The sequence below is a fragment of the Pagrus pagrus genome (assembly GCF_965226575.1).
Source record: "Pagrus pagrus genome assembly, chromosome: 16".
Classification (NCBI taxonomy): domain Eukaryota; kingdom Metazoa; phylum Chordata; class Actinopteri; order Spariformes; family Sparidae; genus Pagrus; species Pagrus pagrus.
Genome location: NC_140200.1, coordinates 22145992 through 22269868, shown reverse-complemented (window position 1 = coordinate 22269868; position 123877 = coordinate 22145992). Strand labels below are relative to the sequence as shown.

Sequence of the window (123877 nt, the reverse complement as noted above, 5' to 3'; positions counted from 1 at the left end):
ACTCCGGTAGCAATTAAAAGATTCAGTTACACATGTGGGGGGGTCACCGCTGCCAAAACAAGCGTCCGTCCTCCAGAGGAGCGGCGCAGCGAGGCGATCGTGTTCAGGATTGGTAATTAAATGATCGTTTCCAAACATCCTGCTGCCGATCGTTATCAGCTCTCCCTCTGATTCAGGAAGGTCTGTGTCTCTGTGTTTTTAACAGGTTTAATGAGTCCGACTCGAACATTTGGAACAACTTTGAGGATTCTATTGAACTCCTCCAAAAGATGGTTAGAAGGTTTCTCACCTTGAAGCTGCCACCAGATAGAGTGAAACCTTTTTTTTGAGTATATATATAACAATATAATATATATATGGTAATGGACCACACTGCACACACTTTATAGATATATAATAATATATATATAATATATATTAGTGAGTATATATAATATAATATAATATGTGTGTGTATATATAATATAATATAATATGTGTGTGTATATATATATATATATATATATATATATATATAAATACACAGTACAGACCAAAAGTTTGGACACACCTTCTCATTCAAAGAGTTTTCTTTATTTTCATGACTATGAAAATTGTAGATTCACACTGAAGGCATCAAAACTATGAATTAACACATGTGGAATTATATACTTAACAAAAAAGTGTGAAACAACTGAAAATATGTCTTATATTCTAGGTTCTTCAAAGTAGCCACCTTTTGCTTTGATTACTGCTTTGCACACTCTTGGCATTCTCTTGATGAGCTTCAAGAGGTAGTCACCTGAAATGGTCTTCCAACAGTCTTGAAGGAGTTCCCAGAGATGCTTAGCACTTGTTGGCCCTTTTGCCTTCACTCTGCGGTCCAGCTCACCCCAAACCATCTCGATTGGGTTCAGGTCCGGTGACTGTGGAGGCCAGGTCATCTGGCGCAGCACCCCATCACTCTCCTTCTTGGTCAAATAGCCCTTACACAGCCTGGAGGTGTGTTTGGGGTCATTGTCCTGTTGAAAAATAAATGATGGTCCAACTAAACGCAAACCGGATGGAATAGCATGCCGCTGCAAGATGCTGTGGTAGCCATGCTGGTTCAGTATGCCTTCAATTTTGAATAAATCCCCAACAGTGTCACCAGCAAAGCACCCCCACACCATCACACCTCCTCCTCCATGCTTCACGGTGGGAACCAGGCATGTAGAGTCCATCCGTTCACCTTTTCTGCGTCGCACAAAGACACGGTGGTTGGAACCAAAGATCTCAAATTTGGACTCATCAGACCAAAGCACAGATTTCCACTGGTCTAATGTCCATTCCTTGTGTTCTTCAGCCCAAACAAGTCTCTTCTGCTTGTTGCCTGTCCTTAGCAGTGGTTTCCTAGCAGCTATTCTACCACGAAGGCCTGATTCACACAGTCTCCTCCTAACAGTTGTTCTAGAGATGTGTCTGCTGCTAGAACTCTGTGTGGCATTGACCTGGTCTCTAATCTGAGCTGCTGTTAACCTGCGATTTCTGAGGCTGGTGACTCGGATGAACTTATCCTCCGCAGCAGAGGTGACTCTTGGTCTTCCTTTCCTGGGGCGGTCCTCATGTGAGCCAGTTTCTTTGTAGCGCTTGATGGTTTTTGCGACTGCACTTGGGGACACTTTCAAAGTTTTCCCAATTTTTCAGACTGACTGACCTTCATTTCTTAAAGTAATGATGGCCACTCGTTTTTCTTTAGTTAGCTGCTTTTTTCTTGCCATAATACAAATTCTAACAGTCTATTCAGTAGGACTATCAGCTGTGTATCCACCTGACTTCTGCACAACACAACTGATGGTCCCAACCCCATTTATAAGACAAGAAATCCCACTTATTAAACCTGACAGGGCACACCTGTGAAGTGAAAACCATTTCAGGTGACTACCTCTTGAAGCTCATCAAGAGAATGCAGAGTGTGTGCAAAGCAGTAATCAGAGCAAAAGGTGGCTACTTTGAAGAAACTAGAATATAAGGCGTATTTTCAGTTGTTTTACACTTTTTTGTTAAGTACATATTTCCACGTGTTAATTCATAGTTTTGATGCCTTCAGTGTGAATCTACAATGTCAATAGTCATGAAAAGAAAGGAAACTCATTGAATGAGAAGGTGTGTCCAAACTTTTGGTCTGTACTGTATATATGTAGTATATTATATACTTGCTTTCCTTTCCACAAACAAAAATAAATAAATGAACAACAAATACAAAAGCCATCATAATCCCCTAGTGAATTTTAAAGCCCTTCTGCATCCCTGTTCCTTTTGAAAATCATGTTTTCGTACATTTCTTTTCTTTTTAAAACTGGTTTGTGTTTGGCCATCGCTTCAACTCCAGATTCAATCTGTTCCATAGTTTTACACCAGGAATTGATACAGAAAAACTTTTGAGTGTTGTGCGTACAGCCAGATAGATCAGATTGTGCTTTTAAACCTGACTTTAGTGTGGGGTTGGACACAATTTCAGCAAAATGTATCAGTTTCTCACTCGGTATTTTAAAAAAGTAGAAAATTCCAAACTAGTGCCAAGCTCTGTGGTCTGGTGGTACATCAGCAGATACTTCTGTATCTGTTGCCTGACAGCAGCTGGGTGGATGTTGTCCTTAGTATCCTTAGACTGAAAAGTTAGTCCCGGTTAAGTCAGATACTTCACCTTACCTTCTTTGTTTTCCTCCGCCCACACTTCTCTTAGCCTGAATGATTAGTGGGGAATAAGTAAACACAAATGATGCTGCTGCTGGTTGAAATGTCAATGACAGAAATCTGAGTTTCTTTCTACTGCTGCATCTGTAAGTTGCTCTGAATAAGACAGCCAGAATATAAAATTAGATTTGCCCAAAGTAAACCATTCGGCTTTAATATTTTTCCATCAAAGTCACTAACATGACACGACATTTCTTGCAAAAATATAAAACGTGTGAGATAAATTCTCAGGATCAGCGACACTCCACAGTTCAGTCTTTTTCTCAGGCAGTTTCCACAGAAAGACAAAGAGACAATAGCAGCTCGACTCTCAGCTCATCTTCATCCAAAGTTTTAGAAGAAATCACTCAGAAATCAGAAATAACAGAATAATTTGTTTGTCTGCAAAAATATGACATGCAGCAGCCTGATGTCTGCTTTTTAAAAAGAGTTGTATGAGTCCTGAGTCTTAAGACATCATTTTAAACAGTTTTTCTGGCTTTTTAGATGATAATATGAGAAAGATTAACAGATAAGTTGTTTTAAACATTCTTGGTCTGAATGTGATGGTGATTTTCTGACTTTTCCTTCTAAAAATTACAAAATTTAAAATACCTCTGAAGTCTGAACAATGTACAGAAGATGAACCCACAGCTCTGTTCTTCAACTCAAATCTCATAAAACAATTTAGAAGTTTACTTTTGCAGATGAACAAAGTTATTATCAGTGAAATTCTCCTTAAGAGTTTCCCAATAGTGCAAAAACATCCAAACAATTAACACTGAAAAAATTAACATTATAATCAAACGCAATCAAGACATGTTTGTTTCTTCTGAGTTCCAGTTGGCGTCACACAGGACGACTTTAACAAAAACCACATCTCGACAGCTTTATAAGATCTAAAACGGAACGACGACTTCATAAAAATATTCTGTTTGAGTGAAAAAGTTTATAAAGTTTTTTTTATTTAGCCCTTCTGCAACTTGACTGGCAGTGCAGACATTTATCTCATGTTGAATCCTGGGAAAAAGTCTCTACAGATTTTGGCTCACAGGTTGTTTTAAAAAATGTTAAAAATGTAAAATTCTCTGGACCTGAATTATCATCACAGTGTCCTCACAGCTGTCTGAACGCCACGTCCTGACAGTCCACGAACATGTTATCCCATGCCATTTTGGGAAAGCTCCCAGTCTCCATGGACTGGAACTTCTCAGATCTGCCGCCTCCTCGTAGGAGGTATTTATCCTCCCCAGCCTCTAGGGGTCCTCCTCCATGTCGTCCAGGTTGGGAGACATGATGAAGTGTTTGGGGTAGTGCAGGCCTCTCTCGTCGGCGTACTCCTCCCAGCGGGCGTCGTCGCTCTCGTGGGTGATGTAGCGCTCTCCTCGCCGTGTCTCAAACTCCCTGAGGTCCAGCCAGGTCTGGTAGTCCTGAAAGATGAAGAGAACAACAAGAGTAAACAAGAAGGTGGTTTTAAAACCCAAACCTAAGAGCTCTGAAAACACATGGTCTTAATCAGCTTCTTCCTGTGATTTTTTTGGTTATTTCCCAACAGATTATAACTTGGTTTAAAAAAAAAAAAACAATCTTCATTTGAATGATACAAAATTGATTCTCGTGATCAAACTTTTGCCTTTCCACATGGATGCAGGTCCAAAATTAACATGCCACGCACCAGTTGCGGGTAGAATTTCAGCGACACTGTTGGGTAAATGTTTGTACGAAAACAGTCACGTGATTAAAAACTGTGCTGAGAGTCTCTACCATTTTTTGCTGTTATTTACAGACATGCTTCGGTCTTCTCTGCTGTCAAGTTCAGCTCAAGTGCCCTGAATGCACCTTGTAAACTCAGAAATGTACAGTATGCTCGGATACTGTGAAGTGCTGTGAAGTTTGTTTAAAACGGGGAAGTTTCTTTCTTTCTAATTTTCTGTTGCTAAAATACATACGCCTTACAGCTGTCATTACTTTCTTCTTCACTGCACTATTTGTTGTAACAATTTGATGCTAAAACACTGAAACTGAAACAAAAAAGACATTCCCACTGTAAAGCAAAGCATCAGCTGGTCCCTTTACTCCTAAACGTTTTCCAGCAGCACCGGCCTAAGTTCCTTTGTGATTTGTGATATTAAGCTATATTAGAAAAAAAAGCTGACTTGATTGGAGGATTGTAGGAATGCCCTCAATTTCCACATTTCCTCTCCTGTTGCAGTGTCTCTGAAGGTCTGTCCGAGTAAAAATCAGTTAGTTTACCTGCAGCCAGGGGTGACTCAGTGATTTGTCCACGCTGTAGCGCTTCCTCATCTTCACCTGCAGCAGGTTATTAATGAGGTCTGTGGCTAAGAGGAACAACAAACACTCAGTGTTAAAACACACACAGGAAACCGGCTCTGAATCATTCAGCCATCACACTCGTCTCTCATTTAGGTCTCATGAACCTTAAAGTCTTGAAAGAAATGTAAAAGTAATATTGAACTGAAGCATCTTCAGTTCTTTGCTGTAGAATTACAATAATATGAACCCACAGAAATGTTTCAGTTCCATTATCAAAGGAGTGTACAGCTGCAATAATTACATAGAAAATTAGTAGCCGATTTTTTGGATAATCAATTATTACTTTCCAATAATTCTAGTAAAAAAAAGTCAAACATTTGCTGCTTTTCTTTGTCATTTCTGGCAGTAAATTAAGTGTTTTGGGGTTTTGGACTGCTGGGTTGACGTCACTTTGGGCCTTTGGGAAATTGTATTGAGTATTTTTCAAATCTTTTTGTCGTTTTATAGACAAAACAATAAATTAATCAGGAAATTGATGGGCAGATGAATCAATGATGAAAAACAAGTGATAGGTGCAGCCATAGTGAAAGAGAAATGTACAGTGCCTATAAAAAGTATTCACCCTTTTGTTTTCCTGTTTCATTGCTTTTATAAATGGAATCATGGTCAATATACCAAAAAATATAAAACAAAAAAAACTCTTTAATGTCAAAGTGAAAACTGATTTCTGCAAAGTAATGTCAATTAATTAAAAATATGTAATGTAAAATAGGTGTTGAGAGCCTGAACCCTCCCTTACCCTCCTCTGAGATCTCCTTCCAGGGGGTGGGTGGGTACATGAAGGCGGCGTTCTGGATCTGGTCGTTGATGTCCTCGTCTTCGTTGAAGGGAAACGTCCCGCTCAGACTGACATAGATGATGACGCCGACCGACCACATGTCCAGAGATCGGTTGTAGCCTTTGCTGCGAAGCACCTCTGGAGCCAGATACGCTGGCGTGCCGACGACTGAGCGACGGAACGACTTCTCCCCGATGATACGAGCGAAGCCAAAGTCGCAGAGTTTCACCTGGAGGACGAGAGAGGTGAATGTTAAAGTCCCATCAAACATTTAAAGCTACAAAAAGAAAAGAGACAGTGATTCAAGAATTATTCTCACCTGAGGGAAGGGTTCTGCTGAGGCCAGGAGGACGTTCTCAGGCTTCAGATCACAGTGGACAATGTTCTTGAAGTGAAGATGTCTGAGGGCCACCAGGATCTACAGACACGACATGTACACGCTGAATTAAAGCAACATTATGAAACGTAACCTCAAACCTTGACAGCTCACTGGCCATGAGTCGAGCTCCTTCAGGTTACAGATACTACTGATCATATCTGTTCCTGCTGTCACTGACCTGTGTGACCAGGAACTTGGTGAGGCGTTCGGGCAGTTTGCTCTTCTCGCTCGATAAAATCATCTCCAACATGTCACCGTGAAGCTTCTCCATGACGACGAACACCTGCTCAGGTGTCTCGAACATGCACTCCAGGTTTACAATGCCTGGGTGATGGAGGTTCTGTCAGACACAAGATGAGCAACGACAACAGGTTAGACATTTAAACAGTTTTAGTACATTTTTTTCTGTCAATATTTTGTTTAATTAAATCGAGAAGACAAAAAGATAAAAAAATAAAAAAATAAATTGCACTACAACATGTAAAATAAGAAGTAAAAGATGAACATGAGTTAGATTAGATCATATTTTATAATATCACTTTATTCAATGTTGTGTGACGCTGCTAACAGTCGATGTATTGTACCTGGAGAATGGCGACCTCGTTCCTCAGCTGGCTCTCCTGTTTGGTGGGAAACCTCATTTTGTCGATGATTTTGATCGCCACATCTCTGCCCGTCTTTCTGTGTTTACCTGCAGACGACGAGTGGAAGGGAGAACATTTAAACCCTCTGCTGACAGAGAGTGATGTGGAATCAGCAAGAAAAAGCTGAAACATGATGATTCACAATAAATGTAGTACTCTATATTTTCCTGCATCTTCAGACAGACATGTGATTGTGTCTCAAATAAAACCCTTTGAGGCCATTTCTGGCAGATTAAGGAGGGTGACATGATCGGACATCAGCAAGCCCATTTTCATTGGTTTTTGAACTGTAAGTGCTATGAGTGCAGTTTAGTTGAATTTTTCTGCCGTGTGACTCGCCTCCGTAGACGATCCCAAACTGTCCAGAGCCGAGGACCTCGTCAGCAAAGATCTGATACACTGAACTGATATCCTGAACAACAAAGAGACCAACAAAGAGAACTGTGAGCACAGTAACATGATTAACCATTATTATCAGTTATACATGTTTATACAGAGACATTTGTCATGACCTCAGAGAATAACTAAGACATAAAGATGATATGAGTGAAGACTTACCACATTCTCTTGTATCTGGGAGTTGGACACTGATATGCTGATCGATAATTCCTCTGAGGAGACACAAGACAACAAACACATTATATAAATGTTCAAGCCACACATACTGTAACACATAAACCACACACACACGTAAACCCCCGAACTTATAGCAGAGACGTGTGAGGTTATATTTTTCTAACCTTCAAATCATTAAAATCTCATTTCCTCTGTTTCCTTGTTTGTTAAAGAATGAGGTGACAGAGGAGATTTCCAGCTGAGATCAAACCAACACGTTTGTTTGTTCAACACATGATGAAAGAACTCGGAGGATGTTTCCGTCTCCGAATCATTTTCCAGATTTCACTAAATTAAAACCTCTGTTTCCCATTTCCTCTCACAAACTGCTGCTAATGTTAATCCAGCCTGACATTAAAAAGCCGAGGGCACATTCTGTGTGCGAGTGAATTTCCACTGATGAGCTGATATTGATTTCAGATCGCAGGTCAGGGTTTGATCGGGTCACCCCCTTAGCGATCGACAACAGCAGTCTGCTGCTGAGGAAGGCGGCCTGTTGATATCCAGGTCATCGGTTAGGTCATCATTCAGAGAATTTATGTAACTTTATCGACAGAACTGTGGGAAGTCCTGATCTGTAGTTAAAACCCTTAAATAGCAGCGCCCTTATTGATCTAAATGGAAAAGGCTTTATTTTGAAACAAGATATTACTTCCCATTTGATATATATGATGATATTTTGGTAAAAATCTACCAAACCATAAATCTACTCTGCTATTAATGAAAATGCAACACTTCCTCCAACTATTTTCACGTTAAAAGGCTTTTACATGCAGAAAATGTTGACTTTCTTTTACAGGAGCCACGGGAACTTATTGTTTTTCTTTCTGAGAGTTAGATGAGAAGACTTAAGCCCCATTCACACTTCCTTTTCAAGGCGGGAATCATGCCGCCTCACCGTCTGTGTGAAAGTTACAGAGGTGGAGAGGGGGGACAGTTTTGTTCCCCTCTGTGTGTGAGAAATGTCCCACACTTCAACCCACAAAGGAACATTACAAGACCAAACAAAAGTAATGTGGTAGCAGGTCGTGTCTTCAGCATCTTTTATGAGGGAAAAAAATACTGCATTTATTTGTGGAAAAGTCACTTCGCGGTTGGTGTAAAGCTTAAAAATGTATCCACCATTTTACAGACACCTCTTACACAGTGTAAGCTGTTCCAGCTGACCAATAAGGGGTTTGCAGTGTTTACACGCCACCTTTTAGTATCAGATCAGTGTGCTTGGTACCTCAACAGAAAAGTTACGAAAAACGAAAAACAGGATGTCACGGGATGCTTCTTTCAGTACTATCCACAACTTTTGACAATGGAAACGTAAAAATAACCGTTCCAAAGTGTAACGAGCTGACCTGAACTGAACCTGGCTGCTCAGTGCAAACAAGGCTTATGTTAAACTAGCTTGGTCAGGTTGTGGTTAGCTTAGATAACATAAAGACGGAAACAGAGGGAAACAGTGAGCCTAGTTTTACCCAGACTACAAAAATCCACTTACCAGCACCTCAACACTCATAAATTGACATGTTGTATTTTGTTTGTTTAATCAGTGCGAGTATTTCTGTTTTTGTGTGGTGTATCCAATGTGTCTTCAGCTAGAGCGCAGGTTGCCAGATAAGGTTCGATAACACAGTTTGTAGTTTTGGTAAAATTAAAATGTGTTTGGCTGGCACGAGTGCTTGTTGCCAAAGTTAAATTACATATTAATGAATAATTACATTTTTACACAATTAAATAAATGATCACAAGATAAATTTAAACATACACACTGGCGCTTGTTTCTCTTTATGTTAGTGACAATAGTCAACATATTTCTCCCCACATATGTAGGGCACTTTCTTATTGGGGAGAAGGATAAACCCATGATATATTATTTAATTTGAAAAGAAAATTTCTCTTAACTCTTTGTGTTTTGGGAATTTTTGTAATTTGTTAGTAATTAAATTCTCACTTTTAACAATTTTTAACAACATTATCTTAGAAGACGAGACAAGTGCTAGTGTTCATCATAAGTTAAGTCATTATGAAGGTTTTAGTATAAACACAGACAAAACACATAATATATTGTTGGCTTTGTGAAATAAAAACATACTTTTGAAAAACTACTCAAATAAAATACAAATCAGCTGCAATACAATATGTTTTTATGATCAGAAGCAGGATGGAGTGACATTTCATTTTAAACACTATTGGTTACTTTTTTTGCCAACAGTCAAATTACATTATTTTAATTTTAATATTGAACAACAGACTTAAAAAAGATTGCCGGATGAATAAATCAGAACATGCTGACTGTGAACGCAGCATTGCGTGCCTGCTGATCACTGTTCGTGGAGTTTATATAACTTTATTGACACAACTGTATCTGTATCAGAGCTTCAGTGTGTTTGATAATGTAGTTTAATGTTTTCCTGTTTTGTTTAAAGTGCATGTTTTTTCACTTCCTGCCATACTCTTGATTTTATGTTACTCTGTTATGAATTTTTACAGTGTCATAGGTCCACTGTGAGCCTTGTTACATCACCTCTCCATTAACTTATTGATGTGTGTCGCTATAATTTCATTGCAAAACAAAACGTCTATTTTTGGAAAGAAACTGAAGCTCGTCGTTAATTACTCAACAGGTGGAAAACACGGCTGGCTGCGTCCTCACAACTGTTTTATAATAATGAAGATATTCCATAAAAGTTAATGGTGATTTTCTTTTTTAATTCCATGAGCTCCATTTAGGCATTTAGTGGTGGAGATCTCATTTGGGGATTAAACTTAAAACTCTTATTTTCAGACAAAAAGACACTTTAACCTGAGATGAATCAGAGCGGAAAATCCTCTGAAATCCCTTCAATCATGTTGAAATGTCAGCAGGCGGTCAGGCTGTGTGTGTGAGTGTGTGTGTGTGTGTGTGTGTGTGTGTGTGTGTGTGTGTGTGTGTGTGTAGGTGGAGGTAGTGGGCTTGTATAACAGTTGTCTCCTGAAACAATATTTGGAACCTCTTCACAGTTAAATCCAAACATCCATTAAAACATAAAAACACATCAGAGTCTAATCTGATTAGAGCAATGAATCCATTACTGTGTCAGAGGGTAAAGGCATTCAGTTAAATTGCCAGGGTTGTGGGTTCAGTTCCTTGTGGAAGTTAATGGGTAGGGCTTTCTAATAAGCATTTTCCTGAATTCACCAAGGACACAGCATTGGTAAGCATACCATTTACTTGTTTAAGTCTAATATTTTATATTTCACTCTTTCTTCAAATTGATCCTATTTAAAGAACAAAACCAACAGCTACCATTCAGTAAATACGCACTGATGCAAAATGCATTATTTCCTCCTGTTTAAGTAATGCTTGCTAGAAATTACAGTGACCAGCTGATTTAGGAAAATACTGAACCTTTGAACGAATTAAACTATATATTTGTGAGTGTTTTTTGGCAGTACGCAGGTGTCCGCACAGAGACTATGTGTACACCCTCTGATGACGAAATTGACGTCACACAGACCCTCGCACACTGAAAATGTAGTTCCAGCTTAGCGCAAGGTTAGTTTTAGTGACATTTAAAAATGAAAAAAATGTGCAGAAGCCGAGGCTGTGGTAAACAAACTGTTTTTAGTTTCCATGCTAGTGTTTCCCACACATAGCCACACAGGTATATTGACGGCCACCAAAGTATCTCTGGCGACCCATTTTATAATTTTATCCGACACCATCTATGATCAATTCACTAGTGGACAAACCTTCTGTCTATCGACATTTACACAAAAAAAAACAGAAAGAGAGAGAGAGATGTTCTCTGGTATAACATCCCTCGTGAACGCACTGATTGTTTGTAGTGTACACTATGTTTTAAACGTTTTTGGCCATTTACACTGTTGTTAAAAAGGTGGCTTAAATACGTCTTGCTGCTGGAATGGTTTCAGCCCTGCTTCCTGACGGTCATCTACTGCAGGTATAGTAATATACTGACTAGGGATAACTACCTCATACAACCCCACATCAAAAGACCCGAACTATCCCTATGTAAGTGCACTTGGTTGTTGCGATGTCTTTCGGTACTGTGTTGGTTTGTCTAGTTTCAAAAGGCTACATAATTAACAACAAACTTCCTCCACATTCTGTAGTTACTGTATGTCTTTTTAAAAATCGTACTATTTTTGGTAAAGATCGGTAAAAATGCCCTTTGAGTCTTTACTATGTGATCATTTTTTGATATTTTTAGAACATGAAGTTGGGCTAAAATGGTAGCTTCTGATGGATACTCACTGTGATCCTTCGCCTGGCCCGGCCCGGTGCCGACGCTGGCTTTGGGCGTGACGGGCATCATCGCCTGTCGGATGGCCTTCTCCCAACTCTGGCCCACGTCCCGCCCCACACCGGACGCCGCCATGACGGGGTTGTGGTACAGGCCGTTGTTATCCTCCCCAACGTAGTACACCATGTTGCCTGTGATCACCTCGAAGCAGTGAGGGTTGCTGCCCTGGGGGAGGCTGCTGAAGTCCTGCGCTGGCTCCACCTGGAGGATCTCGGACAGGGGGATCTCCTGGAGTGTGTTCGAATAAAAAAAAAAGTCAAAGCCTCATTAAAGACCAATTTAATTAAAGACTGTTCCTCTTATTGGACGTACCACCATTTTCAGCTCAGAAACCCAGACCTCTCTCTTCAAATTCTGGTAAATTCTAGTTCTTAAAACCATTTTTAAATAATTTCAGTCAACAAAAAGCATCTAAACGGTTTTGAAATGTTCCTCAGCTGGTTTTTACTCCTAGCTCACTCCATCCTAACACCTCTCCTCTCTCTGCTAAACTGTGAGACGCTCTTTGGGTCTCAGTGTTTGAAACGTCCCTTCCTTCCTTCTCTGGCACAGTTCAACCCCCTCCTCCCCTAAAAACCACCCCACCCCTCCTAACAACCTAAACCCTGCCAGATCAAACACATAAAGGGAGAACGATCGGCCCAGTGGTGTCTTCATGCCCCTCAGTGTCAGCTGAACGTTTTGTGTTTTGCCAAGTCCTCCCCTCCCCTCCTCACCACTAACCACAGACTGCGTTCAGTGTCCATTCATCCTGCCGCTCTGATTAAAAGGCAGGACGTGCCTCGGCCGCTCTGGGCACGAGGCAGCGTGGCGATGAGCCAGAGAGACGGCAGGGAACCAACCCGAGGTTCCCAAAAACCACCACAAATCTCTCCCTCTGCCTCGCCGTCCTCCCTCATCCCGCTCTTGCCTACTCTTCAAAGGAAGGTCTCTGCAGCTCTTTGTGGTAAAGGGCAACAGGTCGCTGGCAGACACGAGATGAAAGGAGGTCGAGCAGAAGAGAGGGAGATGATACAGAATGAAAGAGCTGTGGCTGCACTGACTTGGATTCATGTCTCATCATTTGATATATCAAGGAAACAAATTTCTCCTTAGTGTATATTCAAATTGGGACAAAAAAAGCTGGAAAAGTCAGAGGAGAGGCCTTTTAAGTTCAAACTTTAACCTTCTGCTTCACAAAATTTAGGTTTCTGAACGGTTGGCAGGTAACCACTAAAACTGTAAAGCTCAAACATTATTTTCTTTCCCATCTGTATTCTGTGAAGATCCCGTAAGCTGATTTTAACATCATTTTATCATAACAAGGCGCCTCATCGGGCATTGTGTTGTATGTAAAATGACAAGGACAAACCATGAATGAAAAAATGAGAAGAGTGTCTGATACAACAAAATGCATGTCACTGTCAATGAATTTCATTTTGTGCCTCAAAGTTTATTCTTGACTCTGAAAACAGTAACTGACAAAACAATCTCACTACAAAACCCATTTAGTGTCTTAAAATGCTCATATTCTAACATCTACAAGCAGGAAGATTGTGCAATACAATAAAAAAAATCTCCAGAACAGCTACTAAATGGATCTTGCTGTGGAATTGTTTTGTCAAGTCAATGGTAAAGAAATCTTTTTTTTTTTTCTTATTTCAATGTCACAGACCAAATATTTCTCTTGTGTTAGCGTCACTGTGCCATGCTCAGTCTGAAGAAAAATGTTTTTTTTGTCACCACATTTATTATATTTTTCTTTTCCAAATATTCTTTTTGGAAGGTTGCAACTTACTGCAAACACTCAGACCTGATAAGAATAATCACACTGAATATGCCGGATATAATTATACCTCAATGTGTGTTACTGTCTCATGAATGTTACTGTATGAACCCGACTCCCTACAGTCGTCTCTTCGTGTTGCTGCTTTGTTTGGCCGAGCAGCTGAAACCAGATCTGAGCTCAGCGGCTCTCCTACCTTGTAAAACTTGGCTCCGCTTTCATTTTGAAACAGAGTCAGACTCTTGCTGTCCAGCCTCCAGTAATGTCTCTTCCTCTGCAAACACAGAAGAAGTTCATCAGGATAAAAACTTCCTAGATTCAAAAGCATTTTATTTTTACATATACATAGCCACAGGGTTAGACGGAGCTCTTCTTTCACAATTTGATATTTGTACTTTATTTTATACTTCTTCACTACATTTCAGATACAAATATTTCCAATATGTGACAGATATAGTGACAAGTTAAGATTTTACATCGAAACATACAGTATTATCTGATCAGTTTATAAAATATGATGCATTGTTTTGGAATAAAATATGTTGACGTATTCGGGCTATTGTAGATTTGAATAATAAAACAAATAAAAAATCAAGAATTTCCAAAATGATTAAACAAACTATGGAATGTATGAATTTTTGGTATAAATTAAAAGTTTTTATTGTTTTTTTAAAACAGCAAACAGTATATAGTAGTAGTATATAGTAAAGTAGCTCTACCTCATTCAGCCTCAACATTAAATTATCAATGGATTAATAATAGAAGCCATTCTGCAAAGTGAGAACTTTGAAAACTTTGAAGTTAAATGAAACCAAACTCCATTTTTGATACTATTCATGATCTTCATCAATGTATTTACATTAATTGAATAGCTTTCTATAGTTGTTTTAAACGTAAGTGGCGGAGTCTGCCATTCTCGCCCCAGATTCGAAGTGCCTACACAAGAACAAGGGACTCACCAGGTTGTCCCGGCTCGTGTAGTGGACCATCCAGCCCTCTTTAACCACTGTGGAGCTTTTCCTCTTGGTGTGTTTGATGGACTGAACCACACGCATCAGAGGAATGTTACTGCTGGTGCACGGGCTGCATGTCAACAAATAAACACAGACACAGACGATTAGGAAATTCAACAATGTGCATTCAATATTTACTTTAATAAGCTAACATTAGCCACCATAAGCTACTGGTCATAACAGAGCAAGTAAATCTGTAGTAGTAAAATGTGTTTGTATTGAACTGAGCAAGGTTGGGTTTTATTGTACTAAACTTTTCATCTGTAATAGGACAATTTCTTCTGTCAAATGTTACACAATGTCAATTTAAATTTAAAGCTTGATTAAAAGCTATACAGCCAATTAAAAGACTTCAAATTAAAATCGCTTTTACATGTTTTGGTGAAGAAAATGTAATATTTAGCTATTCTATCGTATATAAGTTATGAAAGTTTATAAAAAAAGCCTAGTGTGAGATTTAAGGGTTGAAATTGGCATTGGTTTCCACTAAAAGTTTACACCATAATAAAATAAACTAACAGGCACATAATGTGCACTACTCAGTCAAGGCGGCCTGAGGATCATGGGAAATCCAGAGGTTCAGTTCACCTGATGGCTCTGATCGTCTCGTCGTCCTTCTCGCTGTCCGTGCAGGGACCCTCGATGAAGAAGAGCTTGTCATCAGGCGTGGACAGCTCGTCCTGCTCGTCCATGCTGTGACCACCGTCACTGTTGACGTCACAGTTGTCCACCTCCATCGTCGCCTCGGAGTCTGGACTGGGACTGACCGGTTCTGCAGAGACACAATGTAAGAATGAGAACAACACTTAGAACTAACCTTTCAGTGTGTTGTTTTTATTTTAAATGATGTGAAATGTCTTCGAGTAACATAAAAAAGGCTGTATAAATAAAATGTATCATTATTATGGAACACACTTTCAGAGATTTTTCTCAACATTCTCATCAAGCTAATGTTCCTCTAATGGCCACTAGGTGTCAGCTACATAATACAAAATATAGACAGCATTGAAGTGAACAGGAAAACCCCCAAATTCTTGCTAAAGAAAATATATGAAGTCATAAGGCAACACACATTTTTTTTTCGCAAGTTTGGTTTTAAGGAGCTAATTCCACTGTAAAATATTAAAACTTTAATAAAAATTATACATATATAGAATCAAAAAGACCGGTGTGGAGTATGATATTAAACTTTTGTTTTTCACAAATATATGTTACAATGAGAATACCATGGGAACAGGTGTGTTGTGTGTGCAAAGTAATTGTTAAACCAAGTTGAACAAACTCACCTCCATTAAAGTCGACCTCCCCGAGGCAGTCTCGAGGTACTTTGGCTGCACATCTTTTATGGCAGTTAAATTTACAATCTGCAGTAGAAGAGAAACACAGAGTTAAAAGACAATATAATCAAACATTAATTTATTTGCAGAAAAATTACCCTGATGACTTATTTTGTCAATCTTCCTCATCTGGTGACCACAGTGTCAAGCTAATAGGGTTTGGCAGTTGGACAAAATATATCAGCCAGAGTCCATCGCCAGTTAATTCTTTAGACATTTGTGTTGTTTTTTATTTTGCTAGTTTTAATGTTCTACCTCCAGAATGAGCAAGAGCTGCTGCTAAGTGACACCTGCGTGAATTTACAGGAACGTTTTGACACACTGCCCACTCCCCCTCCAAGCTAATGAATTCATAAAAAATGTAATAAATTTGTTTAAATGAAATAATTTTGCTGATCAGCTGACATGTGTTTGTTGTCACCTTTGCACTGCATCCCCTGGCGGAAGAGGCCTTTCAGCAGTCGTTTGCAGTACTGGCAGATGGTGGGACGGGTGTAGGTATGGACAGAGAAGGTGTGAGGGACTTTGACCCGACCCAGGACCATTTTCTCCATCCAGATGGGACGACCGCTCAGCAGAGAGTTACGCTTTCCAGCACCCAGGAGGGGACGCTGCTTCGACCAGGAGGGAGAGTAAGGAAGAATGAGTTTGTTTGTTTGATTTGTGTTCAGAAGTTAAGATGGCAAACAAACTCTCCAAAGATTACAGTACAGCTGTTGTTAATTTCTGAATTACATTTTAAGACTTTTTAATTAAATTCAGGTTTTTAAAGACAATACATTTTTTTTCTCCCCCTTTCCTCTAAAGTGACTGAAGGGAAACAAAGTGAACAATCAGGGTTCAGGTGGTTCAGCTGAGACATCAGATCTGCAGAGCTGTTCCCTCGTCGTGAAAGCAGAACACCGATGAAATCTTTTCTATCCACTAGAACAATGGCTGTCCTTGTACAACATGCTGCTAACAAGACCGCCGGCCTGGCAAGAGCAGGAAGCATGTGACACAATGGGCCTGAATTAGTACAGAACAGTTTGATAATCCTCCTTCTCACATCATCAGTCTGATTGATCATGTTTGGATAAACCGCGTGACGTCGAATCAAAGTCCAGATGATCGATGAAGAGATTCTGACGAGACAGATGTGATAATATGTTTGTGTTATAGCTCATAATCATGAATCAACTAAACCCGGGGAAGCCTACCAGAGTGCACGTGTTGTTTTTGTTTACATACATGAAATGTAACATTAGTTCCTCTGAAGATGTTTAATTAGATTTTTTTTTAAACCATTTTTTCGTGTAAAACAAGCTGAATGCTTTTTTGAACCAAAGTTTTGTTGTTTGCACATTTCTAAATCTGTAAAAAAAAAAGAAAAAAAAAAAGAAAAATATATTGAACACAAAACTAAGAGGGTTAAACATGAGAAGACATTTTATGCCATCTGGGCAATGTAATCTGTGTTTTCTTTAGAGCCTGATCGATATACATGTATCGGTTGGCCGATTATAATATCTTGCTTCTGTTAAATATCTTTGTCACAATTGTTTGACAATGCAAAAAAAATTGTACATCCAACTATACTGATATTAGAATTGTTTACTTAATATCGCTATCAGCCCTAAAACGAGTATCAGTTGGGCTCTTGTTTTTGTCCTTTAGTTGAAAATAGTTTGAGATTTCCTAATGCAAGTTTTGAGTGGTAGAACATTTTGTGAAAAAGACTATAAACATGAACATGTCAAACCTAAACTATCACTGTGTTAAAATGCACAGTAACCAGATTACAGTCCATATTTTTACGTTACCTGATTTCCTAAATGTCACGTACACCAGAAACCTGGTTCCACAGATTTCTTGGCCGGTTATGGGACAAAAAAAGCCATTATTGGAGATAAGGCTATTATAAAGATACTTCTGCATGATTGCCATTTTTCCACTAGCACTTTAGTCTGCTGATTTGTTTTTTCAATCACCAGTTTTACTGCACTGAGTGGAGCCCAGCCGTGGCAGTGATGGACCTGCTCCGGAGTAGGACCAAGCCGTGACATCTCTCGACTGCAGCCCTAACCCTTAACAAGCACCCGTCTCCCCCTAAAATTGATACTGAACTCATGTCTGTGCATGAAACCTGAGAGAAAGACATTTTTAAAAGTCTGTGTGTTCTGCTCTTAGTACTTTTGGAGCCTCTAATAGAATCTCTTTAGTTTCTTTCAGGTGTTTCAGGAGTCATGTTTACTGTTTAGTTACTGCTAGTGAAAACACAACGTTTCCTGTAATGCTGCGTCATAATAAAAGCTTTTAAATGACTAAATAATGAGGGGCTTTTATTGTGAAGAAGTTATAGTAAATTAAATGTGTTTGAAACTGAATTAGTGGTGCCACTTTGTTAGCGGTGACTCTTCGATTGTATTGCAGGGATCTGAACAAGTGCTGCCGTGCCGAGTCAAACCGATTAGAGCCAGGCCGGCAGACGCAATGGAAAAACGGCACGTTACTTCAGTGAGAGGCTAGGATCCCAGCGTTACATACATCTTTACTTATACGTTTTCAAGACAGAATATTGTTTTGATGTAATGAGTACTTACGACAGTGGTGTTGCACTCAGAAACTGTGGGGGGCACAGTATTAAAGTAACACTACATAATTTTACTTAAATATCGGATGAAGCATTCAATGACAGCTCCCTATACTTAACAGTTCTCCAGAAAATGATTGTAAGGACACATGTGGGAACAAATATCCTGTTACAATAAGAAGACGTGTGTGTGTGACTCATCTGCATGTGTTGTCTTTTGTCTGGGTTTCCTCTCAGTGCTCTGGTTTCCTCTCACAGTCCAAACATGTGCAAGTCGGCTGAACTGGAAACTCTAAATTGCCTGTAGGTGTTTATATGTGTGTCAGATTGTACACTGTCCCTAACCCTGTGCATGCTGGGGTTTGGCTGGATGGGCAACCCTAAACTGGTTCACCAGAATATTTTACTGCGTGTGTGTGTGTGTGTGTGTATGTGTATGTGTATATGTATATGTATGTATATATGTATATATATATATGCAAACACACACACACACATATACACATATATATATTATATATTTCTATATTCTATACTTGTTGTTGTTGCTTTGGCCATGTAAGCATCTGTTTTCGATGGCAATAAAGGCTTGTTGAATTTAATTAATTATAACAACTCTTTTTGAGGTTTCAGGGGAAACATTTTCATCAAATCCATGAGATTAACTGATCCCAAATTCACACCACACACACATCTGTTCACTTCCAACTGACTCCGATGCCCTTTAACGTGTAAAAATCCTTCAAATTAAGTATTAGTAAGTTCCTACTGGCTGAGGTTTTTGTAGAAAACCAGGCACATGATGATGAGCTGTAAGTGAAGTAAGTTTAAAGGTTTGATTTTTTTCTGACAGATTGTGAACAATGACGTGATGAAAAAACACTTTCCACGCTTGCAGATGTACGTTGTGCAACCAGCGAGCCATTTCCAGTAGTTTCTCTCTCTCTTTCTGTCACACACACACACACACACACACACACACACACACACACACACACACACACACACACACACACACACACACACACACACACACACAGACACTCTTGCAATCTCTCTCTCGCTCTCTCCGATGCCTGGAGGCAAACCACTGGATTTTCCATCCCGTTCAAACCAGCGAACAAAATGAGTCACAGTCAGAGCTTCACACTAACTGGAACAAAGTTTTTTCAGCTCCATCATCACACTAGCCCCTTTTAGTTAGAAAATGCACCACATTTGCAGCCAGGTAAAGGCTGCAATTTGCCGTCTTGTCTATGTGAAACGGAGGTGTAATATTCCTCCTTTTCAAAAAAGCCGCCACTGGGGTAGGCGTAAACATGTGACTTGACGTGAAGCACGAAGTTGGGCGTGAACAGTGACGTACAACAGTCCCCGTGATCTGGTCATTGACGATTCTCTCGGCTGTGATGGTTAGCATCTCCCGGATCTCAGCGGCTTTCCAGTTGCTCATCTTGACGTCCACGGATGAAGTGATGAACTGACTGCTGTGATCAGCTGTTTCCTGCTTTTTACAACTCCCGGCTGTGGGTCACACAACAGTGCACGTCATCGACACCTCCACCCATGTCACGCAACTGCCGGCACATCGACGCCTTGGATTTACATAGCAATGGAGGTGGCAAAAAGTGTACCCTCCAAGGAGTCATACTGGCGGATCAAAACAGACCCCCAATTTACCGCGGTCTGTCTAAATTCACGGACCTAGCCAAATTGGCGGGTTGCTGTCCAGTATAAAAACGGCTACTGCTATACACACACACACACACACACACACACACACACACACACACACACACACACACACACACACACACACACACACACACACACACACACACACACACTCTCTGAACCATCGGAAACTGAGTGCAACTCTCATTCATTCTTTTAAACGTAAGTCAAATCAGCTGCTGTTAAAATATTCCAGTAACAACACAGTAACTTCATGGTCATTTCATCATCTTTTTAAAGGGTCAGTTCACCCACATCACAAAAATACACCCACTCCATGATCCATGAGTTTATCAGAGTGTTTCATTATCAAACCCATTCCACTTGCTTGTTGATTAAATGTCCAAATCAACCATGTTTTCACTGCTACCTTGCACACAGGCAGACTGACATATAGCATGCACACATACAAATGAGAGCACCACTAACGTTGACGAGTCAATGATGTCTGAATGCCAGACAAGGTGGGGTCACTCACAGTCACCACAATAAGCCTTGATTAAAGAGAGTAAACTAGGTAAGAAGAAGGGAAACATGACAGGAAAGAGGAAACAAAGATAACAAATCACTCTAAAAGAGAGGAAGAGAAAAAAAAATTCTCTCTAGCACAAGAAGTTGGTTAACTGATGTGAAAGACTTTAGGTGAAGGTGGTGAACGTACCTCCTCCTGCGGCGTTGGGGTGAACTCAGTTGAAGGTGGACGAGCTACAGACATGACGGAGCCCGGCAGAGAGACGTTGGACAGCCGTCTCTTCCTGACCCCACTGCAGTTGTTGGGAATCTTGAACGCACACCGTTTGTGATAGTTCAGTCCACATCCTGTAAAGAGGAAAATTATTTTAACCATCATGTCATTTCATTTGACTCTCCAGCTGTTAGGCTTTTGGTTTGTGGTGTTGTCTCCTGATATGATCAACCAGTCCTTCTGTCTCAGCAGTGGCTCCGTCAAGCTCAAGCTGTGCAGCCAAACTTTGTTTAAACTCACAAAACTATAGTTTCAAATCTTTTAGGCTAAAGTAGGCAATACTAACATGCTGATGTTTAGCAGGTTTAACGTTTACCATGTTCACCATCTTAGTTTAGCCTGTTAGCTTGCTAACATACTGCAGCCTGCATTAATGCACAGAGCTCTTTGCAACCACAGATACCACAGCAAGTAACACTTCTATTTACCATCAGACAAAAGACAGATTAATGAAGCTAGTCTTATCATCACATCTAGAGCAGTGAACGTTTATGAAACTGGTTAGCAAAACCTGCTATCATAAAAGGTCCAGTGTCTAGGATTTAGTAGCATGTAGCAGTGAAGTTGCACATTGCAATCGACTGAACACCCCTCATCTCACGGTAAAAATGTCAAAAACACAAAAGGCCCTGTCTGGAGCCAGTGTTTGGTTCGTCTGTTCTGGGCTACTGTAGAAACATGGCAGACTCCCTGAAAATGTGCACGCTCTTTGGGGCTCACAACAAGAAGAAATTCTCAACCCACAAAGTCAAGCTTTTTTGGCTTCATGCGCCACTGAACAGCTAGGAATGAACGGGGCTCCAACTCCAACACTGTCTGTGTAATAATTGTTAGATCTATCGGACCTGCACCTTGTGCAGATATAAGAAGCTCATTCAAAGGTAATGGAAACATAACAATTCTTATTTTCAGGTGATTATACACCAATGAAAAAATTATTTTCCATTTCTGACGATAGATGCCCCTAAATCTTACACACTGGACCTTTAATCTTGTCATATTGCTAACCGTTTCCTCTATTTTGACCTTTAACCAGCTGCTTTGTAGCCAGGAAAAAGGGCAGCAGCGGTGTTGCGTCAGACAGCTGCTGATTAAAAAAACAGGACATTGATCGACATTGAAACTTCTTACTTTTACATTTTACTTTATGTATGGATTTAACAAATCTGACACAACTTGCTAATTAAGATAATCAACTCCAAGTTCTAGTTACACACCAACATGAGCGTGAGAGGACAGCGTTGTTCTCATCCGAGTCTTGGCAAGAAAGCAAGTAAGTGCTTTTCCTTAACCATTCTTTTAAGATTTGTAACTTAACCTGTTGACTTTTCCTCAAGAAATTAGGATATGAGTTTTCCATGCAATGTTGTAACGTCACCTAGCTCCCACTGTTGACCGGAGGCAGGTGTAAAAGGTCATGTGCTTTCTGGGAGGAAATAACACTTGATATTTCACCTAGATACCCAGGTCATCCAGCTGAATCTTCCAGTATCAAACATTTTCCTAAGGTGATATTTATCAAAAAACTAAATAACCCTATAAAGGGATGTGCGTGTTCAAGATGTGAAAATGAAATTGTTTATTCATGCAGCAGACTCCTCATAGAAAGGATGAGGACCCAGATCTGAGCCAAGGACCTGAACCACTGTCATGATAACTAAAATGTCTTTGTAGACATTTTTTAGAATGCAGGTACGTGACTGTTAAAGAGTTCAGGATGTGGCTTCAGGTTAGAGAGTTTGTTTACCAAAAAATTAAAACCGATTTACACGAGTGACAAAAGTCCTTTTCTTCCATCAAGGTTTTCTCGTCCTTCGCTTCAACAGTCAGAGTGAGTGGGCAGATTCTTCTGTCAAAGCCTTTTAATCGTTTCAACCTCTAAACAAGTTATATAAGAAGAAGCCGTATTTCTGAGCTGACAGCAGCATCAAGCGTCTCTTTTCTCTGTTGGCATCACTACAGTTAAGATTCTCTGATGCTCTGAGGTTTTCAACACTGAGATCAGGACATGAAAGACGTGAAAAATAGAGGCAGGAAGTCACAGAGTCAATGAAGACATCCTGCTGTACAGTCGCTGCAGCTTCCAGGTTTAAAAACCAGTGTGAAAATCTGTGTGTGTGTGTGTGTGTGTGTGTGTATGTGTGTTGTACGTGCGCCTGGACCTTGATGACTAGGTCAGTTGGGACATGGCGCAAAACAAAGTCGATGCTGGACCCTGAGGAGTCACTTCACACAGCCTTGGAGAGAATAAAACCAGATTAAATCTAATAAAACAATCGTGACATCAGACTGGATTTGTCCACAAAGCTGAACTTTTGATTTCTCAGCAGGACGGAGGTCAGAAGAGACGAGTTTTATGTTTATCGATCAATTTTCAGTTCTTCATCACTGTGTAAACAGTCGCTCTGACGTGTTGCTTCCTATTCGTCTCTGTTATACTCGTTAAAGTTTGTCTGACATCATCACAAACACACTGGCACACATCACTTCCTCTCATAAATTTAATTGACAGGATGCTGGTCTGAATTGTTTTAAATGACCAGATATCCTGACAATCTGATCAGCCTCACACCTGTATGCATGTTTCTGTATTTCTGTAGTTGCTACAGGGCTTTCAGGTGACCTCATTTTGACCCTTTGAGTGTTTATGCAGTAAGTTTTAAATGTCTACGTCACAAACAAAACACATGATCGAATGAGGGATGGAGGGAGGTCGTCACAGGTTGGCCATGGTTGCGCGACATCACCACAGCTCGCTCAGAAGCGGGGCAGGTAAAGAGGGTTCATCTCTGCCGTAGACAAATGCAATGAGAACACAAATCAGCTCAGCCCAGTCTGACTTGGTGCGACCAAAAGTACCAGTGGAAAAGCCCCACAGCTGGTCAACAATATTCTTGTTCAAGCTGTTAACACTAAATTTATAACTGAAATAAATGTATAAATAAGACAGAATCTCAGGAAGAGCATCATGCAACTGAGTGTGATTTGTACTGACTGTGTTAAGATTAGTAGATGCTGTTAAATCAACAGTTGTAGAAAAGAGGAACAGAGGGTTCTTTACAGCTTTACTCCCGACTGGTGGAATTTAAACCTTTTTTGTTCAGCATGAAGCTGCAAGCAGAATAAAACCCACAGTGGAAGAAATGATGTTCGTCAACGACCACCTGATTTGTAGCTGGATACTATACTAGATCTGTACACTGAAATACTTCAATCGCAGTCTGGATGCATCTCAAATCAACTCTGCATCTGTGATTTGAACACAGATGATTTAACACTTCAGTTTAATGCGCTTCAGGCTGAATCAAGTCATTTCATTCAGGAATAAATGTGACTGCAGGTGTAAACCACAGACTCATCATAACATGACCCAGGGGGAGTTAAATTTCCCCTGGCCTCTTGTTGGAATCTTGTTTCCACATTCTTACCTTCGCATTTGAGGCCCTGTCTGACGAGCCCCCACAGCATCTCCCCACAGTCATCGCAGAATGCCGGCGCCTTGTAGGAGTGGACGTACAGCGTGTGAGGTCGGATCTGGAAGTCCTCGGCTTTGGCGAGAGCTGAAATGAACAGACACAGAGGAGTAGAAAAACAAGAGATGACATGGGACCTTTCCAATGCTGCTACGACAGCCTTGTCCTTTGTGATAATAAACGAAGACTCATTGGGTTTTGGACTCTTGGTTGGACAAAAGAAACTATTTGATTTGATTTGATGTGTTAATTTTATGTTATTTTGGGAAATAATCAGCAGATTGCTCGATAATGAAAATAATCTCTAGCTGCAGCCCTTGCTTAAGCTTGTTTTCTCTTTGAGTCTGTTCTCCATCAGGCGTGAGTTATATGTTCTATTACCAGAGGCAGACATACTAACAGAGAAATAAACTCTAGAAGCTCTGCAGGGTTTTGCATCAGCAGCAGCAGGAGCAGGAGGAGGAGGAAGTGGTCGTGGGTTTGAGCCCGATGCGGTTCAGGGCTGCGACTTTGTTTTCTTCCTCCCGTGTAATTTAAACCTACCGCTGCTCAGCGCCTCGGTGTTCAGCTGTGAAGGTGTCAGCTTTAGTTTTTACAACCCAACCTGTTGACACGACGCAGGAAATGACAATCCTATACACAATATTATGGTTAGAGCGTACAGGGTGACCCGGGGCGATGCCGCAGCGAAGGAAGCGAAATCAAGGCGACCTCAGCGCTCTCGCTCAGAGGTGGATTAACAGAAGGAAGGGAAGCTGAGGCAAAACAAACAATAAAAATAAATAAATATATAAACTGCTTTAAGTTGTTTCTGCCTGGCGACTTAGGAGAGTGTACTGTCAATGTGCACAATAAATAACTGTATGACTAATAATGAATTTGTGTTGTAAATCATTTTGTCTTATTTTAAACATTTGACTTCAACTGAATGAAGATTAAGTATTTATCAGTTTATTTTTGTATTTTGCTTCCCAAGTTTTGAATTGATACCCATGATATTTGGTTCAGATAGTAGTGTCATCAGATCAAACTTTTAATCTGTCCGGTACTTAAAGCTGCAAAAAGAAACTTTCAGTTTTTGTTGATTCTGGCGGCCCCTGTAGACAAAAGCAGTATGAACACCGCCACCTCCTGTCGTAAATACCTTGATCTGGTTAGCGCGTGCATTGATTTTGAACAGTGTGAAAAGTACTTAAATCCAAAAGCCATACTTAAAATATTACTTTGGTAAAACTAAACTTCACCCATATGAATAGAACTTGAGTAAACATCTCAAAGTATCTAGAGTTAGCTTCTTACCAGAGAGCACCACCTCAACCAGGTCACCTTCATGGATCTCGTCCGCTGAGGTCAGACGCTGCAGGATGTTGTCAGAGTTCAGGTCGTGGCGGAAGAGCAGGATCTTGTCGTACATCCCGAAAAATCCACATTCAGGGAACTGAGGAAGAGAAGGAGGAGGAGGAGAGTGAGGAGTGAGGTTACTGCTGCCAGTACTTCTAATGTTATTACTTGAGCACAAACTTTGCAGCGACCTGGAAATTGGGTGACTACGCTTCATGAACACATAGAAAAAGGTAAGTTCACAAATCTGCCAAATGTGAATGTTTGTTCCATTGTTTTTTGTTTAATCCACCAAATTAAATACCTGACAGACAAAGTACTTCATCATATAATTTCATCATCAAAAATATTTTAAAAACTTTCCTTAAAACATTCCTGATCATTGATTTGCTGTGCTGCCCACAAAGTCTTAATATGCCTTTAGATATTAAAATTGAGACATACCGTGTTATAAATGGTTTGAAATAAACCCAGTGGTGATGTCCACCGTGCATCTCAGTGCCTATTACATTGTACTGTTTTGGCCAAATCAAGGCTGTATATTTTATATGAAATAGATTTCAAAGTTAAATAAACTAGACAAATAAAGTCAATTCTATTTATGCAGCCCAAAATTCACAGATCATAAATTTGCACTCAAAAGGCATATAACCCCCCACTATCAAACACAAATAATCAATTTACTTGATTTCTGATCCTTGGGTAAAAACAAAATCAAAGAAAATCAAACATAAAAAGAAGCCAAAAACAAGAAAACATGCATGTTTTTATCGTAATCCATGGCTCATAAGCAAGGAACTGCTCCAACCTGCTGACCTTTGACCCCTCTAATGTTTTGTCCTGATAACCAGTATGAGCAGAGTTTCCAACATGATCTCAATCTTTGGTGTCTGTGTAGCTTGTTCCCTAAGTTAACCATTACCTAACCTTTTCATAAGAGGAACACATGATGTGTGATGAAACACATTCAGAGAAAAACCACACTGGGAAACTTCCAGCAGACAAACTCCAGCTAAAATCAGATTTTCTAGTTAAAAAGCCAGCTTCCAAAACATTTCCCAGCAGCCAGATCCTCTTTATAAAGAACCTTAAAAACTGTGAGGGTTCAAGTCTGGGTCACTGCCCTCATCAGATGTCCTGTCTTGTTCTGTTTAAACTTGCCTAAATACCAAAGTGAGAGTCAAATGTTTCAGTCTGAATGTGTGTAGTCTTTTTGCGTCTCTGTGTTTATTTTGCATCTCTTTCTAGTTGTTTTTGGCAATTCTTTCTAGTCAATTTGCGTCATCTAGTCATTTTGAGTCTCTTTGTGTTCATTTTGAGTCTCTTCCTTTCCATTTTTGCTTCTCTTTCCAGTTGTTTTGGGGTCTTTGTGAGTAATTTTGCATTCCTTTCTAGTCTTTTTGCATCTATGTCTCTTCCTCGTGTTTTTTTGGCGTTTCTTTCTAGTAGTTTTTGGTGTCTCTTTCTACTCGTTTTTGGTGTCTCTCTAGTCCTGTTTGGAGTCTCTTTCTCTTCTTTTTTGGCATTTCTTTCGAGTTGTTTTGCATTTCTTTCTACTCATTTTGCATTTCTTTCTAGTCATTTATCGTTTTTTCTAGTAATTTCGCATCTCTCTCTAGTCATTTTTTGTGTCTCTAGGTGTATGTAGCTCTATGTAGTTGTTTAAACATATTATGGCATTGTGAACAGTGTACTTTGTTATTAAAGTGTGTGTACTGGATTCAGGCTTGAGCAAACTCTGCAGCCTGCAGACAGGCAGGTGAAGCAGCTTCCTGCCCTGAGCTGCTCTCTGTGTTAGCAGGATGTTAGCAGGATGTTAGCAGTGTGCAGGTAGCATGCAGCCTGGATCCTGCAGCACACACTGACAGCCGGAAGCCAGGTGACAAGGCAGAAGCTGCACGGATCACATTTAATACACCACACACACACACACACACATACGCACACACAAAACATCCATCATGAATTATGGCTGAGGTCCTGTCACTGACACCCAGCAGTCATTATCCACGTGGCTACACACCACTGCTCCAACAAATAGACAATAACAGAAGGAAACACAGGGATCAGTCTGATCTTTAAGTAAAGAGAGAAAAGTCATAGTGTTGGTTTTATAATGGAAGAGTTCTCTCAGCATTCGAGGACAAGCTCAGTTCTGTTGAACAGTCACAACATCCTTGTGAAACTGAAGCACATGAATGTATCATAAAAGCACAGACACATGAAGGGCCCCCAGCCCCCCACGTAAGAGCAGGGCACCCAGACTGAAAAAAAACAACAACTAACGACGTGGCTGTCTCTTCGTAGTTGTTTTGCACCTTTTTTGTAATCATTTTGCATCTCTTTGTGGCTGTTTTATGTCTGTGATCGTTTTCCATCGCTCTCTAGTATTTTTGTGTCTTCTTGTGGTTGTTCTAAGTCTTTCTGTGGTCATTAGTCATCATCTCTTAGGAGTCATTTTACATTTCTTCCTAGTAGTTTTGTATTTATTTGTGCTCTTTCTACTAGTTTTGTGTATCTGTAGCTGTTTTGTGTCTGTGGTAGTTTTGCACCTCTTTCTACTAGTTGTGTGTTTCTTTATGGTTGTTCTGTGGCTATTTGTGGTGTTTTTGCTTTGCATTCTAGTCATTTTGCATCGCTTTCTAGTCAACTTTTGGAGGTTGTTTTGTGTTTCTTTGGGGTCATTTTGAATCAATTTTTAGTCGCTTTGGTCATTCTCTATCTCTTTCTAGTTGCTTGGCGTCACTTTTTGCATCTCTTTGTGTGTCTCTTTCTAGCAATTTTGCAGCTGTAGTCATTTTAAGTCAACTTTGAGCAACTCTTTATGCTTGTTTTGTGTTCTTTGTGACTATTTTGCTTCTCTTTGTTGTCAATTTATTTCTCTAGTTATTTTGCCTCTAGCAAAACTAGCAAACCATTTACATCTTATCATCATCCTTAATTGATAGATTTGAACGAAGCCGTTTCTGGAAAACCATCAGCAATCAACCTTTGTTATCTAATTAAATTCTATTTGCTAAATAAGAAATACAGAACATGCACCAGGACAAACAGCTCTGTGTCTGCCTGCCCTCTCATTCTCCAGCAGCTATGAAACCATGACAAAGCAGGAAGCTGAAAAAAAGGCCCTTCATGAGGACTGGGTGAGGTCTGAACCAGAAGTGAAAACACTTCTGTTCAGCTGCCATGACGACGCATTTGGACTCCGGCCAATCACGTTAGAGGCAGTCGTCAGCTGCCGCATTCTCTGAGGTGAGCAGAGAAACACACTAACAGTTCTGTTAATGGACAAGAGTGTGTGTTTAATACACACTGATCCCCTCTTTATGGTTAATCCTCCATCAACCAGGCTTAACCTCCACACACGCGCACACACACACACACAATCCCTTTCACATTCTCTAACTCAACTGCCTCACCGAACTGAAGCCATATTTCTGACGCCTCCAGAGTCTAGTTCTGGTCCTCAGGGTCGCAGAGGCCAAAACCTCCAGGCCCTGTCGTGACCTTTGACCCTGATGCAGGAGCTGGAGCAGGGGGCTGAGAGATGTCTCTGTCTCTAACTTCAGTTGTTTTTACTGAGCCAAAAGCATATCCATCACCTCTTAGCCTCCCTGATAATGGCATGAGTTCTACACAGATTAAGTGTTCATGGAGCCCTTTAATCCCGATTCTCAAAGGCAACATCCAGTGCACAAACACATACACAAAACACACAACTGTTTCATGAAGTTAATGTCATGATTTAGTCTTCTTAATGCGCAACATTTTTTAAATTATTTTCAAATTTTACACTAAATCTTGAATGTGACGTAATGTAAAGGACGGACATGCGTGTGTTCCAACAGCTGCTAAATGTTTGCAGGTAAGATGCACTTTAGACACAGAAGCAAAGGGCTGATGCAGTGATGCTGTGACAAACTGACATTTAATGCTGAATTTATGAGAAGGCACCAATGATTTAGAATTTGCCAAAGACAGTTTTTCCAAAAGTTTATGAAGTTTTTCCTAATATAACAACTCTCAAAATTGAGCTATTTTGCCAAGGGAGTCTGGGGACTTTCTTCACTGGTGTCAAAGAAGTAGCCTATATACTGTATATGTGGCGCAGACCAAGTCTGAATGTGTCCTGAATGTGTCTTGGGGGCATTCACACCTGTACACCTGTCCACTTGTGATCCTAACACCAGGTCTGAACAGCCTCTCTGTGACGTACAAACAGCAGCTTATCATTTCATTTTTCCCCAAACATCTGACAGCAGTTTATAACTTGAACCAGCAGCGATGAGAAGAGCACAAACAGATTAAAACAGCCCTTCCCTTCCGCTGCAGAAAGCTAAGAGCCTTTCAGCTCCAATAAAACTCTTCAACTCTTTCGACATACATGTGCAATAAGCCTGCAGGGACGACGCTAAAAGGGACTGATGGGAAATATGAAGGTAAACAGCAGCGCGCCTGTTTTCCCTGCATCCGCTCGCTCTGTCACCTCGCTCAGGAAACAACAGGAAGCAGTGCTGAGTGGGTCAAGGTTGTCAGTGTGTGAGTGCGTGGGAGTTTCATTCATCCACTTGTTAAAAGGCTCAAATCACTGCTGAATGTTATGAATGTAAAAACATACACACCTGGATCTCAGTGTGTGAGGGTTTGGTAATTAGCAGTAAACACAAAGAGCAGCTGACGCTGAAAAGAGTGTCATTAATTGTGTCGGTATTTGATCATAAATCAAAGTACTGGACAAACGATCATTCCATGCAAACTCAGCCAGTTCATATCATGAATTTTGTTGAAAAATGTACTTAAAAACTAACTGATTAATTGAAAAATTGATTAATCAACTAATCGTTGCAGCTCTAGTGTCCTGATCTATCTCCAGAGAGAGAAGACAAGAGTTTATCGGCTCAGTGTTACAGCATCTCTATAAGGAAAATACACACTGAACACACACGGTACTTTATGTTCCACATCTGTCACTATTACCACAATAACATACAGTACTTCCTCCTCACATACCTCAGCATGTGCTTATGTGCATGCGTGCGTGCGCATGCGTATATATGTTAAAGTGACCTCAGTGTTTCCTCTGGATTCATTCAGCTGCAACTCGAGCACACAGAAAAAATCTCAGAAGACACTCAGAAACTGTTCAGATTTAATGTTACTTCAGGGATGCTATGATCACCTTTTTCAGTATGCAGTATTGATCCGCATCAGGACCAAACTGCAAATCATTTCTATTGATCAATAAATTGTTAGTGACGTTGAAAACACAGTATAACTCGAGCTCATTTACAGCAATCCTATCCACGGATTAATGTGGTTTTAATGTGGCTTATTTCTCTGTCCTCCTCTGTTCGCCTTTTCTTTCCTTCAGGTGCTGCTCATCAGGCAATTAGCCCTGCCCCATATTTAAGGGAAGGTGGAGGAGAAGGAGCTATCTTCTTCTTCCACAAACCAAGCGGTCCCGACAGGATAGAGGTCTGGTAGTCCTGGTTTTGTGGCTTTGTTAGTTAGTTTAGTTTATGTAGTCTTCTCTTAATTTAGGAAAAGTAGTTCTGGATCCTACAGCCCACTGCATGGCTAGCCAAGACTTCCTCAATCTTTCTGTTCATTTTGGCCTCCAGACTCCCATAATTTTGGTATTATTTGTAAATAAACATTGATTTTCTTTTGCAAACTTGTTCTCAGTTATGGTGTCCTTTTTAATATGTTGTGGCTCACAAGGTGGAGCTAACTGTTTGTTTTGTTGTGGACGTTAACGCCTTGACATTGTGGTGAGTTCACTGCTAAACAGAGTGTCGTGTGTCGTTACTGAGTTCATGCATGTTACAACAGAACGCTCCTAAAGTCGCAGATACATAAAACGTCTCAGTTTCTCCAGTACACACTTTCTACAACTACTGTAAATGTAGTTACAAGAATATCTGAGTCAGAAACCGAGTCTGCCGAGCACCAAAGGAGGACATACTTTCAGTTTGGCGAGTAAATTTCATAAGACTCTCCGTCACACTGACAGTTTGTACTGAAAGTCATTTAATAAAAAACTCTTCTGAGCATCTCTACAGTGTTGTGGTGTTGTTTATCTACGTAGATTTATGTCTGCTTTTCTCCTGTGCTGTCTGTCTGTGCTAGAGTTTGTCACTCAGATGGACTTCATGATGTATTCAGGTGCACATCTTAATCTCTGAAATCGACATCATTTCTTACAGGGAATGATATATGCATCAACCAAGGACAATATTAAATCTGGATACAGCGGTGGAGCCCCGTTCATTCCTATGAATGCTGCTCAATGGCATTTTGAAGCTAAAAAAGCTTGACTCCCCAGGTTTGGGGGTTGTGACTGTCTTCAAAACCTGGCGCTCTTCCTGGGGGCTTGCCGTGGACAGGGACTTCATGGTGCGTTCAAGTGCAAATGTATGATATTTCCCCCAATTGTGTGTCTAGTCTGTCCATCAAAATAAAAACAATGCATCAAGTCCTAAAATCCGAGAAATCAAGAAACAAGACATAAATGTTTTTGAAGAAAATCTATGTACTTTTATCTCACAAGCAAACCTGTTGAGACAAACATCCTGCAGAATAAATGACAGATTTGTATTGTATTTCTAGAGAGATGTTTTTCATCGTTCAAGTTTTCATGTGGTAGAGGAACTGCAGCTTGGGGCTCGTTATGATGTGCATTTTCTCACCCAAACTGTTAACCTGGACAGGTTAGAGGAACGACAGCAGGTCACTTAACAGACACTGTAACAGGATTTTAAAACAAGATTTAGTTTCAGACAGAAGCTGTGAGTGACGCTCAGGATGGAGTTCAAAAAGTTAAGCCGGGATTGTAAAAAGTTAAAAGAGCTGAAGTAAGTGTCAGACAGACACAATTAATGGCTGTCAATTCAACATGTTAGATAAAAGAAAATTAAACCTCCTCATTCAACGACTAATCACATCTAAAACCCACATTAAAGGAGACAAATCCACCTGCCTGTACTTTTGTATCATCATTGTCATTAATATAATCCAGTTTCATTCATCCTCAATGTGGTTTTATCAACATCTTCTTTTTATCACTTGATCTCTGATGATAACTTGTTGCTGCCAGGAAAATGATTCAACCAAGTTTCATCTTATCTGACCTTTTTAAAAAGACATCATTTTTACAAACAGAGAGAAAACTGGAATGTGGGAGTAAGACAGAAACTGGAATCTGATCATCTGATAAATCATCTGATTCATTCATTTCTCAACCTCTTTAAAGGATGTTTTGATCATTTATTGACCAGAGCTGGGATTTGCGAGACTCTCAGATGTAAATGTCTGTCTTAATAACCTAAAACCTGCAAAACTGACATTCCCATCAGTCTGAGCTCTACATTTTTAGTGCTGGTTAGCAAATGTAAGCATGCTAACACATGAAAATATGATAGGGATCATAGTAAACATTAAACCTGTTAGCAAAGTCATTATGAGCATGTTAGCACAACGATGTGAACATTTACTTCAAGGCACCACACGTGAAGCTGCAATGATTGATGTAATGCTGCTATGTAGGGATGCAACTAATGATTTTTACATTATTTATTATAATTATTCAATTATTGTATTTGTCTTCAATTTGTTTCTTTGTCCAACCAACAGTCCAAATCCCAAAGACTCTTCATTTACTGTCATAAATAACAGCAGCATAAATAAAGTAGCAAATCCCCACATTTAAGAAGAGAGAATGACAGAAATATGCACCGGATGAGCTGTACGGAGCCATTTTATGTTTTTTTGTAGTTTCCTACATTTTAAAACAAGTCCTCAGCATGGGAGGGATAGTTACAGATAATGACTGAATTTTCATTTTTGGGTGAACCTATCCTTTAAAAATACAACACAACAGGTGTTTGCTTTTGGCCTCAGTTTTAGGCCTCGCATGGAGAAAACATTTGGGCACCCCTGTCTTAGAGGTTTTAAAGATACTGATCCAGGTAGTGAAGTGAACTGAGCAGAACGAAGAGAACAGTGGAAGAGAAAAGATGGAGAAAGATAGAAACTTATTCACGGTGTGTCCTTGTAACTCAAGCAGGATGTCAGCTACAAGATGAAGGCTGCTTTCAGCTGAAAACTCAAATCTATAAATGATTCAGCCTGAAAAATGTGAATGTAACTTTATCCTCTCTATACATTTATTTACAAGGGTTCATCTCTGCCAGTGACCAACTGAATAAACTCATGATTTTTACTTTGTTTCTTTTTGGTAAAATCACAATTTCAAAGAGTAATAATGAGGGAATTTAAGTGTACATTAACATATTCTGGAGTTGCTGGTTTTACTTCTGTAGGTGGGTCGAGCGTCTATATAACAACACTGAAATCTCTCTCTCTCTCTGTCAATATCATTCATGTCTCTACCTGAACCACCGCCTGGCCTTGGTAACCGTGGAAACCAGCTGAGCAGAGAACTCATCGCCGCTGACAACGGACAGAGAAGCTGTTTTATGGTTTAAATGATGGTTCAGAGACCATTTTAAGCACTTTTATTTATTTACAGTCTTTTATATCCCATCTCTGTATTTTTTTCATCTTTGTGTTACAGTTTTTGTTCTACTGAAGTCTTTCTTTAACTTTTTTACATTGTAACGATTAAATGTACATATTTTTTTATCATATCATTTAAACTAAATTTAAAAAAAAATCTGAAATTATCATTGAGATTAAAAAATCTCTTTTTGTTTTCCCATGCAGAAAATAGTTGTAAATGTCATCAGAGTTTGTTTTATTAGCAGGTCACCTCCCCAACATCAGCAAGAACTTTTACCTGTAATAACACAGTTATAGCTTTCCAAAAAAAAGAAGAGACTCCGGGTTCATCATTTCCAGACGAGACACTTGCCTGCGCTTCTTCACTAATTCCCAAACTTCAAAATTAACCAAGATGGCATTTTTTCTTTAATTACATGGACTTACAGGAGTAATGATACATGAAAGCCCAGTTCAGTTTCTCTTTCTGGGAGACAAATTAAGTGAGCTTGAATAAAAACTATATCCCTCAACATTAGTACTCTACAACATGTGTTGCTGTAATTTCAAAAGGAGTACTAGAGGAAAACTTTTTTTACGTTGTTTACTAATGTTGGACTTATTGAGAAACACAAGAAGATTAATTTCTTTCTTTTCTTTTATGTAATCTGCCTGCTGGAGATGCCTTACTTGCCATCAGCAAAGCTAAAATCAGCAACAAAAAGTGATGTCATAAAGCAGGTCGTTCACAAAATCGCAAATTACTCACAAAAATCCCTATAATAAAATGTATCATATTGTGCAGGGCAGGGTTTGGGTATAACCAATTACTTAAATTCCCCTTAAATCAAGCAGTGCCGACTTTCAGGACCTGAGAGAGGATCTGGGCTAGAGAGAAGACAGAGAGCGAGACTATGCCAACACTTGCTGCAATATCTTTAATGCAGAAGACAAAACTCATCAGCAACACGTCTAACCAGGTCAAACACAAAATGTATCTAAAAGCTTAAGATTTAACGTGTTTGAAAGCCTGAAAGCCAGCGCGCCTGCAGCAGCTGCAGCTAACATTAGCACACCTGCAGTCAAATGTGATGAGCTTGATCCCTCCATGGAAGACAAAACTTCATGTGAGGCAGTGCAAACTTCACCGACATCCTCAGTTAATTCATTACAAGGTACAAAGTGATTTATTCGTCATTACATAACACAAAACGAAATGAAAGTTTATAAACTCCTTCATGCTACACAAGTTACAGAACATAAAAACAGTGATTAATATACAAATATACATACACATGACTATGGACATGGCTGTTTTATTTTTTTGTTTGTTTTGTTGTGATCTTGAATGTCATCTTCTGTGAAGAAGACTGCAGTTACAAAAGAGAAACTAGATGGCAGGTTATTATGTTTAAGTTTCCAGTTGACTGAAGATATAAGTTATTGTTACATTATGTTGTTAATAAATGTTTTAAATTTGACAATGTAGTGTGGTACGTCATTGCGAACAAAGGTTAGATATTATATTGCATAAAAGTCCAGTCTAAAAATGGTATAGCAACCTGTGCTTTAAAAAAAATAAATGTAAAAATCGAGAATCAAATCGAACCGTGACCTTAGAATCGAAGATTTTATCGAATCGAGGATTTGGAGAATCGTGACACCCCTAGCTGCAGAGTTCGTGAGAACTCTCTGTAGGTTCATCAGTTCCACTTTCATATAAGATTCTGAGTCAATGCTGATAGAAAAGGTTGAGTAAAAACTTTCATTACACAATTCAGGATGGGACTGTGTGTTTGTACGATGGGGGTGGTCAATGTGGTGACCTACAAGGGAGGGGAACTTCCCTACTTCCTTACCACCGCCCCGACCCCACTAAACACACACACACACCCACACACACACACACACACACACACAAACACACAAACACACACACAGCAGTAGCGAGGTGACGTTAACAGCAGTAAATCAGCCCTGAAGCTTCCATCCACCCACAGTAATAGCTCCGTGATGTGGACACAAAAGCAGGAACAAGAAAATTCCAGTGATGATGTCATTTTGTAGTTCCACCATGTCGTCCTTCTAAAGGTTCCTGCTGCAAGTTTTAAAACTAGCAAGAAGCTGCGATATTCAAATGTTCTGTCTAACAACACTTCTTCTTTTTTTAACTTATTTTGTAATTTTTTGTTCATTTTTCTTTACTTATTTTTGTTTTTGTTTTCATTTTGGATGTTTTCTCTTTTCTTTTATTCTTTTTCTTTATTCCCTCTGTACAAAGCAACAATAGTGGCAAGTAACTAAGTACATCTACTCAAGTACTGTATTCATGTACAACTTTCAGGCACTTGAGCTTCACTTGCATTTTTCTATTTTCTTTTACTTTAAACTTCTATTCCTCTACATTTCAGAGTGAAATATTGAGCAGCTTTAGTTAGTAGTTACTTGCAGGATAGAAAGACTTGTTAGTTGCTGATGAGTTCTAAGTGCTATATCAAAACGTCTTCAAGAAACTGAAACAAGCATAAACAATATAGCACTTAGCTTTACCATGACCTGGATGACTGAGAACCTTCGTCAAATTACTGATGAGTTGTCACATGGTATTATTTAAATAACTGTTAAAAGGCACAAATTCATACATTTGTATTTGTATGTTTTCTGGTAGAAAAGTACAAATGGACTTATTAGACCAGGAATTGGTACAGAACGGTAGCTAATGCACAAGCACAAGCATGGGTGGCAAAGTGGACAAGAAGTATAATCACGCGTATTACATCGCCTTGCACAATCAAGAAACCCAGGAATGTGAGAGGGCTGTCAAAATGACCAAAATCACGCAGAATAAGTCACAAAAAAAAAAAGTGAAGTTAGTCATGTCTCTGTGTTGTTCTCCAATCAAAAGAGATAACCTGGTTATGTTAATTTTTCAGGAATATATTTAGGCTTCTGAGGGTGGGATGGATGGACAAAAAAAGACTGTGATGACGACACCTTGAGCTTGAAGAAACTGAATATACTGGTCAGTTTTATCAATAATGAGAGTCACATTTAGTTGCAGCCATGACTGAGATGAACCTTCACAGATAACATGGTGCAACAGCATTATTACAATCATGACCAGCTACCGCACCTGCAACTTGGAATATAAAGGAAAACCACACAATTCTGAGGTCAGTTAACTTTGTCCTCACAAAGTTCAGCTTTCGGTAAATAATTTCACTTCTTCTGAAGCACCTCTTCATGTGAATTTCTAAAAATAATAATGAAAATGATTTATGGTTTTGTGAGACATGTTTGTAACCACTGACATCACCCTGCCAGGTTTATCAATCAGAGACATTCATCTGAGAAACAGTGAGCAGCAGTGAGAAACAAACGGACCACCCTGCTGCTCCTCCAACACAACACAAAGCTGTGAAACAGGAAGTGAAGAGCGCTGACAAAGCAACACCAACCAGGAAGTGACATTCCCTGTGAACAGACCTTTCCTCAGCTGGTGACAGGAGAAAACAAGTGAAAGTATCTGACAACAAATCTGTCACGCAATTTGGTTCAAAGCCAAGTATCTCAACAAACACTCCCAACAATCTATCAATCAACTCATCAATCAATCAATCAATTACTGTAAGGTTGTAAAGGTAAGAAGAGTGGGAGTTATTGGAAGAAGTTGAGATGATAGTATCATCTAGGGATGCGACTTTAGAGTTTTCCCACAGTTCGGTATGCATCACAGTTTTTGGGCCACGGTAACGGTACGGTTTCGATATCTTAATATAAAACTACTCACACTAGCAAGGGCAATATTGCATGTGAAGATAATTAAAAGCAGATATAGTCAAACCACAAACCTTATTATAAAAATGTAACACTTATCTTAATTGCCTTCCATAAAAAACATATGCAGTATCTAATCAAGTTAAACAGCAAACATTATTGTAGTATTGTATTGTACTGTATTGTATTGTATTGGTTTGCCTTTGTGTATTGGACCTAATAGGGCGTATTGAACGGTTTGATAAAATATTGAATATTGTTGCATCCCTAGTATCATCTGGGTTTTCTCTCTCTGTCATCATGCCCTGCAAAACAGGTGAAGTCATTTGGTTTCCTGCAAAGTGTGTGTGTGTGTGTGTGTGTGTGTGTGTGTGTGTGTGTGTGTGTGTGTGTGTGTGTGTGTGCGTGCGTGCGTGCGTGCGTGCGTGCGTGTGGAGGGCTGGGAAATGCATGTGGCGCAGTAGAGACAGGTGGTGCAAGCGGTAAAACCAGTAGATGGTGAGAGATAAAGTGGAGCTGAGAACAGATGCCTGAACTACATGAGAAGTCTGAGAATCAGCAGGTTACAACAAAACTCTGCGTCTGATTGTGAAGACGGGTTAATGTGAACAAAAATAACAACAAAATAATGGAAGCACATTGTGTTTCTTAAGTAATCATCAGAGATCAGAGGCCAAAATAATAGGATAAATAATATAATCAAATAAGTAATTTTTACCTTCTGGTCCACGATGGAGCAGACGAGCTCCCTGACAGCAGACAGTGAGTGGTCCCCGGGGTCGAGGGTGACCGTCTCCCTGGTGAGTCCAATCTGAAGCAGGAAGGAGACTCCATGGATGGAGCCTCGTGAGTTTGTGCGGCTGGGGGCTGTTTGGCTGCCATTGGACAGCCGGCTGCAGAGCGTGGCAGGCGGGCTGGGGGACGGCGATGGCGTGGGCGGGGCTGCATGATGAGGAAGGGCGGAGAAAGACCGCGGGGAGGCCGGCGGCGGCGGGCTGTTGTCGGCGGACATCGTCTGCTATCTGTGACGTCGTCCGGGCGGGAGAAACAACATCCAAAAGAATATGTCTGACTGCTCAGGTTTGTTCGTCAGCCGAGTGTTTTCTGTCCCGATTCACATTTCTCACCACTTAAATCCTGCGAGAAAGGTTTCCTCTCACTCCTGAGCATTTCCGAGGTAGAGACAAACCAAGAAAATATATGAAGTTACAGCTCAGGATCCTCCAAAGTTCAACTTTAAAGAGTTTTATCACACGGTTCAATCCTCAGGCCTCCTGCTGGGTGATGCTGTTGATCGCGTTGTGAGCAGAAAAACAATCTGCAGGTCTGTGGTTTCTGTTAACTGTTTTCACCACAGGCATCTGTTGAGAATCAAAGACAGCATGATAAACAAGTATTCCAAGAAGTTTCTCTCTCCTTTTCTATATATTATAACTTTAATAGAAATTTTCAACAGTAACTTTCCAAAGTTTTGCCACTAGGGGTCTCTCAATCAAAACAAATCAAAAGACATTAAGTAGTAGATGTAAATCTATCTACGTGACTCAAGCAAAAATGTTCACAGACGAAGTAATGTTTTAAAGTTTTATTCATGCTACGTTCAGTCGCATCTGCTGACTTCCTTCCTCACTGTCTCCTGGAAGTTATAGCAACAGGCGACCAAATAAAACGCACCGCACCTTGAGTAAAATGACAGATTGCTAAGAGTTTGAACATTGTTGAAAGATTTGGGATAATATAAGTGAACAACTCAACAAAATATAACAAAGGTCTAGTTGTTTTAGGACATTTTGAAGCAGAAATGTTACGTATTATATCTTTAACAGATAATTTTTCAAAATGTTACTACTGTCACGACATTTCCCTTTAACATATTGTATATTAGTTTGGTATCCTTGTTATAACTTTAAGTCATATGAAGATCAGAATACTATCACGTACAACTTCACCGACACAAAAGGTCATCGGTGAAATAAAAGGGAAAGCCATGAATAGGGATATAGCAACATATCAGCTGAACATCAGTACTGGCAGCTTTTCTCCTTGTTGACTGCTATTGGCCTGTTGGCGAACAAAATTACATTCAATGGCAGTGGTTGATCTTTTTTGCTGGTACATTCATGAGCTACTGGCTGGTGGCATCCCTGCCATCAGTTTGTAAGGCTAAAAGTACAGAAAATGTCTAGAAAAAATTTAAACATAAAAAAAACCCAAAAACGTTATATTTCCAAATTTGCCAAATTGTTAGCGAGAAAACTACAAAAACAAAACAACACTATTTATAAAATCCGGGACCTGACAACTACAGTCAACTATATACTCATATATATATACACACAACCACGATTAGGGGAGGAACAAAATATAATACAATTTTAAAATCCTCTCAACCTGCCTACTGTAAGAGATTGATGGTCAATATAACAGAGGAAGAATTGAATACAGCGATTTCTAGGCTAAAAACTAACAAGTCACCAGGACCAGATGGATTTTGTTCCGTATGGTAAAAAACCTTCATGTCCACATTAAAACTAAGCCAAAAGAAGGTAACGTCCCTCCAACGTGAGGAGGCCACTATATGAGTTATACCCAAAGAGGGAAAAGATAAATTAGACTGCAGTTCATTTAGACCAATTTATAAAAACTCCCAGTTTTTGCACATCATGCACATCCAGAATAATGCAAGATGGAAGGACATTGAAAAGACCTTAATTAAGGATTCCCAGTTTAAGCAGTTTTAGGCAATAAGGAGTTGGGTCAAAAATTAAATACACTGAAAAATACATGGTTAAAGTTTCAACTCAAAATCTGGAATACAATCAAGACAGAATATAAATTACTGTATAAATCATTGATGACTAAATTAAGTGCACCTGACCCTGACTTTAAACCCAATCAACTAGAGCTCAGATTCAAAACACTGATAGATGACAAACAAGAGGCAAATAAGGGACTTTCAAACTCTAAGAGAAGATTTTTCTATAGTACAACAAGGTTTTTATAGCTATTTACAACTACATAAATATTTTGATAAATGAAAAATAATAATACTAAAAAAATATCCAATAGATTTGGAAGATCCAGTGTTGAAAGAAATTCTAAGGGCATATTCATGTGAATCTAACAAAGGTACTATTTTCAGAATGTATAAAGGTTTCCTGACAAAAAAAATGTGCTCCACAGACTCCGTCAAAAACAAATGGGAAAAAGAGAGAGACTTTGAGATAACAAAAGAGGGAAAGCTACTAGCACAGCTACTGTGAACTACAATTAACACGTACTAACTCACACATATAGAGGGAGTTTGCATGGAAATGTTTAATGAAGTGTTTTATTACGCCAAAGCTAAAAATTCAATACACAGGTGAACACCCTAAATGCTGGAGAGACTGTGGGGGTCGGGATGCAAACCATTGGCATATATTTTGAGAATGCCCTGGGTTGAAACACGTCTGGTCAAAGGCACATAAAACAATGGAAGTAATATTCCACATGAAGATACCTAACCACCTCAAAACATTTATTCTAGGTAAAGCTGACTTTTTGATAGGAAACATCAATGATAACCACAAAAGAATGGGCAGACACAATTAATGGCATATATTCAATTGAATAAAAATCACATTTTCACTCAATTGAAAGTGGATAAATTCACTAAGATGTGGTCAAAATGGGTCTCCTTCATTTCGCATATATTTTTTCTTATTTAAAGGGAAAAACAGACATAAAAAAAACAAAAAGAGGAGTACTGAGGCAATGATGGCTATTTAACAATATCCATTGTATTAAGAGGGTCCTATTATTACTTTCTGTAATCAGCAAAAAACTGGCAATGTCATGAGTGTATGCAATACTCTGATGTTAAAATTACTAAATTACTTTAAAAAAGATTTCTTTGTTGAGACTAAATAACAACAAAAACAAAATAAAGAACAAAATAAATCATTTGTATCAGCTATTAGCCAAATTGTTATTCTTAACATCACTTTTGGTCTCGGCCCAAAATTTCACAATCAGTGCATCCCTAGTCATGAAGAGTAGAAGTTCTTGCCTGTGCCTTGTTTTCTTTGTCTTCCTGGCCCACTAGCTAGGTACTACTTTATATTTTCATATTTCTTTACCTAATTCTTTTCATACCGTGAGTCTGAGGGAATGAGATTTTGCTCCTTTGTGTGTCCGGCACATACGGCAGAATCTACAACAAAGCTGACTTTGACTTTAAGATTATTATCAAAATACTCCAAAACCCTGTTTCTGTCAAAAAACATGATGTTGAATGGTGATGAAACCTGGAGTTTACAGACTACACACTTTCTTGGCCTTTTCCTTTGGATCATTTAAACTCAAACGTAACTAACATGGTTGCACGACTGCAAAGGTTCACAGACACTGACCGCAGGGATCAATAATGGCATCGGTCAAAAAACTACCATGAGTTGTGCGCTATTGATCTTTCTGGATAATTCAACATTAGTTATCACGTCTATATCACTGCAGGGACTATAGCACACCACAGCATGCTATCATTTCACCAAATATCACACAGTGTGCAGAGAGCATTAATGCTGTAAACTATTCTGATTTGTGAAACATCTACTGAATGCACATCAAAAGCTCAGGTCAACCAAACTACCAGAAAATAGAGGGGGGAAAACAGATTTACAGATATTGTCAGGCTAATTTGGGTGAATGGATCCTTTAAATAGATAAGAAGAAGAGAAAACGCCATGTTATATTATATATTAAACATACTGCAGCATGTCTGAGCTTACCTGGACCTACCTAGATTATCTAAGGGGATTCATTTTGTATTATAACAAGTTATCATCTAATGATCATGGTAAACTGAGAATTTAAGTTCGATAACACACAAAAAAAACCCATATGACTCATTATGAAGAACATGAATATAACCTTTACCCTGCTTCCTTAAAAACTACTGTAAACTTTATACTTTCTAGTATTGTTAAAGTCATGTTCCAGCATGTTAATGACCTGTGATTGGTGGGGGGACGAATGGGACAATACAATGGATTAATAAAAGTAATCGATCAGTTGATTTTCACACATGTACCTTATCTCATTCTGATCACATCTGGATTGTTGCTCATTATAGGCTGTAGATAATACAATATGTTTGTATAAATGACTGTTTAAAGTTTTCCTTGAAGCAACAGGCAGGTTGTTCATCCACACACACACAGAAAGTGAAGTTAAAGTCTTCATTACCTCGGTTTTCCTCTTCCATCGGTGTAGAAACCGAGCGACAGGAGAAAAGTGTCCGTTAAACTCATCCAGCAGCAGCTCGGACCGTTACACTGCTGACTTTAACGACCACAGTCCCGGTTGGTCCGCTACCCTCAGTCCTCCAGGTCCCGGGGACAGAAGTAAAGCAGCTAAATTAAACCGTGCGACTTTTTCTTGTCTCGTTTCTCTTCAAACTTCTCTGACGGGCGGCGGGTCGACCGAGCAGCTCGAGCTTCATGCGGATCTGATTATCGCCGCGACGATCTCACAAACTACAGCAGCGGGGAGGAGGAGGAGCGACGGGAGGAGGTCTCACTCTGACGAAATTTAAAGCGACTGGACAACCACATAGCTAGAACTAGACAGCCCCAGTGAAAAACGGGAACCTCTGTGAAATTACAAAATGTATAAAATAATTGACTCAAGAATCATAAAAAGATTTAATATTATGAAAATAATCTTAGCTCGTGGTCAAAAGTCAAGTAACACTAGCAAATGTTAGTTTTAGCTAGCGTTAGCAGCCAGCAGGTTGTGCTAAAGCAGCAGCTAATGCTAACACTCAGCTCATACTAGCCCCAATGAACAGAGCTAGCTGTTTTTACTTAAAGATCATTATCTCGCACAAAACCCCAAAGTTTCTACCAACACGTATACTCACACTTCCTCACTGTTGGGGTTAAGGTATTTCCTGAATCCTCAAACTTAATGTTAGCTAAATGCTTAGCTAACGCTCAGCTAACACTAGCCCCAACTCAGAGTTATCTTTTAAAGATAGTTATCTCACTAAAACCCCAAAAGGTTTCTACCAACACTTATACTTTTTTGCTGTTTTAAAGGTATTCCCTGAATCATTGAACTTTTATAACAATTTCTTTTGGGGGGGGGGCGGCTGACTACACTCAGTCAATAATGCACAATAATATTTTTTTTCTTAATCTCCCTTAATTATGTTTTATTTCAAATATAAACTCTTGTTACACAATAACATGCTTTTTGGCTACATTCCAGCCTATTATAGGCCTACAAAACAATTCACATTTCTGGCCACCATTTTAGTAAATAATCACACTTTACAAACAACCAAAATATCTTTAACCTTAATCTCTACAGTGCAGTGGATGACAATATTTATTTGTAAACACTGTTAAGTGTTGTTGAACATTCCTGTTTGTTCACAGGTCTTCAAAAATTGTTTGTGTGAATGTAATTAGTTAGTTTCCACTTGCTAAGTGTTAGCTGATCATAAGTAAACTCACATTGAGGCTAGGCTAACAAATGCTTATCTCTGTAACTGTAATAAATGAACATGAAGCACTAGCTGGGGCTGGTTAGCTACCTCTGGAAGGAATATAAAACGAAAATACCTATACTAGTGAGGGCATTCACAGGATATTTCTACTTAGTGAGTACAAAAACAAGGAAACTTTTCAAATTAATTATTCCCTCAAATGTACCTCAGAGTGACTGCTCGCTTCAGCTCTAGACAATCTTTATCTGGTCCTGTCCATTGGAATTTAATCATCAGGTAAATCTGTGGCGCCATCTATTGATGGATACACTACATTACACAAAGTGTCATACAGGTGACCTGAACTCTTAACGTTTAAAAAAAAAAAGGACAAGAAAAGAAAAGACAGCAACCTGGTTAAATGTACCCATTTAATGGAGAGTGCTATTTTGTTACTGTAAACAAAACAAAACCAAAATATTTTACCTTAATTAATGTTTAATTAATAAGGAAAACATGGACAACCGTTCCAGTCAAGGTCTACAGAGTTATATTTTGCTAAGAGCGGGGTCCTTTCTGGCTCTCCAGCTCCCTCACACTTCAATAGCTACACCAGAGTCACTGTGTATAATAATATATATTGTTCAGTCTGAGGCACCTTCATCTGCATCTATTGTCCAGAGCGGTGCTGCAGCCAGCTCAGGGTAAACACTGAGGTTCTGTTACCAGGGTTCAACCCTCCTCTCACAGGAATCCTGACGTCCGACCTCTCACATACATGCAGGAGCGCAACGAAAAAAGAAGATCAAAGGTCACATGAGGGACCCTTGTTTTGCCCCTTTAAAATCAAGAGCATGAATTACAATACTTTTTTTTATCTTTTCTCATGGAGGCTGGGAAAAAAAAATTCTATTCTATTTTTATGTATTGTTTGGTGCTTGCTTTGCCTGGTTATCATTGTGAAAACACTCATTCAGTATGTCCATAGTTAATCAGATATAATCCTAGATTGATTAACATAATTTCCTGCCAAATTTGAGAGCAATTTCCTTTGATTTTGTAGTTTTAAAGTCCCTGCGTCCATGACGTTTTCACTAAATATTTAGAAAGAAAGCAGCCCTACATTTATTCATTTATTTGTTTATTTATCCATCTTTGGGCCTGCTTTTGCTGATTTGTGTCAAAGGAGGGCGACGTTTCTCTAAAATTGGCTGTAGTGGATTCATGTAGACTGAAAGCAACAGGTTTAGGATTCCTTCATATCAGGAAATCATTAAAGCGGTTTAAAACAAAAGTCATTCTGGACTGTGACTGCAAGCATTCAGTAATGATGACGTTGGAAGTATTTGTAGGTTAATAAAAACCCAAGTTTGTATGTTGTAGCCAACAAGAAAGAGCTGGGAATAACAACTTTACGGTTTTTCCAGACTTTCCTCGTATTGAGTGGAAAGATATTAAGAAAGCTAACAGAACAAACATACTAATAAATGTTTATATTGTTATTGTTCATGAATGTGACTGTAACATATAGTTGATTACATTAACAATACTGCAATTTTCCCTAAAAGTGAAGACATAAAACTTTTTTTTCAACATCATGTACAAGAAAACTTCCTCTACTTTATCATTCATACACATCGCTTATCTCCATCTGCTTAGGTTAAATAAAGATTTATTAGAACCTCCACCACACTGAGCAGCTTTATAAACTGAATCCAGCAGAAAGCTTTTTTTTTAATGCTGCATTCAGGTGCTGTCAGACATTTTGGATCCTTACATTTGCTGCTTTTAAAACTCAAATGTGAACACGGGGATGTGTCACACCATTGATTATTTTTTGTTTTTATTTCCTGAGTTAAAGGTTTGGGGGCTTTTCTAGGCGTTTTTCCTCCACATAACACAAAATTCCTTGAAATGACAAAAAATTATTGATAAAAATGAAGGTGGTGAAAATGCAAGTGAAATGAAACAGAGTCAATTCATTGAAATAATGAATCAAGTCTATCAATTTACAGTTGATCACTCTACTTTACTCATATCAATTTTATCAATTTCATTAATAATTTGTCAGTATTCCATTTTTATCAATTATATTTTTCTTATTCTCACCATTGAGGCCAATTTCCCCAAATGATAAATGGCATTTGTGTGTCGTGAATAATGAATGATGAATGTAAGATTGGGGAAAATGATAAAAACATGACAATGTTTTCATCATGTCAGTGCTTTAAGTTAATCAAATCACTTGATGATTTATCAATCCATTTGACGTTTAATGTCCATTGTATCCCTTTATTTCATCCTTAAACCAACCTATGGCTCTGATCCTCTACAAGGTGTCACAGGACACATGACAAGACTTTTTTTCAGATTTTCCTCTCATCTTTGCATTTTGTCTTTTGTGAAATTTATGATAATTTTAATCGTTTGTTGTATTTTCGAAGTCCACAAGCCAAAACATCTGTGAACCACAGATCTATGGCAGAATATATCAAAAGATGTCAATGAAAGATTTGTGGTTTTCACAGAGAGCCAATGTGTAATTAAAAGCCTATGGAAGTACCATTTATTTCTCAATGTTACTTCAGTGTTTGGTGGTTAAAGTCAGGTTGAATGATTTTATAATTTTGACCTCATAATATTTCCTCTAAATCCACCTTTAGGACGACCATAACAGTTTTATTGTTTGTTTATTGTCTCTTTGGTCCAACAGAAGTACAGGGAATATTGCAATCTGTGCGTCCTTGCGTTTAAAACTCCATGTTGATGTTCATTGTGTCAGTCAGCTCAGTTCAGTGTCCTGATGTGCTCTTCCCATGGGAAACATCTGCAGACCCTAAAAAAGCTTCACAAGCCAACACCCAGCACACATAACAGAGCTGCTGGGGAACTCAGAGAGAAGGTCTGATTAGAGGCTGGAGGAAGATTTTTAATGTGATAATCTCTCATTTAAAGACTTTGTTTCATACAGAGGCTGAGAGGATGTAAACGCTTGACATGCTTCAGTTTTTATACATCTTCGCATGCGCTTTGAGTGCAACATGCAGATGACCAAACCGAATCAAGGCAGATGTGAGTTCAACTGATGATTAATGGCAGTCATAACATCTTAAGTAAGAGTAGATAATTAGCTTGATGCTAGTCTGGTCTGTTATGCAAAAGTCAAATTTTCGACCATGCTGCTTTTGGGTTGCAAATGCACACAGTTCAAACTTTAACGAAAGCTTGCTATTGTGAAGTTTAAAGTCTGTTTTCTCTGATTAAGATCATTTTCAGGTTAATAAAAAAAAACAAAAAACGTTATTTCAACATGATTAAAAGATATAGGAAAGTCAACGAGGGTTGATCAATTATTAAAGCGCTAACATTAAGAAATAATGTACATGAGAGTAATTTACAAAATAAGTTAACGTCACGTGATTAAGCAACAAAATGTACAGTCCAAATCGTTTTAAAACCTTATGAAGCGCCAATTTTCCGTCGTTCCCACATCACATAAAGGCAGCATCAACAGGGGGCTTGGGATTGGAGGAGAATCGATAGAGGGGCGTGGTAGACGCCTTTGTAATCTCACACGCGCTGCTCCGCTCGTGTGCTTTGACTGTAAACTTTGTACACGAGCCCTCTCAGTCAGTGAGCGGCGGACAGTCTGTGTGTCAGCTCTGTAACGGAACTACCCCGTGCTTCAACAGGAGGTTATCATGTCTCATTAACGGTTTAATTCGGCTGTTTGGAGACACGAGAGATACATTTTTATAAACCTTTGGAGAAATGGAGGCTGTGAGCAAGTGGAGCCCGCAACAAGTGGTGGACTGGATGAGAGGTAAGGCTGCCGGAGGTGTCACTGCTGGGGAAGCTAACGGTCCTGTGGTTGGTGTTTACTTTAGCTTTTGTATTTTACTATTTGGTTTAGCGTAATTAAGGGAAGTCTGAAGATTTAAAATAGTTTATCAGCTGCTAATTCCCATCCAACATAATCTAACAAGTAACATAAAATAGGGCTGGGCAACATCGTTATTGTGATACGAGGCTGCTTATGGTATTAGATTTGAGATATTTTGGATACGCCAGATCACGATCTGGCATATTGTCTTTACTCCATTACAGTAAAGAGATGTAATTTTCTTAAGTTACCAGACTGTTCTGCTTGTTCTAATACTTAGCTTTCCCAATTTAGTCATTATATCCACATTACTGATGATTATTTATCAAAAAATTGTGAAAATACTTCATGAAAGTACCAATATTCTGGTCAAAAATATTGTAATAATGCAGTAATGACGAGATACAGTCCTGTGTTTGGTGTTTTGGGTGAGCTGTTAGCTTTTTTGGATATTTTGGATATGCCATATCGTAATCTGGCCTAAGTGTTTGTTTTTAAAGGTGGAATTACAGTACATTTAATGTAAATTTCTTAATTTACCAGACTTTTCTACTTGTTCTAACACTTAGCTTTTCCCACTTAGTCCACTTATATCCTCATTACCGATGATTATGTAGCAAAACGTGCTAACATTCTGTGAAAGTACCAATAATCATCCAAAAGTTGTGTCGCAATATCGATATTGAGGTATTTGATCAAAAATATTGGTCTATAACAGTATCCTATGACGATATACAGTCCTGTGTTTGGTGTTTTTGGGGAGCTGTTTTTGTTTTGTTTTTTTTCTTTTGGCATTAGTCTGAAGTTGTTCATCAGCTGCTAAATCCCGTCATTGAGCTGCATAATCCAACAAATCATAGATAATATGAAATAGGGCTGGGCAACATGGTTATCATGATATGAGACTATTGTGTTTGAGATTTTGGATATGTTGGATGCACGCCATATTTTGATCCTGCAAGTGTAAATTTTGTCTCGCTTGCTTAAAGGAAATCTAAAAAAAATCTAAAAATTGGCAGGATTCTACTTTAGATCAAGCACAAACCAGAAAATAAGATTACAAATCATCAGTTGCAAACCATATTTTGGTATTTTTTACCATATGTAATGATGGTCCATGTTTATTAGGGCTTGTGGTTTGTGTGTGTGTGTGTGTGTGTGTTAGTAGATTATTCCCTTGTTTACCTTTTTTACTGACAGTCATATTTCTGCTGTCAGTGCAGCCGCACAGATAATGACAAAAAAACCTTGTCGAGTAGCAGATGGATGGGGTGTACACACACACATTCATTACAGCATGTCATTAAGCAATAAACAGGCCTGACCAGTTAACAGTTCAGCCATAAAGTCACACTCAAGCCCATAATTCTGGTTTGATAAAGAGCTGTTTTTAATTAGCAGGAGGTTTGGACAGGCAGCTGTGGGAGGAGGTTAATTTCTTCTGCATTTTTTTGTACTTCCAGAACTTAAATCTTTTGCACTTTCTTCTCCACCGATTATCTTTGTCTCGATTATTTTTCTCAACAACAGTTTGTATATATTCGCAGTCCTGAGTCTTGCAGTTTACCTTTTGAACTACAGATTACGGCCACCTGCTGTTATGGTTACTCCCATGCAGGTGCAGAAAGTACAAGCTAGTTGGCTGTTTTTGCGGTGCGTTCATGTGCAGCATTGGCAGAGACACAGGCGACGTGAGGCGTCTGGGATTGAAGTCTCTAATTCATTGTGGAGCTCTGACAGTCGGCGATCGTCTCCCCTTTTTGTACAAGTTGAATTTACTGTTGAAAGTGAGCGTCCATTCAACCCAGTTTGTCCTCCGACAGCACACACACACACAAACACACAAACACACAAACACACATCCCATTATACGAGTCATTTAGCAGCAGAGACAATACAGAGCTGAGTGTTGCTGGTGGTCAATAAAGACCCATTCAATCAGAGCTCTTGACAAAGGTCGGCCTCCTGCTGTGTGGAGGGTCAGGAGGTCACTGTGACTCTTTACTGCGCCAGCCATTTAACCACATCTGACCATCAGACTTTTGTTCTGCATGAAAAGAAGGAGGAACACATGGGGGTCAGTCACATGACCTGGTTGTCTCAATTAGGCGCGTTCTCTCCCAGTGTTTCCTGTCACTATAGCAGGACGATGTGCATTTTATTGAGTCACAATACACTAATGACTTCATATGATCAGTAAAGTGATGAGCAGAGTTTCAGGTTTCATTTTGAATTTCAGTCTTTGTCATAGAAACAAGAGATGCCATTGATCCAGATCCTGTTGTAATATTTACAGTGTAAGCAGAGCAGATTGCTGCCTCTGGCTATGGCGGTCAGGGTGTGTGTGTTTACTCACATCGTACGAGTCAAGCAACAGGTTCGTTTCATGGAAGCCTCAGTCGGTCTCTGTGCTTGATGTGGAGTTGGATCCCACAGGCCGACTGTCACTGAGCCGCTCCAGCTGACCACAAATACCAGAAACACTTTCTCCAGGAGCAAAAAAGACTCCTGGAATAATCCTGGATTGACACTAAAGTTTGAGGCGTATACATACGTATACACATATACATGTTATTGAGCATGGATAAATACTACAGAGAGAACACAACAGACATTTTTCTGTGAGGCGTTTAGTTTCAGGACATTTTCCATCCGCATTTGTGGTGACAAAAGTGGATAGTTTTGATGAGATGTTGGGACATATCTGAGTCACATTAGTGATATTAAAACTGGATATTTTTGATTGGGTGGCTGCCAAACGAGAGACCTCTGTCTACATTTAGCGTGAAACCGCTGGATGTTTTTAATGAGCCGGTTGTGTTTGTTGTGACAAAAGCAAATACTTATGATGGGACAGTTGGGGCATTTTTGAGTCACGTTAGTGGAAGCAAAACTGGATATTTTTAAGGGAGACCTCTGTTGTAAGCATGAAACTAGTGAATATTTTAAGGACACGTTGGGACATTTTCTAGACATGCTACCCTAACCAAGTTGGTTTTGTATCTGAACCAACTGTCAGCGCAGCACTGTCGCAACATAAAATTGGAAAATGAAACATAAAAATGTAACATATGAAAATGTACAACTTTAACATATCTGTGTTTTGCACGATTACAACATTTATTCTGCAGACTGGGTCGGAGCATTCAGTGCTGGCTTTTGATACTTTTCAATGTTTAGGACACATTTCAGTCTGTACCCAATAAGTTTGACAGTCTGAACTGAGACAAACAGATCAGGTAGAGTCTGTTTTAGTGGTGTAGACTGATCGTACAGCTGTAGCTCAGAGGTAAACACACACAGCTCAGCATGTTCAGACAAATCCACATACTTCTCGTCTGGCAGGTGAAGTCACACATGTCAACTTAAATGACGACAGGCTGGTTAGAGTTGTTAGCAGGCTGCATAAATAAGATGACACATCCAGGTCTCTTAATGAAGGAGTGTGTAGAAGTGAAGCCAATAAACGAGGAGATGGATACAGCAGCAGCAGCAGCAGCAGCAGCAGCAGAGAGCAGGAGTTTCTGTGCATTATCAAGTTAAGTAGATTGGAAATTGGACGACACATATTGTAGAAACTTCATCAAACCCCATGTCATATAAAACTCTCTTCACGTTTAACAGGACTTTAATTTCCACTTCATGAAAAGCCAACAGTTTGAAAGTGCTCAGTTTATGAATTCAGATTGTTATGCTGTACTTTGACTCTTTGACCCTGTTCCAGTGGAGAGCAGCCAAAACTTTGATCATTGTGCTTTCAGTTTAGAGAATTTAGTAGAACAAAGACCTTCCTGGCTGCTCTTTTTATTTTTCAGATGAAGGAAGGAAGGTCGCAGGTCTGCGAGACTGAGAAACATAATATAATTACAGTTATCAAACAATGTGCGATTGATTATCTGAAAGAGGCCCACACGGCTGTAAATATCTGTTATCTCTAACCTTAAAACCAATTATACAGTCTCAGGTTCACCACAAATACCGTCATGTGAGAGTCCAAATAAGAGCAATTTGAAGGGTGTGATCAAACCTCCACATAGTTTCTGTGGTTGAGTTGTTAAAGAGGAAAAGTACACTTAGTTTCATTTTTGTTTTTGTTGTATTTTGATTTACATCGACCAGTATGAAGGCAGCAAGAACTTTTTACAATTATTGTAATCAAACTTAATTTTAAATTATTTAATTTTTCCAGTGCACCTGTCTACCAGGTGTGACTCAAAAAGCACCAAATTAATTTCTCTTTGAATTTTCTATTCTTTGAAATATCAAAAATAATAAAGAATGTCTTTCACCTTTTCAAAGTGAGGTCTACAGCAATCAAAATCCCCCAAAATATATTTTAGAAAAAGTTATTAATTCAGTCATCCAATCTTTATTTTAATTAGATAAATGAAATAAGGTAAATACCTTATTGTAATATAGCTGAGTATAAAACCTAGAAAAAAGATTCAGACATCAAGTAATACATAAAAATGGTGATTAAAAATGAAATGAATAAAAATCCCTGAGGAATAACTAAAGCAGATAAATCAACTAAAACTGTTGTAAAACAACACAAAAGTTGTGATATCAAACAGAAAAAAACATCAAAACCCCCCATTTTGTAAAGGTGCACTATGGAGCTTTGGCAAATAAATTTAAACTCAGAATAATAGAAGTCAGATATATGTATTTTTTCATAACTGAATAAACAAGCTGTTCTCAGAGGAAAATGATGTCCCCAGAACAGTGTTTGAGGCTAGAAAGGTGGCAGGGTCCGCCACATATAAACAAAGTAAAACAGTATGAAATTGTGTTGTTCTTTACGGTCAGTTTGATTATTTAGTTTGTTTAGGCATCTTTTCTGATTAAAATTTCCTTCCCAAAACTACAGTGCTCCTGTAAGCAACATGTACATATACTATAATGTGGTGTTCAAAAAAACATGAGCTGAAAGGGTCTTTTTCTATCCACAATCCTTTGTGTTTTGCTGTAATTGTCTTCAAATAGATCAGCAAACAATCAGAAAGCAGTGCTGTCTGCACCTGTCGCTGCAGGATTCACGCAAGTGATTTTCCTGTAAGACGAGATAACAGAAACTCTTTGGCTCTGCTCTGATAAGGAGGATCTGCACGTGATGAGGTTCCCATTGGAGCCAGAGCAGGGGGGCTGCTTATTTGTTCAGTGGGTGGAGAACTTCTGTCACTTCTGTCACACGAGAACATCGTCACCATGGTCTGATATAGTTCAGCTTGTCGAGAGCTCGAGTTAAATAATGTACAGAGTCACACGGATAAAAAGTCATGTAAACCATATACATTTAAATACAATAAAATACTATACTATACTATAAAAGTATGTGGACACATGAGAATTGTAAAACAGTATATGTGGACAGGGGTGTCCAGGTTCTTCAGAAATGCACCAAAATCAACGGCTAAGGAAACTTAGCATAAACGAAATCCATCTGTGAAGTGATTGATGATTTTTTTTTATCTTGCCAGCCTTTTCCAGAGCTTTAACCCAGATCTCAGTCTTCTACAGTTGTCAGTCTACTATCTTCAAGGTTAAAAATGAACTTTCTGTCAACCAGAGATCTTTATAATGCAGGACTGTTTACAAAAGCATTCAATCTGTAAAGCTAGAAAAATAGCTGTGTTAACCCAGTTTCTGTCACAGTCACTGTCACAGTCATTGCACCACTTTAAACCATGATTATTTGGAAGAAAATGGATTGATTGTCTTGTAAGGTGATTTTTGATCTGGCTGATATGTTTCTTTCACGCTGTTCGTCTCCCACCCAAACATTTGTCTTCTCAGTGAAACTGAGTTCACTGAGGGAGCGCGATGAATCAGAGGAAACATCCTGATCCTCTCCGCTGAGCGCCTCTTCCTGCTTTTTTCCCTTTTGTGAGGAGTGACCTCAGTGGGTCAATATACAGCAACATGTCTACTGTAGTACAGTATCTTTCAACATTGACAGTAAAACATTCTCATTCTGTATGATAAGAAAATATGTTGATCTCGGGCTGCAACTAACATCTTTCACTTTTTTATATTTCATTTATGTTATTAAACCGATGTCCCAGTATCGAGCAAAACCCTAGACTCTAAAATGGTGTCTTCAAAGGGCTTACAGAGTGTATGATTAAGTTTTAATATAATTAACTTTTAATGATAAATGGGAATTATTCCTGATCAATAGAATTTGCGATGGAAGACATGGTTGTACGTAGAAACCAAACCTTCCCATGATCCTGCTGGAGTGAGTCATACATAGTATTTTCTGTGGGAACTGAGCTATGTAATACATCACTATGATTCATGCGCCGCCTCTTTAATGGATTCTAGTAAAACAGACAGTTGTTCAACCTGTGTGAGAAATAACGGCTGCAGCAACCTCAAAGTCATGATCAGAACCTGCAGGACTGGTCCCCATGATGTCACAGAGTATAGTGATGTGACGGCAGTGTCAGCTCCAACTGCAGCACAGCAGGATGTTTTCACAAGAAACTGTCCTCATTTTGTCAGCAAGTGAGTCAGTCTGATACTTTGGCCAAAATATCTCGTCAGTCTTTCCGACAAACTGAAATGAGAAGTTGAAAGATTGGGAAAATTCATTTTCTTTGCGAGAGTTAGATCCCACTCATGTCTGTATACTAGTATGCAGTAAGTAGTAGTCGTAAGTATGAAGCTACCCCCAGCAGCATGCTAACTTAGCTTAGTACAGAGACTGGAAACAGGGAAACCTTTAGCCTGTTTCGGTCACATGGCTCACTAAGTAATAATCTAAAAAAAAACTAAACCTAAAACAGTTTGCGGTTTTATGGGGGATTATGTGCCATAACAGTTTCTTGGAAAGGCATCGAGACAACCAGAGAGATTCCAGGAAGTATCAGGTAGCCGCTACGTGAAGCTTCACACTCAAGATTGGTATCAATCTTCTCATCTAACCCTCAGTTGGAAAGCACATAAGCATAATTCCCCAAACTATTCATTTAACATTTTTGGAGGTATTGTACAAAGTCTTGAAAGTTATTTTTCAGGGTTTGAAATATGGCTGATGTCCTTGAAAACTGCTTGATTTTCAACGTAATCCTGTTGTTTCATCCAAACAATCACTCACTTAAACCATAAATCCTTTATTTTTTAAAATAAACGATCCCTTCATCTGCATGTTGTCTCCTGGCGTCAACATTAGCAAGCATAGAAAAATCAAGGTCAAAACATACAATGAAATTTGATTTGAACAGCTATTAAAATAAACTGTAAAAGAGTAAAAGTGACAGTATACATGAATTGCTGTGGGTTAAAAGGAGTTTTGTAAACTTTTTTTTTCTTTTTCGCCACTGCATTTATAGAAATATTTAGATGTGATGATTAAGGCTTTGAGCGTCTAGAAATTTTCATTCTAGGTACCCTAAAATTGCCGGAAAAATGCTTGAATTTTACTCTTAAAAATCTGTGCAGACACTGTTTTTGTGTCCTGAACATTATAGCTTCACAAGGTAGCACCTCCCCACCGGACACAGTTCTCAGACAGTTTTATAACCTTTTAATTTAGACAGATATTGTAATTCCCGTGCATTACAGTAGATTAGCACATTGGTCTGAGCAGTTGGATCAGCTCAGCTCGGCTCTGCACAGTTAACTCCCACAATTCCTGTTTGTTTGATTTCATAAGACTGCTGGGCCTCAAGGAAATCCTTTTTCCTCTTGAACAGTGTTTGTTCAACAGTGTGTCCCCCCCCTGCCTTGTACCAGCGAGATGAATGGCTAGGGTGTGATTGTGTGTGTGTGTGTGTGTGTGTGTGTGTGATATAGTGAAGGGTTTATAGAGGCCCAGTGAAGCTATGAATAGCCTTAGTGCTCTTTTGCCACTTTTCCTCTCAGCTCTCCACCCTTGTCCTGTTGTGATGGAGGTGGGGTAAATATTCCTTTTGTTGCCCCCAGCTGGGGCTTGTCGGGCGCGAACTCCGTCTTTGTGCTTCAACACGTGCCATTTGTTGTAATGAACGGGCGATTCAGTTCCACTGAGCAGGAAAATGTCATTGAGCAGTTTGATCTCATCTCTCATACTGAATAAAAAAGAATAAACAAATCAGATTAAGAATAAATTAACCAACTCAATTTGATTAAGTTAAAAACTCTGAACATTATTATCCAACTTTATCCAAGTAACAACTGAGATAAACAAGTAAACAAATTGTGTTTACAGTATGTAAAAAAAAAAAAAAAAGTTAAAAAAAATGAATATGTTCCCCATCAAAGATGAATTATATCACCAACCCACACCCCATCCCCTATTAATCAGAATGATAGTCTGTATGTCCTAAGTCTAAACATCTTTATTTATTATTGATCACTGTCAAAGGCAAACTCCATGTAGAGTCATAGGACTGTCAGTAGCTGTGCTGGGTTGCTTGTATCCATGGTCAGATCAGTATTGGTCCAGAATTTTTATATCGCCGCTTTGTTTGGATTGTTTGACAGAAGAAACAAGACATCTGATGGTGTCACCTTTTTACTATTTTTTGACATTTTAAAGATAAATCAAATAATCAAGAAAATGAACTGCAGATTAATCAATAATTGAAATAATCATTAGTTGCAGCCCCTTCTGCACTGGTACATATGATGAATATCTGTTGAATGTCCTCTTTCAGGGAGAAGGATTTGTGACGTCCTGTCATATCACTGTGTAAAATGAGGCCGAACATGTTGTTTGTTTTGATCTTTGTGACAAATGATTAACTGGACTGTTTATGAGAGCTGGAGTTTCGCCTGCAGCTCTTTTTACTGACTTACTCACGTGTTTGACTGGAGCCCGACAGGCTCACCCACTTTATCATCAGCAGGCCTTATAAATACTTTGAGTTACTGTCAGGCGGGAATTCAGGAGATTGATAATAACTGTAACCATGTCAACAAAGTTTTTTTTTTTTTGTTTTGCTACAACTGATCCCTCAGAGACTTTCCTCTCTGTGGTTGTTAAGATGTTTTCATAAGCTACATATAACACATATAACAGTACTTACAGTTAAATAATTTGGCGATCATCGTAACGTGTTTGGTTGTTAACACGTGAGTGCAGGATTTATCGTATTATGCTCTGTGTTCTTTGGCAGTCCATTACAGTGTGTTTAGTAATCCCCCTGTTATACAGCTGAACAACATACCTCGTTTTCACCCTGTATGTGTTTGTGATGAATACATTTATTTATTATAATAATAAATTGTTGTAAATCGAATATCTATTAGACAACCATTAAATGATTGATAATCTGAAGATTAATTGATAATATAAATAATGGTTAGTTGCTGCCCTAGTGATTGTTATTATGCATAACATGCCTGCAATTTGCGTTCTGAGCTTTTTGTGAAACTAGAAAACATAAACATACACATCAGAAGCATCTGCAAGACTTGCTGTCACCAGAGTTTGATTTTCCTCATGTGGGTCATCCTGCATCATCAGGATCGTCCTTTTTTGGGACAATATGAAGATCAGCAGACAGACATGCAGGTGTCAGTGCATCTTTGATCAACTGCATTAATGTTGTATACCTGGTGAACCACAGATTATTCAGCAGGTGTAATGTCAGTTGATATCAGTAGTAGTAAATTAGTTAGCAGCATTATCTGGGCGAAGCAGTGACTGTGTCTAGAGGGTTTTGAGGTGAAGCAGTGGTTTTGTCGTTGCAGTATAATGCAAAACTCTCCCACCCCACTGCTGTCTGTCGGTACACAGAGAGTTTCCCACCAGCAGCTGACTGACTGGAGGGCAGAGGCCTTGAGGCGTCTGCAAACATAAGACTGGTCAGAGACGAGACCACAGGCGGAAAAATGAACTTTTGTTACATTGGTGCTAAAATCAACTGTGGAAACTGGGCTTCTGGAAATTTTCTTCTTAGAGTTTACAAGTGTTTCTTGTTTCTTTCAGTAAAAGTATTACCAATCTGTTATCAGCTTTATCTCAAGATAATGTCCGAATTATCAAAAATCTCATAAGGGAAGTCAGCGAGAAAGTTGTCATGTCAAGATTATCTGTGGACTTTCATCAGTCTTTATGTGCTCTCATGTTGAGTCAAATTTATTCTGTCAACAAACAGGTTGGTTTCAAAGTGCTTTACAAAGAGCAACTAAAGTCCAACGCTCCAGATTCAAACAGAATCCGGAGCTCTGGTCTGAACTGTGTTGTGATGTTGAACCCTCAAAGCTGATTAGATTAAGATTTAAAGGTAATCACGGAAGGTGAGGAACGGTTCTGCTGTAAATAAATGAATATGATATATAATATTATGATAATTCATAAGTTTTGGAAAGCTTTGAAATACAGGAAGTGATTGCCAGGAAGAAACATGCTGTAAATAGTATAATCTGTTTATATGTCCGTCCATCTGTCTGGATGTCAACAGACTTTGTCAGCGCAATAGCATCACAACCGAGCAAAGTACAGTCATGAAACTTTAGTGAGGTTGAAATCAGAATGACGCCGAGTTTGAAGATTAGGGTTGTTGGGGGTGGCCCTGACCAAACCCAGGTCCAATCATTCCAGTCAACTTTAGAGTAGCTGTAATTTTTTTCTGTCTGTGGAAAGATGTTTTCATGATATTCATTGACAGTAACACCAACCTTTCTCTATCCTCTCAAGTAATATGACTAAATCAAATTCATTTAGTAAATCATATAAAATGTACAAAAAAAGATCTGGTAAAAGGCTGGAGGTTTGTAGGGACCCTGAACTTGTTCAAACACAAGTTTATTTGGCTTCAGGATTTAGCAGTTATTTAGCAACAGCAGGATTAGGCTGTGAATATTTCATAAAAAGTGATTTGAGATAAATACATTTGAGAGAATAAAAGAAAATGTGGTAGTAATGGGTTGTTTTTAATGGTTTACACAGTGCAGATCAGCTTGTTCGAATCCTTTTCTGTGTCATCTTAAATTGTCTTTGAAAGTGATCTTCAAAATTTAATCTGATCTCACTATGATAGATAGATAGATATGTCTGAGGCACAACACAGTTTTTCAACACATCAAAAGTCAGACTTCTTCAAATACATAATTAAAACATTAATATGACACAAACATCTGAAGGGTGAAAGAACAAGCAGAAAGAACAAAGTTTATTCAAGTTCATTTAAACCATCTTAACGTTGCACAACTTGCTCCGATCAGTTTCTTTAATCGTTTCTGCTCGAGAAGCGTCTCTGAAGCCAAAATCCGATCAGCAGTATTTCAGCGCTGTGATCCCGGCTCGATCCTCGCCATCTGCCAGACGCTTGAAGTTGCTTTACCGAGTGCCAACCCAACTACAATGTTCAAAATGTGGAATGAGAAAAATGTCTCAACTGTGTTTTTATTTCTCACAAGAACATTGGATCCAGCTCTGGATGTTGGGACTGTGCCAGACCCAGGAGGTTTTTTTATTTTATATTTGTTTTGGCTTATGTACTTCTTCTTCAGGTTTGGATCAAGTATTTTATACTTACACGGCATAAATTATGTCTTTAATCTGACTTTGAGTCTCAGAAAACATATTTTAAACCAAATTGAAAGCAGGGTTACCAGTGGAGGGTTCACTTTTATTTGTTTTACAAATCTGGACCTTGTGCTCGTGTTGAATGAATTACCACACGTAAAGACCCAACAGAAGCTCAGCTCTGCTTGTTAAGGTTTCTGTTCTCTGTGGGGAGGCTTGGCCCGCCGTTGTCATGCTTTCATTAGCAGGTGATTTGGCTGTCGTGTGACATTTAGCCGGCCCTGCTGTGCAGCTGAGAGATTATCGGCCTCCTCGGGTGTCAGTAATGTGATCCAGGCTGTCGCCAACACATTCCTGTTCACCACAAACTCTCCCCAACCGCCGTCCGACTCTGACAAACAATGAAATGGACATTTCTTTGAAATATGTTCATATTTTCACCATAAAGGGGTGTGTTCCAGGCAGGGACTTTCATATCATATCAGTTTTAAACTTATCATATAAGTTTAAAAGTGGGCATTTCTCCAGGAACATGCCGAAGCAGAACATGTGTTTTTACTCACGTCACTAATCTGTTGTAGCAGCTCAACTGGAGCGGAAACCAAAACAAACTGGTAAAGAAAGAGATCTTGTAGAGGTTCTAGGCTGCCAATATTAATCAATCACTGAGTCATTTTCACTCAGGTTCAATTTTCATTTGTAATCCCATCTTGCCTTTGTGCAGGGATTAAAATAGAAAATAAATGTATGTTTGAAAAAGCATCCTTGCATCTAAACTTAAAATGAAAATGAAACTTCTAGATGGATACATTTCATAGTTTACTTCCTCCAGTTAAAGAATCAGACTGTCACAGACTGTTGAATGTGATGATTTGCTGCTTTTTATTTTACCATTATAAATTGAAGACTTATCTTTATGTAACTATTGATTGGACAAAATTAATGATTACAAGGTACCCTTCGCATCTGGTTATAGGAAGTTGTAGCTTTTATTTCATAAATGTACTTCAAGAAACCCACTTAAACTAGCCAGATCAAGATCTATACGACAGTGGGTGCTGCTCATACTGTTTTTGTCAAATCCCGCTGACAAACCAACCAACAAAAGGAACAGATAGACACGGGTGAAAACATAACCTTCTTGGCTGAGGTAATAATGAAAACTATCCATCACAAGTTCCCATAGCTTTGGGAGACAACGTCTTTGTCTAATGAACAGTCCAAAACCCCAAATACTAATTTTAGTTTCATACTTTATAAGACATAAAAAAGCCAAAACATTTACATTTATGAAGCAAGGACCAGAGATATTTCTTTATAAATTACTTAAATGCTTGCCACAGGTGATTCAGTTAATCAATTAATTGACTAATCCTCTCAGCTCTAATAACAGATGGTTAATTTGTTACCCTGAATTGTTTTGACTTTAGCATTTGAGCTAAAAAAAATAAAGAAACGAGTAAACAAAAAACCTTCCTCTGTATTGTCTCACAGTGTCTCAGGGTGTCTTTTCTTATTGATGCATGTCAGTGTCAGAGGTGTTGGCTGGTGAAGGCTCTGAGGTGTCACATCAGCAGTTAGTTAAGGAGGAATTTCTCCTCCCTGCTGGCAGCCTGAGTGTCGGCCATCTGTCGTTCTGTGTGTCCGTCTGAACACAAACAGGAGTATGAGCTTCTCTGGGACACTTTAATGACCACATGCAGGGGCAGTTGTTTTTCTTCTCCACTGTTCACACCAGCTCAGGCATTTTGTTGGACAACTGATGTCCGGCCCAGTTCTTAGGGCTTAACAACATCTGCCATTTGGTGGACAAGCGTTCTCAAACTTGCATGTATTTTTAGTTTAGCATAACACCAAACCATCTGCAGTGTTGTTTCTGTTTGTCGGTCAGTCAGTAGTTGTTCATTAATTGTTTTATTCAACCAACAGTCCAAAAATCAAGATATATTTAATTTACTATAAAAGAAGAAATCAGCAAATCATCACATTTGAGAACCTTGAATGGTAGATTTTTGATCAGTTTTCTGTTGGTCAACAAAACATTTCACCTGTAGAAACAACACAGTTCTGACTTCTAAAGGTGAAAACATTTAACATCTAACATTTAAATCTCTCTGCTTTATGGCAGTAGCTAAAAATATTAGCTAGCTAGCTTAGCTTCTGGTCTGGTTTTAATGGGGAAATTGTGCGGCTGCCTTTTAGCTTTTTTTTTAAATTATTTGTTTTTAGTGTAGCCAAGCTAAAAGAACTAACTGTGTATGAAAAAATATCACTGAAATACAGCTTTTTGCTACATGCAGTGACATATTATGTTCATCTTTGGGTTTAAAACACTAAATCGAGGATTACTGTAACAGAGTTTACTATGAAAGACAAATTAAGACGAATGAATCATTCTGTTAGTTTAGATTATTCCTCGTTTGAACCAATATCATGACTGTCTAGTGAGTGAGAGGAAAAAAGTGCGAAAAATAAGTTATGAATCTGGCACATTATTTACAAACCAAACACATCCTATCACCACCCGTTTTAAACATTTTGTCCTCTGGGTCTGATTCGTGTCATGCGGTGGATGGTGGTTGACGATCCTCCATTGATCCTGCGGTGAGAACTCTTTTATCTGATCTCCCGCTGCCACCTTTCACACAGAGGTCAGAGGTCACAGTTCAGGGTTGAGAACAGAGTGGCGCCACTGGAGCTAGCGGTGTCTCGCTCAAGGTCAGATGAGGTCACAGGGATTGAAGGTGGGATCCTGTGAGTCCAGAATGGTCAACCCTGTCACCTTGAAATTATGTTTATGTATTACCGAATTGTTCATATAGTTATGACGTTATAGTTATTATAGAGTCCAGTGTTTATGTCCAGACCAGTCCATTAAGTTGAGGTTAGGGAAAGATGATTATTTTGGTTAAATGATCTTCCTCTAACATCGAAAAGATAGATGTTGCAAGATTGCCTATTTTGGCAGAAATACATTGTCAGCAAATATTTCACAGATATGTTCAGTAAAGACATTTTTGCAACTTGCCATGTACGTTCATAGCATCATTTCCTCATTATGTGACTAGAAAATTAAATTTGTTCGCCATTGTGTTTCCCTCAAAATGTATTTGCAAGATGGATTTATTAAAAGACAAATGTATGTAAACATTAATGCTTCTGATGTTGATTGATTACAATCCGCTTTATTGATGTAATCAGCATTGAAATCTTTTCAAATATTAGTTGAAATTCTATAGAACACTTTAAAATAAGTGGATTTTAATAAGGCTGCACTGATTTTGAATAAATAAAGTTGGATGTTGGATATTACAGTTTCTACCAAATGAGCTCTGGTTCCTGAACCAGTTTCATGCTATTTAGCCAACCAGCCCACGTTTCCACCAGTTATTAGTGGAACCATTGTCACCTAAGATGCATCATTAACGGAGAGCATTCCACATTGACCTGCAGAATATGACATGCCAACTTTGGCTAAACTACAGGTCTAAAAAAACCTACTGACTTGTGGTTCCAGCGGGGGAAACAACTTTTTGGGTTCCAAATCTATTTATTTTTGGTGGAAATGCTCTGAACGGTTCAAAATGACTCATGCGAACCAGAAGGGACCTGTTTTCATGTAGATGGAAAAGGGGCATGAGTGTTACTTGAACTCAAATGACAGTTATCTCTCTTGGCAATACCATATTTAATTAGTTTTGGCATTTTTTAAAACCTAATGATGTACTTTATATATCAGTTTCCTAACCCTCTAATAGGAGCTACTTAAAGCCAACCAATTTAGAAATATGGAGTTGGTAATTAAAGTTCCAGTTCTGAAACTAAACTTTTATTAACAGTCATACGTAGTACAGCTGATGGTGATGGATGCTAGGGGTCAAAGGATTGACTGTCTGTATAAACTTGGACTGATCCTGAGCTTAGGTGTGGTGAGGTGGCAGGACAGTGTGAGCTGTTGGCCGTCACAGTGATGGATCAGCAGGAAATGTCAATAAGTGAATGTTGACTCAGCAGCTCTGTTTGCTGTCAAACTTGAATGGATCATAACAGAGCCGACTTTCACTGAAACTCAGCTGCCGAACGGAAACTCTGTTTTAGTATCGTTTACCCTCTCTTACATATACAGTACTTGTCATCTTCTTTATCATTTGCATTCATGACACATTATTCCAATTAACTACAGTATATGTTTATATTCCTATTCCCTCAGGTCTGGACGACAGCCTGCAGCAGTACATCCCGTCCTTCCAGCAGCAGCAGGTGGACGGGGAGAAGCTGCTCAAGATGACCCACCAGGAGCTGCTCTCGCTGGGCGTGTCACGGGTCGGACACCAGGAGCTCGTGCTGGAGGCCTTGGATCTCCTCTGTGCTCTGGTCAGTAACCCATTCAGTGTACGGGTGATCGTAGCTATATGGTCTTGGTTCATCTGACTAGCATGTTTAGCTAACAGTCAACAACCAACAGCTCCCAAAGCTTTCTGGGTGAGACCTGCAGTTCTGTTCGCACATGCTGAGGTACAGACAGAAGTCCTGAACTAAATCCAAACATCTGTTTTCTGTTACAACCAAAACGCTGCCAGAGGAAGCTTGACACACCTCAGGTTTCAGCCAGTTATCTGAATTCTTTGGATTTCAGAACTCATCAGAACTCCTTTTATCAGTCACCTGCAGTCAGTCACTAGAGGAGAGTAAAGGGACATCCCCCTTTTTTTCCAATGGCAGAATACATGCACAAGACAAGAATTTGATCATGATGACTCTGTTTGAGGCCAATTAACTGAAAGTGCAAGATATCCAGAACTACCAGTCTTCATCTGTCAATGTCTAATAAAGTTCAACAGCTGCAAAATAACAACATATTTTCCAAATGTGTGAATTTGCCCATCACATGGTAGCCGATAGCTGTGGTTTATACTGGCTCTGGCTCTTGTGCCAGAGAATGTGCTGATGTAAATAAAATGCACTCTGTTAAATCTTTATCGGATCTGGCTACACGCCCACACTGCTGGCTTTAATACTTCTACACTGTAAAACAAAAACACTTAAGATAAAAATCCTTAAAACCAACTGGATAACCTGTAAACACTGCAAGTCTTTCACTGATTAAGAAGAAAATGAAAAATTAATATCAACATTTTGGATTGACACCAATAAAACATGGCATCCTGCTGTGACACTTACTATATTTTGCTAAAATTGCAAAAAAAACAAAAAACAACTTGTTTTATTTTAAACTGTTGATTTTGAGTTACAGTGTTTGGCCTCAGCTGAGCCGACCTCCCATGACGAGAGCAAAACATTTGTTTTTAGTCTGAAACAGTTAAAGTGTTGACCCGCAGACAGAAGCCCTCAGTCAGCTGTTTATGAGCTCTGTCCGTCTATGTCACAGTGAAAAGGAGGATTTACAGTCAGCGCTGAGGTTTACTGGTGCAACTGGGATGAATGGTATCCGGCAGCCTTTTTAAATGGAGCCTGACACTCTGCAGTCACCGCTGACAAACAGTGGAAATAAAAGGACGACTGACGGCAGCAATGAGACAGTTACTGTTTAAAGTTGTGTTATTGAAGATCTGTAAAGCATTTGTTCTTACGTCAAATATGAATTAGTACGATGTTTATTTCAAGATGTTTGAAAACATGTTTAACTGTCAGGGTTTCAAAGAAAAATACTTATTTTAGATATAACAGTGAAAGACGGATTAGAGAGACGTTCATTGCAGTGTGGGATTCATCCAAAAAGTATAACCAGTGAGTAAAAAAATGTGCTAATTAGTTGAGATAAGTTTAAGTCTGATGTGACTCAGCTGGTTGGAAATAAAATGGTGACATTATCTTGAAGTAAAGCAGATGAACTCCAGCAGCTCTGGTTGTTACCGGGTGTGTAGGCAGAGAAAAGAAAGCCAATTTGAACTTTAGTTTAGGTCAGTGTCTCCAAACTGATTCCTCCTCAGGGCCCACATTTCTCCTTAGTCATGAAGCCATGGACCACACATTAATTTTTAGTTTGATTTGTCTTTCTCTCTGCTGCTGTTGAAATCCTGTTCAGTCTTTCCCAGTGCACACTGAGCAAGAAGCGAGGTCAACCTAAAAACAGTTCAGATTCAGACAGTCATTTTACCTCATAGACCACAGAAGATTCTGGTCTACCGCTGGCTTGATCATTTAGTTTTTGTTTTGTCATGGTCTTACTTGTTTAAGGGTTGATTGGATTCACCAAAGTTGCACAATGACACAAAACAAAGAAACTGATCAAGGCAACAGTAGACGAACAACCTCTGTGTTCTGCGAGGTAAAATTACTGTTTCTATCAAAGGAGTTTGGTAGGTCTACTATGGTGGTACCTCATAAAACCCCACTTCCACCAGAATTATCCCTTTAAAGGGCAGGAAAAGATATCTTCTCTGTCATCTACTTGCAAACACCAGTAAACATAATTGATGATACATGTTCATAATTCATCATTCATGATTCATGATTCATGTACATAAACACCAGTTTTGGCTATTCATTTAAAATAGAAAATTCTGTATTTGGGTTTTTAACTGTGAGTGAGTGGATACGTTCAAATTTGTAGATGTCATATGTGCTTTATTGACATTTCTAGCCCCAGAGTTCAGGTTCAAGGAAGCGTTTAAACATTTGTAAGAGTGAAACCACTTTTTAGACATCAGTACATTTTCCAGCTTTGTTTATGAAGACAAAACCAGGGATTTTAAGCCAAAACATATTTTTCAAACCCTAACCAATTGTTTTTTCTGCCTAAACCTAACCAGAATTTTTTTTTTTTTTTTGACTGGAATCCAAAGAAATGCAAAGTTGCAACATAAAGAAATGTAAAGTTTCTACATATTCGCTCTTTGCAGAAACATTTATTCTGGTGACAGGGTGGCAACTTTCTCCTTCTGTTCTTGCTCTCCTTCCTTCTTTCTGTCCTTCTCTCTCTTTTTGGCAGGTTAAAGCAAGTTTAGCAGGTTAAATGACATTTGAATGTTGGTATCTTCAGAATAATTTTTAGAACTGCAAGTTCACCAAAGGCAGTTCTGGTTGGGATAAGTGACGTCAAGGGGAGTGATTATTTGCTCATCTGTGAAAACTCTTTTAACCATATCCCATGGCCTTACTCAGCAAATAGAAAGTATAGAACTTTATTCATGTGACAACATGCAGTCGAGGAGAGATCACACCCCCTGTCCCTGCTGTTGATGAATAGAGATGCACTAAATCAACCGAACAGTCGTGAATAGGTCGTTCATCAGCAGCAGCTCGACTGTTTCAGGGAAAGATTTCCTGCCGGATTGAATTGAAGGTCAGCTGACGTGTTGTGGATATTTTTTGCAGCGCAGAGTTTACTGTTCTCTGGTGTGGAGCAGGAAACAGATGTGACCCCTCCCACCTGTCAGAGAGACCCCCCACCCTTCCCCTGACACACACACACACACACACACACACACACACACACACACACACCGGGAGCCGTTGTAGTTTTGTTCCAGCAGCAGTTTCCGTTGGCTGTCGGATGATCAGCAGAGACACTTTCTCTGCTCTGACTTTAATATTCCAGACACCAAAAGTGTATTATCACAGACTAAAGAACAGACGAACTCATCTGAAGACGTCACTTTTGATTCTGATCAGTTTTTATCAGTATCTGACATTTAATAGACTAAACAAAACACAATCGATAAATAATCTTTAGCTGCAGCTCTAGAGGAGAGTTTCTGTTCAGCTTCAGTTTTTCAATACAAAAGCTTTTATTTTTGATTTAGATTATTTTGTTCATTAAAGCGAGACTCACGTGTGTTCAGTCAGATGAACACACCGATGCTGCCTGTTTGACTCCAACAAAGTTTAACTTCACTGAGCTCTCTTCTGATTGACATATCTGCTGCTGGCGGGGTGAGATCATCTTACTTCAAACATGGTTTGAAGTTTGACCTGAAACATGATTATAACTCTTGTCATGTTCTGTTCAGGTGGATTTTTGTTTCTTTTTTTTTTTTTTTTTACAGCGCAGTCAGTCGACAGGTGGAGCTTCAGTTTGGCTGCAGATGTTTTGATTGGCTCTGAGTGTCACAACACCTCAAACATCTGAGCCGCCTGAGGCGAGCCAGCGTGTTCACACGTCAGCTGACAGAATAAATCACTGATCAGTTAAGACGCGAAGAAGAATTTTAATCATCTGCAGTATTTGATAAATTGGAAAAATATGAAAAAAGGCGTCCTGATGCACACATGACTTCACATGTTGTGTGCTGTCAGACCCCTGGCATCTTGTGCACCCTAACATTTGTCAGTTGATTGAGTGATTGATTAAGTGATCAACTGATTTGTGTAAAAAAAATCTCAAGGAAACCATGAATGAGATGTTCCAGGTGCAGCTTTCTCCACTCTGACTCTAGTTTGTTTTGATTTGTTTAAAAGACATTTTTTTGTTTTTGTTCATGTGTAACTATAGTAACCAAAAAGTCCTTATTGAACATTCATATTTATTGGTCACCATTATTGATTATTATCATTGTTTCAGTAAACAGTGAAATGGCGCTCTTTGGGTCTAGTTTGTGTGAGGTTGATGTGGTGTGGAATATTTTTGCTGTCAGATCATCTCCATGGTGACTGGTCTGTAGGAGTGTGTGTGTGTGTGTGTGTGTGTGTGTGTGTGTGTGTGTGTGGTGGGGATGTGGTGTTGATCGGTTGTCATGAGAGTCTCTTGTCATCATGCCTGTGTATGATGTGAAGGCTGTTGTTTTCCTGACCAGAGCTCATCAAGGTTGTTGGTTCTCTAAATCTTTAAAACTTTACATGTTCTGAAATCAACAAATGATACAAATATTTTTGTCACGACAGCTGCGTTCCCAACTTTTCTTTGACATGAAATGAGGTAGATTTATTTAAAGGATTAAAGGAGCCCTATGCAGTTTTCTCGAGAACTAATGAGGTAATAATACAAGCTAAGAAGTATTTGTTTCTTTATCTCAAAACTGATTAAACAAGCTGTTCTCGGAGGAAAATAAGGTCCCAGAACACTGTTTAAAGCTGGAAAGGTGGCATGGTCCGCCACATATATACAAAGTAAAACAGTATGAAATTGTGTTGTCCTTTAAGGTCAGTTTGTTCATTCCGATTAAAATTTCTTCCTCAAAACTTAGGGTTTTCACGATACTAAAATTTTCAACTCGATACCGATACTTAGGAAAATATTTGATACTCGATACCATTTTCGATACCACAAGGATAAAAAAAAAGACCCCAAAATTTAAAAGAAATACTTTTATTAACAAGAAAAATGCAAAAATAACCTCTGTTACAACATGTAACAATTAACAGAACCACACGTTAAATATTCTGGGGACTTGGCATCATATTTTCAGTGTTGGTCAAACACACATAGGTCACACACAGGTAGAGTTGGCTGTGTGTGTTGCTGTTTGGTTGCAGGTCGACTTTTCTCTGCTTCATTCTGGGACTTTAACAGAGACAATAACACTTTTCAGTCATCAACATTTATGTAAACTTAGTATACTGACACTGTGTCTATTAACGTAATATGGGCATGCCCGATTCATTTTTTTTTTTTACGTTGTTTATAATCATTAACGTGACGTCAGCCTTTAATCGCTAGCTGCGGCTAATGGCTAATAATAACACGGCCAACAACAATGCCGGCCACCGGCCACGATAACATCAGTAATGAGTTTGAAACGAAAGACACTAACTTGTCGAAATTCACTGTAAAGGGCAGGGTGTCGGTCCATAAAATGTTTCGCGAAGTTGGAAGTATTACTTGACTTGGTCGCCACCGCCTTGTAGCAGTGTTTGCACACAGGCTTATCCACGTCCTTCGGCTTTCCGTGCTCGTTAGACTCGAAGGCAAAATACCTCCAAACACTTTTCCCTCTTTCATTTTCAACCAAAACTGGTTGATTTGGCCCTCCTGCAGCAGCACTGGTTATGCTCTGTTGTTATTATGCACGTCATGGTGAGGGGGAGGGTGCCGCTGCTGTGTGTGTGAAGGCAGAGAGGGAGAAGGACGCAGCGTCGTCGGGGAGGGGAGGGGCGGGGGTATCGATACTTTTGAAAATGAGTATCGTATCCGGATACAACATTTTAGTATCGATACTTTTTTGAATTTCGATACTTTTGACAACCCTACCAAAACTACATAGTGCTCCTTTAACTTAGCGAGCAATTTAAGTGATATAGGAGGTATAAGATGATTTGAGAATTACTAAAATTGTCTCAGGGCAGTTAGAGCTTTACAGAGGTAGCACTTTACAATCACTTATAAAGAAAAGTCAAAGCCAGTGAAGCCTGTCTACAACTGGCCTAATAATAATAAACTTTATTTATATAGCACTTACTCACTTATAGCACAAACAGAGTTTACAAAGTGCTTTGACAATCAAGCAAAGGCAGGAAGTTCGGGAATACAATATTACGGAACAAGCACTCAACAGTCAAGCCAAACACAAGGAGGCCTCGTCTAAGGTGACTCAAAACAAGAAGGCAGAACAGAAAACTTAAAAACGTAAAATGTCAAGAGGAGTCATTACAAGTCAAAGGAATATAAAGCGATAAAACAGGCAAAATCACAGGAAAAGAAAGGGAGAGAAAAAAAGTAATACAAAAATAGAAACGAGTAAAAGAATAGAATCAATAAAGGACGATAAGAAGACGACATGCTAATAATTAGCATTATTATTAATAACAAACAGTATTTATACAGCACCTTTCATACAGCAGGGTTAAATCAAAATGCTTTACAATTAAGTGAAGAAACAAATAAAAACAGGCAAATTAAAACAATACTATACATTAAAACGGAGCAATCAAATAAATAAGCAGAAGAGGCAACAAATATTTCACCCTGCAGCTTTAACATGTAAGATTCCTGTATATTGATAATGTATTGATGATGTTTAAAATGTAACATCTATATTATATTTGTATTTGTGTGTGGACAGAACTACGGTGTGGAGTCAGACAACCTGAAGACTCTGGTGGGGAAGATGAGAGCGGCGCACCACAGCCTGAACAGCGCCGTGTCTCAGCGCAGGAAGAACCCTGCCTACCACAGCAAAATCTCCCATCAGCCCTCCAATGAATTCCTGACTGCCGTGGTGGAGCTGATCGGAGCCGCCAAGAGTCTGCTGGCCTGGCTCGACAGGTAGACACAATCAGTTCCTAGATATCATTTATACATAAAAACTATAAACTCTACCTTTCATACACACATCATATTTAAAGCAATCTATAATGTGTTTTGCATTGTGAATACAGTTCCAGTTTTAATTAATGTGTCAATCAGTGGGACAAACATGATGATGCAGGTTAAAACACACAAGTTCAACCCTCATGGCAGCCATTTTACTCACTGTAATCTCCTGTTTAGATCATATGAACTGGTGGATTTGATATATTTCCATTTTTATTATATGAACATTTAAAGCCGCTGGAGTAATGTGTCAGCCCCCACAAGTCTACATATTGTTTCTTTAGTAGCTGAATTATTTTGTGAACGTTCACTTTCTCGCCAACAGCTGAGATGTTCAGATTGATTGTGCACAATAAAACTACAGCAAGTAGCTCGTTAGCTTAGCTTAGCACAAAGACTGGAAAGGAGAAAAACAGCTAGCGGGGCTCTGTCCGAAGGTAATGAAACCCATTTACCTCTGAATCTCACTGATTAACATCTTATATCTCATTTGTTAAAAGATGTACATAAACTAAATTTTAAGAACTATTTGTGGTTTTAAACTAAGCTAGAATGAGAGACTTATCAATCTACTTATCTACCTCTCTATCTTGTATTTAGGTATTTTTAGTATTTGCACAAATAACAAAATACGCAAAAAACTAAATTCATTAAAGGAACAAAAAGGATTTTGCTTGTGAGATTTACAAAACCCCATAAAGGGTCATAAAGACAACTTGCCAAAAAGGGAAGAAAATTTAAATGTGTTAATGAAAAACTCTTGACGAGTTCAGTATCTATAGCGAACACCAGATTTGTGTGATGTGAAGCCAATGAGAGTTTTATGGTCCAGTAGGTGTGTAAGAGGAAAACAAAACGGTGGTAAAAAGCAGCCTCTCACACACTCTCACCGTCTCACACTCACAGTTATTAGCACTGGTCCTCGTTAACATGTGTGCTGCTTGTCTGCTGTTCGACTCGTTCAGCTTTTTCTCAGCTTGTATCAGCTTGAACAACATTCCTGCTCGCTGCAGCTGTTAAACACTGACAAGTCACTGCACCGACGCTCATAACGCACCTGACATCTGTCGTGTGTCAGATCACTCAAACGCTCCTCGAGCTGAGGTTCGTTTCATTGAATCTGAATCTAATACCGTCCTCCAAATCATCTAGAATCTAGTCAATCGCTAGAACAAAAACTTCAGGTCCAACTCCAGTTGAGATCTACATTTTGGAGGCCGCAACTGTAAAAAGACATAAGCAGGGGAAGATAATGAGAGATGCTGAAATAAAATGGTGATTGAAATGTATCTCTGAATCAGAACTATTAAGCTGAAAAGGCTAAAAATAGGGATATGACTCCTGAAACTGAAACTTTTAACCAAAAGACTCCTTGTGCTTTGGCTGAGCAACCCATTCGTCAGAATAAATGTTTAGCACTGTACATTTCTTCAAACCACAGACATGTTGAAACTTTACATTTCCTTCGGTTCTCTTTTCAATCTTATATTTTGAGAGCGCTTATGCTCTGGTTAGGTTAAGCACAAAAATCACTTGATTAGAGTAAGGAAAAGGTCATGTTTTTTCGCCACAAATATGGCTGGAAAATGTCAAACGTTTAGTTAAAAATATTCAATGGTTTCACACTTACATTCCGATTTGGCAGACGTCCTGTCAAAAATATCAGTTTCGTTGCCACAAACCATCTGAAAAAAATGACTCGATGTCTCCTTAAAAACTATTTAGTGGTTTCACACCAATAGATGTTGAAATGCTGTCTCCAACAGTGGTCCCTTGTTTGGCAGCCGTCTCATCAAAAATATCCAGTTTTGCTCCCACAAACCAGCTGGAAAATGTCCCGTCATCTCGTTAAAGATGTTCATTAGTTTAAAGCTTACAAATGTTGAAATGCTGTGTCCAACAGTGGTCTCTGGCAGCTATTTCTTCAAAAATATCAGTATATGTTTTTTTTACCAAAAGCTGGCAGGAAAATATCCTGATGTCTTAATGTTTAATGAGGTTTAATGCTTGCACATTTTGAAAAGCTGTCTCAAACAGCTCACATGTCCAGTTTTGTAGCCACAAACTGTCTGGGAAATGTCTTGTTGAAAATATTCAGTGGTTTCATGCTTACAAATACTGAACCGCTGTCTTGAACACAAGTCTGTCAACTGGCAGCTATCTTGTCAAAAATACGCATGTAGTTTTATAACCACAAACTGGCAGGAAAATGAACTGACATCTTCTTAAAAATATCCAGAGGTTTCACGCTGACAAATGTTATCATGTAATTTGAATGTGATATTGTTATCATCAGAACTGCTGAGTTTGAATGCCGTGAATCTGGCTGTTTTGTTCCGACCCTTCAAACTACTGACAGAACCAGCAGGGTTCATGGTTTTACTCCAGGTCATCACACTGTGATTGCATCTATATTTTGTCTCTTTGCAGGACTCCTCTGACGAGCGCCAACGACTTCACCTCCACCAAGAGCAAAATCATCCAGCTGTGTCTGGAGCTCACTTCAACTGTCCAGAAGGTCAGTGAGGCTCAAACATCCCTGTGGTGGTGTTGATGGTGTTCAGGATGTTTCTGCTTGATTTCATGAGATTCATTGTTTAGAAACATCATCTCTGATGCTGAAAGAGATGAATCAGATGTTTTGTGTGTTGAAGGGACATCAGAGAAGGGACGCAGGTCATGAACTGCCATGTTGTGACCCTCTGGGACTGTTTATTTTCAGGCTTTGATGTTGATGATGATAATGAAACAGATAACTCCTGTTTACATGTACAAAGTCCTTCTGATGATAAATCTCTTTCAGATATGAGTTTTACCAAAACAAGCAAAAACAGGAGGCAGTTATTACATTTTAACTTGTTAATCCTTTGATTTTGTCCTTGAAAATGCCTTACTATTTGTGTGGAGGGGATATTTAAGTAAATGCTACATCACCTATTTTCTTAATAATGGAAGGAGAACTTTGCTGTTCGTCAAAAATCATTCGTCAATCTTCAGGTGTTCACTTGTGTTTCTTGTTGCTGCTTCTTGTCTGTTCAGGTTGACCTGTTGTTGACTATTGAGCTGTCAAACATGATGTGTCAGCCAGCAAACACTCATCACGCAAAATACCCTGAATTATAGTAGCGTTAAGAGCCAACCTTCTCTTTTTACAGCAGGTGAACCCTTGTCTGAACATGGCAGTAAACAGTTTTTATGAGAGCTTCCTTTCGTTGAGCTTTACAAGACATTTGCTGGAAAGGTGTGATTGCTCTACTTGGTTTAAAATGCTGTTTTGAATTTTTATTAAACTCTTGAAAAAAGGCAGATGATTCTAGCAGCAATATAAACAGGTGAAATGTGGAAAGTCGTTTTTAGGATCGAAGTTGTGCAGTTGGTTGTGTATTGCAGCGCGTCGCCTCCCATCATGTGAGTGCAGCGCTGAGGCGTCGCCCCGCCGCGCTGTCATGCAATCATCCTGTCAGCCTGTTTGCAGGGAGCTGTTATTTCTCCGACCACAGGAGGAATCCTCTCAGTGTCTCTGGGAGGCGTTTGCGGTCGCTCCCTCTGGTTTCACTCTCCTGAAGGCTGTCATTTCTCAAATATTTGTTTTCCCGCTGATTCCCATCCCGTTTCTGTTTACCACAGTCACACAGACAGGCTTGTGAAAAGGAAAACTGTGTCATTTCATGTGATGGGCTCAAAATTCTTTGAATTTTAACTTGAACTTGAATTATTTTTGAAAAGAAGTAAAATATGCTTTTGTTTCTGGAGTGTGTCTGAACACTGAATGTTAGTTTTGACAAGATAAACTCTGGTGTTCCCACCATTCCCTTTACATTCTCCTGAAATATCTCAGAATATGGATAAAACTGCTTTTTAGTCACTATCCTTATTTTTGTATTTTTGTATCAAACCTACAGTTTTTACAGTTTGTGCCTCTCATGTAGGCTATCAGAACCATCTGGGTTATAAAATAGTGAAGAAGCTCTCCACAGATTGTACTCATGAAGTACAGTTTACTGTCAGGAGGAGGAATACTCAGCTTGTGACAACAGTTGTTTATTGTCTTCTGTGGCTCTGCAGGGAGCTTTCAAAAGTTCAAAAAATATCATAAACCAAGCTGGGACACGACACTTCTGTCAGCCATCTTCTTTTGAGTCACAACTTGGGAAGCAAGTTAAAAATGTTTTTCTATCACGCAGCGGATGGGATTTAATTTATTCAGCTGGTAAGAAGTGTCTGAGGAGTGTTGTTAAATGACTTGAATGTAATGATTATACACAAGAGGCAAAAACTGGAGCCACAGCCACATCAGATCCGATAAAAGCATTCTGATGTTATAGTTTCAGTTAACTTTAGTTTATTTGTAGGAAAGTTAGCCAAAAAGTGAATAAAAGTAAAATACAGGTGCAGATGAGGTAGAAAACCATTATCTGAACAAACTTCACCTCAGATAAATGGGAAAAAAACAAACGTATATTTATATGAATTAAAAAAAGCAATGCAAAATAACACATGCATAATTTACATGCATTTTTCTGAGCGCTAGCGTCTTTTATTAATTTTTCCCAATGAGGAGCAAGCGTCTGTAGCAGCAGGTGGCTGCTCAGAGAAAAGGCGCAGCGCCCAGCGTCTTTTTTCAGAGCGCTACGTCTTCTTTGTCTTGGCCAAGGTGATAATATTGACTGTATTATTGTCTCCTATGGATCATGTCATGCACCCACATCCCCCTTTGCTCTGACGTTTCAAATAAAAAAACAAACGGTTGGTAAACCACAAAGGGGCAGTGTCGATCATACAGCGGCAGCTGTCAAGATACAAGACACACAGAGGGAGAAGGCGCACAAACGCTTCATCCCAACACTCCTGACCGTACAGCCAGCGCTTTTCTGCCCAAAAAATGCCTAATCACATTATATAATCACATTATGTTTTGTTTAGGGCTGCAACTAATGATTATTTTCATTATCGATTAACCTGCAGATTCCCAGAAGTATCACTGAGGACATGACCACTTCTGTCACCTTGATCTGCATTTATAAACATTTCACTTTGACTCAAATCTGAAGTAAAGTTCTGTTAGTTTGAACTGTGTTCGACTGTACAGTAGAGAGTAAAACACTTGAATCATGTGACTTTCTGTTCCTTATTTATGAGGATAACTTGAGTCTTATCATCGTTTTTGGATATCTTCCTGTCTCTCTCAGAAATAAAAACACAAAATCAGAGGAAAGATTTAGAAATAAATCACATCACACTCATTTAACTGTTTTGTTCTTCATCCGTCTGAACTGAAACTGGAGTTTTGAAATAGAGTCCTCTTATTTCACAGGCTTATGTTGATGAAAATCCAGATGTTTGTGAGTTTTTTGCAGTCAGTCAGTCTGTCTGTCTTTCTGTCCGTTTAATTGCAGGACTGCACTGTTTATGAGATTGAAGAGAAGATTCTTGAAGTGGTGAGTATCGTTTCTCCTTTTTCCTCTGGTTTGGATGTTTGGTGATGCTAATCGGAAACACACATGCACACAAACACACACACAGATAGACACACAGACACAGAGTCGGTGGAACACATATTTCCTTTTCCTGTCTTCTACTGAGTGTCCTGTGTCCTGTGGTTGTGTGTGTGTGTGAACCTTCAGGTTTGTTTTTTCAGCTCAGGACCGTCCACTTCCTGTCTTAGATAACACTTCCTGTTGGTTGTCCTGTTGTTCTCAGAATACTGAATCAGCTGATGTTAAATCACTTTCTCTCAGATTTTGATGCGACCTCATGACCTCAGACTCAAGTTTTAGTTTAGTCGCATAAATCAAACACTTGAATCAGTGAAAATACATCCTGGTCTTCTTGTTACTCTTCAGCAGCAGCATAACAGGCTGATAAGTCACACAGTTTCCTTAAAAATGAGTTTAGTGGATATCCCTTTCGTAGTTTTTGTGTAATCCTGCTGACAAACCAACCAACAAACAAATGGACAACAAAACGATTGATGATTTTTTTCTTTTAATATTTAATTTGATTTCAGTGTACTGTCAGAATCTTCTTCTGTAATTTGTCTTGTGTGTCAAGACGTTCACTACTTCACATAAATAACAAAACACATTTACCCAAACAATAAAACCAATATTGCAACATATATAACATCAGACATTACATACACTCTGCAGAGTGATGGTAACCATTTCAACTAAACTTTGTCAAATTCCCAGATATTTCTGGTGTCAATCTCTTTCCTGTAGTTTTTCATACTCTTTCTCACGTCTGACAGCACTGTGGGTGTCTCAGTTCTGTTCCTCAGTGAAAGGCTTCAGTTCAGTTTGTTTGTCCAGGTGACCAAAAGGGAAACACTACAAAGACAGATAAAGTAGCAGGAACCTTGAGAACAAAAAAGCTGTGACAGCCATGAAGTTTTGTGTGAATACAGTCATGTAAAAAAAAAAACAGAAAATACACCAGAAATTAGCATAAAAATGACCAAAATTTGCAAATCAAAAGACAAAGAAGGGATTAACTCTCCTGAGCAGCATGCTTTTCTGGTTAATTTGTAATTTCCTGTTGGTTTCTGTTTTCCTGAGCACCTCCCAGCCTCCCTTGAGCTCAGACCTCCTGCTGAGCATCAGTGTCTCGTCAGTATTATTATATGAGGCTGTGTTTGGTTTGTGTTGAGGATCCTCCTCCTGTCTGTTGTTCAACAAAAACTACAGTGCTGCAGCATTTAGAGAGTTTATGATGTGATCTGCTCTGATTTCTGAGGACTTCATCAGTCTATTTCTGCCTTTTCCCTTCAACACAGAGAGGTTAGAGGTCAGGGACACGAAGCTTTAGTGCTACACAGCAGGTAGTCCTTCAGCATTTACAGTCATGAGAAGGGAAGCTGGTGTGAGACCACCGTGCTGCCACTGACTTCCTCTCTTTAAATCGTTAAGAGGTTTTCTGATTCCAGTTTATAAAGTTTGAAATGTATTTTTGACTTTTGAAAACAGTTTTCTCTGACTCTGTGAAACTTGTTTAGTGGAGTAATGTGCAGAATTTCGGTCAAAAAAGAAAAGATTTGACCCAAACGATATAATGTAGCAGTCATTATTGTTAAATCTGCAGATCATTTTTTAATCATCTTTTATATGTCACATTTTAGAAGTTAATTAATGGCATTTAATGGCATATTTATTAATTAATAAGGCAATTTCTGTCTTTCTTTTTTTCTTATTTTGGCAGTTCCAGTCCTTCATACAAGAAAAGTAGCAGATTTTCCATTTTGAGAACCTGGAACCATCAAATATTAATTTTTGCTTGAAAAAATGGCCAAAATGATCCGAATTATTTCTGTAAATCAACTAAATGATCAAAAGACTAATTGTTTCAGGTCTGTATGTAACTCGAGAGCTTTGGGAATCAAACTGTTGACATTGAGCTGTTTTTCTGTATCCTTGCGTGTGTTTCAGTCCCGAGCTCTGAACGGCGTCTGTGAGAAGACTGTGCAGGCGACCTCTGACCCCTCAAAGAGTGAGCTGGCCTGTCTGGAGGAGGTGCACATCACTAACGTCAAGCCTGGGGAGGGACTGGTGAGCTGAGAAAATACAGTAAACTGTAGTATATATACATAGTCGAGACATCATTATTTACATTCAGAGTGTATCAGCAGGACATCACCGTCACATATAAGTGCCGAGTGCAGTAAAAAGAAAACCCAGAATTTAACCCGACTTCCCCTGAGAAACACTAACTGATATTTTGGTGCTGCACCATGAACCACAATCAGCACCGAGGCCAAAACAGAAACAGATGGTGGTCTAGAAAGAAAAACCACCACTGCAGCAAAGCATTATAGAGAAACCACAGCAGGTTATTTATAAAGGAGAGTCATATATACGTTCTTAAACACTGAGTCCTTTAAATGTGTTTGACCTTTCAGGGTATTTACATCAAATCCACCTACGACGGGCTTCACGTCATCACAGGGACAACAGAGAACGTGAGTGTGCTGATTAAAAAGCTGTTTGCAGACACTTTGAGAGCAGATGGACTCTCAGGTTGTGTGTTGACGCTCCAGACTATGTTGTGTCTAGTTTGAACAATTTAGCTTTCTAACGAGAGTAAAACACTTATTCTGCTCCTCAGTCTCCTGCAGATAAAACCCAGAGGATTCACGCTGGAGATGAAGTCGTTCAAGTCAACAAGCAGACAGTGGTGAGTCAGAAGTCTTTAAAGAAAAAGTTCCACATTTAAGGAAATACGCTTATCGGCTTTCTTGCAGTTGTTCGAAAAGACGATCAATACCACTCTCTGGTTTGTATGCTAAATATGAAGCTAGAGGTGTTAGCTTAGCATTGCATAAAGACTGAAAAGATAAGGAAACAGCTAGCCTGGCAGCACAAAGCAAAAAAAACAAACCACTGATTTCAAACGGTTTCTAAATGATACAGGCTCAGTGATGTGCAGTGTAAACCCACTGTGACGTCACCCTCTGGTTTGTGGATTACCATTTTGAAGCCTCAAGTCTGGCATAACAGCTGTCTCCATCTTGGTTTTTTGGGGCCAGAGTGAGCAAATTTGGACGAGAGAGAGGATTCCCTGATTGGATCTGACTGACTGAATGAGACCTTCATTTACAAAATGAGCATCATTCTGTGTTGAAGAAAATACTTGAAACTAAAGATTGAGACCATAAACTCATCAGGAAATTGTTTACTGAGGTCATAAATCAAGTGAGAAGTAGGGTCATTTTCTCACAAGCTTACATGCAATTGGACTGAAAATCACCTCAAGATTTGGTTTCACTTGTCATAAAATAATACTGTTAAGGGCAAAAACCATAGTTACATTTATTAGGAAACAAATGTTAAAGTTATGAAGTTTAAAGCGCCCTCTTCAGAGTTCTGCTCTGTGATTGGTCCAGGTGGGCTGGCAGTTGAAGCACCTGGTGGACAAGCTGAGGGCGGAGTCTGGAGGCGTCGTCCTGGTGGTGAAGAAGAGGCCGGCTGGAATATCTGCCGGTTTCGCAGCCGCTCCGCTGAAGAACCTGCGCTGGAGACCGCCGCAAGTACAGGTGAGCTGCCTTCCATCATCATGTCGGCACAACAGGTTCAAACATCAAACCTGCTGAAGTCTTTTTCAGCGAGATACTGAAATCAGAAGGTTCTTTGCTGTTAATCTCTTCTTTTCTCTCCAGCTTTCTTTTTTCTTCTTATCATGCTTAATAGAAGCACCAGTATCAGCAGGTTGTCAGCCAACACTGAAGTTTCTTATGTAAAAGGCGGCACAAGATCAGATAATGCATAAAACAGATTGAAAAACAGATTACAGCAGTGAAAAGCATAAATGAGACAATTAAAATGGAGCATAAGACAATAAAACTCAAATTAAATGGTGCTCGTAGCACCAAAAACACAAAGAATTATCCGCTAACTGTGCAGATAACTTTGTCTCTATGGAGCTTTTTAGTGTCTGCCAGCTCATTGTTTTGGTTTTACAGTCCACAACTTTACTGTGTTGGTTTACTCGTAATGAAACCCTTGTCTTCAGCAGCAAAAGAGCCACATATTCCCCTAAGGAGTTGTTGGAGACTAAAAAGGGAGATAATAATGGCTAATGAGGCTAATGTAATCTGGGTTCTTGAAGAGTTTTGGAGTTTGATGCCGCTTTAAAAATGGGAACAGTCCGACAGTCATTACTGCCACAGTGCCATTGAGCCAGACACAGATCCCCCTGTGTCAGCTCTAAGGTGTGACAGTGTGAGACTGTATGAAAGTGAAGCAGACTGTCTCAGTATCCCTGCCTCAGAGTAAATAAATCGCTCCTCTGCTGGATTCTCCGTCTGTCATCGTAGCTTTTAAAGAAGCTGTTTCTGTTTGTGAGGAATCCGACCAGAAGACGCAGCAGCCGTCCGGTCTGCTGCTCCTCTGAGGTGTGTGCGGGAACAATGGATCTTTTCTTCCCCTTTCCTGGAAAACAAGAGGAGAGGAAACACTCCAAACATCAGGCTGGGTCGATGTCAGACATCTTTGGAACATGACTCATTCGTTACTGCAACAATGTGACAATTATGAATTCAGCGAGCCGCCTTCAGGGGTTTTATGTTGACAGAGGTTCAGGATGTGTGTGTTTGGGGGAGATAGGCTTCGACCGGTCGATGCGTTCAGTCTTTAATCTCGGCTATCAAAACAGAAATGAAGTCTCACTGTGACTCCCACCATTCAGATCAAAGGTCATCATGAGTCAACGCTTACGTCACCTGTACTTCTACTCTGTGCAGTCACCACCTTCCACTGTAAAGTACATAATGGTTTGGATGCAAAAGATATTTATTTTTATTGCTGAAACAACTACAGTATGTTAATTAGTTAGATGATTTCCACTAGTTCTGTAGGAAGAATTTTTTTTCCTTATTACAAGCAAGAAACACCTTATAAAAATATATATTTTTTCACTTACTTTCAGCGTGGCATTTTTTCCAGTGAGTCCACGAATCATTTAAGATGTTTATCAAGCAAAAATGCAAAATGTTCCATGTTCTAGTGTCGTGAATATAAAGATTGACTGCTGATGAGACATAATAAACATTTTGAAGATGACACTTTGTGCTTTGGGAACATGTGCCGGCCATTTTTCACTATATTTGGACATAAATTAGATCAAATCACAAACAAAAAGATCAATTGATATTAAAAAAAACAATAATTGCAGACCTATAAATGAAAGCATCTCATCACAGAAGTAATCAAAGTCGCACGTGTTTTTGCAACATATAGAGCAGGCTGACTGAAGTTGCTGTGTTTATGGAAATTCAGAAGCTTCAGAGGTGAGGAAGGAAACAGAAGAGCTTCGTCTGCTGTTTCTCGTCTCGAGCTGACACGTGTTGTTGTTTTATGATAAACACCATTACAGGAATCATTACCTCAGACTGAATGTTGTTAAAGCTCAACAGAAAGACAAATGACAAGAAGTTTCAGCAGGGAAATGTGTAAAACAAACAAAACGGGTTATTCTCTTTCTCTTCTCCCGTCCAGACCTCTCAGGGAGCTCCGGGTCTCTACAGAACTCGACAACCAGAAACCTCAGATGCTCCCGGGAAGAGAGGGAAGACGTCCATATTGGATCTGCACGTCCCTCCTCCTCCCACAGCACCTTACGTACCACTGTGAGTACCTGCGTCTACACTGATGATAGTATTATAAAGTAAAACAAGTACTTCCTCTTTGGGTATGGAGAAGAAGTGGTTGGACATTAATTCTGACTTGTTTCATATTTGAGTTTTCATCCTCCTCTCCGTTCCCTTCTGCAGAGACGCGAACATGAACATGTCTCAAGGTGTGAAAATGAGGCCGAAGTCTCCAAACTCGTGTCTGGACGCTGAAACAAGGCGACGCCTCTCTGTTGCCGATGACAAAAGGGCGTCAGTCAACTCCCCGCCTGAACCCAACCCATCAGTCCCTGTTCGCATGAGACAGCACTCCTCGAAACGATGTGAGTGACACAGACAAAGAAACCATCCAATTGCCTTTGCAACAGTGGCGGCAACAAAAGTACAACTTGAAAATGCTAGAGGGGAGGAAGTTGTTTGTTTCCACTTTAAAGAAGCAAGTAAAAAAGTTTAATCTCCTCAGGAAAATTCCTTGCTGTCGACATCTAAAGCTCAAAATGTTCCTCACAAATAAAAAAGTACAAGAACACACCCACACAGATGATATCTTTCTTTTTAAAGGATGTGGTCCAGTCTTACGGAATGAATATGATGCATTCATATAGACTGACGTCAGTCTATTTCACTGGGTGGTTTTCTTTATACCTGATATGTTTAGAAAGAGACAGTTTGATCAGTAGAGTTTGCATGCCCTATGATGCTCTGAATCAGGACTTTAAAGCTTGCTAACTTGTTTTTAGGGCCCTAAAACAAGTTAGCAAGCTTAAAAGGATTAAAAAGGAATGAGCGAAACAGAAAAGAGAAGTATGTTATCGTGTGAATTTGAGTGTGTTGTCCTTTTGCATTTTATTCAAAAGAAAAATTGACCAAATCAAGAGCAGAGAGAGCACGGGGGAACATAAAAATGATATATTGTTGAGGTTTAAAGGGGGTTTTGCGCTGCAGTATGTCTTGGCCGAGAGCAGTGACTTCAAAAATCACACAAACTGTTGTTTTTACACTTTTTCGTACAGGTTAAACAAACAAGATTTAACGCGTTCATTAGTGAGCTTTAGAAGTGCTGATGGGTGTATTTAGTTTCCGTTAGACAGAGCCAGGCTAACTGTTCTCATTTCATCTAACTGTCTGCGGGAAGGAAAATAAGTGTATTTCAAAATGTCGATATATTTCTTTGAATTTGTATGGAATAAAAGCCTAAATTTCACCACAAAATGTCAGTAGTTGATGGTGATCAAGATAAAATATATCAAACTTTATTCTTCCTTGTGGCTACTGCAGCTGTTCAGATCAATGGGAGCAGATTAGATGAATACAAAGAGAAGAATGAGTCATTATATTTATCAAAATGCATATTATAACTCTTGTTCTGTGTGGATGTTTGCAGGTAAACCTCGACCCGTCTCCATGCCGGTGGAGGCGTTTTCAGGAGTATCGGACCCGTCCTCCAGGTCCGGAGCCCAGGGAAGGAAAGGTAATCTCCACCTGTCCGTCTGAACCAGCCTTAGTTTAATGGTTATCAGTGGCCGCCGTCCCTCTGTCTCATTAACAGCTGCAGCAGGACGGGCTGCGTGCTTTGAATTTTTACCTCGACAATCATTAATCCTGAGAGCTGCAGCTGCATTGACACAGCTGATTTCAGCCTCGTTCTTACAGCACTTCACCTTGATGAACAAACTGCGGATCAGGCTATTAGTGGATTTTAAACAAACACACATTAAGAGTTGGACTGTTAACTCATCTGAGTCATGTTTTATTTTGATTCATTTACACGTGAACAATCATCCAAATATATTCTCAGTGTGAGGAGTGCCTTTTCTCAAATAAGGTCCCTTGGTGGTCCACAGGAACGTGAGGGAGTTTGCTTCTCTATAGAAAAGTTAAAACAGGAGATAGTCTGATATTAAATACTCTCAAAACTGACAGGATTGTTCTAGTTTCCACAATCTTGTTCCCTCATTGTTCTCGTCTCCTGAACAGGTCAGAAGGTCCTGCAAAGATATCTGAGTAATGAGGGGATCAGCACCATCACGGAGGAGGAGCCATGTTATCCTCTGCCGTACCGAGGACACCCGTCTGTCCGCGGCGTTGACCACATCAGAGGCAGCCAGTGCTTCATCAACGCCGACCTCCACAACAGCGCCACCATCCCTTACCAGGAGGCAGCGTCCAAGAAGTCTGCTGCCTCCAGCTCTGCTGCTGTCCCTCCTCCTCTGACTGTCACCAAACAGTCAACGTCGCTGCTCGGAGGCTGGCTGGCTCGTCTCAGGCTGCTCAGCCACTGACTGAAGAGAAAAGACAAATTCTTCTCAGCCTGAACCTCAGGATGTTGGCAGGAAAAAGGTTTTATGTCTGTTTGAGGCCTTCAGCAGCTGTGACTTTAAAACTGAAATACAACAGTTCATGGAAAACCCACTTCTGTCATGGATCAAAGATTTCATGGTGGAAAAGGTCGAAAGAGTTACTAGTTTTTCAACATTGACTGGAGTTTTTCAGGATTTTTCATGTCAGTTATCACCAAGAACTTCATACTAAAGAGTTCATGTTCACACTGATCAGTTCAATTTTACATTTTAACAATGATAAAAGAAAATTGGAAAATATCTCATATTAAACCCCAGCTTGACTTGCATCTTGTTGGCTGATGGGGCTACCCAGCTCAGTATATAGAGATGGACAACAAGGCAGATCCTTGAAGTGAAGCCAAAACATCTTGATCAGCCCCTGGTGGCTGGCTGCAGTATAGGTCATAAAGCCCACCTCCGTCAAGTTAGCAGAAAGCTTTAAGTCACTCAGGAGTGCTGAGATGAAGTGTGTGTGCACTGAGAGAAAAATGCTGCACATGCGTCTTGTCATGACATGATACATAAGAGACAAAAATACAGAGAATGTTATTGCCTTGGCCAGGAAAAAGAGCAACGGTGATATAACAGAGCCTTTTCTGAAAAGTTGAGAGGTTTTCAACTCGAAGGGCTCGGTGCACTGCGACTTTTTCTCTGAGTGGCCGCCTGCTGCGTCAGACGCTCGCTCCTCATTAGAAACAATTGAGAAAAAGATGGTGGTGCTCAGAAAAAAAATGTTATGAGGACACGGGCCCTTAGGTCATTCTGATTGCGCTGATGTTCGTTCAACTGTTGATTTTTCTGATAAATTATTTGTAATTTGTTATTTGATGCTGTAAAAAGGGGGTGTGACGTCATGATTTATAGCTGAGCCCTGCTGCCGATTGAGTCAGTCAGGTGCTTTGGCAAGAACTCGATACCATGACTCCAGTACGTATGATGTCACCAGAGCATATTTGGCAAAAAACAAACACATCTGAACCTCTCTTTTAGCCTTAGTTTCTAATGAGAAAACTAAGTGAAGAAACACTTCCAAAATACTCTAAGATTTCTGTTCACGGCAGCCTAAATCTGCTGGAAATGAAGCTGGTTTTTGTTTTCAAAAGATTTTAGTTATTTTTTTATTTTTTTTCAAAGCTATAGGACAAGAAAAGTATGATTACAGTCTGTAAAAATCTAAAGGAAATTTTAGAGATCCAAGATATTAACATTAATGTTTCAATTCAAAGAGGAACAAATCAAACCTTGGAAAGAATTTCTAAATATCACAGCTGCCATATCTCGTCTTTCTTCTCAATCTCAGGAGCCCTTAGTGCCTCTCTTATCTCTCCTTTCACTGTCGATTGTCTGGACAAAACAGTTTGTAAATATGTTTTATAGATTGTATTTTATAAACTACATATTTCCTTCATATATCTAAGAATAGCGTGCTTTTCAGAGTATAATGAATAGTTTAGTAAATAAAGCTCAACATGGTTACTTAATATTTCTGATGCTTCACAAAGGTCTTGTTACAACAGTGATAACAATAAAAACTATTTTTTAGGAGAAATAAATGCTTATTTTAAATACACAAAATGTCAAAGTGAGCATGGGAAATAAGAAAATTACACCTTAACACAGTTTACCAACAGTTTTTTTTAATGACATGTACATTTTAAGAAAGCAGTCCTAAAGTTTTCATTAAAAACAAAACTAAACAAGAGAAACTTTGAATTTATTTTGATCAAACGGACATGAAACCCTCTCAGCAGCTGGTGAAGCTCACAGCTTACAGAAAATGTCATTTGTTTCTTATATTTTGGTTTGAGAGTGAAATGTCAGTGTTCAGTTTCTTAAATGCTGCGTTGTCCTGAGATGTTACCTTCTAAATTCTTAAAAGTACACTTGACTTTATTTTAGTTTTCTGCTGAGACCTTGCCGCAGGTCTTTTGCAAGCAGCTGTATATTTCAGTTAAAACTAACTGATCTGAAGTATTTCAGGTGTGGCTGTAACAGCTTCAGTGGTTCTTCTTCAGGTTCTTTGAGGAACACCTGTGTGTTCGAGGTTTCTTCTTGTGCCATTATGTTAAAAAAAACGTTCTGATGGAGTTCCTCAGGGAAGCGTCATGGATCCCCTGATGTTTACATTCTAAGAAGCTTCTTGCTTTTCCTCACAGATCTTTTTCTTTTACAAAGTATTTCCTGTTCATGTTTGGTGCCTTTATACTAATAATGCATTATGCTGCAGTATGAAAGCCTGTATTAAAGACTATGCGAGTGTAAATATCGGAGATTACCTTTTATGTTCTTTGCTGGATGGAAATGCGGAAATATTAACAATTTGAAGAGTTTAGATTTTTGATTTATGAACATCGCATTTCTGTTCTGAAAGAAGTGGCTGCTGTTCAGTTACAGTTACTTTGCTTCACTTTAAGATGAAACTGATCCTTTGTTTTTTTGCTCAGGATTTCTAAATTTGCAGCAGGATGATCCTGTTTGTATCATATCATTCATCTGTTGTGTCCCGTTGAGTATTTTGTAAGAGTCACTCAGTTTAACTGGTTTAATTTGTTTCATTTGTAAATCTGAATTATTAGTGCTCTGCAGTATGATGCCTCTGTACTGCTTTGTAACTTGTGAAAAATATAAAAATAAAGTGCAATTTATTTTGAAAGCTTTCATCTTCTTATCTAACAGCATCATTTTGATGTGATTTAACAACTTTTAGATCAGAAGTAACAACATACTTAAAGAAAAAGAAGAGAAGTGCCTGGTTTTTGAAAGATTGACATTTTCTTTTTGTAAAACAATTAAAAAATTAATAATTAATCAAAGATCACCTAGCTTCTGAAGAGCTAGAAAGCTACTGGATAAAACAAAATGTTCAGATGTAACATTAAATGAGTCTGAGTTGAGTTTATTGCAAATTAGCAATAAATCTGAAATAAATAATTTCGGCTTTGTATCTCATATTTTACTTTTTAGTTTTTGTGTATTATTGTGGAGGTTGTGTGTGTGTCTGTGTGGAGGTTTTGCAAGTCTTTGTGGAGGTTTTGTGCGTCTGTGGTTGTTCTGTCTCTTTGAAGTGATTTTGTTTGTGATTGTGGAGGTTTTGTGTAAAGTTACTATGTACTCAGGTTGTGTACTTAAGTACAATTGTGAGGCACCTGCACTGTCCTTCAGTATTTCTATTCTGCAACTTTAAACTGATTTTTGATTTATAGTTTTTTTAACAGGTTTAGTTACCAGTTATTTCACAGATTCATACTATTAATACAAATATTAACTGATCATACTTGATTTATTAGAGTAAGCCAAGGGGAGCTTAGCTTAAGCTTGAGGAGTTCAGGACAACAGCAGCAGGAGAAGTGGTTTAGTACAGGTACTCATGTGATCCAAAGGTGATTCAAGTGAGGATTGGCAGGAAGTGGGGAGGGCAGAGGAAGCTGTTCAGGAAGCAGAGGCACGGCTGGTGGGAATGGTCACATGGGCCCAAGCTGTGCTATGATCCTTTCTAACTCCCCAGCTGAACAACATCAGAGGGAAGGAAAGGCGCTACCTAGTTCAAGAGGATGTGAGAGCAGAAGTGGAGGAGACGGGAACCTGCAAGGCAGTGGGAATGAAGCAACAGGGCGCTTGGAGAACATGGGAGAATGCGGTGGAGAGGAAAGTCAACTGGGCTGAGCTTTGGAAGCCACACCACATCCAATTTCACATCCGGGCAGTGTACAAGTTGCTTACAAGCCAATAAAACCAGCACACGTATGGCAAAGATTGGCCTTCAGAATTTTGGGCATCGAGGGAGAAAGACAGAGGAGAGCAATCTGCAATAGCTGTGAGGCGTCAGAGAAGGCTTCAAGATGGCTGTGGCTCAAAAGACATCCATGGAGCTAGCCATGTGGACTATGGGTGTCCCGATCTCAATTGTAAGTCGGTTGAGATGAAGTCAACTTTTGGAGAAATGCAGCCTGACGTCACGTTGTGGTGGCCAATCACATAAACTGGCAATTAGACTACGACTGAAGCCACAGTGGAGTGTAAATTAATGTGTCGTGTGTATTCACTCAGTTTGGCTTTGTGCACCAGTTTAAAACACTTAGTTCTGTGGATGCTGGCGATCACTGTAGGATCGGCATGTTTAACCTACTGCTCTGATTGGTCAGTTCACACAGGCCTGAGCCACCACAAAACTAACATGTCCCCGGTCAGTTCTGCTGGTGTTTGAAGCTCTCAGCTCGCTTCACTGAATGTGCTCCATACCACAAGGCTAGTTCAGAATGAGGATGAATACATGACTGCAAGCCAGGTGATAATCGGCTCCTCGATTAATCTGACGATTATCTGACGACAGAAGCCTAAAACTCACAGACTCTTCATTAACTGTTGAAAATAACAAAGAAAAGCTGCAAATCGTCACGTTTAAGAAGCTGGAGCTGGAGCGAACGTTTGACATTTTTGCTTGAAAAATTATGAATCGATTATCAAAATAGTTGGCGATTACTTTTCATTTGATCTACTGATCAATTAATCAACTGAATGTTGCAGCTCCTTTCACAAGTGAAAAGGTTGGGAACCAGTGGCACACACCTTTTTTAACCGAGTTCAAGTATGAAGTATGGTAGAGTTAAAAGGCTGATGGCGCCATCTGGTGGACAAAGTCAACTACTGTGAGTAAAGGAAAGCGTCTCCATGTAAGTTCTGTCACATCAATAACTAAATCATTTTATTTCTGTTGATCTGACAAACTTTGTTAACATGTTAACACAGTTTATAGGAATTTGCCTCAATGCAGCCCTCAAAAACAGAACAAAATAAATACACACATAAGTATATAAAGCAACAACAACAACAACATAAACTGTTTTCAAATGTAAAACCATTTTTACCTTCACCAAGAGTTTGTTTACAGTCCTTGTAGTTTCTATGTTAGTTTGCCTGAAAACGTTACAGATTTTAAATGAAGGCTGGTGGTAAATAGGCCACGACCTCATACCCAAGTATTACCCAACTTTTTCCTGTGGCTTTAAAGTGACAGATTTTTCAGACCAATCAAAGCTGATGCGAGAACACATTTCACCACATGGTAGATGACAGCGAAAAATCTTCCTGCCTTCACATATAAAGAATAAAGAAAAAAGGCGCTATAGGTAAGTTTTAAGTGATCAATGAAATGGCCAGTCGGAGTAAAAGACGCTGAAACCAAAACTCTTGCCTGATCTCCCCCTGATGTCACAAAGCCTTCAGCAGATTAAAGACGTTTCCTGAAGAAAAGTTAAATTTTCTAGAAAACAAAGAGGAAGTCTGTGAGCAGAAAGTCTGTGAGAAACAGAAGAGAGCAGAAGGGTCGTGAAGAACATGTGAAACAGGAAGGATGGTGTGGGTATGTGCATGTATGTCAGAGTGTGATTTTGACTCTGTGGTCTGGTTGTTGGTCGGTGTATAAAAGTTTCACAGTCAGTGCTGTGAAACTGCAGTTCCTCCTCTGCTGAGCATCAGTCTGCTGCGAACACACCAGACTGCTGGACGTCCAGACCACAGCAGGTACGATCAGGAGTGTTTGTTCTCTTATCAAATGTAACAACATTACATTGGTCTAGTTTGATTTAACGTTTAGGCAGAAATATACCTGAAAATATGGACAAATTATAATCATGTAGGGCGGTTTAGATATTTTTTGTAATTTGCATTAGGGTAACTGGTACAAGATTTGATTTTGGTTGAATGTAAAATCATTTAGAAACACTACACAGCTAATCTAAAGTGTTTTTACAGTGCAGACAAACAAAAAGGCAAGGTTCCTACAGTTCCCTTGATGCTTTGGGGGTTACAAACAGGAAGCATGAAGTTGCCAAAAATGTATGAACTGTGGGCTACAACTTGAACTTGAACTTTTTAGCCTGATTTTTGACAAATTGGTATCATTTAAAGTACACCCAATGACTTTGATTCTAAAAAAAATTAAAAATGTGATAATTCTCAGGCAAGGTCTGGAGTCACTGTCTGGAGTGATTTTTAAGTTTTGTGGATGTTTAATTAGTGATTGACATCAAGATAGTGGTATCATCAGAAAGTATAAGTCACACAGAATCTAGAAATATCTGTTCGATACGCCTCATTCCTCGTAGCAGAAATTTAATAAAAAAGCAACAACAACAAAAAACACCCTAAATTGACAGTTCAACTAGAAAGAATATTGTCGCTCTTATTGCCAAGGATTCATTTAGTTACGCTGTGGGCTACAACTTGAAGTTAAACTTCAAGCCTATACTTTGGTAAATTAACATCATTTAAAGTAAGCCGAATTAGCCCTTAAGCAGTTCATGTTATCAATGTACCCATGATGGACATCTAGATAGCAACATCTTCAGGAAGTGTGAGTCACATTGAATCTAAATATGTGTTCAATACTACAGAAACAACAAAAAGCAGAACAAAAAACAAGATAGTGCAACAAGAAAAAATATTACTGTCTACTGTTGTCTTGTTATTATTCCTTGTCTTACTTCTATGTAGGGAATAATGATGCTTTCCCTTGTTGCTTTGGGAGATATACATTCCCAAAGATTAATTAGGGTAGACTGGGCTACAACTTCAACTTTTTTTGCCTCTATTTTGGCAAATTAGCATAATTTAAAGTATGCCGAATTATCTATTGGCAGCTCCAGTTTGCAGTGTGCCCATGAATGTACAGAAAGCTATCGCTGGATTACTTTGATACTGATGAAAACTTATAAACGTGATGATTTTAAGGCAAGTTCTGGTGTCATAAGAAGTGTCTTTCTTTCTGTGATTTCTAAGCAGATTTATAAATGTTAATTAGCAATGGAGCTCAAGTTGTGGTTCTATCTTCAGAAAGTGTAAGTCACACTGAATCTAAAAATCTGTGTTTAATGTCCGTGTGTTTAGATTTGACCTATGACCTCTGAGAAGGGGTGAGATATTTAAAGTCCAATTTTAACCAGCTTAATTGCGTCTGTCCCCTGCAGCCATGAGTCGACGGCGTGTTTCTGTCAAGGATCTGGGCGTGGTGGACTGTCAGGGCTGGCTCCTCCGCAGGAAGCAGGGCCGCAGCTTCCTGGGTAGCAAATGGAAAAGATACTGGTTTGTCCTGAAGAAGAGCTCTCTGTACTGGTACACCGACCAGATGGTGAGTCACAGCCAATCTTAAAGTGCTCGTAATGTGTTTCATGAGAAGGTTTCGCAGATTCTTTCTCTGTCTGAGCACACGTAAGAACGCACTATCTGATATCGGCCTTTTAGTGTTGTTCCTGGAACACCATGATTAATGTTGCTGCAGGGCCATCACTAAAGCTGACCACAAAAATTGCCTAAACCTAACCAAACAGCGACAGAAAACTGAAAAGAAACTGAAAATAATAAATGAAGTTAGTGTCTGTCCTGTAAGCAACCCACTCAGCCACAACTACCTGATCCAGGGATTGTTTTCCACGCTGTTTTGTAAGTTTAAATGTTTCTTGAGTAACATTAATTATGATGCTCCAGGCACAACTCCAAAACGGTGACATCAAATACACCTGTAACAGTTAACAGGGCTGATCTCTCACATATCAAATTGTTATGCTGTTGGCTGGCTCAACCTGCATCTTATTAAAAAACATAGAAATAAATCAGTTCTCAAACCTAAGACTAAGAGAAATAGAAGATGTCATTATTTTTGTCTGTTGTGACATCACCAAAGCACCAGCTCTGATTGGCTTGTTTGAATAATTGAATTTTCTCGCATCAAGAAGTCGTTGAAGTGGCGAGGAGGACTTTTCAAGACCGCATATATAAGCAAATCACTGTTTCACATGCTGGCCAAAGTGACGAGGAGCATGCAGGCAAATACAGCCTGTGACCAAGACCACCGAGCGCCTACGTAGCACCGACAGGAAGTTGAGATCAAAGTTGGCTTAGATACAAATCTATGATTGTGAGCAGATTTCAGTGTATTGGACTGTTTGCTGACAGGTTTTTATTCTCCTCTCTGCAGGCCGAGAAAGCAGAGGGATTTATCAACCTGTCCGGCTTCACCATCGAACAGGCCAAACAGTGCAGGAAGAAACAGTACGACATATTTTTCTTTTGTGTAACATGTAGTGAAGGTCGGTGTGGCTGGAGAGAAAAAAAACAAAAACCACAGTCAGTATTTCTGTCTGCAGTCGATCATTCTGCTGCAGGCGACTGCTTCACACTCTGTTAGTGTACAGCTTTGTCAACACGCTGCACACATCCAGCTCTCTGAAAGGCCCCATGATGTTGAAAGTGAGACTTCCTGTCTTTTTGATTATAAAGCAGGTGTAAATGCTCTATGAAAAACTGTGAAAGTATCAAAACGCTGAAACAAGTCGACACGGCTTCTGCAAGGTTGTGATCAGTCAAACCCCCACCACAGCCGTGGCTGTAAACACACAGACAGAGCTGATGAGATCTGTGATGAGATCTTTATTCAATGTTATTAATATCTCGCTGCTGTGTTACAGTGCCTTGACAGCCAGTCATCCTCTGGTAGTGACCATCTTCATCGCAGCAGAGAGCTTCACAGACATGAATAAGTGAGTATTTGATTTCATCTTAATCTAAGTAATTCGGAAACTTTTTTTTTTGTGTGTCTATTGTATTCGATTGTCTTTGTATCTATATTTTTTCATCCAGTAATGATAGAAATAATTGTATACATGCACGTGCCTGCACAGAAGCAACAGTTGGTCAGCAGCTGTCACCCCCCCTTAGGTTTGGTATGGCAACACTGCTTGGACAAACCACACAGAAATACTGTACACTGAATACTTCATTTGCTAATGATTATTTCAGACCGTTGTGCATGGTTTATGTGGCAGCACAACATTGCCAAAACATAAAAACTAATTTCTCCATATGTTTGGACAGTACACAATAACTGCAATATGAACAGTGGAGAAAAAAAGCTACGCTACAACACAACCGCACGCTGCCATCCAAAATAATCATTAGCAAATTAAATCATAATCACATTGAAATGTTGTAGCAACATTCATGTTCTCCTCAGGATGAATAGTAACAACTGATCCTCTAGCGCCATCGTCAGGCCAACATTTCAGTTTGTCCAGTAGTTTGGTTTATGACTAAGTATCTGCACGACTAATGACTGTCCCGTCAGCCACTGAGCAGTTTGGTGCAAATTAGCAAACGTCGGCATGCTAAACTAACATGGCTAATGTTACCTGTCAAACCCCAACATGCTGGCATTGTCACTGTGAGCATGCTGTTGTTAGCATGTAGCCCAAAGCACCATCTCATAGCAGTTTAAATGGCTGTCATCTATGCACGCTGGCATCTGAAACTCAGAGTCCTTACTCACTGCCCTTAATGACTCTGTAAGGACACTCCCACACAGAGTTTCAGGGAACTGCAACTCCCCTGCAGTTAGTTAGAACTGTTGGATGAGAGGTGAAGTGTCATTAAGAAACTGAGACAAGTCCAGCTGCCTACGATACAGCACTTTTAGTTTAGTAGAACTAAAAGTGAACTAAATCTATAGGTATGAATGTCATCAATTCATCAGATATCATAGTAAAACACTGATTGGGACCATTTTACTGTTAAATAAGTACTTTTACAATAGGTTTAGCTGATAATTAAGTAAGTAATGCTTTGAATGCACAAACTTCAAGTCAATCAAGCTGATAGCTGTCGAGCTATTTTACTGTGGACACAGGCAGTTTTATTTATTTTAAGATTTAGTTCCTCTTCTAATCGTTTCTCAGTATTCGTCCACTTCTTGTTTTGTGCTGTAACGTGAAACTAATGTGTCAGGTCATGTTGAACGCCGCTGCAGCATTAAAGGCCTCGCGTCTGTTTGCAGGTGGATCAGTAAACTGTCAGAAGCAGCCGAGCCGTGTGAGCTGGTCAACGCCGAAGGTCAGACTGTTCACACAGTGTTACATCTTTAATAATAAACACAGACACTTTAAGAGTGGTTAATATACATAATGCAGGAATACAGGAATCAAATGATATATTCTGCTGAAACTGAAAGTACTTCATTCTTCTTCACTTCATCACCTTCTTCATGTCTTTATTTTTTTCTGTCGTCTCTTCTTCCCTTTTTTCATTGTTCCATTTTCTCTTTCAGTTACTCTTCTTTGTTCCCCTTCCCTTTTCTCATCTTCCAATTTTCCCCTTTCTCCCCTCCACCCTTTCACCCTTCCTCCAATTTTCTTCCATTGTATTGACCTTTTCTTTTGTTGTTCTGTCTTTTCTTCTTTCATGTCTTCTCCCCACCTTTCTACCTCTTCTTCTCTCATCTTTATTGACATCTTCATTATTGAGATTCAAGATTTTATTGTCATTGTGTGAAACAACGACAGTGAAGCATCTCCCTGAGCCGATACGTGCAGAATATAAGATAAGTTGGTAATAGTAATATAAAATAGAATGAGAGTAGGCCTTTAAAGGTCTGTCAATGTATTTCTTCTACAGAACAGAAGAAAAGTTGTCCAGAATAAATACATATTTAAACAAAAGAAAAGTCAGCACATATTTACACACAGTTATCTGTAATCGATCAAGCCAATTATTCAGGTGATAACTGGGTATAAAAACACTCAAAACAGGGAGCAGAATGTCTGCGGGATGGTCAAAGACGCCACTTTCTTCTTCCATTTCTTCTTTTCTGTGGCGCTCTGTCTTCCACAGTTCCTCTCTTCACTCGCCTGTCTCTTCTGTGTGCAGAGTGTTACAGCGAAGACAGCGATCAGGACGGTGATGAGAGTGAGTTGACTTCCTGTTCTCCGGACCCTGAACAGGAAACAGCAGAACCTGAAAATGTGAGTGTCAAAGTGTTGAAGCAGAACTGCGACATGAATCCAAATCCTGCCGACACTCTAACCCAACACTCTGTCCTTCTCGTCTTCAGGTTTTCTGTGAGTCTCCATCCAGCGCCTCAGCCCCGCCCGCGACACCGACCATTGAAAGAACCAGAAGCACCTCGGAGAGCGGTTCTTTGAACAGACACAGTAGAAGAAGAACACCTGTAGTTGGAGGGAAACGCCTGTCTTGTCCTGACCTCCCCGGACCAGACAAAGCAGGTGGAGAAGTGTCCATACGTCTGATCCAGGTCGGAGAAGAAAGAGACGAAGACGTCGTCCACGGTGAACACCTGGAACCACACCTGGTTACCATAGCAACTGCTGATTTAAAGGGCAATTTGAGCAATTTTACACATAAAAAAAATGGACACTTTGTATTTGTGTTGGTGGGTATAACATTTGTGAAAACAGTTGTATAAATCTTTTAGTGTCTCTAGAGGGAGCTGTTAAATCTGATAATGTCCTCAACTAGTGTCACTGTAGCTGCTCCTCATCCCTGCTGCAGTATACATTAGCCACTGCTAGCATAGCACACCTGAATGTTGATGCCAAAGAAAGAAAAATGTAGACAAGATAGCTCTGATTCTGCTGCATCGATTCTGACCCTTTTACATCTGTGTGGATCTCATCTTCCTTTTTCCAGGGAAGCCTCCTGATGAGATGGAGTGCCTCTACAACCACCTGAAGGCAGCCAGCTTGTCTCCGATCGGTCAGTCCAGTAAGCGGGACTTCAGAGCGTCGTTCATCAGGCGATGTCAGAACGACAAAGTCAACGAAAAGCTTCACCTGCTCAGGATCCTCAAGAGCACTTTAAAGGTGAGCCAACAAAAGAGAGACACAAGATTTATACCGATCTTATAATCTCACCCTGAAGAGAGCAAAGGGAACATATTTCCCAGGATGTTAAAACTTACTTCAATTTCCATGTAAATTAACATTGTTTTAAGGTGGTTTTCTCTTGATTTAAGAAAGAAAAAAATGATTTGTTTGAGACAAAAATCATCTTTAATTATCTCTCATGTAAACATGATTGCAGGAAAAATTAAGTGACACTTTTTTTTGCGTTACTGTCAATTATGATTGTTAAAACGTGTGAGACAGCAATACACAGCTTGTTGTTCAAGCATGTTCCCAAGACGTGACTAAGCCTCTACATGCTAGCATCTCTGTCAGGGTGTAATTAAGCACAGCAGTGCTTTCAGCTAAATGCTAACACGCTCACAGTGACAATGCTCACATGCTGATGTTTAGCAGGTAATTAAAAAAAAACAAAATCTGTATTCAGATTTACAAATGTGTTGACAAATCTGTAAATTTTGACATAAATATCAAGTATTTTGCTGCTAGAGTTAAAACCTACAGACGAGTCATCAGTTACAACTCATGCTGCCTTTTAATTGGCTGTCTTGGTTCACGTGACTTCTTAATATACATTAGCAGATTCCTGTACATATTAACACATTTTTGTACGTGCTTACAGATTATTTTACAAATCTGACGACACACACAGATTGAGATACAGTTACACTCTCATCTGTAAAAGGTTTTGCTACAATAATGGCTTCATGTCCTTCAGGCCAAAGAGTCGGAGCTGCGGGCCCTCGACCAGATCCTGACACACCCGACCCTCACAGCACCAACATACAGGAAGTGGAAACTCTCCAACCCCATCCTGCTGCAGGAGATCATGCGATGCAGCCAGGCAGCAGGGGGCGCTGCAGAGCTCAGACCTCCTGAGACCTGAGGCCACACCAATGCGATGCTCAGAGAGCAGGGCACTGTGGTGAATCTCACTGGGTGAACTGGGACCAAGCAATGGTGCTTTGTTAATGTACCTTCCAGATGGCAGTGGTGGAAAGTAACTAAGTACATTTATTCAAGTACTGTACTTAAGTAGAATGTTGAGGTACTTTGCTTCAATATTTCCATTTTCTGCTACGTGATACTTCTACTCCACTACATTCTGGAGGCAAATGTTGTATCTTTTACTCCACTACATTTAAAGCTCTGCAGATTTGTATTAATACAAAATAAATGAATAAATTATGATGTACTAGAGGTTATATGAGGGGTGGATACTATAGAAATGAATTGAAAACTAATTGTGATCAATTTGCCTTTTTAATTAAAAAATAATTTGATGGGGATAAAATACAATTTAACTTTAAATATAAAAGTTACTCATTAATTAAATGTTTAATATTAGATTAGAGTACAGAAGCCCTGAGGGGCAGGTGAAGATTTATTTTTTCTGGTGATCTGATCTAAATTGTTTTCTCTCTTGTGAACTGGTTTTCATGTGTGAAAATGAGTGCAGTGTTTTTCCCAGGAAATTATTTTCTTCCACGTGTGAAACCAAGTGAGAAAAAAAAGTTTTCAGGAGAAAACTTTTTTTAATTTGCATATGTGAAGCTGAGTGGAAGATTTGGCTGAAGAATTTCTTTTGTCCTAATAGAACATGGGGCGGTGGTGCACGACAGCCTCTTGTGGTTCAAAATGATTATTACAAAAACAAACAACGAAAAACGTTTTTCTTCCTGCCAAACCTTACCGCTCATTTCACACATGAAAAAAATGTTTTTATCCTGAAAAAAAGAATTTTCACTTGGTTTCACACAAGAAAAAAAATCTCCTGAAAGGTTTTTCCCCCACTGTTTTCACCTGGGAGAAAAACTTATTTTTTCACAGATGGAAAAAAATTAAGAAACTCAAAAAGATAATCTCGACAAAATCCATCCATTATCCTAAACTGCGTATCCTTTTCAGATCCTAGCTACCATTGGGCGACGGCAGGGTACACCCTGGATCAGTTGCCAGTTCATCACAGGGCTGACATATAGGGACAAACAACCAAAATCACACCTAATGACAATTTAGAGTAACCGATTGACCTAACTCTTGCATGTCTTTTGATTGTGGGAGGAAGCCGGAGTACCCGGAGAGCACGCAGGCACGGGAAAAACATGCAAACTCCACACAGAAAGGCCCTGCCTGGTCTCAAACCCAGGTCCTTTTTGCTGTGGGGCAACAGTGCTAACCACTGCGACAAACTATATTAGACAAAATGACAAATTATATTAACAATCAATCCACCACACCCATCAGTGAGATCCGGGCTTGATTATTTTCATTCCCTTGGTCCTTAAATTATGGGCAAACGCCACGCTGTAGTTTTAGTTAACATCTTTATCCCTTTTCCTCACTAACTTCACTTATGGGAATATTTCATGGAGAAATCATCTGTAGATTTCAAATATGGGCAGTTAGACAAAAATTTCCAAAATGAAAATACACCTGCTGGCACTTACAGAACTAATAAACTGTTGTGGGCAATGTTGGGGCATATTTTCCATTTAAATCATTTGAAATCTACAGTTTATTTCTCGTGTGAAATAATCTCAATAGTGAAGCCTCGAGAACTTGTCTCACTGATGGTGTGGTGTTTGACAGTTCAGATGCAGCACTCGAATTTAAAACCAAATGCTTCTTAAATAGAAATGACTGAATTAAACTGCAACACTTAAATAAGCTTGTCCCAATTGAAATGTCCACAGGATGAAGTTATGATTGCAGTATATCAACATTACTCATTAAATGCATTTCATTTTAAAAGTTTTATATTAAAAGTAACATTGCATTAAATTTCCATGAAATGATATTTTAATTAAAAACTAATTTAATTGATCACCATTAGTTGTACATTTTTATAAAAACATCCACCCCTCATAGGTTAAGCAGTATAGAAATGTAAATTGTTGTCAGGTTAGTCATTTGGTTGGATATTGAATTTTGTGTATTAAAAATTGTTTTAACACTTTCTCTGTTGGTCACTGCTCACACCACAACCCCATGAACATCTGCTGCCCCTAGTGGAATAAAAGTAAAACCTTTGAAACAACTATTCAGGATTTTCTATTCAGGAAAGTAAAACACCCACAACCACCAACAATGTTGACAGTAAACAAATTTATTTCGTCATCTGCACTTTTTACAGCTGGAATTCTGGGAATTCAAACACGACGTCTTTGCCTGTGAGTTTCTTGTAGACACCAGAGAAAGTCTCCACCTGAAAGACAACAGGACACACATTACTTCAGCATCATAATAGTTTATTCAGATTGTCAGTATCAACGGGTTCAATTGGTTTTACTGAACTTGCATTAACAAGACTGAAGGCAAAGATTTTAAATGCAAGTAATTCTGCAGATTTATTCTTAATAGGGATATTTTAAGTGTTGCTGAAAAGCTGACACTTTAGTCGCTGGCTTTAATTTGTTTGATACTATCAAATGCAGATAGTTTATCAATTCTGAGTACTGAAGCTAAATCTAAAAACAGATGTTAAAGCATCATACCAGTAGACTTTACAGCAAAACAGCTGGATGCATTACACTGTACATGTGTACCTAATGACAACTGACTGTACACTGTACTCCTTTAACTGGTTTCTAAACTGACATTAGAAATGTATAATTCACCGTCAGCAACATGTAAATCATCACTGAGGTGAACAGTTTGTGCACTGCATGGTTTAGCTCCCCAGTAATGGCCCCAGAAGGACTCTGGGAAGATGTAGGAATATGCAGGACGCCCATCCTCACCGACCAGAAGCCGGGGACAGAGCTTTGTCTCCGACGATGTGGAACGGGACTGTACGTCTCAGCTCAAGAGCTACGCTCCCATACGCCACCAGGACAGAGCCAGGAGAGCAAGCTCGCTGGATGTCCACGTCGGATAAAAACCAGAAAAGGACTGCACAGATGTGGGGATTTATCACTCTTCAACATCTGATCAATCCTGGTCCCAATACTATAAGTACGTTTAACATATTTGAAGGTGATCAGAACCATCAACACTAGAAATTAAATATTTTGGGTTTTTCGGACAAACACCATGTGCCCTAGTATTTTTTTGATGTTTTATAGTCACAAAGATGAACAAAATAATCAGCAGGTTTCCTGATATAGAAAATAATAATTGCAGCCATAAACATGATATTTAAACTTCCTGACATCCATTCCAACAGTTTTTTAACAACTTACTTTGTGTTCCACGTTGTTCTGCTGGGCCTTGTCCAGATGGACCTTGATGAGCCTGCTGCAGTCCATTTTGACTCGGATCCTCTTACCCACGATCTCACTAGGGAACACCAGGTCCTCCAGGATGGCGTCGTGGACCGCAGTCAGAGTACGGCTGAGGGAGGAACACAATAAATAACATGAATACTACAATCATGCAGAAAGAGTTGCAAGCTCAGGGATCTGTGCTTACACTAGAGCCGCAATGATTTGTCAATTCAAACAGTTATTGCCAACTATTCTGATAATTAATCATTTTTCAAGCAAGAATGTTAAACACTTGCTGGTTCCAGCTTCTTAAATGTGAGGATTTGCTGTTTCTCTGTCATTTATGACAGTAAATGAGGAGTCTTTGGGGTTTGGACTGTTGGTTGGACAGAAGACACAATTGAGCCGTCACTTTGTGCTGTGAAATTATGATGCGCATTTTTCACATTGACATTTTATAGACAATCATTAAGATGATCAGTGGATGATAATCAAAAAAGTTGTAAGTTGCAGACCTAGCGTACATAAATACAACTGAACAATTAGTCACTGAATTGATAAACATGAAATTATCAGAAAATATTCTGATTCATTCATCAACTAAATAGTCCATGCTTCCATTTTAAAAAAAATGTGCCAATTTACTGCCTTTGTGCAGTTTCAAACTAAATATTTGAGTTTTGGGCTGTTGGTTGGACAAGACATTTCAAGATGTCCGTTAATTGTGACAGGCTTAATCCTATTTTAGAGACCCAACAAATGACAGATGGAAGGTAATGTTAGCAGCGGCCTAAATAAAAACTAAATTACTCTAACCTGCACAAGTTGGATAAATGTTATGTGCAATGCGTTTTCTATTTCATTATGCTAATACAACCAAATATAAAAACATGAAGACCACTTCACATTGAGGTTTCCAGCTCGTGATAAATCTTGTTATGAACAGATGTTGTGCACTGCATGGTTTAGCTCCCCAGTAATGGCCCCAAAAGGACTCTGGGAAGATGTAGGAATATGCAGGACGCCCGTCCTCACCGACCAGAAGCCGGGGACAGAGCTTTGTGTCCGACGATGTGGAACGGGACTGTACGTCTCAGCTCAAGAGCTACGCTCCCATACGCCACCAGGACAGAGCCAGGAGAGCAAGCTCGCTGGATGTCCACGTCGGATTTAAAAACTGTGTTTATACTGAACATGATCATCATCACCGTTTTATTCTGCACAGCAATTTTACGGAAACACTTTTTCCAAAGCTTTAATGTTCAAACTGCATAACAGACCAACTGCTGAATTTGATTTCCAGACTTTTCTGAAAATATTGTAAATGAGCTGTTTAAATGCAGGCCTAAGTGATATTAGAAAATAAAAAAATCTGACGACACCAAAGAAGTACATCAGACAAAAAAATAAATCAGTGTACCATGAAAGATGACTAATAAAACCAGGAAATATTCACATTAAAAAAAATTGAAAGTCAATTTTGGCATAAAATGACTTACAGTATCAAGTTGAAGTCGTGTTATGTTTTCAACAATGTATGAATACATTTCTCATAACTGCTTCACTTATTACCCCCAACGGCCTAATAATAAAACAAAACATTTTTTGATCACATCAGACAACCCCAGTGTTCTCAGGTTTATTTCACTGAATTATACTACAGCAGCAAAGACAACAACAGGAATATAAAATAACAAATCTATATTAATCCTGACTAACATCCCAAATAAACTATCATTTTCCATCAACAACAAAATTCAGCTCATGTGACATTAAACTGAGAATTTCTACTCACCTCCTGGGACGCTTCTGCTTATGCTGAATGCGGCTTTTCCTGGTGGGTTTGGGCAGAATTCTCCTCTGAAAAATGACATTGTCTGATTAATCTTCAGCCAGGATTTACAATCATTTAAATAATTCAAGATAAAAGAAACAGTGTGATGAACCAGAGTAAGAGTTAAATTCTGCGTCTGGGATATAAAGTTGGGTATATTCTGAAGTCGAGTAAGTCATCAAGTAAACTTGTAGTTATTCGCTTCTTTCTGCATTTAACAAAATGGTCAAAACAAAATACACTGAAAATTGTTTACAATTTCAAACAAACACTTTCCACATGAACATAACTTTATATAGTAAAAAGTTCAAATACCAAACTATTGTAACAATAAACCATCAAAATCTGACTTGAAACACATTTCAGTCAAAATGTGCACTGCATGGTTTAGCTCCCCAGTAATGGCCCCAGAAGGACTCTGGGAAGATGTAGGAATATGCAGGACGCCCATCCTCACCGACCAGAAGCCGGGGACAGAGCTTTGTCTCCGACGATGTGGAACGGGACTGTACGTCTCAGCTCAAGAGCTACGCTCCCATACGCCACCAGGACAGAGCCAGGAGAGCAAGCTCGCTGGATGTCCACGTCGGATAAAACATACGACAGATCACCATCTCCCCCGATCCTTCCTGTGGCAGGTCAAGGTTTTTAAATTGTCTGCATGACTTCATCTTGCCAGTTGTTATCGAGTCAAAGCATCAAAATTGACTTCTGCAGGTGGTGAAAAGCCATAAAATCTTAAAAAAAAGTTTACTTTTCAGAGGATTTAAGCTTGGTAACAATGCTTTTGACATCTTTCCAGATAATTCAATTGCTTTTTAGTGTGAGAAATAGGACACATTCTCAGAATGTTCAACTGGAACTCATAAATTGATGATTTACTCATCTGTAGCAATGTGCAAGACTTTCCTCAAAAGAATAGTCACCTTGACAAGATGGAAAGACCCAGACAGCTTTAACCACAAATCCAGATAGTTCTGATTTCCCCCCCCAAAGGTTGGTGCAACTCAAAAAAGAATAAAATACTATCCCAGTGAGTTGTAAACCTCTAGTTAACTGTGGAAAAAGAGCCTTACTACAGCACACCAGAGGGTCATCAGCATTCAAGCAGTCCCCCCCTTGACTGGCCAAGACACCTCTATATCCCTGCTTTGTCCGTCATCATCCTTACCTGTGCAATGAAGACCACGTGCTTGCCGCTGAACTTCTTTTCCAGCTCCCTCACCAGACGCACCTGAATCTTCTGGAAGGACTTCAGCTGAGGAACGGGAACGAAGATGATGATGGCTTTCCTGCTGCCACCAACCTCGATTTCCTAAAAACAACAACAGACTTAATATAACCCAATTGAAAATATCCTGTACAACAGCCCAACTGATTAAAAACATTTAGCACATGGACAGCTCATTTCCCCAAAGCACACTCAACAATTAAGTTTCAATCCGGAGAATGTTATACCTAGTGATTCAAGTCGAGTCCCAATATCACATAATGTACACTGCATGGTTTAGCTCCCCAGTAATGGCCCCAAAAGGACTCTGGGAAGATGTAGGAATATGCAGGACGCCCGTCCTCACCGACAAGAAGCCGGGGACAGAGCTTTGTCTCCGACGATGTGGAACGGGACTGTACGTCTCAGCTCAAGAGCTACGCTCCCATACGCCACCAGGACAGAGCCAGGAGAGCAAGCTCGCTGGATGTCCACGTCGGAATTTCATTCAAAAAGGCAGCTTCAACTGAAGTTTTAAAAATGCATGTGACCAGCAGCAAAAAGATAGCTAGTTCTTGATGAAATGTATATAAAGTAGAGAGGAGATACAAAGGAGTCCTGTAAGCCTCCTTACCTTTGCTGCAGTGATGTTCAGCTCTCTCAGCTGAGCCTTGAGGTCGGAGTTCATCTCCAGCTCGAGCAGAGCCTGCAGGGAGAAGAGGAAAAGCAGTCTTGAATGTCTATTCTAAAACAACTCCTGGACATATTTACATCCACTGCAGGCTTTAAACTATCATCTATATTGTCTGATTAGACAATATTTCTTTAAAGCAGTTAATATTCCATACATGTTTGTTTACATGCAACCAAACAGTATGGGATTCCTACTTTAAGAGCCACTATCTCAGTCAACAAGTCCAGTGGATTATGTTAGTCATTGTTGTAAACTTTGCTATTTGAAAAGACAACTACATGTGCAGTGACATTTCCCTCCAGCATTCACCTTCAAATATCAACTGACACTTTGAAATTTCAAACTAAGCTGATGTTGGACACAAATTAAAGTAACTTCAAATTGCATTACAGACCTAATTTTTAAGAGAAGCAGACTAACGATAATGTGTTTTATGGCATCTTTGAGCGATGTCTGAACATTTAAGTCTTTGGCGGTCATTGCAGTAGAGCAGTCACACTCCACACACTACATGCAGCTTGACAAAAACTACAGTAAACTTATGAGTTGACGATCTGATCCTGGTCCTCTTACCTGGGAGATCCCAGACTCGAACTCGTCTGGCTTTTCGCCATTAGGCTTCACTATTTTGGCGCTGGTACTGAACATGGCCTTTGTCTCTGTGGAGAGAAATAATAAAGACATGTGGGTTACAATTACAGGCTTCTTAACAGATATGGATCCTGGAAGAACTCCCTCAAACCAGCATGTAACGCTACCGCGCTAAGCTAACGGCAGACCAGCTCTATGCTAACCGGGAGCAGTAGTCCAACTCACAAGGACAGCCGACATAGAAGGAGGTTTAGGGCAAAAATGATTACCTCAAAATAAAAAAACAAAAACACAGACGGAAGCTAGATAATCAGCATACAAACTGCATGTTGGCAAGAAGAAGTTCGTGCTAGGTTAGCTAGCTAACGTAAATTAGCCGGCTGTCACTTGTCTCGGCACCAATTTCGCTGCAGTTTACAGTTACAAACAGCAGTAACTAGTTTAATTCAATAAAACGACTCATACACAGAGCCTCAAGTGTTCAGTCTAACCTGCTGCCTTCTCCAGTCGCTGCTTTAGCTGCTATCTGAACACATGCATGGCCTAGCTAGCTACTCCCCGTTACAAGAACCCATTCACCTGAGCTTCTCTACTACGCTTTATTTCATCACATAAAATAGCCATCCGCCACCCCAAACCACAAAATCTAAGGTATCAGAGACTTAAGATGCTTTGTGGTGGGCAAACACACACATTAAACAACATTAAGGCATATTTTGATGCAGAAAAGCCAGTCCAGTAAAAAATAGCGCGACTAACCTCTGTCAACGACGGCCAAGGAAGAGGCCGGAACATCGCGAGAGTTGTATTAATCCAATCCGGACGAGGCATATTGCTATCGCGAGAGGTGTTGAAGTCCACACTGGGAGTGATAAGAACATCGCGAGAGTTGTGTGAGAACACGGACGGAAGTGATTTGCTGTGGCTGTCAACTGTTGTCAATAGGAGTTTTGGATTTCTTTGTTTGCAGCAGTTTTAAAGGTTTTAAAGAAACGCTTGGTCCCAGAGATATAACACCAGAAGAGAGTCATACTTATTCGGAATACTTTTTTTGGCGTTAATGTGTCTTCTTGTTCTTGAGAAAAAGCAAACCAGCTAGCTAATAACGGTGCTAGCTAGCTAATTTTGGCATCTTGACTGTCTGTGTACGTATGCTGTGCTGTTGAATTTGCCTTGAATTTCTTCGCAAAATACAAATGACCAATCAGATTTAATGATACCTCACTGTTTGAGCTAACACCACGATGTTAGCCACCTCCGTTTCACGACAGGTTCCTGACAGACAGTGATGTTTAGACTGACTGGTTTTTTCAGAGTAGCACGCAGGGCTGTCTGCAGCGCCGCCGACGACATGGCGAAGGGCAAGTTTTTCTACGCAGTAAAGAAAGGATTCAAACCAGGAGTCTACACTTCATGGTAAGACTGCTTGCATGTTAATGTCAGCACATCTTATTGTAAGAAAACCAAAGCCGTTGTTTCCTCAAAGCGCTATTCCTTTAGCGAGAGGAGGCACATGCCAAATTCCATCCAGATATCACGTGGTTTAATGTCGGCTTGACCTCCGGCAAAATGACACACCAGCTAAAAGATAATTTCAAGGTATTTTGTATTCGCAATAACACACTCTTCAATTCGGCTTGGAAGTTATGCTCGAGTAACCGTTTATTTGAATGATTTTTCATTTTTTCCATTAAAACCCGCACCTAGTGGGCGGAGTGTTGTTGGTGCGACTTATTTTTAAAGTCTCTTTGGATTTGTAAACGAGATGTGTTCTGCAATCGTATTGTCACTTTTCTTTTAGTTTTGGTGTAGTTAACTCATTTATAGTGTGTTTACTTTTAGTTGAAAGACTTAAAACAAACAGTAACTGGATGATGTGCCAAATTAAGTTAAGTTTTGGTTGGATCACTGTGATCACACCACATCTGCACCTACCACAGTATAGAATATCTATCTATCTATCTATCTGGGGGAATGATGAGTGGTGACGATCACCTGTTTTCACTTTGATTTAGGGATGAATGTAAGAGCCAGGTGGACAAATTTCCATCGGCTTCTTTCAAGAAATTTGCTTCAGAGAAAGATGCCTGGGCGTTCTTCAGAGGAGTCGAACTTTCTGCACCTTCAGTGGTGAAGAAAGGTACGCTGGTCCAGACGAACATGAGGCTTTTTCCCCCTGTACAATCCTCCCAAAACAACTCTGCTGTTAAAAGGTTGACGTTTTGATCCCAGCAGCAAGATAATCTATCAATAGTCAGATATGTTCAGCTTTATTGTCTGCAGGGAAGGCACCTAATCAAATACTCCTCGCCTGATACAGGATTGTGTACTTTGTATATGATAATTTACACCCAGGTGGCATACTTTTTTCCCAGTTCATAGGCTAGATTACCCCTGGAACAATCAGGAATTTTATGAGCTGATCTGTGACTGAAATATCAGAGTTCTGGAGGACAGCCATGCAGGACCTTGATGCGTAGTATAAGGTTCTGGATTAGGGATAAATGCCTCCTTCGAAACTCTAAAATGGCACTTTGCAAACAAAATATAACAATTTGTGTTTTCGGCTTTCAGTGTCTCAGATTGTGGAGTCAAATGAACATCTGCTTCCCAAAAGAGGCCCGGAGCCTCTGGAGTACATCCCTCTTGGAAAGAAGAGATGTCACTCAGAAGAGGAGGCGGAGTCTCATCCCAAACGAGTCAAACAGTCAGAAAGTTCGTCCTCAGTAAGCCCAGATGGATACACATACATGGGTAAGAAGTCTGGGGATTGAGATAAATGTAAAATATAAATGGTGATATGAAGCTTCACTTGTTTTTGTCCAACATGAGTAGAAATGTATAAGGATGTTTTTTTCCACTTAAAAACGTGTAGATGATCTCTCCACTGTTCGCCCTCTGTCCAGGTGATGCTGTGGTAGTTTACACTGACGGTTGCTGTACAGCCAATGGACAGCGTGGTGCTCGAGCTGGAATCGGAGTGTACTGGGGCTGCAACCACCCACTGTGAGAAAATACACACACACACACGCACACACACACACACACACACACACACACACACACACACACACACACACACTACATATACTTTATAGACAGCACATTTAGACTGTAACTGAATTTTATCTTAACTTAAACAGGAAACAGACACCTTTTTGCTTTAACTTATCATTACCAAGTAAATGTTGATTGCACAATGTAATGGCTATAGACTTGTGACACCATCAGCTTTTAAGATTAGTTCATTATAAACTTTGCTTTCACTATGCTATATTGGCTACCACCGGTCACAAAATCTCCCAGAAAATGAAGGCTGACTAATGACCCAGTCAGGCTGGCAGTGTTTCAGCCTTTCTATATTCTTCATGTCTCCATTGGAGGGTAAATGAATAAAAAAACTCATGTTCTGTCCTGTGTTGTTGGTAGCATCACTCAGAGGAAAAAGGAAACAATCCAGGGGCATCAACAATAATACAAATCGGAAATGCTAGGGGGCAGAAGTTGTCTGTTTCTACTTTAGTTTTAGCTTTTGAACGACACATATACATAATCTCCATTATAAAATCAATTCATGGGTCACATTTATCACTGCTTTCCTGCAGAAATGTTGCAGATCGACTGCAGGGAAGACAAACCAATCAGCGTGCAGAAGTACAGGTAGGCATCTCAACACAAGTGCTTCAGTGTTAAAAGCCATATTCTAACTATAATGTTAACAGTGTAGTGAGCAGGAGTTATTTTACATGGAAAAACAACCATGTTCATTCTTATTTGAAAGGAGTATGCCCTTATACATACACACACACACGCCTTTGAATACAAATGTACTAAAAGGAGTTTTAGGAACTGATTATGAAACAGTTTCAAATGAATACTGATGCCTCTATAAGCTACATAAGACCTACATAAGCAAGCTGGGTATTATAGTTATTCCTGATGCCTGTCACCGAGTTAGAGAAGTCATAAGATTAAAACATGTTTGAGTGCTGAGGACTAATTGAGGGGTCTCTGTACCTGAGGAAAGAAGCTGTTCAGTAGTTTGGTGGTACCGCACAAAAACAAAGTGGTCTTTGTTTCACCATTGTCATTTTGTCCACAGGGGGCGCCAGAATCAATGAAAAAATTAATGTTCCCCGTAGTGGATTTAAGTACAGTCCAAAGCTCGTTAATTCTGATGGAAACAACGTGTCCATACTAGAAATCTTTAAATGCTGGGTCAAGTTAAACTGGACGCATTTTCATGTTTTAAATGATAACTTAAAATCATGGTTTTATTATAAGCATTTCGGTATAACTGCAGGTCCTTAAAGTTATGCAATGTATCAATTACAATTTTTGCAAACATAAGACCTTTTTAAAAATCGTGTTACTGTCCTAAATTTTATTCTATAAAAATGATGTCTCAGTGAAGTCTTTGGAAGGTCTTTAAAGTCTGCAGACATCATACATGTTTTAACATGTACAGAATTTTGGCAAAACGTATCTGTCATACTCCAACGCAGATACAACAGTGTTAATAGCTTCACTGTTTGTGTGTTTTTGTGTGTTTTCATGTATGGACCAGGCAGCCTGCAGAGCGCTGGAACAAGCCAAAGAGAAGAACATAAAGAAGCTGGTTCTGTACACGGACAGCAAATTTACAATCAACGGTGAGTCACCAAAAATGAAATGCTTTCTGTACATGAAACCTAAGTGGTGTAACGCTGATCACAGTCTTGTTCATCTCCAACATGTCACCGGTCCAGGGTTTATGATTTTCATCTGAACAGTTTAGTTTGAAGTATGTGTTGTGTTTGGTGCAGGTGTGACCAGCTGGGTGAAGAAGTGGAAGCTGAATAACTGGAGGCTGAAATCTGGAGGTCTGATCACCAACAAAGACGACTTTGTGAAGCTGGACAAACTGAACGCAGAGGTGGAGGTCGTCTGGGTAAATATCAGCCTGCATCACGACTCACTTCACCCTGAACTCAGTCCTTCACTTTCTTGTTTGTTAACCTTCTAGGATAAAGAGAACAAAGTGATGACGAAGAAAAAAAAGAAAAGTGCTTTGTCTCTGGGACATCATTTCTCTGTCTTCTATTTGCAGTTGCATATTCCAGGGCACGCAGGCTACCACGGCAACGAGGAGGCCGACAGACTGTCGAGAGAAGGAGCAGCAAAGCCTTTACCGCAGCAGCATGACGACTGAGACAATTGTCATTAAAGCGATCAGCAGCAGGACTGTTTATCTACTCTGTGATACAGAGGTTTGTTTTCTCTCAGAGTTCTAAGACAAAACTGGAAATCTGTATTTTTCAGTTTTTCTGTGAAATGTTGATTTTAATGTCTTTCTGCTCTAAATAAAGTTTTAAGTTACTGCCTCAACCACCTGTCTTGTATTTTGTGATGCAGCATGAAGGAAGGTAGGGATTGGAAAGAGAGAAGGCAGCAAAAGGGAGGAAAAAAAGCAGCATTGACAAGTGAGGAAGAGAATGGAGACGAGCAAGAAGGAAATAAAATTCAAAAAGGGACAAGGAATATTGAGGTATACTCATGCGTTATACTCCTGCTTTTCATTATGTTAAGTTGCACTTTTTAATGTCTTCTCCCATGGAGCACTTTAACGTTCTGCTCTTGAAAGGTGCTACATAAATAAACATATTATTATTGTTATTATGACTCAGAGATGGTTTCCCCTTCGCTATCATGGAGAAGCTTCCAATCCCTGAAATGCATCTTTTAGGAGACAAGGAGAGAGGAGGCATCTGGAGGAGCTTTGAACAAGGAAACAGTGTGTCCTTCACTCACAGGAGACATGCTGGCATAATGAAATATAGCTCCAAGAAAAAGAAAGGGGGCACTCTAGGAAGTGAGGAAGAAAGGACGTGTGATGTGTAAGGGAAGGAAAATACTTCCCTTCTCTTATGCTAATTCTACATCCTTGCATCCTCTCTTCATGAACTGAAAACTGTCCCCCCGTGGAAAGGGAAAGCTTCTGGAGAGGAAACGGGTTCATCCTTCCTTACATCTTTCTTCCAACCTCACTTGGGAGGAGCTAGGACATAAGAAAAGGAAGTGAAGGGGACATGTTCACCAAAAAGAAAAAAAGTATCCGTTTGACTGCTTAAAAGAGAAAACTTGCAGAACTGATTCAGAATAGTTGCAATGCAGTCAGTTGTCCAGCAGGAGGAGCTCCAGGTTGTTGTTATAACTCAGACAAAGATCAAACACAGCAGGACGTTGGGTTTATTTAAGGATCTGTTTAAATACTGATCGGCACATTAGATTCATATTGCCTCACACACATTGTTGCTTTGGGAAAAAGTTTATTAAAATAAAACTCCATTGACAGTGAGGGTGAATCAAATCCGGATCTAAAGTCCTGTTTTTCTTTCACAAAATTAAACTGGGAGCTGTCTGCACCCAGTTTGCTGAGCAGACTGTAAACCGGTCAGCGTTATTACTAAAACAATATTGACCTAAAGTGTCTGGCTGAAGCTGCTTGTACAGACGAGTATTCAATTCATTTATTCCTATTTCCAAGGTAGAAACGCCTCAAACATTCTCATTATAAATAGCTGTAATCTGACAGACCGGTTCAGTTCAAAGCAGGCCTCCTATCGTCTCACACTGGGCAGGATGAAAACACAACCTCCCAGTGGAAACAGACTAAACATTTCATTTGATTTATTAGGATCCCCTTTAGCATCATCAAACAGAGGGATTTCTCTCCGGGATTTAATCTCACACCAAGTTGATAGATAAAATCATGTTTATATTCATTCATATGGAAATAGTGAATAAACAAAGAAAAAAACAACACGACAAAACACTTTATAGGTGAGAAATACAACATTTACCTCACATGACACCAAAGAACATATTAATAAATTAACTTAACTTTAAATATCTGAAATTATAAAATGAAGAGGGAGACAGAGCCAGCACCCATCCCAGCACCCCAGAAATGTAAAGAAAACTTTTTCACTCTTTTTGGGTTACATTTATAGCCAAAGTCTTCCACGCATGGCTCTATATATTACAGTGATTTTTAATACACCTGTTTGCAGTTTTGTCAAAATAACGGTACCTTTTCTAACTCACCTAATTTGGTAATCTTTGGTAAACTTAGTAACAGAAATGTATCATAACAGAGCCGAGAAATTACACAGTTGGTCACCGAATGTGCAGCAATAGACGCAGTAGATATCTAGGGATGTAAATAAACTAATGGCATGAAAAGTATGCTGTGCACACATCCAATCCTATATGTAGGTCAGGTGGAGGTCAGACTGTGTAAAGCAAAAATCAGAGGGGGTTTATATCTTTCAAACTTTATCAGTCTCAGCAGGCAACATTTCAGCCCTCAGTAGGCGAGCAGCTACCAAGACAAGGAACATACAGTCGACCTATCAAGCAAAGCTACTAATAAAGTAGATTAAACTATATTATTGTATTTTATTAATAGATTGAGAGATGAGTGTCAAAACAGCTGCAGAGCCGAGAGAAGTTGTAGGAAGAGAAGTTCTCCGAGGCCAAGAGACCTGAAGAAGAACTTCAGTTTAATCAATTTGTTATTTTTAGAAATATGTTATTTACCCTGCACGCGCACTGACACATCACCTTAGAATAACTGAGTCGTGTTTGTCCACCTGATGAATATTCGCTCTTCCTCGCCTCCAAACTCAAACTTACTGATCTGTCAATGGTTCCGTCTTACAACTTCCTGTTGCTCTTGCCCTTTCCAACCTCACAGAACTTTTTTTCACATTCTAGCAGAGTTTTAAATGATGCTTCAGTACAAGTGGTGAAATGTGGATCACTTCACTTTCTCCTCTTCTTTCTCTCCCTCTTTCCTCTCTCTCCTGCTGTTTCTTTCATCAGCACCACCTTTTTTTATCTTTCTTTTTCTTCCTCTTCTCCTTCTCCTTCTTCTTCTCCCTCCTCTCCTTATACTACTTCTGTCTTCTTCGTCCTCTTCTCCCCCTTCTTTTCCTTATCCTTCTTCATCTTCCTCCTCTTCTTCTTCTTCCTCTTCTGTTACTTCTGTATCTTCTTCCTTCTCCTCCTTCTTCTTCCTCCTCCTCCTCTTCTTCCTCTTCTTCTTTTCCTTCTTCTTCCTCCTCCACTTCTGTTTCTTTTCTCTTGCTTCTTCTTCTTTTTCTTTTTTCCTTCTTCTTCTTCTTTTACTCATTCTGCTTCTTCCATTCTTCTTCTTCTGATCCTTTTATTTTCTCTTCTTCTACATCGTGCTTTTTTCCCGCTTGTTCATGGCAATCAGTCCCCCCCCCCCAATCTCACAGTGCAGTAAGAGTATTTCAACCTATTCAAATCCTTGTTTCACTTACTTTATAGAAAGTTTTGGCCATTCTTTCTATTTTCAAGCTACAAACACTCCTTTCTAGAGCATTTTTAAACAAACTGATTTAAAAATAAAAACTGGTTGAATAGTATTCATACTGCATCGACAGGTATTTCTACTTGTTGTAGGAAAAAATACACTTTTTAGGACGCGTTTACACACAGAAATGTATTCATGAAGTTGTGGGTTTTGAAAAAAAAGTAATTAAAATTTGCTCAAAGTTCCCTGGCAACACAGTAAAAGGTTGCTTCCACATAACTGCATCAGTGATAATAATCCTGTAGTATAGTAAATGTGTAACACAACACCATCAAACTTTTGAGTGCAGCACTTTAACTTGTAATGGAGTATTTTTACTTTTTGTATTACCACTTGTATTTTAGTAAAGTATCTGCTTCTTGTCTGCTTCCCCCTGGCAGACCTTCTGTACGTCTCTGTAAAAAATTATTTGTTTCTGCTGATGGAAACACAGAGAAACAGAAATTAGAGACTCACCCCTCCTCACTTGCTCCCTTCCTCCTCCTCCTCCTCCACCTCCACCTCCTCCTCCTCCGTCCTCCTGCGGCCGGTCGATTGGTCGGTGTCGATGTTGGAAACGGCAGGACGGAGGCTCGAGGTTCCTTGCTCTGACCCCGACTGCTGCCTCGCGGCGAGCGTGGGGCGCCACGACCCCGCCAGAGGCAACCCAGTCTGAGAGAGAGCGCCTCTCGGAGGTCAAAGGTCACCCCGCAGCAGCTTCACCTCCTAGCGGGCTGAGCCTTGTTAGCACTCCTCCTCAACACACACATTTCTCCTCAGCAGACTGAGCTCTGGCATTGGTCCACCACTGCCCTGCTGGAGGGGAGGAAGACCGAGCTAACTGTAAAGAAACTTAACAAACCAGACATTAGAAACATCCTGCTCCCACTTCAGTGAGAGGTTTTGTCAATTTTTAGACCAACAGTGTCTAAAATAAACCAGAATGTTCTGCCGGGGTTGAAGAACTCTCTGACACCACAAACCGTCTGACACCGAGCGGGGGATGTTCGCTAAAGTGCTCGCAGTTCTGATGGGGAAGAAAGAAAACTTCATGCTGACGTTCAGCTGCTCGACAGAAAACAAGCCCAGACTGCGCTGCCGTGGAAGCCAAGTCGCTTAAGTCCAAGTTGAGTCCCACAAAGTTGAAGATTGCATCAGGTCATGTTCAGTCACTGAGGTCAGGTGTCGGCTGCTGTGGTTCGTCCGAGGTCGTGTCAAGATTGATGAGCTTCTGTCTTCGTTCTTCAGGTTGCAGCGAAGACGTCCAGCTCATGTCCGAGTCACTGAGGTCACGTCAGTTTCCAAGGCTGCATACAAGTGGCCGAGTTAAAGAGTAAAAAACAGTAGCACCTCCTGAAAGTCTTGATTTTGTTGACAGTTGTTGAACTTCCCACCTGCAGTAGTTATGTCACCCTGGACCCTGTGACATCACTACTAAGCGTGGTTAAAGATGCAAAAAAGCACTTCTGACTACAACCAACAGGCTTTAAACTTTAAAATGCATGTTACAAACCATGGAACTAGTAACCACAATATCCCCAGACTCCCTTAAAAATCATGCAATTTTAAGAGCTGTCGAGTGAAGGGAAACTTGACTTTTTGTTTCAAATTCATATGATAAATTCTTAATCATTAATGCCTTCTTGTAAATTCGGCATTAAATGCTGTACATTAATTTGTTTCTTTATTTGTAAAAACATCAGTTTGTCATGGCATCGCTGTGCTGGCCTGTCTGGCTACAGTATGTAAGACTACTGCGTGTCCAAAGTGTGTCTTTCCTGCCAACATTTAACAGCTGTTTGAACACACTGATTTCACCATTTACACCGACTTCATGAAAACACACATTTTATTGATAGTAAACATGTGAAACTTTACTAATAACTGACAAAAACAGTACTTCTTTGACACCCATGGAGAAAGTCCCCAGCCTCTCTTAAAAAATCACTCAATTTTGTGAGTTGTTGAGTCAGGAGAACATTTATGAACTTTGTGAGATGCTGTCTTTGACAAATTCTTTTTTATTTTTTTTCCAAATTTCTTTATTCAATTTCTGCAGACAGTACAGAAAAGTACAACAGTTTCACATTATGTCCGAGTGTCCCATGTCAGATGTAGTAAACAAATAAATTGTTACATAGTAACATAGGTGAATAATTAAAGTACTGTAAGACAAAATAGAGTAAAATATTATAATAAGGAAGAAAAGAAATAAAAGAAATAAAATAAAAAAGAGTTTTAATTGTATTGGTGACAACCGGATAAGGTGAGACCTTATGGGCACTTATGGGGAGCTGTGAGCAAATCATAGAATGCAGAGAACAGAAAGAAGATGATATCTCAGTATGAGCCCAGGGTGGACAGGCATCTGTACTTTCATCGTGGAGCCAGTATAGAAGTTTGTTAATGTTGCAGACCCAAAAGTAGTAGTAAGACGAAAATTTGGCAATGCCAGTCCCCCTTCAGGTTTAGAAAGTTGAAGAATATGTTTCTTAATACGGGCTGGTTTATTATGCCAAATGAAAGCATGAAGTTGTTGGTCGAGATAAGCAAAAAAATATGAATTAAGACAAATTGGGATGTGTTGAAAAAGATACAGAAATTTCGGAAGAATAACCATCTTAATAAGATTAACTCGGCCTGCAAGGGACAGGGAGAGGGCAGCCCATCTGGACAAGTCTGACTTGCACTTATCTAATAATGGCTGAAAGTCCTTCAGGAATAGTTCCTTGAAGGAGCTGGTAATAAACACCCCCAGATACTTGAATCCCTCTTCAGCTGTTTTAAAAGGAAATATGGATTGTGGAAGTGACCTCGCCAAATTTTTAACAAAAAAGAGCTCACTTTTCTGAATGTTCAATTTATACCCTGATATGTGCCCAAACTGATCAAGAATTGACAAAACTGAGGCGAGGGAGGATGTGGGGTTTGAAATAAATAAGAGAAGGTCATCAGCATATAAGGAGAGTTTGTGGACTAGACCGAAACGAGTTATGACTTCAAACTCATCCTGGTTCCTAAGCCAGATGGCTAATTGCTCGATGGCTATATTGAACAACAAGGGTGAGAGCGGACGGCCCTGTCGGGTCCCACATCTGAGAGGGAAGTATGTTGAATGGACGCCGTTAGTATTAACAGAAGCGGATGGGGTTGCATACAGAAGTTTAACCCAAGAAATGAAGTTAGAATCAAAGCCAAATTTCTCTAAAATAAAAAATAAAAAGCCCCACTCACTTTGCATAGAATTGATTGCTTCATGCACCTCTAACAAAGAGATGGGTCTACCCAGTTCTCTGGCGATATTTACGTCAATTTGAGGATACGTTAACCAGTCTAAAGGTTAGGGGTCGTTGCAGTAATTTGGGTGCATTCAGAAGTATACAGTGTGGAATAGAAATCAGAAAAAGACTTATTGATAACTACTGGATCAGAAGTGTGGCTACCATCAGGTAGCTTAATTTGAGGAATCAATCGAGAAGCGCTAGCTGCGCGGGCCTGCTGTGCCAAGAGTCTCCCTGCCTTTTCTCCCTGCTCAAAAAAGCTTTGCTTTGATTGTCGCAGCTGTCTCTCCACTACGCGTGTCATTAACTGGTCATGTTCCGAATGTAGTAGTAGCCGTTTCTTATAGAGGATGGGGGTGGGAGAGGTGGAGTAAGTTTCATTAAGTTTCAGAAGTTCATCTGCATTTCCACCAGTCTAGCCCGTTCAGTCCTTCTCATTTGGGAAATATAAGATATCACCTGTCCCCGAACAGTAGCTTTAAGCGCTTCCCACAGAATGCTACTGCTGACATCAGGGGTGTCGGTAAACTCTATGTAGGAACGGATTTGAGTCACAACAAAATCTTTAAACTTATTATCCGACAGCAAGTGCGAACTGAACCTCCATAGTGCACGTGGAATTGTATCTTGTGGAAAACTAATGTCAACTGTGGTAGGAGCATGGTCAGAAGTGGTTATTGGGTGATACTCACATGCATTCACGCAGTCTAGGAGATTGTTATCAAGTACAAAGAAATCAATTTAGGAGAATGTGTGGTGTGCATTGGAAAAAAAGGAGAAAGCTCTACCATGAGGGTTTTTAAACCTCCAGGGATCCGAAATGCCCAACTGTGATGCGTACGTTTTTACTATGTTCGCTGATTTGGATAGTGCGATTTGTGTAGGGGAAGATGTGTTAAGAGTCACATCCTGCACCAGATTGAAATCCTCACCTATGATAATGCGGTGACTGTCAGCGTTTGGAATTTTTGTAAGTTTCTAGAGTTTCTGTGCAAGTCACTGATGGTCAAGTTGGTCATGTTAAAGGGGCACTATGTAGTTTTGGAGAAGAAATTCAAACTCAGAATTTTGATATTTACAATATTAATGAGGTAATAATACAAACTCAAATATTAATTTGTTCCATAAGTGAATAAAAAAGCTGTTCTCAGAGGAAAATAAGGTCCCAGAACACTGTTTGAAGCTAGAAAGGTGGCAGAGTCCGCCACATGTAAACAAAGTAAAATAGTATGAAACTGTGTTGTCCTTTAAGGTCAGTTTGTTTATTCAGTCATGAAAATGAAGCGAGAGATGTTTCTCTTGTTATAAAAATTTCTTCCTCAAAACTATGTAGTGCACCTTTAATGTGTGCAGTGGCTGACATCACATCTATGTTGCTGAGGTCACATTCAAGTCTCTCAGTTGAGTGAGTCTGGAGTGTCTGCGATCAATTTTTCGACATCCTCATTTGCAGGTGTCAGTAAATATCTGTGTATCTGAAGTCATGTTCGGAGTTTCTGCCATCATGTAATGAGTTTTTGCCAGAGCCTCTGAGTTAATATCTAAGTTTCTGAGGTCACGTTTGAGTCACTGAGGCTACATTCGAGCCTCTGAGTTGACTGAATCTCAGAGTTTCTGTGAAGTCGTGACTTTTCGAAGTCCTCATTTGCAGGTGTCATGTCTTAGTCGACATGCTCGAGCCTCTGAGTTAATATCTAAGTTTCTGAGGCCATGTCTGAGTCTCTAAATTAATGTCCATGTCCTGTTTGAGATGCTAAGGTCATGTCCAACCTGCTGAGCTTCTGTCTTCGTTGCTGAAGTCTCTGAGTTATTATCCAGTTCTCCGAGGTCACATCTGGAATTGATGAGAACATGTCTAATTTACTGAGCTCATGTCTGAGTCACTGAGGCCTCATGTAATGTCTTTGTGGTCAGGTCTGGAGTTGCTGATATAATTTCTGATTATGTCTGATCTGATGTCAAAGTCTCTAAGGTCATGTCCATCCCACTCTGAAAGCATTGAGTTGCTGACATCAAGTCCAAATCAGAGAGATAATTGAAAACTTTCCTTTCTCAAATTCATTGAAAGCCACTCTGGAGGAGAACACCAGCTGATTACTGGAAAGTGAAACCTTGAGTTTGTTTCTTTTAATCATCAGAATACATCTGGCTTTGACAACCCTGTTCCTGCTCTCCTCTCCCCGCCAGCATTTATCAAATCATTCCCCCATCCACTCCGCTGACTTTGTTTACACTGGCGCCTTCTTTTTCTGATCCGGCATCAAGCAGAAGCTCCGCTCAGCTCTGCACCGAAGGAGAGGAGCGCAGGAGGAGTCGCAGTCAAAGATGGCGGGATGAACAAAGTGGTGTCTGTTTCCATGACAGCTGTCTGCATCTGGCTCAGAAACCAGCTCCCCACCTCCTCCGCTCCCTACATGACGTTTGATATGATGAGAAAGGAGGGCTTCTGAGAGGGTTTTGTGTTTTCGGGGGCGATGGTTTGCTAGAGGAGGGCATTGGCTCAAAGAACTCTCTGATTTGTTACATAAGGATTGTCATTCCCAGCAGGACCCGAGTGAACTCGTGAACTCACAAAACTAAACACCACAGCTTGTTTCTCCTCTCCAGCTGAAGGTGTTTTAATCACAGAAATCAGAAGGTACAAGAGGTCAGAGAGAAAAAAAACCCTGCCAAGACCGTGCTCATTAAGAAAACACCAGATTTATCGTTAATGCAAAACTAATTATTTTATATTTGTATTTCAATCAATTATTCTGAGATCATACTATTGAAAAATATTCTGTAATTGTAAATTGTATGCAATTGTAAAATTGTGTAATTTGATGAGATTACCCTTTAAAAAAAAAGGTACAGTTCACACAAAAATGTAAATTCAGTCATTATCTCCTCCCCCTCATGCTGATGGAAAGTCAGGTGAAGTTTCTCAGTCCACAAAACATTTCTGGAGCTTCACAGAAAGTAGCTGGGGACTTAGTAAAATGGCACCACACAGCTCATCAGGTGTAGTCCAAGTCTCTCAAAGCCTCGAGATCCCAAATTGATTTTGAAAATATGTTAATAACCTGTTAACAAGTCACTTCGGGATCTCAGGGCTTCAGGAGACTTGGATTACGCTACATGAGCTGTATGGAGCCATTTTATGTTGGTTTTGTTGTTTAAGTCCCTAGCGTTGACTGTTTAAAACTGTGGACAGAGCCCCCGTGACGTCACCCACGTGTTTCTGAAGAGCCAGAATGAAGCTCACTCCAGCAGCTGTCTGCCAGTTAACGTTAATCCAATATACCGGCCTTTGTCCCTCCACACCAGTCTGTTATTCCAATTAACAGCACAGAAAGACATTTAATTTTTCTGATATTTGCATCAAAAAATTCTCCAAAAGGCATCAAAACCACAAAGAAGATTGATGAGTCGTATAAAAATGCACTTGTCATGATGGAATAAATTAGATATAGAGACCAAAACTGTTTTTTGTACCAGGCTGTAAGCATGTTTATTTCTGCTGTGAAGTTGGGCTTTTTAATATGGGCTCTTATGGGGATTGACTTGCTTTTGACTTGATTGACTTGTTCCATTTGAGGAACTGCAGTTTTTGGTACTTCCTTGTTGTCTTCATAAAAAAGTCCTGGAGGTTTCTGATTGGGTCCCTTAGCAACTGCAGTTGTGTAGTAAAAATGTTTTGCTGACTATACAAAATTGCCAGACTTCCCATCGGCATGGGGGTGAGGAGATAATGACCAAATTTGAATTTTTGGGTGAACTGTTCCTTTAACTATTGAGCATATGGACAGCAAATTCATCCATATGTCCCTGATGTACTGCTGCCTGCCAACATATTTCATACAAAGACTAAATTTTGCCTGGACTTGGATGGATGAAGCTGTTGGTCAGTGAGGTCAGTGAACACACCACAGGCCTCAGTCAGTCTCCGTGATCAATTTTTCCTTTATACTAACCGATCAACGGATCAGCTTTTAGCAGCTTGGCAGGTTCCCGTCATCGGGGGCATCATTATCTCATCTCCCTGCTGATTTGCATCGTGGACAAAAAACGCGTGAATCAATCGGTGCCCTCGTCGAAAGTTTGGTGCGCTCGGCACCCCTGCAGCCATCTCTAAAGTTCCACTCCAAAATGAGATTTCCAGCATGTGGAAATTGTGACGCCCACTCTGATTAAGAAAAAAAAAAAAAAAAAAAAAAATCAAATACTGGCATGAAAGTGAAACTCATTATGGAAATACATTGAACTTATTGACTATTCATGGGTTCGCCTGCAAATGAGGAGACAGTTTCCAGGAATGTAAAGTTGTTTTACTTACTGACTCGTTCAGTAATTCAGTCATATAGAATTATTATTTGTTTTGGATTCATTTAATGAAACTGTGAGGCTCCGTCATGTTTAAAGATGATTCTGGTGAGGTTCTATATTTTGTGTAATTATCTACAAATCCCATAAAAAGACCAAAACTGACAGTGAATGTATCTAACAAGTACTGTGTGTGTAATCGATGAGCCACACCGTTGCACATGTTCCTTCATCAACACAAACACACACACTGTTGTTTATTTTGACTCAATCCCACACACACCTCATCCTGCTGCCACACATACTCACTAGAGCACCAAATGTAGATCAATCCGCCACTGAGAATAGTCCCCAACAAATGCGCTTTTTCCTCCTGTTTGCTTTGGAAAGTACTGAATATTTATGAGCCATATTTTAAGATTTACATCCTCAGTTGGAACCAATGAGCTCAGAGCTGAGAGCCACAGACAGGCAGTCAGAGAGTATTGAGAGACGGACTAACACATTGTTAGTTTTGGTCTTTTCATTCAGTGTAGAATGACCCAAATGTATCTGATGTTTGAGAGATTGTGACCCGCAACTCACATTTACTACTTTAATAATTATGTACTGATGATTGAAGGTTAAAGGATTGTCTTTGTGATTAAAAAATATGAGCAAAAAGAGACAAACAACAAATAAGAGGGTAATACACAAGCTAGAAAAACATGCTTAAAAAGGCCAATAATAAGTAAAAAGGAATTCTTGAGTTTTTAGTCAAAAACTACTAAAATAATGTAGAAAACAGGTATATTATTGCCTTAAAGAAATGTATTTGCTGTTGATTAAAGAACTATTTGATTAATCTTTTAAATTAGATCAGATGATCAATTAATTGCTTAGTATTTATTTTAAACTGGGCACCAAACGTGGCTCTATCTGCCACTGTAAATAGTTTAAGAAACATTTGAAGAAACTACAATAACCAGCTGTTTTAGGAATTTACTGTGCTTTTATTAAATATTAAACAATGTGTTTGTGATGTGTGTTTTATAAAGAGTTACATCTTCAGCAGCAACCAATGTGCTTGGAGCTGAAACAGAGGAGGGAAGACATGAGACACAGTAATAATGACATTAAACTACACTCAATGCAATTACTACAATTTTCCCCTGATGAAAAAAAACAGGTTTTGCAGTATTTTTGTATAAATTACAAATACGTAGTCAGATATAGTCGTAATAATAACTTGCTGGGTTTCATTTGGCTGCTACAGATTCAGGGTCCTGGTGTTATGCATGCTGGGACACAAGTGTTATTAGTAACACCTGTTCTTTTTCTGCTATAACAAGACAAAAGGTCTGTTGTGAAAATTTTTTATTAGCTATCTATCTGTTCACACAGATTAGGACATGATACCGGACCCAAATCCGTCAGGTCGGAGACCAAACACCGAAAATTTAGAAATTTAGTCTGGGTTTGGTTCAGGTTTGGCCCAACAGCTGACATGGTGCTTTCAACTTCTTGTAGTGATAAAATACTGTTGAGATAAATAAATACAGTAGAAAAATAGATGATATTAAGTGCTGGGGTTTGTTATTTACTTGACAACCCTGAACACAACACGGAGAATATTTGTGACTTTCCAGTTGGCGTGGGCTCGTGGGTCTCTGTGTGACAGGGTAACCTCAGCTTACATTAACTGCGTTGGGTTCAAGTCAGGCTCCGATGTAAAAAAAAAAAAAAGAACGCCTATCGAGTTCAGGTCGGGTTCAATTACTGCTCTCTTGGACTTCAGGTTCAGACAGAAAAATGGGTCATGAGCTGTCTGTAAAGATCACAGAACTAGAGATTGTGTGTGTTGTTTTTTTTTCTAGGGCGCTTCCATGGTGAGTACTGAGATTTGCTCCAAGTGGCCCAACGTCAGACTAACAGGCCTTTGTCATAGGTGGAACTTATTTTATAAATAAAAATGGCTGCATTAATAAAAATATGCTCAACAGCTAAACACCTAAATAGAATAAAACCATCATTAATGTTGTTAAAAAAGGTTTATTGAAGTCTAAAGTAAAAATAAATGAGGGTGAGCGTCTTCGTTTTCCATTCGTTTTTTGATCTGGGTTCAGTTTCAGGCCTGTGCAGCCCTCAGCCGGGCCGAGGTGAGGCCAAGGTCGGCAGGGTGGAGGTGCTGCAGTGCCATCCATCAGCTGCCAGAGCTCTAATTATGCAGCAGAGTCCTAACCAAGCGTGAGATGTCATTACACAGATGGAGCTCCAGAGGAGAGCGAGTGTGCATCTGTTTGTCTGTGTGTCTGTCAGTCTGCATCACTCTTCAGCCCTGTGTGTGTGTGTGTGTATATATACGTTCATTAACTGAGGCAATATGGCTGGAAGTCAGCTCCCTCATATTCTATATGAACGTAAACACAGATGCTTCCAGCTTTCAGATGTTTGATGTCCTGCTTTGCTGTGCTTCTAATATCACCTGAAAACTCAACCATATGATGGATGAAAGCGTCTGGAAGGAGGGGCCGGACGTTTCACAGAAAGCAGGGACGTACACAGACATTTTGAGGGGCCGTTGCTCTAACCTGAAATAAAAACCTCATGAAGTTGCCTATATATTAGCTAGCTACTGCACTATGCTAAGATTTGTTCATGTGATGGCGTAACAAAAGGCTGCTTTGTGTGATGTAACGCAAACGTGACAAGCTGCGCATTCTTCAGAATCATAGGTGGAGATTTTTATTGCCATATTTTGGTTTTACCAATCGTCGTTAATCATTTATGCAACTTCAAAAAGACACAACCGAGGTCGTCCCACACTGGCAACAATACCAAGTGTGGATGCTACAGTGTCACATGACAGGGGGCACAGTACAGGCATATAAAAACTGTTATTTTAGAAGGGCCAGATTTGAAAAGGTAAAGTCCCAATGGTCCTGACCTTTTTATTATTATATCTCCAGGGGGGCAACTCCAAAGAGAGCAAATGGGCTGTCGCATGGGCAACTTAAGCCAGGCCTTGTGCACATCCAAGTCAAAAAGAGTACAAAAATGGTTTATTATAAAAAATCAAGAACTATAAAGGTAATGGGAAGTGATGTTTAAAAGTACATTATGTAAGAATTGGCCACTTGTTGAATTCATACACACAAACAAAAATACAGGGCAGCATATCACCAGAGTAACAACTGACGTCGTTACTGGTTAGTTCTAGTTTTACACTGGTA

The 123877-nt window shown here is 39.5% G+C and overlaps 5 protein-coding genes across 13 annotated transcripts; 3 read left to right on the top strand and 2 right to left on the bottom strand.

The window, feature by feature from the left end:
• Nucleotides 1-2832: 2832 nt before the first annotated feature.
• Nucleotides 2833-43523, bottom strand: LOC311271999 (serine/threonine-protein kinase D3-like). 2 transcript variants are annotated; one of them, XM_084378044.1, is made up of 19 exons: nt 43231-43523; nt 38720-39362; nt 25684-25822; nt 24340-24471; nt 20828-20985; nt 16282-16474; nt 15810-15887; nt 15112-15295; nt 14470-14593; nt 13707-13784; nt 11697-11973; nt 7388-7440; nt 7169-7241; nt 6770-6876; nt 6364-6525; nt 6126-6224; nt 5768-6035; nt 4948-5033; nt 2833-4124 (listed from the first exon to the last, which is right to left on the bottom strand). In XM_084378044.1, exons 2-19 carry the CDS (start codon nt 39011-39013, stop codon nt 3951-3953), a joined length of 2679 nt encoding a protein of 892 aa, XP_084234170.1. In that variant the 5' UTR covers nt 39014-39362; nt 43231-43523; the 3' UTR covers nt 2833-3950. The 2 variants fall into 2 exon arrangements, with proteins under 2 accessions (XP_084234170.1, XP_084234171.1); XM_084378045.1 differs by having other exon boundaries at nt 16282-16471.
• Nucleotides 43524-48105: 4582 nt separating this feature from the next.
• cnksr3 (cnksr family member 3) lies at nt 48106-87143 on the top strand. Of its 4 annotated transcripts, XM_084378352.1 has the most exons (13): nt 48106-48299; nt 64031-64194; nt 70782-70984; nt 73463-73550; nt 76429-76470; nt 78457-78576; nt 78927-78986; nt 79133-79201; nt 79911-80060; nt 82021-82151; nt 82296-82477; nt 83539-83625; nt 84132-87143. In XM_084378352.1, exons 1-13 carry the CDS (start codon nt 48248-48250, stop codon nt 84434-84436), a joined length of 1653 nt encoding a protein of 550 aa, XP_084234478.1. In that variant the 5' UTR covers nt 48106-48247; the 3' UTR covers nt 84437-87143. The 4 variants fall into 4 exon arrangements, with proteins under 4 accessions (XP_084234478.1, XP_084234479.1, XP_084234480.1 ...); XM_084378353.1 differs by lacking the exon at nt 76429-76470; XM_084378354.1 differs by lacking the exons at nt 48106-48299; nt 64031-64194 and adding an exon at nt 68517-68587.
• A 2802-nt stretch (nt 87144-89945) lies between these two features.
• Nucleotides 89946-99284, top strand: ipcef1 (interaction protein for cytohesin exchange factors 1). Its single transcript, XM_084377023.1, has 9 exons — nt 89946-90016; nt 91462-91622; nt 92469-92542; nt 92959-93030; nt 94320-94375; nt 95189-95283; nt 95373-95607; nt 95969-96141; nt 96902-99284. Exons 2-9 carry the CDS (start codon nt 91464-91466, stop codon nt 97067-97069), a joined length of 1032 nt encoding a protein of 343 aa, XP_084233149.1. The 5' UTR covers nt 89946-90016; nt 91462-91463; the 3' UTR covers nt 97070-99284.
• rps7 (ribosomal protein S7) lies at nt 99277-105529 on the bottom strand. The gene is made up of 7 exons (XM_084378362.1): nt 105480-105529; nt 104703-104788; nt 104070-104141; nt 103397-103540; nt 102187-102251; nt 100368-100518; nt 99277-99391 (listed from the first exon to the last, which is right to left on the bottom strand). The coding sequence occupies exons 2-7, from the start codon at nt 104775-104777 to the stop codon at nt 99314-99316; spliced, it is 585 nt and encodes a 194-aa protein (XP_084234488.1). The 5' UTR covers nt 104778-104788; nt 105480-105529; the 3' UTR covers nt 99277-99313.
• An 82-nt stretch (nt 105530-105611) lies between these two features.
• On the top strand, nt 105612-110244 carry rnaseh1 (ribonuclease H1). Of its 5 annotated transcripts, none has more exons than XR_014624534.1 (9): nt 105612-106136; nt 106736-106860; nt 107295-107474; nt 107627-107726; nt 108326-108380; nt 109288-109372; nt 109526-109650; nt 109810-109969; nt 110115-110244. XR_014624534.1 is itself a non-coding variant. In XM_084378360.1 (9 exons), exons 2-9 carry the CDS (start codon nt 106072-106074, stop codon nt 109909-109911), a joined length of 837 nt encoding a protein of 278 aa, XP_084234486.1. In that variant the 5' UTR covers nt 105613-105865; nt 106040-106071; the 3' UTR covers nt 109912-110087. The 5 variants fall into 5 exon arrangements, 4 of the variants coding, with proteins under 4 accessions (XP_084234484.1, XP_084234486.1, XP_084234485.1 ...); XM_084378360.1 differs by lacking the exon at nt 110115-110244 and having other exon boundaries at nt 105613-105865; nt 106040-106136; nt 109810-110087; XM_084378359.1 differs by lacking the exon at nt 110115-110244 and having other exon boundaries at nt 105613-105865; nt 106035-106136; nt 109810-110087.
• The last annotated feature ends 13633 nt before the right edge of the window (nt 110245-123877 follow it).

What these genes read in the sequence shown, in the direction of transcription:
- LOC311271999 (XM_084378044.1), bottom strand. Translation starts at nt 39,013, where the DNA reads ATGTCCGCCGACAACAGCCCGCCGCCGCCGGCCTCCCCGCGGTCTTTC. An exon ending in GGAGGTCGACTTTAATGGAG is followed by an intron (nt 15,296 to 15,809) that starts GTGAGTTTGTTC and finishes GTGTCTCTGCAG; the next exon opens with AACCGGTCAGTCCCAGTCCA. An exon ending in ACGAGGTCGCCATTCTCCAG is followed by an intron (nt 6,526 to 6,769) that starts GTACAATACATC and finishes TGTGTCTGACAG; the next exon opens with AACCTCCATCACCCAGGCAT.
- cnksr3 (XM_084378352.1), top strand. Translation starts at nt 48,248, where the DNA reads ATGGAGGCTGTGAGCAAGTGGAGCCCGCAACAAGTGGTGGACTGGATG. An exon ending in AGTGGTGGACTGGATGAGAG is followed by an intron (nt 48,300 to 64,030) that starts GTAAGGCTGCCG and finishes CTATTCCCTCAG; the next exon opens with GTCTGGACGACAGCCTGCAG. An exon ending in ACAGCACCTTACGTACCACT is followed by an intron (nt 82,152 to 82,295) that starts GTGAGTACCTGC and finishes TCCCTTCTGCAG; the next exon opens with AGACGCGAACATGAACATGT.
- ipcef1 (XM_084377023.1), top strand. Translation starts at nt 91,464, where the DNA reads ATGAGTCGACGGCGTGTTTCTGTCAAGGATCTGGGCGTGGTGGACTGT. An exon ending in AAACAGTGCAGGAAGAAACA is followed by an intron (nt 92,543 to 92,958) that starts GTACGACATATT and finishes GCTGTGTTACAG; the next exon opens with TGCCTTGACAGCCAGTCATC. An exon ending in TCCTCAAGAGCACTTTAAAG is followed by an intron (nt 96,142 to 96,901) that starts GTGAGCCAACAA and finishes CATGTCCTTCAG; the next exon opens with GCCAAAGAGTCGGAGCTGCG.
- rps7 (XM_084378362.1), bottom strand. Translation starts at nt 104,777, where the DNA reads ATGTTCAGTACCAGCGCCAAAATAGTGAAGCCTAATGGCGAAAAGCCA. An exon ending in TCGAGTCTGGGATCTCCCAG is followed by an intron (nt 104,142 to 104,702) that starts GTAAGAGGACCA and finishes TTCTCCCTGCAG; the next exon opens with GCTCTGCTCGAGCTGGAGAT. An exon ending in ACGTGGTCTTCATTGCACAG is followed by an intron (nt 102,252 to 103,396) that starts GTAAGGATGATG and finishes GTCATTTTTCAG; the next exon opens with AGGAGAATTCTGCCCAAACC.
- rnaseh1 (XM_084378358.1), top strand. Translation starts at nt 106,009, where the DNA reads ATGTTTAGACTGACTGGTTTTTTCAGAGTAGCACGCAGGGCTGTCTGC. An exon ending in ATCAGCGTGCAGAAGTACAG is followed by an intron (nt 108,381 to 109,287) that starts GTAGGCATCTCA and finishes TGTATGGACCAG; the next exon opens with GCAGCCTGCAGAGCGCTGGA. An exon ending in CAGAGGTGGAGGTCGTCTGG is followed by an intron (nt 109,651 to 109,809) that starts GTAAATATCAGC and finishes TTCTATTTGCAG; the next exon opens with TTGCATATTCCAGGGCACGC.